Below are 104,596 nucleotides of genomic sequence, written 5' to 3' on the forward strand. Positions count from 1 at the left end.
TCAAGCCCTGTGTGGCAATAAGGACACGCGTAGCTCTTCTCTGCACCCCTTCAACCAATTCTATGTCCCTCTGTAGGTATGGTCTCCAAAACCTTACAGCATACTCCAGTCCAGGACGAACTAATCCTCGAAAAAGCGGAAGAATGACTTTAGGAGAACGCGAAGAGACCTTTATGAAAATGAGACCAAGCATTCTATTCGCTAAAAATTACTATTAAAAAAAAATTAATTAAGAATAAAAATTATTCAAAACTTTAAATTAATTTAAAATTAAAATTATTCAAAACTTTAAATTAATTTAAAATTAAAATTATTCAAAACTTTAAATTAATTTAAAATTAAAATTATTCAAAACTTTAAATTAATTTAAAATTAAAATTATTCAAAACTTTAAATTAATTTAAAATTAAAATTAATTAAGAATTAAAATTATTCTGGGTCTCTTTCTCGTTTGCTCCGCCCTCCATTAATATAAGCTCGATGGTTATAATACATGGAGGAGAGGATTAATGGTTATTCTTTCCTCCATGGTTATAATACAAGGAGGTTATTCTTTCTTCCATGGGTCGGAATCTTAGAGGAGAATATTTCTCCTCGATGGCCGGGGCGCGAGAAAAACTATCAATGACTAGTGTGACCATATGTCCTGTATTTCCAGGGATAGTCCCGGTTTTTTCAGTTTTTCTGGCTGTCCCGACTTTTATGCAAAAATAACTCGGTTTTTCACGCATTTTCAACGAAGACAACTTGACTTTTATTCTTCAAATCAACGATTAAAATTATCTTTTCTACTCAGAAATTACCGCGCAACCGGGCGAGCAAGACTTCCTCCTTCCGGTTAGTCCTTCAGCAAGGGACCATCCATAGTTTTATTCTGTCAGCGCACAGATACAACCGCAACTACTAATAAACCAGACATGCACCTCGTCCATATTCCTCTGCGGAACTACGTTCTAACTTCTAACGAATTGGGTACATGTTGGAATGCGTGTGTACGTACAGTGAACCTCTCGTACTGTGTAATGCTTGTTATATGTAGTGCTGTCATCTGCAATCAGTTTTTTAAACTATGAGTTTTTTCTCAACTCCTAGTGCGTGAACTGTAATGAATGAATAATTATACCACTGTAGGCCTGTTGCTCTCTGCGAAACCGCAATCACTGGCGGCGGTTTTGCAACCGAGAAAATCCACATTTTTTTTTATGGTTGGGGTAACCGTAAGGCGGAGAACTGACTACAGCGCGGTTGCGGGGGAAGGGACCATCTATAGTTTTATTCTATCAGCGCACAGATACAACCGCAACGGCGGTTTTTGCAACCGAGAAAATCCAAATTTTCTTTGGCAGTTGGGGTAACCGCAAAGCTGCCATCATCTGTTGAAAAGGTTTTGAACACCCTGATTACAGTCAACACCACACTAGAAATAATTAGATGAAGAAAAAATTAAATTTTTCTAACCAATGAATGTTTTTTTTTTTTTGCTTTCCTACATGAGCACATACAAACTCATTAAAATTCGGTTATAATGAAATTCGTAAAGTAACGCGATTAAGGCCGTAAAGCCGAGATATATATTTTAATATACTTGAATGAAATGCATTGGATCCCGATCATAATGTTTTAGCAAAAAAAAAAAAAACATGCACCTCATCCAAAAAAGTACAAATTACCAGGGGGCCCGATCATTTGTAATAAATTCATAAAAAAATATCAAAAGTAAAAATAAATGGACATCTGAAGGAAGAAGTTTTTATATTTGCAAATATTCCATATCTAATTTTTGAAACATTCAGTAAAAATATAAGTATGAACCAGGGAAGAAATATGCCCCTAACAGCTGCATTGTATGTGTTTTTCTTTCATTATTATTTCTTTTTGGTATTTATTTTGTATCGAACATGAATGTGCCTGTCTATGTGTTGTTTTTGTAATGAAAAAAAAAAAACTAAAAGGCCTAATGAGTATCATAGTGATTTTTAAAATTTGTTTACAATGAGATTTAATTTTTAAAAATTTAGATATAAAATTTGAAATTTTCGGAAATTTCATTCCGATTTTCTATCTGAATTTTTTTCCTGGTCATCATTAGAAATAATTTTTTTCCTTAATTTTATTGTCACATGGTACATAGGGTTTCTCAAAATTATAATTATTAATTATTATGATTGAACTAAGAGGATTAATTTCCACTAATTAGAAATTTAATTAATTGGAAATTTACTTTAATTACAAAGAAAAACGTGCTAAATTCATATCCAAATTTTTTGAAACTTCAAAAGTATGTTATTTGAATAGCCAGTCATCATGTATAAAAAAAATTGTGTGATTTGGTCACGAATCGTAAGAGCGGACAAAAATTTTTTAACTTGTAGGTGGACCAAAAATGGCCGGATCTTCGAAAAAAGTTATTTTTGGTAAGTGAAAATTTTTAAGTTTTAAAATAGGTGGGTTAAGAAAATTAATTACATTACTTTTGTAGCACATCTGGTGTTTTCCCAGGGAATGTAGCTGCATTCGTTTGCAGACTCACTAATAATGACATTAATTAACAGGGAGCCCCCACAGGGTGAGGCTAACAGGGCTCACGATGATTCTCGTCATTTTATAATTTTTCACTCTACAAATTCACTATAGTGGGGCCTGAAGTATGAAAAACTTCCGCAAAGCCCCCTGCCCCCCCCCCCCCACCCACAAAAAAACCTAGCTTAAATGCCCTGCTGCAGAAGGTGAGCATTTGAACATAGCCTCTCTATAATATTTATGAAAATATAGGCCTCGGCCCCATCTAATCATTTAAAGTCTTTTTAATTTGAAATATTTCAGGTGCAAATAGATAAGTACATAAATTAAACGTTGCAAGTGGATCCCGCTTATAACATTTCTCCAAAAACCGGGATATAAAACGTTGCAAGCGGAAAAACACTTTAAACGGGAAATGGTAATATTCACTTTTTTTGTCATTCACATTCTTACTCACGCTCTAAATGACTCTTTTGCTCATTCATGTGCTTGCAAACCCTTTAGGTCACTCACCGACCCGGTCACTTGCTATCTGGGCAGATATGGATTGAGGGTTATAGAAATTTCACTGCCCTTCTCCCATTTGGCTAATTTTCTTGGCCACTCACTCCTCAAATTTGCCAACCTTTTGAACTTGCCGCCCTGGGCTATAGCCCGCTTAGTCCTCCTGTAAATAGGACATGGTCTTCAGTAGCGGGGCATGCGGATGATTAAAATATGAGTGTTGCAAAAAAAAAAAAATTCAGGAAAAAAACTGAAAAAATATCAGCAAAAAAAGAAAAGCAGATTAAATTGAATATTTCCAGAACTAATTGAGATATGAATTATTAGTATAGTAGACTCTCGCTAATCTGGCAGACATCACACCAGGGTTGGTTTACCGAAATTGCCAAATTACTGCAAGGTGATTGAAAAGCCCATTTAAATAACATAAACTTCTGCTCATAAACATGTGTGCACTGACAACTGATATGTTTCCTCTTTTATGCTCGAAGAAAACCGATCTAAAAACGCCGGATTATTGGAGGTGGAGGGTTTATTGAGAGTCCATTCTTATACGTAAGTAGTATGAGAAATTTTATTTGAAGACAAAGAATATGGGTTTTCAACGCAAAAATTTTCAAAAATCGGATGTACAAAGCTGGAAATTTTTAATAAATTTTTTTAATTTTATCGTCTCGTTTGAAAATTATAAGAGATAAATGAGGAAGTTAAAGGTATTATTTGTAAATACGGAGATGTCATAAATGGGTGTTTTACTGTAGTGTTTCTTTTAATTTTGAGAGAAAAGTTTGGTGTGTTATAAAATTTTCTTTGAATTTCTAAAACCGTTCACAGAAAGACAAATCAACTGTCTACGACGTGAGTAAGTGGAAGAAGACTGCTTAATGTTCCCTACACAAATTGCCAAGTTCTCGAAGCGTATACGTCAACACGAAAAGTTGTTGGAGTAAGCATAGCCCGGCTGTGGACGCTTGAGTTTCCAGCAGTGGTTCCCAACCTTTTCAGTAAATACGCCAGGGCCGGATTGACCCATATGAAGCATGAGCACTCAAGTGATTTTGGTGCCCCCTACTTTTAACCTTAACGCATGGCCCCACTACGACAATTAGATTTGTTTACAATTTTCTAATATAAGTATGCAAATTGGTAAGCAGGTATTTTTAGGTGGGGGGGGGGGGGTTCAGAAGAATCATTTTTCCCGAGGCCTGTGATGCCACGGTTGGGGAGCCTCGAATGCCGGGAAATCCTCATAACAATTTGATCTGGTTAAAATTTTGGAGAGAGTGATTATGCAAATTGCGTATCAGGCATGTATATACAACCTCTGACAATAAAGTTCGGTGAATGAAATCAGAACGGCCGATCTGGTAACACTGGCGAAGCAAAACGCTGCACATGCGTAGCGACAGGCGTTGACCATCTGCCGCCACCGTTGTTCAGTTGAGCGTCGTTTGTGTTCCGTGAAAGACTTGTTTTACAAAGTGCTTGTTTAGTGCGTTAGTTCTTAACTGAGAACAGGAAAATGAACGAACAAAAGATCAATTTAAAGTTTTGTTTTAAGCTTGGCAAGACGCCGAAAGAAACTCACGCGATGCTGGTACGTGTTTATGAAGATCAAGCACTTTCCATGAAGGTCAGAGCAGAAAAATCACGCATCAAAACGATGCTAATCACCTTTTTTGATAGTCAAAGCATTATCCACAAGGAATTTCTACCTGAGGGAACGACGATGAATGCTGCAAGGTACATTGAAAGTTTGACCCGTTTCATGAAACGTCTACGCAGGGTACGACCTCAGTACGCACAACAAGGTTCATGGTTTCTTGTTCACGACAATGCTCGCCCTCACACAGCCAATATCGTCAAACAATTCCTGGCAAAAAAGGGGGTGGTGCAAATTGAACATCCACCATACTCGCCAAATCTCAATCCTCCAGACTTCTTCCTATTCCCACGACTCAAACTCGCTTTGAAAGGAAAGAGATTTGACGATATTCCTGACATCCAACGAAACGTGACGAGGCTTTTGAACTCCATCCCAAAAGAAGACTTCTTGCAAAGTTTCCAAAGTTTCCAGGACATGTATAGGAGATCTCAGCGGTGCATAGTAATGGGAGGTGACTATTTCGAAGGACAGTAAGGTAACTTTCGTTAACATTTCATCTACGTTAATGTTACCGGACTATTCACCGAACTCTATTGTCAGAAGTTGTATATAGCTAGGTAAGGAGCCTCAGAAAAATTTGTTTTACCTGGGAGAGGGGGGTGGCTATATGATGTTGTTGAGACAGGCTCTGGGTTTACTTTATGGAAATAAAGTAAAATCTCAATCCAAAAACTTAGCATTAACACGAATTCTTGTTTGAAATTAACTTAGTTTCTTTGCTTTTGTGTCAACCTTAGGGCTGCCACTAGAAACGAAAATTCTGTCGCTTGTGGGTCTGTACCTATATCAGTGTTTCCCAAAGTGGGCAATGGAGAGGTCTTGGGGTAATGGAAGCTACGGGTATAACATAGGATCCTGTGGGTTTGCTTGAGTTGGGGGGGGGGGGCAATGAGAGAAAAAAAAATTGATGAAGGGGCAGGGTTGTTCGGTTTAAACCATGGTTAAAACCAAGTAGTTTTTTTAAAAAAACCAGTTTGGTTTTTTAAGCAGATTATGGGTAAATACTAAACAAGGTACTGAGCGAAACAAGCAGAGTCCACAGGGACCACCTTGGGATCCCCCATGGAAGTCCCTTTAGTCAGGTCCAGTGCCGGGTGGCAAGTACTGAGCTGATATGAATTAGTACGAGCCAAGCAGAGCCAATTGAGGGCCCCACATTGATCTGCCGGCAAATAGATGAAATTTATTTTACAGAGAATTCTCTCTATCGAGCGAGACAGAGACCACAGAGGGCCCACCTGGGGTCACTGACGTAAACAAATCTCATTTGGTCGGTCCCAGCACCGGCACGCAAATTCTGAGTAGGGAACAAATCTACCCTGTGCTGTACTGAAACCGAAACTGCCTTACAATGGACCCTACATATGAGAGGGCGAAAGCTGCGCTGCATAGGTTCAGCTTTTTTTCTGATAGCATGCGGTCATTTAAAGATTGAGCGGTCACATACATTTTTCGCCAGCTCAGTGTGACCCGTTACGGGTAAGGGGCTGTCATTGTGTGTGCGTAGTACATATTTATTTGATAACTGCTTTGTTTTTGTGTGTCAAGGCCATGGGCCCTCTACAAGGGTGAGGCTGACAGGGTTCTAGCCCTGGGGCCCGAGACGATACTCATCATTTTTTATTTTTTCACGCTATAAGGGGCCCGTGAGAAGTCTAGTCTGGGGGCACATCAGAGGTTTAAGCCTAGGGGCCCCACTCTAGGATATGGAGGCCATGGTCAGGGCTTTTGATAATTTTTTTTCTTCAAATATATTCAAAGATCTTCTTTATTAAACGAGGTTTCTGGTACCCAAATTAGCTCAGAATTCATTTCCTCTGGTTGATCGAGATCCTTATTTTATTCATATTATTTTGCTTAATTGTTATCAAAACGTCACAAAGAGAAACGTTTAATGCTTTCACTGGGATCAAAAAATTAAATTTATACGGGAAGTATCTACCTACGTTGACAAGCTGTATTTTGGATGCTTTGAAAAAAATCATTCATCCAATACATAGGGATGAATTTTTGTTTGTGCACTTTGTTTTGCCCGGTTAACGGTGAGCCTTAATTTTTATCAAGCGAAGGAGAAGGAAGTAGGATTCTGGGTGGGGGGGGGGGCGCATTTTAAAATAATTCTTCATATACTTTTCATATTCTGCCCTTTTCAACTGCAAAGTTTTAATTTATTTGTACAATGATACTGTTTATAAATATAACACAGTCTGCACATCAGACTTTTTTCTTCGTACGGTATTTTTTGCGAGGGTAGTCGGCACAAATGTTCAAATTTATTGTCAAAAAACAGCTAATTCATTAGCTGCAACATAACTTGTTGCAAAGCAATATTTTTAAATAAGTATGTTGTTTATTGAAAAAGATCATTTTTATAAATATAAATTTTAATTTACATTTAATTGTTAATTAAATTTAATCTTAATTACTTTTAATTTTAAATTAATTTAAAGTTTTGATTAATTTTAATTTAAAGTTTTGATTAATTTTAATTTAATTTAAAGTTTTGATTAATTTTAATTTAATTTAAAGTTTTGATTAATTTTAATTTAATTTAAAGTTTTGAATAATTTTAATTCTTAATTAATTTTTTTTAAATATTAATTTTTATATTTTAAGTATACTTGGCGCCTGCGGACACTAGGTTGGGCTTCACTGATCGACAACTTCACTGTAAAAAATCGCCCCCCCCCCCAACACATCACCCTGAATCCGCGCCTGCGCATAAGTGGTAATACAAAAAGTTGAATTTTTTAAAAAAAATACAACAAGATGGCCCTGTTTTTTTTTCAACTATAGAAATGATAATGATTATTTCAAATAGTACAACAAATATTATTGCGACCAGAATTATTGCGCAACTCGAGGGAGCCCCGCAAACTCTACCGGCTTCGTGTCTGGTAATGGTGGCCCTGGAATTGGCCTAATCCTGCAGGTCTGCTAACATTTTATTTTGGGCTTGAAATCAAATCTACTTGGATAATAATGCAGTTATTATAAACTATAATTAAAACAATAGACGGGTTAAGCGGAACCAATATTTTAAGCTAGTTTTTGGACCCTTATAATATCTTTGTTTTTAGTTATTTTCACTTCCTTCCAAAAATAATAAATGCCTTTTTAGTGCCTATTTTAGGCATTTTAATGCCTTTTTGCTTGCCTATTTTGACCATTTTTAGTGCCTAAACTTCCGGGCTTAGGCACATAAATCAATCTAACTTGGGTAACAATGCAGTGATAAACTATAATTAAAACAATAGACGGATTAAGCGGAAGCAATACAGTCGAATCCCGTTATAACGAACTCCGAGAGACCGGAGAAATCACCTCGTTATAACGAAATTTCATTATAAAGGAATTCCAGTTTTTTTGCATTATTCCTATGAAAACTTATCTAGGGGATTAGAAACGTGTTGGTTACAACGAGATTTTTTCGCTATATCGGTATTCGTTAAAACAGGATTCGACTGTATTTTAATCTAGTTTTTGGACCCATTATTTCTTTGTTTTTAGTTATTTTTTCTTCCGTCCAAAAAAAATAAATACCTTTTTAGTGCCTTATTTTAGGCATTTTTAATGCCTTTTTGCCTGCCTATTTTGACCATTTTTAATGCCTTTTTGACCATTTTTACTGCCTAAACTTCCGGGCTCTAGCTATTAATGAGTTATAAGATACTTTGAATTTTTGAGACGTGTAATTTTTGTAACGGTCAGTTACGTGCTAAAAACCCAACGAAAGTAAATTTTTCCGCCAGCAGCAGGTTGCCACTTCCAGGGCCACAACTATGGGGGGGGGGAGCGGGCGGGTCTCGTGCCCCGGGTGCTGGACCCGAGGAGCACAAATTTCATTCTGAAACTTTTCCTTCAACATTACAAGGGGGTGTCAAAATGCGTGCTTGCCTCGGGTGACCAAGCATCTAGTTGCGGCCCTGACCACTTCTTGAAAATGAACTGAAATTTTCAATCCCATTAAAAGTCAAGTTCGGTCTTCTTTCACGATTGGTGCTTTTTCTCCCAATATAGTGTGATAGTATAAGCTTAGGAATTTCGTGGCCCGATGCGAAGAAAATTTTCCTGCCCCTCTCCGCAAAGATTTTATGCAGTCGCTCCCGAATCAAATACTAGGATTCCTAAAAATAAAGAAAAACATTCTGAAACACGTTAGAACTGTATCTTAAAATGTAGATTAATTTAAAATTACTACAGTATATTCCGCTCAACGTTCCCGCTTAGAAAATTTTCTCGTTTAGTACGACTTATTTTCGTAATTCTAACTCTAACTAACACTTATGGAAATTTCCCGTTTAAACCGTTTTCCCGCCTACGACGTTTTGATAGTATACGTTTTCATGACAAGTTTTTGGAAAACGCTATAAGTAGGACTCGTTGTATGTGAGTTCTTCAATGTTATTACTTGTTTAAAACCAAGAGTTTCTCGCCACAAATAAAATCCAAGATTCCAATCTTAATATTTGAATATTCAAATTCGAAATTCAAAAAGACACCCTGGTATAGATTGTCGAATATTAACAACACTAGCTGCAATCAGCATAAACCTCAAATATGACTTATTTAATAGTAGGCAAACATTTGTCTTATCAGAGAATTAACTACCAAGCAACGTAGCCTACATCCTAAATTTTCGGACCTTTGTCCTCTTAAATGTTTGCATGCACGAACTCTCTGTTCATGAAACAAAATATCTCTAATATCAGTACTGTACTAAATGAAATTGAGGAAAAAAAATCGTACATAGTGGGGTTATTCAAAAAAGAGCAATGCAAAGATTGGGGTCTGGCCCTTGAACGAGACACACTGACTGCATTTGGTGTAAGGCTTCCAACCATTTAAGCAATTATATAGAGAAATCGCACTGAGCCGAAACCGCTGAAGTGAAAAATATGAAATTTGGTCAGTATTTTCATTTTGTAATGTAGAGACTCGCTAAAGAGATTTTTCGAAATCAACCCCTAAGCAGGGTTCAAAGGTTATATATATGGAACAACCATCGCTGTGTGTGTGTGAAGCTATAAATATGAAATTTAGTCAGTTTTATTTTATGAGATTTAGACACTCACTAAGGAACTTTTCAAATTTCAAACCTCTAAGGGGGTCATAAGGCGGTTCAAAGGTTATATGGAGCAATCATGGCACCATGCTGAAACTATATGAAATTTGGTTAGTATTAAATTTTATAACGTAGACACCCACTAAGACAGGATTTCTGAAAATTCAACCCTGAAGGGATCATGATAGTTTCAAATGTTGTATGGGGAATCATCAGAGTAATTTTCAGATTACCAAATCCACGCGAGTAAAGTGTGGGTAAAAACTAGTATATACGTGCATAAAAGTTTACATATTCATGCATACATCACAGAAACCATTAAATTCCTCATCACTCTCAGCTATATCAAGTTGCTCATTATCATCAGTCATCATCCTCATATTGTTCATGCCACACTTTTTAAAGGTCTTTACACTGACTTCTTCACTCAACTGCAAACTTTACTAACTGTTGGCTTCCTTACTATTCCTGTTAGATTAAAGTCAACAGAAAAGATTTGAAGGAAACATTTTCTGGATTTCACACCAAGATGAGCTTGGAAAGAAAAGTCATCTGGTCTCTGCTGGGACTCAAAACCAGGCCCTCTTGCATTCTGGGTAAGCATGCTACCATCTACACCACTGGAGACACAACACTCATGTCACAGTGCATGTGTGAAATAAAGGCAGGGTCATGTCTCCAGTGGAGTGTAGCATGCTTGCCTGGAATGGAAGAGTGCCTGGGTTTGTCCCAGCAGAGACCAGATATGACTTTTCAGAGTTCCCCCGGCATAAAATCAAGAAAATATTTGTTTTCTTGATATATTTGGCTGAGAAAAAGCCGCCTATCTCTACTATCCCACGTGGGGGCCACTTGCTGAAGTTCAGAGGCTACTAATGCCTCTACTTCAGTGCCTCATGCCACAGTGTGTGAAATAAGGAAGGCAGAGTCATATAGGCGGGCATATAAAACATGCAGTTCCGCACAGAATATTTACAGGGTGGGCTGAATTCCCCAGTTCTTGACCAGTTTCTCTGCTCCTGAGCGGTAGATTTTCCCAACTGCACTCTCCCTTATCCTTCAAAGATAGATCAGAGCACTCATAGTAGTTTCATTATTATTCAGAGGTATAGGAACGAAAGAGATAGTTGAAAACTCAAGTTTGTCAGTTTCGAGATGCCGAAAACACAAAGTTGCTATACATGAATGAATGATAAGCTACTGTAGTTGCAAAAAAGCAGTCATTTAGGACAAATGATTTTCAACAGTTTACCATGAGCAGGTTTTCTTTCATCACTACCCTGTTTTTGACATCAGTAACAATTCATAGATACGAAGAACACTTCACGTAAAAGATATTTATTGAACACAATATTTACATCATGGTTGAGCCACTCATCAACTCAAACCTTTGAATCCGCACGCGCGCGAGTGGTCATTTCAAATTTTTACATGAAATTTGTTGCCAGATACATTATAAAAATGAAAACACACACTACATCTGTTCAGAGCATTATGCAGCTGTAAGAAATAGAGCTGTATCAAGATTCATGTACGTACATACAATTTAAAAGATGCGCTCAATGATTTTGCAACAATAATAAAAAAACAACAAAACCCAAATTTAACTCCTTATGGCCCACACAGAGTAGTTCAGGCAGAGAATTTTATAACTCTCAAGTTGCCTTTATTTACTTCGACATCCTATTTGGTCAACAGATGGTAGCAGTACACATTAGGTGCAAATTACTTTTCTGTAAAGACTTCGGGATCAGATTTTGAAATGAAAAGCTATTCTGATTCTAAAAGTTTGGCTGACACTGTCCACATCACCCTAACGCGAATGTGCCAAATTCAGCATTAAGAAATTATGTAAATATACAGGATAAAACAAAAAATTCTTTGATGCATAAATGTATATACTGCACCTTTTGCAATATTTTTAGTAGAAATGCCAAAATCAAATGACTTTAGTACGACAAGCTTTCGCAGGAATGTCTACTTTACAGGTGAAATTTGACTAACACAAGATTTTTTTTTTGTCAAATCATAAAAACTAGCATAGAAAAAAAATTGTTGACCCTGAAATCCGGGATAAGTTGAGCCTACAAAACGTTTCAGCTGGTTTGCTGGTCCTATGACAATTAATAAATAGACCAGTAAACTATCATTTATATATGTATCATAACAAAAATAACACACTGCGGAGAACATGTAACTAATCACTATCATTGGTGAAATCAAAACAGTTTTAGTTGTACTTGGGTACATGTCTGCCACCAAAGCAAAATGTTTTGCATTGTTCTGCAATGTGCCCTCTGCTAACAGAAAATGTTCTGCTGTAAAAATTCCTAATAGTTTTTTTTGTTAAAACTTCTCCTGAGACTGTTCTGCAACATGTCAGATTTTGGTACATTCTGCTTTGGTGAATGTCTACCAGTGAGTTAGTAAATTAAAAATTAATATTTTCTTCTCTGAAAAATAAAGTTTCAGAATAAATGTGTATGTATAACCCAAATTAGATTGGCATAAAACACCTCAATTGTGCAATTTTAAGATTAGGTTTTTATTATAGAATCATCGCAAGCACATCCTTTCAATAGCATGCATATAAATTTTGGTATTGATCTGACAAGTAATTAAAGCTGTAACAATATTCTGAATAGGCAAACATATTTTATTCTTTATATGTTGTAACATCATAAATCACACATTTAAGGTTCCTGCTATCAACAATAATGCCAAATCAAGACAAAATGCTAATCTGGAGAGTAAATAAAAAATTGAAATACACCAAATAGCAAATGTGTATTTGCCAGTCTCCAAATAACATGTCAGTTTGGCTACATAGTTTTTTCGATATTTAGTCAGCCAAATAACAGCATTTAGCTATAATTATTAAAAAGACAGCAGGAACACTGCACACAATCAATTTAAAAGATCCAAGATGTTTTTCTTTTTCAGAATACACTGTTAAACAGGAAAATCAATGTCCATCATTAGATTTTTAAAATTTCTTGAAGCTTTGAAATTTAATAGAATATGGAAAACATTTTTCCAAAAATATAACCAATATTATTTATTCCAAAGTTTTATTCTGTAATTGACACATTCTAACAAGTTTTACACATTAACAGATTTTATACATTGTTTTGTAAAATTTAATTTTGTAGATTGCACATTTTGATGAAGTCTTTCTTGTTTAAATCTATGAAGAATTAATAACCCATCTCACTGATAAAACAATTTATGACCAAGAAAAGATATATTTCTTGGGATCATTTAGTCTCTCTCTCTGCTTCTCTATTCTCTTTAGCAAAATCTGTCTGCTTTTGATCTTTCATTTTCATTCTCGCTCTGCCTTTAACGAAGAAAAAAGAGGGGGAATGAGAACATGAAAAATCAAAATATGTAAATTATTAAAAAATTAGAATAAACAGTGCCTGCAGCAAATTAAAATCATTTTTATATTCTGATTTCATTTCATTAAGAAGCTGATTTTATACAAATGCAAGGCCACAACAGGCAAAATGTCCAACGAAGTGGCTGAGAAAAAGATGCCCATACAAATACGAATGTCATATTTCTAAAATACAGCAACCAGTCCCAAATAAAACTGCAATTATAAAAGCTAAAGACAATAATATAGTCTTTAGCTTTTATAGTCTCTAACTATATATACATGATAAAATATAATACAATGCCCATAAAAATATTTATGGTTGTCTTATCTAAGTGTGGATAGCTTCTCGATTTACCCCAACATGTTTATCATATTTCTTTTTAAATGTACAAACTGTGTTAGAATTTACTACCCCCAAGGGTAAGCTATTCCATAACAATCCTATTAGAGAAAAATTCTGAGACACCACAACCTAGAATTGTCCCTTAAGGGTCATTCAAGTATTACGTCAGCATCGAAGAGGGAGGGGTTTCGGATGTTCGGATTTGCTGACTTTTGGTGACAAGGGGGGGGGGGGGAAGGGAGGTTTGAAGGTTGCTTACGTCAACGACCCCTTTTTGAAGATATGAAATATTCTAAGCTGCTGACGAAAGTTTGCTGATGGGGGGAAGGGGGGTCAGTGTTTTGCTGATTAAGGGGGGAGGGGGTCAAAAATGGCTGAAAATCTGCTTACGTAATACTTGAATGGCCCCTTACCAATTGATATTGGTGCCCCTTGTCAAAGCAGTCGATTGACCATATTAATATTTCATGGCCCATCCTATCCATCCCCTTGAAAATTTTAAACACTTTGGTGTCATACCCTTCCCACACCTATGTTCTTCCAATGTAAACATATTCAAAAAAATGAAGTCTCTCTCCATAGCTCAAGCCTGTGTCCCAACAAAGAAACATGTGGCTCTTCTCTGCATCCCTTCAACTAAGTCTATTCCTCCTCTGCAGGTATGGTCTCCAAAACCTTACAGCATACTCCAGTCCAGGATGAACTAAGCCTCGGAAAAGCGGAAGAATGACTTTAGGAGAACGCGAAGAGACCTTTTTGAAAATGAGACCAAGTATTCTATTTGCTTTTTTGACCACTGCTGAACAATGTTCAGTAAACCTAAGGCGCTCGTCAATGAGAATTCCTAAATCGGTGATCCTGGTTGCATCCGGGATAGTGACACCATTCAACTTGTAAGAGAAACGTGGGTTGTTCGAACCAAAATGAGTGACCATGAGTTATAACAGACAAATTAAGTACTAAACCATTTGAAAAATATATGTTTTGAAGTGTTGTACTATGAGATGTATTATGAGTTGTGAGATGATGCATGCATCTTCATTATGCCAAATGTAATTTTCTAATACTTGTTTACAACCTGATAAATTTCAATCTGAAATTATCAAGGACAAGTTACATTTCCACCCTTTTTTTCATGACATGAATGTCCCATTCAGGTTTGAAATTGGTAGTGAAAGGGTTAATGCTTGGTAAAAAAATTATATATAAGAAATGTTATTTTTAATTCTCTTATTAATGCATATCCACATTATCCTCCAAAGTTGAGAAACAAACAGTTTATAGAGCATACTTGAATAATTTAAATTTTCCATTAAGTCTTGATTTGTTTTATACCTCATAAAACAGTATATATGGAACTCTTGGTGGGCTGTGAGAGATAACATCAGCTGCTGTTATTGAGCTGATTGAGCGGTCATCACATCGGATCCAACCATTAGATCCGTGACAGTATGCATCACAGATATAATGACCCTTAACAGCTTCTTCACCATCATGGTAAACAACTAGAACAGAAATAATGCATATGGAGTAATTTTTTTTAACTGATTGTAAAAAATTGGTAAAATCTTTTATAAACACATGAATTCATAATTTTGCATATCATAGTATCTACTGACACCCTTTGCACACAAACAAGCAATTGGATCATAATGGCAGTATGTGCTTTTTTGTATTGCGTGATGGAAATGTGTAAAAAGATCAAGCAGCTAACTGCATGTAAAATGAGGTCCATTATTCACTTTATGATAGCATAAAACATGGCATCAGATGCAATATATGGTCTGAATGCTATGAGTTATGGCAAAGTTCATAAATGAGTGAGTCTGTTTAACCCATTTGTATCATGGTTCTAAAAATCTACTACCCACTTAATAAATCTGATAAGTTCAACTCACTTCTGATCTTATCAACATTCTTTATAATGAAATTGGTTTTGGCCAAGTACAACACCAATTTTTTTGAAGAAAAAAGCAAAACCATACTACAATATGTGAACTTATTTGAAGTAGTTGAACTTCCAAGTATTTTTCTTCACCTGAAGAGACAATCACAGATTCACTTCGGTGCAAAGCGACCATTAACCATGATCGTACTATTTTGCACCTGGTGATCAGGAATGATATGTTGCAAAAATAAGTTCGTTTCTGACCAGAGATGCCACTGGACTCTAATTTACCTGGGTCCTGGAACCCAGGTTATTTGAAAAATCTGGGTCCTTTTGAGTGAAAGTGGGTCCCTCTCAAAAAAAAAATTATGCCCCCCCCCCCATAATTCACTGGTATCTCTATGAATTTTCTTCCAGTATGCCCCAGGTTTTTGATCACCTACTTATATTTCTTTGTTGAGACTGAGCGGTGGGTCATGTTCCGGGTAAGAGAAGAAGGTATCTGTGAATCAAGTATAAAATTCATTCATTCAAAACATGTTCTATCCACAGGTTCATTTACTTTCATTGTCTACTAGTAGGAAAAACTTGCAAAAAGAAGCTCATTAGCACTGAGAATTTAATGTATGGAATTCCGCACATGTAATAAATCTTGAACAAATATACAGTTGATCCCGCTTATAACGTTTCTCCCATTCAGAATGTATGAACTTACTTTCACGGTCCTAACAATAAGTAATTCTCATTAAGATTTCCCGTTTAAAGTGTTTTCCTATTTATAACGGTTTTTGAAAAACGTTATAAGCAGGATCCACTTTAATTAGCAGTTGAAGGCACACACTTATATATTTGCTATTAATCAATGTATAAATTCCCTTCCGATTGATTTTACATTTCGTTAAAAATATCTTAGCATTTTCAATATCTTCTGATCAAATTTAAAGCAAATTAGATTCTCTCTCAGACACTTATCTTCTGATTCCCTATTCATACTTTGGTTTTCCTGGCAAAATGATTTTATTTTCCTTCCCTGATGGTTCACCATTCTGATCTGTTGCCATTTAACTGCCACATATTTTCACACCTGAATATGGGAGCTACATCAGATTTGTGTTGGAGAAACTTAACAGTGTGCTTATGTGTGTATGCCCAGCATTTGGCGTGTTTTGTGTTCAGTAGGTGGTGCTATCTATCTAGCGCCGCAACTAGATACTTTCACAAACGGGCCAAGTACACATTTTGGCACACCCATGTAATGTAGGAGAAGCAGTTATAAAGGGTGAATTTGGTGCCCCCTATAGTCTAGAGCGCAGGACACTAGGCCCGCCTGCCCCTCCTAGTTGTAGCCCTGCATCTATTCTCCAAACTGGTAATGCGTGCATTTGAAGTTCAATGTATGCATATTTGTGTTGTAGGTCTGTGTGATCGCCGTGGCAACCAGAAGTTTTTTTCAAAGGAATAGCCAACTCAAAATTTGAAATATTTAGAAAAATCACATTTTTAGCCGATTACCATTGCGCAATCGCAAGTTCCAAACACGGATTTTCACCGAAAGCAAAATTTGGGGGAGGTTATAAGGGGCCTCTTCCTCCCTCCCCCCCCCCAGATCAAAAATTAAAAATATTTTTGTAGAGAATTAAAATATTGGAATAAAATAATTTATTTTATACTATCTGTGAAGAATTTGATTCTGGTGCCCCTCCAAAAGTCGATTCTGCGTACACACCCGTGATTTTCGCGATGCGAAATGGTGACTACCGCATAGCAGCTAGATGACATAACTGGATATTCAAGGTTGAGTTTTTACAGATTCGGTTTTTTTCCACGATATTGGGAAGGTTTTACAATTTGAACGGGCGTTCCAATCCTTTACGATTTAAAAAAAACCGTGCATTCACAATATTGTAGGAACGAGACGAATTTACGCCATAGAGACGTGGTCTTTAAATACTGGCCGATAGCCACGAAAGTACCGTAATTTCCTGTAGGTAACCAGAAGGGAGAAAATCTGCAGGGTAATAAAAATCCGAAATTTGAAACTTCTGTACACGGCCCCTCATTCAGGAAAGCAACTAGATATCCCTCATCTTAAGCCGGATTTTCCTAGGAACACGTTTATTGCACAGCGTGAACCGCATTAAACAATTTTGCGACGGCAGAAACGTGTTACATAATTACGCTACGCGTTTGTGTTTTCCTAGCATAGAGCATCAGATCAGGGCGGCTATTAGTACATGGCCTTGGCATCAGCTACTCTGTCGTCTGCATGCTCCGGTTTGAAGGGAAGCAAAAAAAAAAAAAAACATGAGAGAGAGAGAGAGAGAAGAGAACATCGGCAAAAAGAGTGGCGCACAACGCATTTGACTCCTCCAGAAGCAGTGGGCCAATCACGCCCGACGTAAAGCGCTGTGTAACATGGCCTTGTTGACGCTCGCCTGACCTTTACCCTTGATGTAATGGTAGTGCATGTGTTACGTTTTATTATTGAGTTTGTGTTATGTCTATCATATACTGTATGTTTATAATTATTTTCTGTCGACTAAACAAACTTGTTACTTACGGACGTTTTCGGTGCCGACGTGTCACGAACTGTTTTAGGAAGAAAGAGAAATTAGTTTTCGCACTTGCCGCTTGGAACGCCGATGTCGATGGGGGCCCATGTGCGTTACTCCTCATTTGCATGCTTAGTGATTTGAGAGCTATATATAATCATGTCCATGCTTCAAATCGGCCTTCAGTCTCATGTAGCGCTAAAATCTCAAATCATTCGAACAACTCGGCTGGTCCGATGTTCCCGTCATGCAAGTTCCCGTCAGTTGCTCTCCAAGAATGGCGTTCAGGGATGTGTGGTGTCTGTTCTCGACCTTAATACCTTCATAGATCTTGCCGACTGCGATCTGGCGTTGGCTGGCATGGTCAATAGCAGTGATCTGATAGTTTCCTCATATGACGCTGCAATCTGAGGCGGACACTGTTTACCGCAAAACGAAGAACATCTTTGGTTTTGGTTTGACTTTGAGACTGGAACTAAAACTAAACTCTCCTCCCCCCAACTCCTGACGAAGATCTTTCATATATACTGTATCACTCGCTGACTCACACAGAGAAGCATGTTCAGTTTGTCTGATTCTTAGTTGTCTTATATTTGTGTCTTGGTAATTTGTGCTAAAATGTTTAATAAATTTGTGTTATGTGTACGCCTCGGCTTCAGTGGTGACTCTCAAATGAACAGAACCTTCTGAATAAACTTTTTGGTCGTATTTCCAAGCTCTGGATTATTTTCCCTCTGTTTCCATTGGCATGATGGGATCTTCTCACGGTGAGCTACTGTTTTCGCTAATCTTCCGGCCTTTATATATATTTTTTTTTTCCTGTAAAATTCTAATATTGTTCGCATAAAATAATTTTATAGTTGGAATTTTATCCTCGTTTTCCCCCATCTATTTCGTTATTGTTATTACGAGATGGATGACGGTACGGATCCCACGGTGGTCGCAAGGGTATCTTGTAAATTACCTCCAATGTGGATAAATAATATTGCTTTATGGTTCGTGCAAGTGGAAGCTAATTTCGCAGTAGCACAAATAACTTCCGATATAACGAAATATAACACTGTTTTAGCAGCTGTAGATGCCGACTCGCTTCATTCGGTTTCAGACTTGGTGCTTAATCCACCAGCCGAAAACAAATATGAAGCACTTAAAAAAAGGCTTATCGCTGAATTTACAGATTCTAAATCGATACAAATCCGCAAACTGTTGTCTGAATTGACTCTTGGGGATAAGAAACCATCCTCTCTACTGAGACAAATGAAAGAGCTGGCAGGAAATTCAGTAACTGAAGATTTTCTAAAAACTATTTGGATGGAAAGGTTACCTTTGAACTCTCAGGCCATTTTATCAGTGTCAACTGCAGATTTAACTGAGTTGGCCACACTAGCCGATAAAATTTCCGAAATACGACCAATACCGAGTATTTCTGCGCTTTCTTCACAGTCAGGCCCTTCATCAGATTCTGTGAAATCTGATATTGCACAATTGCGTAGTGAAATATCGCAATTAAAAATTCAAATTGCAGATTTGTCAACGAAAATTAAAAATGAAAATTATTCAAGAGGGCGTACTCATTCTCGCTACCGAAGCAACAGCCGTAATTTTAGAAATCGTAACTTCAATAGTACACAAACACTATGCTTCTATCATAATAAATTTGGTGAGAAAGCAACAAAGTGTTACCAGCCGTGCATATATAAATCAAAAAACTAAAGCACGCTGCTGCATCGTTACAGCATACTTTTTCCGGTGCAGCAGCAGGTCCTACTAAATGTAGACTTTACGTATATGATAAAGCGACAAATTGTAATTTTTTAATCGATTCGGGTAGTGACATCTCTTGCATTCCTGTGTCACCCAATGTGAAGGACAGTTCTTCACATTTTCTCTATGCAGCCAACAACACGAAAATTCCAACATACGGAAAAAAACATTTAGAGCTAAATTTAGGGCTTCGTCGAAATTTTCGTTGGACTTTCCTCATTGCAAAAGTCAATACTGCTATTATTGGTGCTGATTTTTTAACACATTTCGGACTCGTGTTGGATTTAAAAAATAGAGCATTAATTGACTCTATCACTAACATGCAAACAAAAGGTGTACTGTCCAATGCTGCAGTACCCACAGTGAAATTGATTGTTGGTGAATCACCATATCATAAAATTTTTGAACAATTTCCAATTTTGGCAAATCCAATACCGCAGTTTTCCCGTCCTCCAAAACATAACACTCAGCATTTTATTGAAACAAACGGAAGTCCAATTTTCTGTAAACCTAGAAGGCTGCATCCAAAAATATTACAAGCAGTTAAACAAGAATTTGAATATTTGATTGATAATGGAATTTGTCGCCCATCAAAGTCACCTTGGGCTTCTCCAATTCATGTAGTTCCGAAATCAAATGGAACGTACCGAATTTGTGGTGATTATCGTCGCTTGAATGCTATAACTGTCCCAGATAGGTACCCATTACCTCATATACATGACATAACTAATGTTCTGCACGGAAAGAAAATATTTTCCAAAATTGATATAGTAAGGGCATACTATCATATTCCGATAAATGAATCCGATGTACCAAAAACTGCCGTTACTACTCCCATTGGTAGTTTTGAATTTTTATATCTCCCATTTGGTCTGAAATGTGCACCAATGACATTTCAAAGATTTATGAATGAGGTACTGAAAGGTCTCGATTTTACTGTCAGTTATTTAGACGATGTCTTAATTTTTTCTGAAAACGAAAATGATCATATTAAGCACGTGGAACTTGTTTTGGAAAGGTTTAGTAGGTATGGACTAAACATAAATGCTTCCAAATGTGTTTTTGGTCAACAACAAATTTCCTTTCTGGGTCACGAAATATCAGCAGGTGGTGTTCGACCTTTGGACGACAAAGTAAAAGCTATAATGAACTATCCACGTCCAGAAAATCTTGTGCAACTCAGAAAATACTTGGGGTTACTAAATTTCTATAGGAAATTCATTTCACATGCTGCTGAAGTACTAGCACCATTAACTGACCTATTAAAAGGGTCTAAAAAGAAAAATGATCAATCTCGCATTACATGGTCTAAAAATTTGTTAGATTCATTCGAAAAATCAAAAGAAGCTTTGCTAAACGCTACTTCGCTAGTGTTTCCAGAAAATGAAGATAAGTTAATACTTCATTGTGATGCTAGCGAAATTTCAATTGGAGCTACCTTAAGTGTAATGCAGAATTTAGAATATAAACCCCTGGGATTCTTTTCAAGACGTCTTACACCTACACAAATGAAATATTCAAGTTTTGACCGTGAACTATTAGCTATATACGAGTCTGTTAAATTTTTTAAACACATGCTAGAGGCTAGAAACTGTAAAATTGTTACAGATCACCGTCCATTAACATACGTTTTTCGTAAGGCAACGGACACTTACTCGAATAAGCAAACACGGTGGATTTCTTACATATCAGAATTCACTACTGATATCGAGTATCTAAAAGGTGAGCGAAATGAAGCTGCCGATGCACTATCGCGCATAAGTGAGGTTATTGTCCCCCAGCCACTTAATTATGATGAACTCAGTAATGATCAAAAATCAAACGAACAACTGAAACAACTCATTTCAGACACTAATACTGGGTTGCAATTGAAATTAATTCAATTGCCCAATTCAAATTCTCAAATATATTGCGATCTTTCAACTGGAAAAGTAAGACCTTATGTCACTGCTAAATTTCGCAAACAAGTTTTCCTAAACTTACATTGCCTTTCTCATCCAGGTATTAGAAGTACTGTTGACCTTATACGTAACCGTTTCGTTTGGCAGTCTATGAATAAAGATGTTCGTGAGTGGGCACGCCAATGCATTGATTGCCAACGTTCTAAAATTCACAAACACACGAAATCAGAATTAGGAAAATTTTCACTGCCAACTGCACGATTCCAACATATTCATTGCGATCTTGTGGGACCCTTGCCGGAATCAAACGGGAAAACTTATTGTTTAACTTTAATTGACCGCGTAACACGTTGGCCGGAAGCATATGCGATTTCAGATATTACCGCTGAAACAGTCGCAAAGACAATCTACTCTGAGTGGATTGCCCGATTCGGCACACCAGACCGCATAACAACTGATCAAGGCAGACAGTTCGAGTCAAGACTAATGTCTCAGCTTGCTGCTCTTCTAGGTGTGGAAAAGTGGCGAACATCACCGTACAACCCAAAAGCAAATGGGCTGATCGAAAATTTTCACCGTCCATTAAAAGCTGCAATTATGGCTCACCACACCACCAAGTGGACAGAAGTCCTTCCAACCATTCTTCTCGGTTTTCGTTCAGCACTGAAAGAAGATATAGGTGCAACACCAGCTGAGCTTGTCTACGGTGCTTCCTTGCGTCTTCCTGGCGATTTTTACGATTCGAGTGACAAAATTCAAGATCCGTCCATGTTCATCGAAAACCTCAGGCAACACATGAGAGCATTAAAACCGAAGCCAACAAGCTCTCATAACAAAAATAATGTGTTCGTACATAAAGCATTAAACATCTGTTCTCATGTATTTATCCGACATGACAGGTTGAGAACATCGCTTCAAGCACCCTACTCCGGACCGTTTCCGGTGATCAGCAGAAAAGAAAAGAACTTTAAAGTTCTGATAGATGGAAAACCAACAAATGTATGTATCGATCGAATCAAACCTGCATTCACAGTGAATGAGGATGCCACAACTACAATTTCGAATACAGTGAGTCCCAAAATTAATGTGCTTCCGAAACCACCAGACCGCTTCACGCGTTCCGGAAGACAGGTTCGCTATCCTGTCAGATTCAATAATGTTGTCAGACTGTGTCGTTAGTCACTGGAAGGGGGGTACTGAGGCGGACACTGTTTACCGCAAAACGAAGAACATCTTTGGTTTTGGTTTGACTTTGAGACTGGAACTAAAACTAAACTCTCCTCCCCCCAACTCCTGACGAAGATCTTTCATATATACTGTATCACTCGCTGACTCACACAGAGAAGCATGTTCAGTTTGTCTTATATTTGTGTCTTGGTAATTTGTGCTAAAATGTTTAATAAATTTGTGTTATGTGTACGCCTCGGCTTCACAATCTGATGCTACCCCTTCATCACGACGTCTGCCATTTGACTTTACCGCTTGAACGCTGAAATCCACGTGTAGCACGCTGATGTTTGCGATCTAATGATGCTTCTTCGTCAACACCCTGGGTTCATCGAGGTATCCGTTAACTGGACTCCACCACTTGATCGCTGAATACCTTGTGTGGTTCTACCGGTGTTCGTGATCTAGTATCGCCTCATCAACGCCCTGGGTTTGCCACGATATCCGTCATCTGACTACTTCTGCTTGATCGGTGAAGACCAAGTGTGGCTCTGTCGCGCCTTGGGTTCGTCGCCGAGTTCTATGTGTGACTCTACCAACATCTGTGGTCAAGCATCGTTTCTTGAAGACCATAGCTGAGTGTCACTTCCGTCCTAGTTGCTTCACCATAAGTATACTTTGCGATTTTCCTACTAGTGAAGGGTTTGCCATGAATTGATGTCTTAAGTAATGTTTTAATTTGTAATAATAGAAATAAATAGTTGTTCGGAACTGTTTTGTTCATTGGCAGATAAAGACATACGTTGCAGCTGTCGTGGGGCGCTTTACGTCGGGAGTGTACGTTGGCGTTGTCATGCTGCTTTTCTTATTGGTGAGTGGACGGCGTGTCACGCTAGGCGAATTACGTTGCGCACAGCACAGGAAACCTGCTCCTAGGAAAACCCGGCTTTATTTTTCAACAACCCGCGTGTATATCAATACAGTACAGAGTAGTTTTTCAAGGTCGCGCGATCATGATACACAGGAAAAGTTGGGGAGATTTTTCTCTCTACTTTTTCTTCTTCTTAGAACTAGGAAAGGACGCCTGAACAAAATTTTTATGAGTCTTTTTCCGAAATTCCGGGTATTTGATGCGTTATAACGCGTCCATGGCATCTCTGTCTGACTCATTTTTCCAGGATTTTGTTTGCAGTATGTTATGTGTCTTGAATTATTTTCTAGGTTAAGGGAGTGTTTTCTGTATGTTATATTTACAAGTGTATGTTTTAAGCAGAGTATACAATAACAGAGATAAAAATATATAGAAGTGAATGGGCCAAAAATTAGGGACTCCAAAACTGTGTTATATCTAAGGTATGTTATAATTGTATTCAACTGTACATTAAGTTATTGACATGTGGGATTTGTGTAATAAGGATGATTATACATCAACATTTATATGCCATTAATAATGAATTTTTAATAATAAATCTAGTGAAATAAGAACAAGCATAAGAAATAATATGTATTTAATTAATTACCTGCAAAAAGTTTATATACAGGCTGTCGTCGTCGCCTTGTTTCAGTAGCAATCCAATCTTTATTTCCCAAAAAAAAACCACCAAGAGCAGAAATCAGAAAAATAAACATAAAAGTAGTTCTACTATAATAAATATCTTTAACAAATAACTAGAACCTGTCATTGACCAGCATACTGTCGCAGGGATAACTTTTTTTAATCCCTTACCTTTTTTACACTACATATAAATCCATGAACTTATTGAGAAAAAGAAAACGTTTAATTCCTAATTTTTTCGTCCAAGCTAAAAAAAATTTGATTTATCAGTGACTTCAATGAAGTGGGTACCCACATATTCGGTTCAGGTTGGTTCATTCACTTCTTACGAAAAATATCTCATACTTATTGAACTAACATAAGATGTTAATTTCACTGCCTTAGGATTCAATTAGAAAAGGTTCAAAGTTTTAAATTTAAAATAAAAAAAAAAATACTTTGCTTCATAATTTTTCAAAACATGGGGCTCAAGTGCAAATTAATATCATGCAGGACACAAATTATAACTAAGTAGAAAATAACTTATGCATTTGCAAAGCAGCTGCAGTTTAAATACGGCAAAATTTGACATGCCGATGGTTTACTTCAAAATCCATACATAGAGCTAAACAAGATATTTTGGAAAGTTTATAAGACCAGACAATTACTTCAATTATATGCATGGCAAATTTCTAATATCAAAACAAATCAATCTGTATTTAGCCTCAAAATAACCAATAATTCCACAGTGCAGAGAAGCACTGAACAGTCATATGGTCACTAAATTGGTTTGCAGCAAGCCAACTTTTAAAACCCAGAAATCCAGTCATTCCCCAGCAAAGAGTAAGAGGTCTCCCTAGCCATAGCCCACATCACCCAATAAATTTTTTTTGAAAAATTTAAAAAATCAATTTAAGAAAAGTAACCCCCCCCCCCCCAAGGAAGATCCTACATGTGCCCCTGAGCAGAATATAATGTGAAACATTTGCCTCATCTTGAAAAAGCACCAAATTCTGATATGAAATCATATTTCATATCAGATTGTATATGAACAGAGCTTATCAGAATTCATCAACTTTCCGATGACTGCAACTGTACATTTTGTTTTAAATTTCTATACTATCTGGAATGTCTTCAAGTTTTATTTTCAATAACAACCATATTGTGACAGTTTTATATCAACTGGTTAGCACACAACAGCAGCCACGTAAAGTTCCCATAGATCATTGTAGCTGCTATAACCTATGCAACTGCAGTAGCTAAAACAAAGCAGAATACAGATCAGCTGCGTGGTACTATGGCAAACCAAACAAAAACCAATTTATATGAAAGTTTTTAACAGCTGGCTGATGCGAAGATATATTTAGGAAAAAGAAAATTCTACTGTCCTTGCTGGGAATCGAACCCACGTCCTCTCTTTTGCTGGGAGTGCCCTAGACTACAAAGGCAACTAATATCTCAATCTTTCCTTGGAGTTCGTATGCACTGAACGGGACCGTACATGGATAGTTGGACCAAATTAAGGCCAAAGCTCACAACTGCTGACACTGCCACCAGATGGCAACTTATCCGACTTTCTTAAATATATCTTCGCATCAGCTAGAGATGTAAAATTCTCGAGAAGAATCTTTAGGAGAATATTTTCATCAAGGAGTAGAATATTTTCATCAAGGAGTAGAATATTTTCATCAAGGAGTAGAATATTTTCATCATTCAATATTCTTGAATATTCTCTGGAGGAAATTATATTTAAAATAACTTGAGAATATTCTCCTATTATTTAAAATAGTTATATATATATATATAATATTCTTGAGAATATTGTCTGGAAGGGCTACATTTATAAATTATTGGGGAATATTATCGGAAATAGAAAGAATTATTCTCAAGTTATTAATAATAGTCCTTCAGAATATTCTTCAGTTATAGAAGTCTTTCCAGAGAGCATCCTAGAATATATGTATTAACATGTATTATCAAAGAAATATGAGTGATACAGAATTTAAGTGTATGTACATTCAAAAAAGCAACAGTTCTGTATCTTCTTAGAATGAAGGTGATTTTTTGAATACCTTCCTTTATCAATCACCTTTGGTTTAATTTTTTGTTTTCAACTTATTTCTGAAAATTCATCTAATTTTAAAATAATTTTCTTAAAGTTTTAATCTTGAGGTTTCTAAAATCTTCATAACCAAACTTTTAAAATCTCTCATCATGACCAAAATAATATTCTGAGAGTATTCTTGAACTAAAAGTTGTCATTGTGGATGATTATGCCAAAAATTGTTTTGTTTCAAATGTTTCAGGCAATGAAAACTGATTTATATTTCATATTACAAACAAAATTAGTAAAAATAAAAATTAAAAGAAAAATTAATATTCTCAATTATTCTCCAAATTTATCCAGGAGAAAATATTCTCAGAATATTCTCATTCTCTGAGAATATTCTCATCTGACATCTCTAGCATCAGCCAGCTGTTAAAAACCTTCATATGGATAGCGGAGAGTGACATCATCCTTGGATACCTCACCATCTGGTGGCAGTATCAGCAATTGTGAGCTTTGGCCTGAATTAGGTCCAACCGTCCATGTACGGTTCCGTTCAGTACACACGAGCTCCAAGGAAAGATTGAGATATTCGCTGCCTTTGTAGTCTACTGGCCTTGAGAGCTCTCCCGGTAAGAGAGAGGAAGTGGGTTCGATTCCCCACAAGGACAGTAGAATTTTCTCTTTTTCATAAATATATCTCTTCGCATCAGCCAGCTGTTAAAAACCTTCATATGGAGAGCAGGAAGTGACATCTCTCTCATCCTCGAAAAAACCAATTTGAAAGTGTTGCTGAAGACAGCCGCACTGCGGGTGATTCTGAAGGCGTGAAAGAACTGTAATAAAATGTGGGGGAGAAAGCATCTACATACACTGAATCTAGCACTCTCGTGAGTGCAAAGTTTGTATGAGCTGGGCAAACTGGTTTTTGAAACATCTTGCATAATAATTTTAAAAAAAAGTTTTCAGGCCAATGCCGGACGAGCATGAAATCACCATATGCAGAAGTTGATTGGATGCACAACTAGTTGTCAGACGAGTGCTCTTTTCCACAGAAGAACCAGTTTTTTAATAGACAAACGCTGTCCATCTGTGAAGTGCTGCACTATTTTTGGCATGTGATCTGGCAACTAGCTTCAGGGGTCTTGTCCAGCCAAAATTTGGGTCTATTCAGACCCTTCACAAAATTCTGAATCTGAGAAAGACGCCCTTAATCTGAAAAATGGACCCTTCAGAAAAAAATTATGAAACCATGAATTTGACATTTAATTTTTTTTTGTGATTGATCAACTAGATTTCGCTTTTAACAAAATTAATGACCTTTTTCACAAAAATAAGGAAAAGTTTCACAAAAACAGGCCCCAACAAAAAAATCTGGACAGGCCCCTGAGTTTGTTCTTCACCCCTCAAAGCATATGCAGAAAATGATGTACATGCAGTTGACGCTTGTAATTTTTCCAATAAAATCGAGAAAAATTGATTTTTGGCTAAAATAGGGAGACATTTTTAGTAACCCCCCCCCCCCCCAGAGAGTGGGAGTAAAGGTAAAAAGCCTAGTCTCATCCACTTAAATCTTGAGATGTTGGCAGATCTGGGTTTGTATATTTCTAATATAAAATACATAAAAAATTATATAAAGAGCCTTCAAATATATATTGAAATAGTTACCTTTTTTCAGCTCAAGAGTCATAGGATATTCAGTATGCTTCATTGCTTTTTTGCAACCCCCATTTACATTGTACAAAAATCTTTTCAAAGTAAGAATAAGTATTGGTGGTAGTTTCTGCAATACCACTTGACTGTAAGCTTCAACCTATCAACAAAAACAATTACTTGGAATAAAACTATTTAAGTACAAGGCAGAGTTACCATTTTTTAAATGTAACAAACTAAAAGGCTAGAAAAAAATGTATGTGAATAAAATTCTTTGATAATTCTTATATGAATGTTTATCCAAGTTTTTCAAAATAATTTACAGATAGGAACTATATGAAAAATAAAATCATGAAAATAATTATGTGTACTATATCTGAATTAAAAAAACAAAGATTTCTATATATAGTTGGACTATTTTATTTATTTAATTGGATTTTATCTTCTAATAGATGATACTGTTAGATAAAGATTGTTGACAATAAAATAAGTTTATTGGGCTTAGGAATGAAGGAAAAATCTTATTTAATGACTGATGAACTCGTATGGAATCATTCATAGAATATTTTACCAGGAATACTATATTTTACTAGAAATATTACATTACTGGATATATATAGTTGGAATATTCTACTATATTTTCCTCCAGAAATCTTGAAGTTTAGGAGGCCATAAAATTTACATGCTCGCTTCCAATAATAAATGTGAGTGGGAAAAAGATGTTTTTTCTCTATGAGTTTCTTTTATTTAAATTTATTTAACACACAAGCACAAAACAACTCAAAGACAAACATATTTTCTATTGCACCCAAGGGATCAGATGTGTCCTGGGTTCAGTAATTTTGGTCATACTTGGCAATATGATATTTTTTTCTACTTCTCTTCTCACTCCTGATAGACATGTGCTGCGTTGTTCATATTCAAAAAAGTGCTGCACAAAAAATGCCCATTTTCATTTTTACATTTTGAAAACTTGCATTCATCTCATCCCCAACATTCTCAAGAAAAAAAAAATCATAACTTGTACAAAAATGTCATCAAATATTCAAACCCTTTACACAACAAAAATAGGTATCTATATATACTAAAACGCATTTACCAGTTAGTGATAACATTAACGTTATTATACTTATGTAATAACTACTGCAAACCTCCTTGTTTGTTTTAGAGCAAGTGTAACCTTGGATGGCCTCTTTTGCAGCCATCTGATCCAGTGCTTCTTCTAATGATGACACATTTTCAGACTTGATCAAAAACAAAAAAAATATTAAGAACAGAAACAATATTGACATTCAGAAATGATATGGGGAAAAAACATTCTAAAGGATTAACTGTAATATCAATACTAATTCATACTGAATAAATTATCAGAAATTGCACTAAATATTTAGAAGTGCAACCTCTTGCATAAAATCAATATGCACGTTCAAAAGTCCCTATTTCTGAGCAGTTCCTGTTCTTTGCAAGAAGTTCGAAAGGATGAAAAAATATGTTGATAGAAAGGAACGTTCAAAAAGTTTTTATTAAAAAAAAATCAGTGGACTTCCACATGTGCTTCTTTAGTAACAGGGATGAAAAATGGTCTAATGACCATATTACGTGAGAGCTTGCACAACTAGTTTCTTTCCCCTTCAAAAATTACAAAGGGATTTTCTGAGCCCCAAACTTCGCAGTTGTGATTATTAACTCTGACACATATAATGTTGCTTCATTTGAAAAAATGATCTTAGAGGAAATCAGGACCACTGTCAATAATAGCTAACATTTCCACAGAGCAATTTGCACCTTCTCCTAGGGTGACACCATTTTTCTCTTTGTTTGCTTATAACTATGACTCAGATTTCTGTGTCTTCATATATTTTTTTATTTTTTAAATATTTCGCTATTTTTACATGACAGCATATTTTAAAATTTTTAGGCATATTTTGCATATTTCATGATTTGATAAAAAGTAAATTTTTTCCTTTACAATCCTGCTTCAGACTGGTTTTTGCAGTTCCAGATTCTGATGAGAGCTTGAGGCTAGTATTTTCATGCCATAAAAATGGAACGTCGTTGCTCATTGGTATAAAATTCTGAAATTCAGGTTTTTCAACCAATCAGCAATGACACTGATTTATTAGCGCATAAAAATACTAGCCCTTCAATGACACTGGTGTGTGTGTAAGTAGATTAATCATCTGAATCTGTGCCGGTAACTCGTAGGGAAAATTTGCTAAAATTGGTAAATAGGGGGGGGGGATTTTTTTCAGTGCTTGTGGGAAATTTGAGAGTTTTTATCAAATAAAAAGGATTATTTATTTTTTAATTTTGTGTTTTTCTAAAGCTGCATACACTACTTGGCCAAGTATTTTTACCTACAGATAGTAGCACATTAATTCTGCATTTGTAGGGAAAAACTTGCTGCTCGATGAGATTAGTTAGTAAAACACAGAATTTCTGTTCATACAATAAGTAATGATACAAAATAATTTAGATAGCATCAACACTTCTCATTATCATATTATTTTGCTAAAACTAATGTTATTTGCGATAGGAATGAAAACTTTTTTAGGGCATATTTACAGTTTTTTAAGAGTATAAATGTGTATTTTATCGAGCATTTTTTAGAAGCTTTTAGAGCATAAAAATCTTGGGCCTACTCATAACAATGACAGCATATGTAATGATGCTTTCAGAAAATTTGTCGTCAAACTTTCAGCAGAAAATTTTTTCTAATATCAGCACCTTATGTGACATCTTTAATTAATTTTTAAAATTAGGGACATTTGATCTGGACACCCTGTATTTTGATACACATTTTGAGGCTTACATCTTAATATGAATCCTGTTGCTAATGACATAGTTTGAACAGTGACAAAACAGTTGATGAGGGTTATCCACTAATGAAAATTTTCTAAATCCACAAAACCAAAGGGATACTTACCAAATTGTCATATGGAAACCTAAATAGCAAGTTGTAAAGAAACTACTTGGAAAAAATATTACATTCAATATAAACAATAATGCGAGTTCAAGATTACATTCAAATGTCATCTGTGATCTGAATTATAAGGCATCAATTTTAAGGTACGTATACATAGCATAGCTGAAAACTGAAGAATGAGAATTAGGGAGGTTTTTGAACGGATTCAAATTTCATACAAAAATGAATGAATAAAAGGAATTTGTGAAAATCAATGTAGGAATTTTTTATTAATAAAATAAAAATTAGTCTTCTTCCCTCTTTCAAAAATGTGACATAGTGCAAGGCATCGCCGATTAGCGCCAAGTCACCAATCATCACCAGTGCCATCTCAAGGCATAGGCATGGCCTGGGGGCCTCAAGCAAAGAGGGGCCTCACAAAAATGAGATCTGGTTGAAATTTTTGAGAAGTTGTTTGGTAGGGCCTCAGAAAAATCAATTGGCACGAGGGCCCACGATACTCTTAAGACGGCCCTGATCATCGCCAACCAGGTTTAACTACCTGCCATTAATACTCTCAAATTCAAATCTCGCAGACAAAACAATCACCATCGGGACTGAAACAAGACATACAGACGCAACAAGACATATGGTCAAAACAAATACGAGGCATTTCACTAGTTTTGGATGTCGAAAGGCTGCAGTGATGCTGCCTGTTTGGCGAATTTTGTCTTTCCCCCCCGAAAATATTTTTGTCGGATTTGACATAATGGCTACAATTTACATTATGCTTGCGACATCATTTCGGGGATTAAACACGAAAGCAATAGTCTTCTTTCCAAGAGAATTCTTTGAGAATAAATTTTTTCCCCAAAAGTAAGGATTTTTTTTACAATCATGGTGAAAATTCGTGAAAGATATACCAATTTTTCGGGAGTCCAGGAGAGGGAGTAGAAATTCAGGAGACTTGGCAACTATGACATAATATAAAAATGAATTTATATACTTACTTGTATGTCAAGTGGCAATGTAAAAAATGGCTGAACACATGCAGTTCTATTTCCAGTAGCACTCAGAATAGATTTTATTTGTCCACCGAGAAGATCTGATATTGGAGTCTTGTGTTCAAAGACCTAAAATAGACAAACGATAATTAGGCATAATGAAACTTTTTGAATATTTTTCTCACAATTGATTTCACTCTTTGATGATACAGCTCACTCAAAAACTATACTAAGTGATTTACAATAGAAAAAAAAAGACATTTGATAATTTCTGTAGCCCCATGATGTTTGTTTCTGTGAAACTCATGTTGTATGTCCAAGAAATGCTGCCAACAAGTTAGACTTAGTGAAAGTTAGACTGGAACACTAATCACATCAGTCAAATAGCTCGAAACTGAAAAATTCTGCGTGTTTCTTCTATTCATAAGGCTATCTTGAATAACTTGATTTGGCAGTAGGAGTACTAATGAACTAATATGTATTTCTTTAAGCACTACTGCTAGTAATATTACATATAAAATAAGCAAGGTGTTAAAAAAAAAAATTTAAATCCATATTTTCTTCATATTTTTAATACGGTAAAAAAAAACCCTTCAAATTATGAATAACTTCGTTTACATCTGTTTTGCAAAACAAGCAAAAAGTTGACAAAAACCTTCACCAGATGAGCTAGCAATGTTTTGCAATACATGTAGTACATATACAAAAGCCTTCCCAACTAGCCTGCCAGAGGCTTTTTGCATGTTAGCATTGTCTGTCAAGCTTCATATGATCACAATTAAGCTGAATGTTCTTTTTCTCACACTGTGGGCAAAACTGTCTTAACGAGTTATGAGGCTGGAGCCTTAAGAATTATTAAACCTTTAATTATTTTGATGAAAGATAAATGAAGAAAAACGTTTTTATTCACATCAATGAAAAAAAGCGTAGGGGCTATTGTGTGACTTTGGGTCATAGGAAGGGGCCCATTTGCAACACTGACGATAGGCGTGAAAGATTTTCATCTCTTGGTGCGTGTGTTAATGTAATTTCAAAGTGAAGCCCCCGCTTCTTTAGTATCATTCTGAAAACACTCCAGCCCTCACAAAAAATATAATAATTTAAAATAAATTAATCCACACTTCATTGTTGAAAAGAATTGCAGCTGGTGTGAGGGAGGCTGTACTGGAAAGAAGCATGAGTTTACAGTATCTCTTATGGACAAGTTTGTAACAATAGTCGGGAAACTTTGGCAAATTCCCCAATCTCTTATTTTTGAAACATGTTTATATAGTTGTAATTGTATAATTTTTAATAAAATTTGTTATGTTTCCTCACCTTTTATAACCGTGCACGGTTGATTAAATTAGTCTGATATTTTCATTGCTCATAGTCCGGAAAAATGTGCGATCCTGATCACATCGCCATTTCAAATTGTTGTTGCCATTTTTATTTTGTGAAAGTTCCTATAAAAAAATCTATTGTCATTTCTTTATGCAAATTGGATGTTGTATTTTCCTATTGGTCGTGCTCTGATGTGTATTTTTTTGAGATGGTCGGTCCCAGGAGTTGGATCATTCCAACTCCTGGTCACTTTGCATTCTCTCGCATTCAATCTCGCTTTCAACTCGGTATACATCACTTAAGGTGAAGGTGGTCGCCTTTTGGTGAATCGGCCATAGTATGAAATAACTCGTCTCACTGGTGCTCGGCACATCGCCGGCTGGTTCCGGACCTTATCATGCCTCCTCTTTAGTCATCCATTGTCACTGCCGTCGTCCCGGTTCCTGTCATCGCTGGTCCGTCGTTTGGCTTGCCGTCGATCGTCTCTTCCGACTGCCTGGTCGTCACCTCGGTTCCAGCTGTTGAGCCTGCAGTTTTTGCCGGCACGCGGAGTCTCGGTTCGTGACCTTCGCCCGCTCCCATCAAGGTCAATGACGTCACTGGTCGAGTAATTCAAGATCGTCAAACTTCAGTCGTCGGACTATATTGATGAGTCAACGGTTATGCATCAACTGTTAATGTCACTGAGTTATTCAATTTTATGAATTCTATTGACCCACATATTGAATTCACCTATGAAATAGAAAAAAATAATATGCTGCCTTTTCTCGACGTGCTCATTAAAAAGACAGACACTGAATTTCACACATCTGTGTACCGTAAGCCATTCGCCATCTCCATGCCACCTCATGCAAAATCCTTTCATCCTCCCATCATAAACTTTCGGCATTTTCTTCTTTTGTTCATCGAGCACTAAAACTTTGCAGTGATTCAGCCTCCCTCCAGAATGAACTCAATATCCTTCGTGACATCGCTTCTAATCGTGGTTTTCCACCTTTTATCATCGACAAGATCCTCAAAAAAATTACCCAGACATGCACCACGAACTTGCTCCCAGCTGACTCAAAACAGTTTTCTAATAACGTTTTTCTTCCATTCGATTCTTCAAGTTTCATGACCTCTTCTATCTTCAAGAAATTTGACTTCCATACAATATTCCAGCCAACAAATATACTCACCTTTTCCCATCTGAAAGATCCTATCTCACCCTCCAAAGAATCTGGTATCTACTTCATCCCATGCAAGAATTGCGAAAATGGATATATTGGCCAAACTAGAAGAAGGGACGGACAGATAATTCGGCTATTGCCCAACACTGTTAGCAACATTCACATTATTTTGATTTTGATAAAGCGTTTGTTTTTAAAAAAGCAACGCACAATTCTGAATTGAATTTTCTCGAGGGATGCTTCATCAGAACATGCCAGAATTTCCTCGTTAACGATGGAAGAAACACGCCACCTATTTCGTCAGCTTGGACAGGCTTTATTAACCTCAGTCGTGACAAAACTTTCAACACTTTGCAACAGATGGCTCCCCAATTTGCATCCAAAGACCACTCGGACGCAGCAAATACAAAGGCGAACTCTTCGGACGACCAGACGTAAACATCACCCCTCCACGACTCATTCGTGTGAATTCTGACCACGAGGTCCTGATGACGGCTCTCCATTGAAGAGCCGAAATGCGTTGACCATTCGACCAATTGAATTTATTTGTCTTGAAAACGTGGCAATTTTTGTATAAATTAAAAAAAAAACACCTACCCTCCTAGTGATTATGCCTTTATGTTTGGCTCCAATTACCTGCCATTCATCTTCATCACTCGTATGATCGTCATTCACTTGATCGTGAGATTTAGATGCATCAGCTGAAAAAAAGTAATGAAATTAAGATAATTTTAATGAATAACAAAAGATATATTTGCAACATTTTTGATATTCACACAAAACTACAACAAAAACAGAATCAGGACTCCCACTCAAAAAATTAAAACAAGTAGGAAAAGTGGGGAGGGTACCCCTTCAGATGGCATAATAATAGCACAATGAAAAAAATCACTTAAAATATATTCTGTCAAAACTTTCCTGTTTTGCATCATGCCATCTGTTTTGCATCATGCCATACAGATACCCTTTGTTTGTAAAAAGTGGGTTTGTTCATTGCACCTCCTTTGGTGCATAGATAATGTTTGTAATCTTTTTTTTTAAAAGAGAAGGGCATTCAGAGAATACAGAAGTGGAAGAAATGACCTGTCATCATTTACTGAAAGAAGGGTGTTGAAGAATGCAATAAGGGATAGTAAAAAGAAAGTTGAATGAAGGTTGGCAGATAACATTGGCTCTGACATAAAATCATTTTAAGGTATGTCAATAGTGGATGTAAGGGGACAGTTGGCTCTATTGATCTCGGGATGTCATATTCGCTCCCGAGACAACGTATAAATAATGGTGAAGAGAAATACTTATATGAAAACTCCTATTTAGTTCTTCTAAGACTTACATAGTGTGGACTACTTTTATTGTTTTCACTTAACTCGATTATACATGGCATTTTCACATATAGGCTAAAGCCTGCTTTTTCAATAATATTACAATACTGCTACAGCCCCCTCGATAGGAGGGTCTAGGGTAGACAGCAATGTAGGCTTGTGTAGTGCTTTCAAATGACTTTTACAAATCAGTCTTCTTTAATAATGAAGGTGATATTCAAAGTACTGATGTATTCTGGGTGACAAAGTCCTCAACAAAATTCAAGAGGAACATGTGGAAGTCCTAAAATTTCTAAAAAATGTATGTGCAAGCAAAGCACCAGGAGATAGTTATCCTAGGGTCCTTAGGGAACTGTTGGGGCCAGTTGCACATATTTACAGAAGTATTGCAGAGAGTATCATTCCAAGGGATTGGAAGATTGATAATGTGGTTTCAATATTTAAAAAGGGTAGTAGAGAAACTGAGTCGAATTATTCTCCAGTGAGTTTGATGAGCCCACTCTCGAAAATTTCGGAAATTATCATCAAAAGGTAATGTGATGTCCTAAACCCAGCATGTGTTCAGGAAAGGGAAGTTATGTGTAACCAACTGCTTCCATGGAAAAAATGTCAACATTGTTTGTCTTTATTTCCAGAAGGCATTCAATCAGGTCGAACTCTTGAAGCATTTTTACATAAGATTGGATGCAACTCGTTGAATTGGATAGATTCATGGTTGTGAGATATGTCGTAGTGGGATATGGTGAAAGGGGAATTTTCTGATTGTACAGGTGTTAAAAGTGGAGTCCCTCAAGGAAGTGTCCTTAGTCCCATTCTTTTTTCACGTTTTATTGATAAGCTCGATCAGGGTATCAATGGGATTGTTAGCAAATCTACAGCTTATGGGAGAATCGAGAATCAAAGCCAAAGGGAGAGGCTCCAGACCGACTTGAATATGATTGCAACATGGGATAACCATGGGAGAATGACCTTTCACACTGACAAGTGCATGGTCACTCACTTCGGTTTGAACAATCAACGTTTCCCTCAAAAGTTGAATGGTGGTGTCATTCTGGATAAAATTAAGAGCACTAATTTGGAAATTTTCATTGATGAGCAGGCAAAGTTTTCTAAACATTGTTCAGCAGTGGTTAAAAAAGCATACAGAATGCTTGGTTTCATTCTTAAAAAAGGTCTCTTCGCATTCTCTCGAAGTCATTCTCAGAGCTCCCACTCAAAAAATTAGAAAAAGTAGGAAAACGCAGAACTAAAAAGTAGGACGGGTGAGGGTAACCCCCTTAGACAACATAATCATAGCATAATGGAAAAATCCGTAAAAAAGTTTTTTTTTTGCAAAAAAATTTTTCTTTAATTTCGACTTTTTTTTTTCATAGCACTATTTCAGTTTCCTATAAGATTGACTCAAGCCAAAGCAAAATGACAAATGACTTGGTTACAAAACCAATTTTTGGCCAAAACAGTGTACTAGCAACCACAGATAACTCTTTTTTCTGTCTCCTTATATATATTACATTCTTTGTTTTGGAGTCTTCCAAAGTGGAGAGCTTGTCAACTCTCTTCGACAATGCACAGCAAATTTTGAAGACGTACGTTTTTTTAAGAATGATGCTCCGAGACCACTTTCAAAAGCACAGTGCAAAATGTGTAGATTACAAGATCCAATGTAAATAAGGCAAGGTGAATCAGATAGTTTTACTGTGTGGTCCTAATTTTTTTAGGGGATTTGTTCACATTTTACTGTTCAATGTCAGTGTAATTTTTGAGAAATGAAGCACTTCCATTTCTAGCTCTTTGCTGAGCACATTGTAAATATTGTTTTTGCCTCTTCATGCCTTAAAAATACAGAAGACTACTGAATGCTATTGGGTAGCAAAAGAATCACCAAACCTAGAATAGGCCTGTGTATCCAACTGCTTTGAAATGGAAACTGTTGTTTCACCTATTCGCACCATAATTTTGAATGATGAATGTTAGTTACTGTACAACAAATAGGCCAAGACCATGAAGTAATAAATACAAAATTATTTTTTCTATTGAAACTGAAGTTTTTAATGATCACTCAAAACATTGACACAATTGAAAAACGATGCAATTTCTGCTTTGGCAGAACCACTATAATTACAATCTACTACATTTATATTATTTGGCAATATATCGATCATTCTCTCTTATTTTTAAAAACAATTACACAAATTTTGTTGACAAAATTTGGTAGAAAAGTAGGACAACACCCAAAAATATATGCTTACAAGAAATATCACTAAATTTAAGCGACAGAGTTGAAAAGAACAATTCATTTCTTGATATACTAAGTGTTTGTGTGCATTAACAAACACAAATTATTTATTTTATTATTCATTTAGATCATAGCAATTAAATTTTTGGTTTAATTAATTATTAGCTTTTCAAAAATATTGTTCATAAGTTTTTGAGGGGGAATTAAAATGTTTGATAAAGCATTTAAAGAACTTGGATGATGATTGAAAGCATCTTAGATATAATAGTATCCATGATACTGATCGCAACGAAAGTCCACGCTAACATGAAAGTCAGCCTCCTTACAACTATACCAGAACAATACAAGGTACTTCTTTAAAAATATTGAATTTTACAGAAAGAACTTCAAACATACTTTTTTTACACAAATGGATCATTCTCACAAAATTGGACAAAAAAGGAAAAAAAATTTAACAAAAATAAATGTCAACCAAAAAATAAAAAAAATAAAAATGTTAGGGACAATCTTTACCCGCTGATAAATAAAATATAATTGGTAATGAAGTTTGTTCAAAATTAATGGTGGGAAAAATTCATTAAAGTTTAACCATGTTAAGAGATATGCAAAATGCCATATCAGATTTGCCTATTTCAGCACTTCTTGATACCTATGCTTGACACTTGCAACATGTTCTATATATTTTTGTAGTGTATTTTCAACTTGGACAAGCACTAATACTCTGCATAATTTTTTTTGTCTCAATTGCATTTTTATTTGTGTTTGTCATTCCGTTTTATAGGAACAACAGATTTCTAATTTGTCTCGGTTTTGCTAGAGCACGAGTTGCATTCTCAAAGCAGTCTTTAGATGAAACATTACTGCAGCTTGATGTTGCAACCAAGAAATTTGGATTTTTTTCTTTATTCCCCCTAGTTTATAATCAAACCACCTTTTTGGTTACCTAATGCCAGGAGAAAGACATTTTTACAATGTTTTGTAACACTGATAAGAAACTAAGTCTGTTGAAAACATTAGATGTCTCTAAACTAAAACATGAGGTAAATTGAAAATAATTTTAAATTATATATATATATTCACCAAAAAAGAAGCGGAGAAGGACATTCAATAAAATCACTCACCACTTTTGACATGAATATGTCTTTTAAATCATCTGACGACACTGGAAGCATTCTTAAGTTGCGCGATGAAATTTTTTAAACACTCGCATCTCAGAGAGTACACAATGCAATTCAATAGTACCATCAGATGCACATTGCAAAGGTGCATCTAATGATATTCCTGCAGTTTCAATATCTCTTCCTGTCTAGGCACCAGGGTCACTGCCCAGATTCATAATAAATTGTTTTCCACTACATCTCAAAAAGTATTCAATGCATGTCAAAAGCAATGGTATTGTTAGGTGCACATTGTAAAGGTGCATTGGATGATATCACTCTAGTTTTAATATTTCTTCCTATCTGGGCACCAGGCCTGCTGCCCTGATTCCTAACAATTTTTTTCCTGCTAAATATCGCGCAGTTCACAACAAAAATAGACAACACTAGTATCGTTTTATTCCAAAGACAAAGCTGATGATAATGACATTTCATTATGTCAGTACCTACCACATGATTCAAGGCATAAAAAACGTATTAACATCAAACTTGCGGCCGTGTCTGTGACACAGCCTACCACAAATTTTTCTTTTCTGAATAAATATTTTTTGTGAATTAATTTAAAATTCTAATTGGTTTAAAAGGAATTTCAAGTGACTGCTACATTCTCCTTAACCTTTTTCAACACAAAATTTGATAGGCTACTATAACACCAAACACTAACTCTGGCCACATTGCTATATTGCAACTTACTGCCATTAATGAAATGGGTTGGAAATGAAGGCACTGTCTATCGGTGGTCGCCTCAAAAGCTCATTAGGAAAAATATCTATATCCTTTCTCTGATTTGAACTTGGGACCGTAACAGCAACCTTCATGGTGGTAGACGAGCATCTTACCACCACACCACTCTGACACAATTTGATAGGATGCAACTAGTGTTGTAAGAGTTGAACAAATGTTTTCCAAATGTCACAAATGAAAAAAAAAAAAGCTGGGTGAATTTTTATTTGGCTATAAATTGATAAAAATATTTAAAATTTAAAAGATAAAATATGAAAAAGTATACAGGTCCTTAAAATATATATAATTGAAAAAGAATATATTTTTGTTTTAAGATAGAAATTTATCATTTTAAAATTTGAATGGGCTGGGGCGAGCCAAGAGAAGTATATTTTCTTCACAAATGGAAATTTGCTCAAGCAAATTTTAACAATCTATTGATAAGAAAATTAAAAACAGAGTGGAGACTTGTCAGAATCTGGAATATAAATAGAAAGTGATCAAAAATTTTTTTTGTGTCAAATTTAATATTTGTAAAGTTTTATAAAGTTGTATTTAATATTAACTGCTGGGGACACAATTTAGGCAGATTTCGTGAGAATCACTAACGTATCACTTATGCCTTTAACTTATAACTGAATTTATATAACTCACTATCATTGCTGAGGTTACATTTTGCTTCATAGTTCTTTATAATATGGACCATTTCTTCATGCATGCCATTCAAAATATAGCTAAGAAATTCTTCGGCATCTTCTTGTTGCCCCTTCAAAAAATTAAATGAAAACATTAACCAATTTTTCAATGAATTCAGTTTAATAAGAAGTTAATCACTGTGGAAGTATGCTTATTCAGGGTTTTCACACATTGGAAAGACTTTTTTTTTATGAATCATTTCAGGAACTTTTGTATAGACTATAATATTAACATTTCAAATAATAAAGATGCGATGTACTGGACATCACAAAAGATGATATACATACCTGGTTTTAAAATTTGCTTCACTCATGCTTAACATTAGACAATAGTACAACTGATTAATTATTAAGTCTCATCCATTCTATTTCTAAATTTTTAATGACTGTTATTTGGTCAAAATTATTATTTTCTTACCTAAACCATGTGATTCCCTGGGGGCAGTAGAAGCTATGGGTATAACATAGGATCCTATGGGTTAGATTGCATTGGGGGCGATGGGAGAAAAATTTTCTGAAGGGGGGGGGGGGCGATAGGGACAAAAAAAAAAGTTGGGAAATTATGACCTAAACAAACCAAACAGATGATAAATAGTTAAATAGTTGCATTTTATTCCATGGCAAAATTGGTGAACTCTGAATAAAATTTCAGAATATTCATATTGAAAAAATACCAACATACTGAAATACTTGAAATGTAGGCTATTAATACAAAATTTTAGTTCAATTGAAAAAATGTTTAAATACAAATCAATGTTTAATATATTGCACAACAAAAATAAGATATATTATACAGAAGAATTTGATTTAAATCTAAAAATGACTTGATAGAATTATAAAATAAAAATTGCATTGCATAGCTAATATAGAATTTACCATATTTGATAATGATAATAAAATGGTAATTTACCATTTTTTAAACCATGATTTTAATTTTACCATTAGTTTCTACAGACTAGAACATGAAAAATGATTGAAAATATTTTCTGATGTCAAATTATGTGGAACAATTGATTATGGATTGATAGTAGCTTATCGGCTACAAATTAATGCATTGGGGTATTAATATCAATATTGTTCATACATTCAACAAAGCTTGAAAAAAAGTTAAACGTACACAAATTTTAAAAAGACAAATTTCCAGTATCTTGCATTAAACTGAATTTCATTTAAAAGCAAATACATTAAAGTTCAGTTTAAATTTTCAAACACACCTATCTATTAATAGTAAAAATAAATAAATTAAAATTCTTTTGATGATTACCAGCAGACTGATTATTCAAATTCAGCTCTAAAAAAAATTAAACTAACCTTGAGACAATCAGATTTTAAGATGCCCAGAGTTTCATACACAGCTATTGGTTGAAATGGAGCTACCTGTTGTAGTTGTTCCTGAGGTTCACACAGTTTTTCAAACTCACGTGCTAAGCTCACCCTTCAATGAAAGTAGAAAAATTAAAGTGGAAAAAATCTTATGAAGTTCACTTGAAACTCCTAAGAGAAATCAATTGAAAAAAGGTTTTTGAGACACACACACACAAATAAAAAATAATTAATAAATTTTGCAATGATCAGTAATGTAGTTATGAAAAGGAATAGGGATGCAGGAGTGATTCTCAAAATTTTCAGTAAAATTTTGTAACTGTATCAGTCAAAACTCCCTGTAGATAAGATCTATAGAGGTGGTTGTGCCAGCCTGATGCAGTTCCTACTATGACTTTACAACATACCAACTCTGGTCATATTGCCATACAGAAATTTACTACCAATCGAGTTGAGCCAGAAATAAAGGTGCCATTTATCTATGGTTGCCACTGGTTCAGTAGGGAAAGAACTTGTTATCTAGGCTCTTCCCTGAGACTAAACCTCCAGATTTGATGGTAGCCATCATGGTGGTAGATGAGCATCTTACCACTGCACCTCTCAGCTGCAGAAGACTGGGTTTTTTTTTCAAATCAAATTTATTGTTATCATATAATAGTACAAAAAAAGAGAAAAATTTACCAAGGAGTCAATCAAAAAAAAAAAAAGAAGCCCATTCTGGTAAATGCTAGTAAAAATTAGCATGGAAAAAAGAATATTGAACTAAAAAATTCAAATTAATGGAATCCAGGAATTATTTACTTTTTAGTTAGTCAGTTTGGGTGGATTACTCTACTTTTGTTCCAGAGAAATATAAATAACATTATAGTAAGACAAAAGTATCATAATATTTCAGAAGAAATGAGATGGCATTCAAATTTTAAAAAGTGGAGTAACCACTAATTCACCTGAATCCAAGGTTATTGAGAAAACTTGTCTTTACTGAGTAAGAGTACACTGTCAAATGGGTGAATTCAATTTTTCCAACAGATCCTTCTCAACAGATTCAAATATTTGACAAGCAATAGAAAGTCAGTGATTTCACTGAGTAAAAAAGAAACAAATGTTTCTGGTTTTGCCCAAGATTTACAATTTTTAATTTATTTGCCCAATATACAGTAAAATATTGATTATCTGATACAATTGCGACAAGCATATTTTGGGAAAGCGAAATTTCTGGATAACCTTATGTCTATAAATCTCAAATACAAAGGCCGGCTGAAAAAAGATGTCCATAAAAAATATGAATGCCAAAGATAACCAAAATACACCAACCTAATATAAAAGCAAATATCCTAAAAGAAAGAACTAATAATTAATTCCATACAGGGTGGTAACTATTGACCGCCCACAATAATTACACACGCGATTCCTTGTGAAAGACTAGTATTGGAAAGTGTTTTCCATTTTTGGATCGGACAAATATTAAGTGAGAGTTAGATAAAAGCTTTTGAAATTTTGTGACGTGCCACTTTTTTAACAGTCAGTTATGAGCCAAACTCTGAATGAAAGTACATTTCTCTGCCAGCAACGGGTTGCCACATCTTGAAAATGAACGGAAATATCCAATCCCATTAGAAGTCAAGTTCAGCCTTCTTCCTTCATGATTGGCACTTTTTCTCTCCATGTAGTGTGATACTATAACCTTGCTATTACGTACAGCTTACATGCTAGCTTTGTCCTCTATGTTGGCAAATTTATCACCAGCTTTGTACCATGTTAGCCAAATGTTAGCCTGTTTGACATTTTTTAGCCAAATCAACACTTTTTGCCAAAATATGACAACTTGTTTACTTTCAATGTCAAGTCAAATTTTTGAGGGAAGATGCATACAGTGCATACGTGTTTACTGCGTGCGATCATTATTTTATGTTGTTTTAATCAGATTACATTTTCATCAATAAAACGGCAATATTCATTTGAATTTTTTTAAACTTCCATTGAAACTGTTACACACAAAAAACTTCAATGAAGGATGTAAAAATGATATCTTGACGAAGGTGTGAATGGTGAAAACAGTAAAATAATAATGATTAAATCAGAAACTTTCAAAGTTATTATGTTATGAATTGACATATTCAAAATTATTTTTGGTTTTGGATTTTTTCTATTGATTACACTGCTCAACATTGATTTTGTTCTCAAAAATATTTCAGTGATATTAGGGTGCTTTTCGGGCAATGATTTTGTATCTGACATTAGTTTTATCAGATTGGCTCTAGTGTTTGAGTTAAAGTGAAAGTTGAATATCAATGGTAATACCATAAGCCAGGTGCAGATCTATAGGGTAGGGGGGCTGATCGGCATGATCACCCCTCCCCCCAAGCAAAATGCAATAATTCATGAAATTTTCAGAATTTTTATGTGATAATAATACATTTAATTAATCAGTTGAAAATTACCTGCCAATAATTACACACTTGATTCCTTGTGAAAACTAATATAGAAGATTTTTTCCATTTTAAGAACCGATGAATATGTAATGAGTTATGAGATGCTTCGAATTTTTGTGATGTGTCATTTTTCTAACGATCAGTTACGTGCCAAACACCCAATGAAAGTAAATTTTTCTGCCAGCAGCAGGTTGACACTTCTTGAAAATGAACTAAAACATTCAATCCCATTAAAAGCCAAGTTTGGCCTTCTTCTTTCATGATTGGTGCTTCTTCCCCATGTTGGCAAATTTATCACCAGATTTATAAAGTGTTAGCCAAATGAGATCTGTTTGAAATTTTTTTTAGTCAAATCAACACTTTTTGCCAAAATGCTGCAATTTGTTTACCTTCACTACCAATTAAAATTTCAATAAGGAAGGTGCATACAGCGCATGCATGTTTACTGTGTGAGCGATCATTATTTTACATTGTAGTTTTAATCTGATTACATGTTGATCAATAAAACAACACTATTTTTTGAACTTTCAATGAAACTGTTACATGTAAAAAGTTTCAATGAAGGATGTAAAAACGGTAGCTTGACGAAGGTGTGACTGGTGAAAACAGTAAAATAATGATTAAATCAGAAACTTTCAAAGTTATTATGTTATGAATTGACATATTCAAAATAATTTTTGGTTTCAGATTTTTTATACTGACTAACTACACTTGTCAATACTGATTTTGCTTTAAAAAAATTTGGTGATTTTAGGGTGCTTTTGGGGCACTGATTCCAAATCTGACATTGGTTTTATCAGACCGGCTCCAATTTTTGAGTTAAAGTAAAAGTTGAATATCAACGGTAATACCATAAGCCAGGTGCAGATGTATGGGGAGGAGGGCTGATCAGTATGATCACCCCCCAAGCAAAATGCAATAATTCATGAAATTTTTGAAACTTTTATAAGATAATATTCTGGAGAACAAACAAAAAATCAGGACTATTCAGGAAAATATAAGAGAAAATGAAGGAGATGTATGGTTTCACAGTGTATAACTCATTTAATTAATTAATTTTTTAAAATCTCCCCCACCAACAACGAGCTCTGGATCCGTTCATGCCACAAGCAGCATACAAATCACACTGAAACTGCAAATTGTAAATCATTAATAAACTTAATATCAATACATAAAAATTACTGATGCCCAGTAATGATGTGTTGAATTAAACTGTGAAAGTAAATAAAAATTTCCATGCAAAAATTGGTGGGTGCAGACTATATTGAAATATTGATATGTATTATCTCAGAAACTAGAGCTGATTCGGCAAACACAACCCGTTTTGAAATCAGCAGTCCCAATATATCCTAAAACCATTGAAATTTCCTTTGGGAATATGAAAATGTTTTTTTCTGGACTAAAGTTTGGCTATTTTAACCTACTCACAAACATTTAGTTTTATGGTAGTTATTATAGCCAGTGTATTATTCGAAAAAGTAATTTTGAAGAAAAACTTCATCCCTCTCAAATATTTTTAAGGGTAGTTCAGCATATAATATTCTTATATGCTGAATGCCATCAACTTAGAAATTATAACCAAAAATAAAATAAAATAGACTCAGTACTTTCTGGAGAACTAGAGATGCAAAATTCTCGAGAATAATCTTTAGGAGATTCTCATCAAGGATTATAATAGAAATTCCTCCAGAGAATATTCAAGAATATTCTATTATAATTAACTTGAGTTTTCTTATAAGTTCTTGATGAGAATATTCTCCCGTTATTTGTAATATATATATATAGTTACATATAATATCCTTGAGAATATTCTCTGGAAGGACTACTTTTATAAATTACTGGGGAATATTATTGAAACGTAAATATTATTAACTTAAGAATTATTCTCAAGTTATTAATAATAGTCCTTTCAGAGAATATTCTCCAGTTATACAAGTCCTTCCATAGAGTATTCCCAAGAATATATGTGATAATATGTATTATAATAAATCCTCTATAAATAACTTGAGAATAAGTCTCATTATTTTCGATAAGAATATTCTCTAGTAATTTACAATAGTCCTTCGAGAGAATATTCTATGTCCCTGTCACACAAGAGGACAGGAATAATAAAGTTTGTAGCCCTCAATATTAAAGTTTGAAAGCAAGAAAATGAAACCAACATGGCTGAATTGCACAACTTATACAGAAATGTGTGGGATACAGAATGTAAGTGTATGTACATTGAAGAAAACAACAGTTCTGTATCTTCTTAGAATAAAGGTGATTGCATGATAATAATTATGGGTCAGATTACAAAACTGAAAACACTTTTCCGTACTTGTTTTTCACAAGGAATCATGTATGTAATTATTGGGTGGTCGATAGTTACCACCCTGTATAATACACTGCCCTTAAAAAAGATTATGGTGGTCGTATCTAAGTATGGATAGCTTCTATATATATATAGATTTATCTCACTATGTTTATAATACTTTTTAAACGTGTCAATCATGTTAGAAGTCATGACCTCCTGGAGTTAAGTTACGCTATTTATTGACAATCCTAATAGAGAAAAACTCCCTGCGACACCACAACTTTCTTTCAAACCAAGCACAACTCTAGTCTATTGCCACGAGCAATTTACTACAGAGTGAACTGTACTGGAAGTGAGTGGTGTACCTAACAGTCTGAGTGCTTATATAGCATTGTGTCTGATTTTTCAGTGCTGACATCTATATTTCAGAAGTGAAGTGTGATGATTGAATATTTGTGCGGTTGTCTTATGAATCTGGCAACACCAGAAAACAAGCAGTATTATGTTGTATGAAGGTGACACCACTTCAAAAAATAACAAGCCGGGAATGGGTTGTGTAAATATTATTCCATAATAAAATAGTTAAGAGTTATCGTTCAGCTCATGATTCACAAAGAGAAACGGCTCATAAAATACAATGAAGTTGGCGACGAGTGAAAGAAATCGGAAATGGCAGACATCGACGATCTAATAACTGTTTTAAATAATTTCGTCTCGAAGCTAAACGAAACCCCCTCCAGCACCTTCAACTGGCACCAATGTGAAAACACTTCTTCAGTCACAATCGATCTCATTTGGATGCTATGGCGAAGCTAACGAAATATTTGGTGAATCATGTACAAAGACCCAAAAACTACTTCCAGCTCAGAGGACTCATGGATTAAACAGCAGACGTCGCAGAAGCCAAGAAAATAGTGCTAATCAACTGTCTTGGATCCAAGTATTGTCATCTGCTTTCCCGTCTCACTGCACCAGATCTCCCTTCAAATACGCACAAAGTTACAATGCCAAAGCCAAGAAAATAGTGTTAACCAACTGTCTCGGATCCAAGTATTATCATCTGCTTTCCCGTCTCACAGCACCAGATCTCCCTTCATCAAAGACGTACAACGACCTGCTAAAAATCTTGAAAGATAGTCTCTACAAAAGGGTAAACATCCTGATGGAGCAACACAAGTTTCTTTGCCACACACAACACCCAGGTAAGCCGATTTCGAATTATATCGCTACAATCAAAAAACAGCCAAATTCAAATCTAGTTGGGAAAATGCAGAGTGCTCAAAATCTGTCATCAACCTGATGCTACGTGCTCAATTTATACGTGGATTACGGGATGCCAAAATCCACGAAAGGACTACAACAAGCTGAACTGACGTTCGACGAAACACTCAAAGTTGCATTAGCAATTGAAGCTTCGAAAATCGAAAATAAAGAGCTCTATAAGAGTAATTACAGTTCCAGCATGAATAAAATTGCACAATGCAATAACAGCGGGAATTTGTGACGAAAATCGACTTTGCATCGACGCGACAGATCGGGAAGTTGGAAGCAAAACCTCAACTTGAGTCAAATAGGGTTAGACAACGTGTCTCCATTGCACAAAAAGCAACCACCAGACTCAAAAATGTCGAGTGAAACACAAGCTCTCATGCCAGATTTGCTTCAAAAAAATGTCATATCAGTAGAGTATGTATTACAGAGCTTCTGAAATGGAAAAATAAAAGCGGATCTGAAGGAAATGGTGTTCAATATGTGGAAAATCCAAATCACTTTCAAGTAAGCCAAATTGTTGATATATGCACTAACACTGCTGAAAAAGATGATAGAATACTTGCAGTCACTCAATTAAATGGAAAAAATTGTCGTTTCAAATGTGACTCTGGTAGTCATATGAGCATCATGAACATAAGTGAAGTGACTACAGGCACTTAAACCTAAATCTTCCAATCCTGAAAACAAATATATTTTTCCGAAGTTATACAGGTGAAATTTTCAGACCCATCGGATACGTCAAAGTGACTGTATGCTACAATGCTAAATCCAGTGAAGAAGAATTATACCTTGTAAATTTGAAGAGAGAACCTATCCTTGGTCTAAACTGAATGCATATAAATTGGATATCAACATAAATAACATTCATGATTCCACAAGTGTCAAGCATATACCTGTGTGTGCTGTAAAAAGATCTGTTCCTAGTATTGTCAATGAATACTGACATCTCAATACTCTAATCATTCAGAATGGGAAACTCCACTTGTCATCGTGAAAAAATCTGATGGTTCTGTAAGACTGTGCTGTGCACGCATATACCTGTGTGTGTGCTGTGAAAAGATCTGTTCCTAGTATTGTCAATGAATACTGACATCTCAATACTCTAATCATTCAGAATGGGAAACTCCACTTGTCATCGTGAAAAAATCTGATGGTTCTGTAAGACTGTGCTGATTACAAGGTGACTAAACAACCAACTTCATGATGCCAGACACCCAAGACTGAAGACATTCAACAAGCTACGTGGTGGATCATATTTCAGCACCTTGGACATCCACAAAGCATATTTGCATTTAGCAGTCGATGAAGACAGTACAAAAGTTCAAACGATCTTTACACATAGAGGTACCTATTTGGCAAAAAGATTGTTTTTTTGGTATTAAAATGGCACCAAACAAATTTCATTCTTTCATGGATCAGTTTGTTCAAGATTTAGATGAAGTAACTGCATATTTTGATGATTTAACTATACAAGGCAAGACTCATGAGGAATGCACACACTTGATGAATGTTCTAGATAAATTACGAAATTATATAATTTGCATGTAAATAAATATCAACAAATGTAAATTTTTTGAAAAAAGTGTAGAATACCTTGGAAATGTCATAACTTCTAAAGGACTGAACAAATCTCCAGCTAAGATTCAAGCTATTCAAGAAGCACCAAGACCAAAAAATGTTGACGAATGAGACAATTTTTGGGCTTAGTTATGTATTACTCGAAATTCTTCAAGAGTGCATCAAAGTTACTTCACCCACTAAACAATCTTCTCAGGAAAAGTATTCCCTTCAACTGGACAGCTAATTGTGAAGCAGCATGGATAAAAATCAAGCCTGAAATTGCTAGTGACCAAGTCCTCATACCATTTACTCCAGAACTTCCAGTGACTTTGACTACTGATGCTAGTAGTCCACATGGTCTATCCAGCATATTATCGCATATTATGCTTGATGCAAGTGAACATCCAATAGCATTCACTTCAAGATCACTAACAGCTGCCGAGAAAAATTACAGCCAGCTCGATTAAGATGCTACAGCTATTACCATTAACATAAACTTTTATGTGAAGCGCCGGGGCTTATATGATGCTACAGCTGTATATTGGGCATGCTATGATTACATCTTCGGTCGAAAATTCACATTGGTAGTGGACAATAAACCTATGATGACTCTCTTGCATCCAGAGAAAAACTTCAAGCATTGTGAGCTACAAGAATGTTGCGGTATGCACATTTCCTTTCCAACTTCGACTATGACATCAAACATCGAAAATCATCTGAACATGCAAACGTAGACTATTTGTCGAGAACTCTCTTGCCACTGACAGATGTACAAGTCAACACTGTTGATGATGAATATATCCTGCAAGCATCAGTGATCAGACGCATATCCATAGACACAATTACTTCTGAAGAAATCCAAAAAGAAACAGAATTGGATGATCTTTATGGACTGAAGAAAAAAATGTGATGGAAGGAACTTTATATGACCCAGAAATAACATTACAGGATGTAATTCTACTTCGTGGACAGCATGTAATAATACCTAAGGCACTTCAACCAACCATCCTTCAAGAACTACACTCAACTCATTGCGGAATTGTGAAGATGAAAGCACTTGCTTGAAGTTACTGCTATTGGAAGAATATCGACTCTGACAATAGAAAGTCTAGTGAAAAGTTGCAAGAACTGTTATGATGTCAAGAAAACCCCCCAGAAAGTTCCAGTGCACAATTGGGAAAGTCCAACAAGAAATTAGCAACGTGTTCACATGGACTATGCGGGACCCTTCATGGGACATTTTTTCTTACTTGTCATAGATGCAAAGTCTAAATGGCCAGAAATCTACTACATGAAGAAAGCTCCAGATTCTGCTATTACAATTCATTTCCTGTGAGAAATATTCAGTTGACAACCTACAACTCCTGAGTCATACAAGAACAAAGCAACATAGCCAGTCTTCGACAAATTTTTCAAAGAAGGAGATAGAGGAGTCAAGGAATTATACTCATTCAGGCCTATGGAAGTATGGAACCGTTATTCAACGATTGGGTCATGATCATTACCTAGTTGAACTCGATGATGGATACATTATCAAGAGACATTTTGAATAGCTTCCACAGTGTGAAGTAAATTGACAGTCTTCTCCTATTCCTATGAGACACTTCCCTCGGAAGAAATGTCACTTTTATTGAGTAAGTCAACGGGAGATTCCTGCAATTTTCCAACACAAGACTTCATTTATGGTAGATTTCTTCTACTGAAAGAGCAAACTTCAAGTGCAACTCCTCGATCAACAAGAACTATTTTTCCTCCAGCTCAGACTATTCAACTGAGACGCTCAACATGCTACAGAAAATCATTTCGAAGATTCAACTTGTGACCGTTCATTACCAAGTGTTGATTCTTGAGTATAACTTTTGATTGTATCATTAATCATCTCTTAATTTAGTGTGGGAGAATTGTTATGTATCTGGCAACACCAGAAAATAAGCAGTATTATGTTGTACAAAAGTGGCAACACTTAAAAAAATAACAGGCTGGGAATGGGTTGTAAATATTATTCCATAATAAAATAGTTAAGAGTTATCGTTCAGCTCATGATTCACAAACATAAACGGCTCATAAAATACAATAAACATTATAGGCTTGTGGCTCTTCGTGGCGAGCCTTTTCAATGGGGAGATCGGCTTGCATCAGCCTCGAAGTTGAAACCACAGAAAATCAACTTCAACTCACCACCACTGTGGCAACGGTAGGATTTGAACCTGTGTCCTAGTGATGCGAGTCTGACACCACAACCTGGAATTGTCCCTAACTAAACGATACTGGTTTCCACTGGTTGAAGCAGTCAATTGACGGTATATAAATAACTCATGGCCAATCCTAAAATATACATCCAGCTGCAAGGCTAAAATATTATACAAAGCCAAATCCTTGCTATTCTCAAATCAGAATACTGGGCAGAAAAAAATGGGTTAAGTACTAGCTTCAACATCTAACAAACGGCCACATATAAAGTAAGATCCATGAAAAAAAAATTTATCACTTGCATTCATACAATGTCATACAGAAAAATGTTCTAGTGAAAAACTAACAAATAGCTAAACTATCACAGGACTTGACAAGCGCCAAATTGCCATGACAACTACAAAATCTGTATTGACGCCTGAAATTTTTATGTGTAATGATGAAAATCTGAGTCTAAGAAAAATTTGGAACATGTGTAACCATTTCCATCAACATGGGGGAAGGTCACCTAGTCCCAGAAAAGCCTAAAATTATTCTGGCCACTTTTCTAAAAAGAAAAAGGGAAAAAAAATTCTTTCCTCCTAGAAAATTTATCTGTAGTCTAATTTATTTTTCGACTGTCTTTGTCAATGCCTGTACTATCGTACTCTAAAGTTGGTCTCATGAGTTAAGAATCACTCTGTGTATTACTGTGTATGAACACATTAAAATAATAAACAAATTCAATAATCTCAATTCAAAAAATAGTCGAATATCTCCAAAACACCAACAAAGGCTGTAGTTGCTAAAAACAATATTTTCACAGACAAAAATGTAGCAATAAAAAAGGAACTGAAATATTTATGCCAGGATCTGATAGAGCTGAAGCGTAATATTCACGACGCATGAACATAAAAGTTTCAAATATACCTGAATCGGAAAATGAAAATATACATCAAATTCTGGCAAAAATTGATGACTTCGCAAACACAAATATCGTCGATAATAAAATAGCCATTTATAGAGTACCCACTTTCAACAAAGACAGACCTAAACCTATAATTGTTCAGCTTACATCCAAAATCACCCAAGATAACGTATTAAAGAAACTGAAAGATCAAGATCCCAAAATCAATGCCTCTGAGCTAAACACTAGATTTCTAGACACCCTGGTGTACTTCAATGAACATCTTACACCAGAACTGAAAAAAAAAATTTTGTTGCGTGAAAATTCAAGTTTCATCATAATTTCAAATACTGTATTTGAAAAAATATTTTTAAATGATTTAACTGTTCCCTATCCTACCCTTTTAAAATTAAATTTTGATCACTATTCTGTCTCTAAACCCACTGAGAAGCCCTGTCTATAATACAACTAGATATAGTCATCCCATTTATCTAATTATAAATATAAATGGTTGATTAACGCAGATTTATATGTAGAATATAAATATCTTACATTGGCTGTAACTCAATTCAAAATAGCTTCAAGTATGTTACACACCAGAATAAAAAATTCAAAAATAACTGGATGATGAAATTTTTATATTGATCAAAAGAAAAAAAAAACTATATAAAAGACTGAAAAGATATGACATGACCAAGTATATGAAACAGCCTACCACTGTTTCGCTAATACTTTGAAATGGAAAATCATAAATACCAAAAATGAATACCACAAAAATTGATTTTTCGAATGTAATATAAACTGGCAAAAATGGTCGTTTGTGAATAAAATTATTAATAAAAATCAAACTCAAGTATTGCCAGCTTTCTCGGATGTTCAAATATTAATGATCAATTCTACATTTCAAAAAACATTAACTGTAATAATTCCGATCACAATAGCGATGACGTATATAAAAATTATTTATGCTCAACCATGAATTTTTTTGCTTTGCATGATGTGGATGGCAACGAAATCATAAATACCTTGATGTCATTTCCCAAGAAATTTAAATCTGATTACGATGGAAATTCAATTTTCTATGCAAAGAATATGGATTTTCTGATTAAATTTATCAATTCATCATATTCAGAAAGAAAATTTTCCCAAATCCCTAAAACGAGCAACTATCACTATTTATAAATCTGGCATGAAAAATACTCTCTCAAATTATCATCCAATTTCAATATTATTGATTTTCTCCAGAATGATTGAAAAAAATCTTATCCTGAATCTATAAATTTCTACAATACACATAAACTTTTTTGCAGAAAACAAATATGGCTTTATAAAAAATGAAGAATCGTAAATGCTTTGTTAAACTTCTCAAAATTTACACACAGTAGTATTGATAAGAATAGATACTGTTATTTTTTTAGATATTTCCAAAGCATTTTATAATGTGAATTATTCCATATTAATTAATTAACTTGATCCATGTTCAATTAGAGGAAATACACTGAATTGGTTCATCTCCTATCTTCATAATCGTCAGCATAGAGTTGAAGTACAGAATCAATCAAGTAATTATACTACAATAAACAGACATCTCTCACTCAGGGATCAAATTTGGCCCCATTACTTTTCATAATTTTTATAAATGATTTCTACAAATTAAACATTTGTGGAACCATGATAACATATGCAGATGATTCGGTACTATTGCATTCTTTCAAACGACATTAATACATTAACAGCTCAGAAAATTAGTCCAATTTCAATATTATCGATTTTCTCCAGAATCAACCCAGACCGTTTAATTAGAAAATAGTTTGTTGCAAATGATATAACCCTAAATCTTGCTAAAACTAAATATATTCATTTTAATTTAATTAACACTGAAATTGATCTAAACTTGAAATTCTACAGTCCATCCTGTTCTATAAACCGAGATTGCTCTTGTAGTAAAATACTTAAAGTCAAAGTAATTAAATACCTGGGTCTCCATATCAATCAAAATTTAAAATGGAAAACACATGCTGATGAAATTTCAAAGAAACTCCAATTTACTGTATATAAACTTTATCTTAAACACAAAGTTACAACCAAGTTCTTGAATGATTTATATTATGCACTGTTTTATTCTGCTATATAAACTATAGTATAATAATCTGGGGTGGGGACTATAAAACAAATTTGCAATCAATTGTGTGAATTCAAACTACTGGGTGGGCAAAAAGTTAATAGAAACTTTAAAAATTCATAAAAACCGGAAAAATAACTGAAATAAAGTTTGCAGGGTTAGCATCGCTAGGTCACGGGAATTTTTTAAGACGAAAAAAAAAGCAGATAAATGGTGTTGATGTACACAAGTCAAAGAAAAGATACACAAATAACAAAAACAGAAAGCCTCCAAATCCTTTATTACAACAGTATGTGTTCCACATGACCACCACCACAGGGGGAATAACACATTGCAGGCGAGTCACAAATTCAGCAATGGCAGAGTGCAGCAGGTCCACATACATGGTTTACAATAGTAAACTGATTGTGGATTATGAGCGCAAGTTCTTATAACCATCTCATTTGCATATTTTCACTGAAGTCACACACACTAGCGCCACCTATAGGCTGGTTTTTGTTATTTTTCCTGCCTTAAAAAATTCCAGTGACCTAGCAATGTTATGACCTAATGGCCTAGCTAACCTTGCAAATCGTTTTTTATTTTGGTTATTTTTTTGGTTTTTATTCTTTTTTAAAGTTTCTACAAACTTTTCCCACCCTGTAGATGTTTCAAAACCATGAATACTGTTAGTCCTCATACTTCAATATACAAAACCTTAAACTTATTACCTTTTAGATATAATGTTATATACCGAATTCTCCTCACTCTATACCAGGATAAATCATTACGTGCAGCAAATAATGTACCATTGCGACAACCAACTGAAATTTTTACTCTGTACCGCACTGTCGAAAAGAAATTTTTCGGAAACATTTCCACTACTTAGCTCCTAAACTTTACAATACATTACCTTTAGAAATTCAAAATTTACCTATCTACACAAAATTCAAAAAAGCTATTTTCAAATTAATCTTATTAATAGACAAATATTGACTTATATTTTCATATCTAATAGCGAAATTCTTATTACTTTTATACCTGCATGTGCATTAATTCTATCTAACTCAGAATCAGATATTAAATTTATTTGAATGTATTATATGAGAATTGTATTTGAATATAATGAATACATTTGTAATTGTATATGTAATTAAAAATTTGTATATTTATAATTATTATTTATACTGTTTGATGCATGTATGTATTTTCTGTAACGCATTTAGCATCTACTCTTTCCCTCTAATTATAGTTTGATCATAAAAAAATTGTCTACAGTCGACTGTACAGGCCCCGGAATCTTGTAGACTAATAATATATTATACATTGTAATTCATGACATATCTTGAACTGGAATAAAACTGAAATTGGAAAAAAAATACAATGTTGTTAGAAGTAATAAATACTAACATGCAGTCTGTAACTGGAGTAGATGATTTTCCTCTATCTGTGCCAATACCCACAGGAATACTTCTCAGCAAATTGTAAAATGGACAGCATGCAATGAGAGCCTGTAGGGTCTTTAGTTCAGAATTAAGTAAAGAATAACTGGAATTCCAGTAACTTGATCAACAGGATATAGGATATTTAAATTTGATAAACTTAACTGTAGCATTTCATGTAAAATGCTACAGTTAAGTTTATCAAATTACACAAATAAAACATTTGAAATGAAAACATGATTCAAATACTATTGATCCAAGAATACAAACACTAAAAATAAAGGTAAGAATCAATTAGAGATGCAAAATTCTCAAGAATAATCTTCAGGAGAATATTTGAGAATATTCTCTGGAAGGACTACTATTATAAATAACTTAGAATATTCATTAGGGATACGTAAATTTTGCAAAAAAAAAAAAAATTAAATATCATAAATTTCGCATTTATTCACAAAAAAAATCAGGTCAATAATTTTGTATTTGTGTGTTCACAAATTTTTTTTTATTTTCTCACAAAAAATAAAAATTTAAAATATATTTTAAAAAATAGCATATCGTAGGCCCTCGGCTAAAATAATTTTTCTGAGGCCGTCCTCCACCTACCATGCTAGAAATGCTTACTCTCGATAATTTGAACCAGATCTCATTTTCATGATTCATATACAGGTTGTCTTACCTTCGAGTGCACGGTTGATTAAATTATTCTGTGATATTTTCGTAGTCCAAAAAATGTGCGATTCTGATCACATCACCATTTTTTGATTTATTGTTGTTGCCAATTTTGTTTTGTGAAAGTTTCTATAAAAATATATTGTCATTTCTTTATGCAAATTGGATATTGTATTTTCCTATTGGTCGTGCACTGATGTATATTTCTTTCAGATGGTCGGTCCCTGGAGTTGGATCGTGCTGTACTTCCTTTTTTATGTATAATATCCGGAGTCACGATCGACCCTTTGCTTTTCATTTCATCGCACTCTCTCTCAGTTCAGCGTACATCACTTAAGGTGAAGGTGGTCGCCTTTTGGTGAACTGTCTACAGTCTCACTGGTGCTCGGCACGTCGCCAGCTGGTTCCAAATCTTATCATGCCTCCTCTCTAGTCATCGGTTGTCATAGTTCGTCCGTCGTTTGGCTTGGCGTCGATCCTTGCTTCCGATCCCGGCCGCCCGATCGTCACCTCGGCTCTAGCCGTTGAGCCTGCAGTTCTTGCCGCCACGTGGAGTCTCAGGACGTGACCTTTGCTTGCTCTTGTCAAGGTCAATGACGTCACGGCTCGTGTAATTCAAGATTGTCAAACTTCTGTCGCCGAACTATATTGATGAATCAACAGACATGCATGGGGATTGGTATGAATTTGAGAAATAATTTTGTGAAAATTTTGTTAATCGTAACCTACGTAATTGCTAAAAGTGTTAATACATTTACTTATGTTAAAACCTGGAAATTCTCTTGAAAACATTTGTCTTTCTCTTAATGTGTATCAATTGCACCGATTTCACCTGATCAGAATCCTGAGTCGTTATGCAGGGATGTCGCAGATCAAATTGTTTTTTAAAATTATCACAGGACCAAACTTTTTTAAGTACTGTATTTAACTTCAAAATATTAGGTAACTAAGTTCATTTTCTCACTTAATTTCTTTGGTTGTTTTGCTGTAAACATGATTATTAGGTGCGTAATGTGCAAAATTATAACATAGTTTGACGTTTAATAGGCTTTTCCTTAACACCTCTGTATTATCCAACATTCTGCCGGCCCGTTTATGCCGGATAAGCGAGACACTACTGTACTCATTTGTCAATTTTTTTCGTAAAAATGCCCTTGAAATTCGAGCCCAAAAGATTTCAAATCTAACCTTACTTCACAAAACATGTGCGAATGGAAGGTTTGATACTTTCAAAATTGTAGATTAGCATAATTTTCCTACGGAACTCGGAAACGAAAGTCAACTGAAACCGTATTTTTAGGAGCTAGAATTTCATTGTCAAAACTTATTTTTAATAAACTTATGCTGGAGTAATCCCCTTCATATTTATTGAGAAAAGCAGCAATATATTATATTCACTCAGATGAACCACACCTTTGAACCACGAATTCTGCCTGGTTAATACAGGTGTCTGGAAGAATTTTGCTGCCAGTAATAGCCTACTTATACAGTGATACTTTTTTTTCTTTTTGGTAGCTTAAATACGCACTGCTCATTTTTCTTGAGTGCAAACAAAAAGTTATTTTCGTCTTGGCCACAACAGAAATTAAATTCTTTAATGAATGCATCACCCACAAGATTCACTTTATGTGCCCAACACTGGTAGTGCATGTCTGGTTCAGCAGCAGCATTGGTGGTCCAACATGTTGTCACCAAGAAGTGTTTTCAATAATTTGAAGCACACAGTCATGTAACGCGCTAAGTCTGATACTAGATCCTTTATTTTCATATTTAGTTGCGTATTCTTTTAAGGTGTCAATTATAGCTTGGAAACACGTGGAAGAATTAACGATAAAATTGAAATTATCAAGATTTTGCAGAAAAGTAATAAAAATTCAAATTTTTGCATTTATTTGTCAAAATTGGCAAATTTTGCATTTACACTGGTGTAAGAAATTAAGAGAATTTGCAGACTTGGTCGATTATCTCTAGAACTACTGTACCGATTTTAATGAAATTTGATATGTACATACATTGATACAAAACAAATAACCATTCAATAATTGTAATACACACGCATGATCGTGAGTAACACTCGTTGGAGTCTGAAGGTATTAAACAGCAGTTGCAGAATAAACAAAAAAATGGGTTAATGGGGGTATGGTCCCCTCTTACAAATATACAGGTCTCGCAGCGTGATTTCATACTTGAAATAAGGCAGTTTATCATTTCCTGTGGCAATTGGTCCCACTCGTTCAGCAACACTGTTTTCATTCCCTGGATGGTTCCCGAGGGGGGTTGCGAGTTGCAATTGCCCTTCCCAGAGCATTCCAGACACGCTCTATAGGAAACAGTTATTTTCCGGATATTATGCTGAGGTGAGGTCGGAAAGAAAAGTCATCACATCTCCGCCGGGACTCGAACCCAGGCCCTCTTGCATACCGTATGCAAGAGGGCCTGGGTTCGAGTCCCGGCGGAGATGTGATGACTTTTCTTTCCGACCTCACCTCAGCATAATATCCGGAAAATAACTGTTTCCTTGATATCTCTGGCTGAGAAAAAAGCCATCTATATCTCTCTAAACCGTCCCACCCGGGGGCCATTTCCTGAAGTTAAGAGAGGCTACTAATGCCTCTACTTCAGCGCCTCACGACACAGTGCGTGAAATTTGGAAGGCAGATTCATGTGTCTCCAGTGGTGTAGATGGTAGCATGCTTGCCCGGTATGCAAGAGGGCCTGGGTTCGAGTCCCGACGGAGACGTGATGACTTTTCTTTCCGACCTCACCTCAGCATAATATCTGGAAAATAACTGTTTCCTTGATATCTCTGGCTGAGAAAAAAGCCATCTATATGCTCTATAGGGTTAAGGTCTGGAGATCTGGCTGGCCAATCCATCCGGCGAATATCCTCACTCTCTAGAAAATCGTCGAGCAGAAGAGCTCTATGTGGCCTCGCGTTATCGTGCATTAACATGAACTCAGGGTCAACTGCACCCCTGAAAAGGCGAACATAGGGCTCCAAGACCTCATCCCTATACCTCACACCAGTCAAAGTGCCTCTTTCAAAGACATGGAGAGATGTGCGGCCATCCAACATGATGCCTGCCCAGACCATTAAACCTCCTCCGCCATAATGGTCGATTTCGTGGACATTGGAGGGTAGGTAGCGGGTCCATGGTTCTCTCCATATGAACGTACAGCGAGAATCGGTGCTTAGGCTGAACCGGGACTCATCAGTGAAGAGAACGGTCGCCCATTGGTCCATACTCCAATCTCTATACTCTCTGCACCATGATAAACGGATTCTCCTGCCCGTAGAAGTGAGCAGGACGCAAACAGCAGGTCTTCTTGCAAACAACCCTCTCTCATGAAGTCTTTTGGAAACAGTCACCCTTGATACACAGGTTCCTGTGGCTGCATACAAGTCACGAGAGAGCTGAGAAGCTGCAGCACTCCTGTTACGCCTCGCTATAATCGACAAATGGCGACCTTCTCTGGCCGTCGTGGCTCTTGGACGACCTTGCCCAGGATTTCTCTCGATGGATCCGGTATCCTGGAACTGTTTCCATAAGTTACACACAACGCTGGGTGTTAAATTGAACTCTCCACAAATCTGAACTTGAGATTTGGCCTGCTTCTAGCCTCCCCACAATTCACCACCTCATTCCATCATCTAAACGTTGGTGGTTACTCATTTTTACTGTTACAATTTGAAACTAACCGATTGCTGCAAAATAACACCAAGAAATTTGCCGAGGTGTGCTAGCGAACGAAATGCGTCTTAACTTACGCGCGCTTATAAAGCCCGTTTCTCTACTGGCTCTGCCTACACACACGTGTACGCTTACGTATTTGTAGTACAAGATTTGCATTTTTTCCTAGAAGCAGTGGTTTTACATTCAGTTGTTCTTTTCATGAAATTTGATAAAATATGCAAATTCTCTTAATTTATTTCACCAGTGTATTTAGTAAATTTCGCATTTATCGCGGTTATTTCGTAAAAACGAAATTTACGTATCCCTAATATTCATCTTATTCTTGATGAGAATATTCTCCTGTTATTTATAATATAAATATATATAATATCCTTGAAAATATTTGCTGGAAGGACTACTTTTAAAAATTACTGGGGAATATTCTTATCAAAAATAATTATTCCTAAGTTGTTTATAGTATAGTCCTTCCAGAGAACATTCTCCTCAATGAGAATATTCTTCAGTTATTTATAATACAGTTGAATCCTGTTATAACGAACTCCAAGAGACCAGAGAAATCACTTCGTTATAAAGGAAATCCAGGTTTTTGCATTGTTCCTATGTAAACTTATCCGAGGGATCAGAAAAGTGTTAGTTAAAATGAGATTCGACTGTAGTAGTAGTAGTCCATATATATTATTAAATGCATTATAGTAAATAATCTCTATAAATAACATGAGAATAATTCTTATTATTTTACGATAAGAATATCCTCTGGTAATTTATAATAGTCGTTTGAAAGAATATATTCTCTGTACCCCATCTCTCTTCCCTTCAAGAAGACAGGGAATATTGAAGTTTGTAGCCCATAATATTAAAGTTTAAAAGCAAGAAAATGAAACTAACATGGCTGAATTGCACAACTTGCAAAGAAATGCAAGTGATACAGAATTTAAGTGTATGCGCATTAAAGAAAACAGCAGTTCTGTATCTTCTTAGAATGAAGGTAATTGTATAAGAATAGATTCCTTTGCCATTTCTGGAAATTTATCTAATTTTAAATAACTTCTCAAGGTTTTAATCTAAAGGTTTCTATAGTCTTTTATAACCAAACTTTTAAAACCTCTCATCATGACCAGGAGAATATTCTCGAACTAAAAGTTGTCAAGAGGGGGTGATTATACCAAAAATTGTTTTGTTGTAAATGTTCAAAAATGCAATGAAAACTGATTTATATTTCATAAAAAAATTGGTAAAACAATTTAAATTATTTAAAAGAAAAATGAATATGCTCGATTATTCTCCAATTTTTACATCCAGAAGAATATTCTCAGAATATTTTCGTTCTCTGAGAATATTCTCAACTCACATCTCTATAATCAATTTAATTTAACACCAAGTTTCTTGACAACTAAGTTCTGCATCAATCCACACCAGGTCATGAAAGGTTCAACTAACGTTCATCATTTTTGGGTGTACATATTATGAAAATTATATAAATAGTGATTGCTTTATTGGTCAACATTTTTCACCTGTAAGTAATAGATGACACTTTTTTGTAAAGCCCTCTAAATATCACCATGTTGGAATGTTTAACGACAGCTCTGATGTGATGCCAAAGGAGTGTGAAGATGATCCGCAGAGATAGTAGAAAAATCTAGGTCTTTTCTGGCCTTTAAAAGGTGGTGCCGCTTTTCAAAAATTATTAAGTTGTTGTGAAATTGTATCAGGAAAACAAGTAATTTGTCTATCATTTTGTCAAGATTTCTGCTTATAAATAGTTGTTTCTGTGAATAAATCTGTGACGTCCTGCAAATTGTTTCATCCTCTGTTCATTTCAAGGACTTGTGTGAGAAATTACCTAGAACAATATCAAAAGAGGTTCAGGCACTTTTATATAACGTGACTGAACTTTGTGTTGAATGAGCTTCTCATGAGAAAGTATGACCATGACTACACATCAAATATTAACTTGTAAGTTGAAGCATTTATAATAAATGTGTTTCAGTTGTAATTTTGATTTATTGCAAGTTCAAATATAAAAACTTATGCAGTAATGTCTGGAGTAATGTGGATTATGATTGATTCACTGTTGCTTGCAACTTTCTAAGAGCAGTGTAAAAATAAAATTTAGGATTTTTAAATTTTTCCATCACATATTTCAGCAGAGCCATCATGAAATCATAATTTTCTGACGAAAAATCAAGAAAACCATTACAATATTGAGAGGATACAGCATTTATGTAGCACCAATTACGTCGATTAATAAGGCCTCGTGGTTGTAAGCAGACGGGAGAGAAATCAATCTGTGACTTTAAGAGATGACCTGCAGGAATATAAAAGATTTTAGTTTTTACAACAAAAATGACTAACTTTACTTGGGTATAAGTAAGTTAAACAATTTAATAACACATCTTCCTAAGGTAGGAACAAAATTTTTTAAGTCATTTATAAAATCTAGAAAAAGGTAAACAATGGATTCTCTCTGCTTATAACATTTTTTTCAAAGTGTCATAAAAAATATTATAAAATGGAAAACACTTTAAACAGGAAATCTTGATGCTAATTTTTTAGAGTTGGGACCACAAAAATATCATACTAAGCACGAAAATATTGTGAGTGGGATAGACTAGTCAAACTTTGATAGCTTAAGTATTTCTTAAAAATATTAGTTGGAGCTCTCTAACATTCAAGGTTATGGAGAAGTTTTGACTCCACAGGGTGGTATATAGACCGCCCAATAATTACACACATGATTCCTTGTGAAAAACTAATAACTTTTTTTTTCTATTTTAGGATCCGACGAATATTTATGTTACGAGATGCTTTGAATTTTTGTAATGTCATTTTTCTAATGGTCAGTTACGGGCCAAACAGTCAATGAAAGTTAATTTTTCCACCAGGAGTGGGTTGCCACTTCTTGAAAATGAATTGAAACATTCAATCCCATTAAAAGCCAAGTTCGGCCTTCTTTCATGATTGGTGCTTTTTCTCTCAATATAGTGTGATAGTATAACCTTGTTATTACGTATAGCTTACATGTTAGCTTTGTCCCCTATGTTGGCAAATTTATCACGAGATTTATAAAGTGTTAGCCAAATTTATTTTTAGCCAAATCAACACTTTTGCCAAAATGTGTCAATTTGTTTACCTTCATTATCAAGTAAAATTTTAGGAAGGAAGTTGCATACAGTGCGTGTATGTTTACTGTGTGAGCGATTGTTATTTTACGTTGTCTATTTAATCAGATTACACGTTGATCAATAAAACAATATTTTTTGGGGGTTTTTGAACTTTCATCGAAACTGTTACACGTATAAAGTTTCAATGAAGGATGTAAAAATGGTAGCTTGACGAAGGTGTAACTGGTGGAAAAATTAAAATAATAATGATTCAATCAGAAACTTTCAATCAAAGTTATGTTATGAAGTGAGACATATTCAAAAGAATTTTTGGTTTTGGTTTTTTTCTATTGATTACACTGTTCAACATTGATTTTGTTCACAACGATATTTCAGTGATTTTAGGGTGCTCTTCGGGCAATGATTCCGTATCTGACATTAGTTTATCAGATTGGCTCTAGTTCTTGAGTTAAAGTGAAAGTTGAATATCAATGGCATAGCTGCCAACTTTTGAAAATGAAAATTCGGGAGATTTTCGTGCAAACCCGTATTTTATGCTAAAACTACTCCCTAATAAATACAATAGGGATTTTTCCAAATAAAACAGGGATTTTCCAAACATAAAAGTTAAAGCGTAGGGAATAAAATCCCTACTCAAAACCTACTCAAGTCAAATTAAAATAGGCATTTTGCACACATGAAGTTAAACCCTTGGGAATGAAATTCCTACGCAAAAAACAAGTGAAATTGGAGGCCAAAACTTCAATGATGTAAAAATAAATATTGTGTTCAATCAAAAACGCTGAGAACAAACATTCTGCGCGAATGACCCCAAAATCATCGGAAGATGAAGGAAAAAAAGCGTCAATTTTCAAAGAACACTGACTAAGACACTTGCTTGATTTTTTTTCATGTTTTTTTCATTTCACATGAGTGATGATGGCAGTCTTTCCATGACCGATGTTTATGTCCGTAACACAACTTGTACACAAAGGAAAAGTCGGCCCTCTTATGGAACGTTTGATGAAAGGAAATTCATCGGAATAAGTATATTTAAAATTGATTAAATATGTTTTTGTTCATCAGTATTCATGTTTTGTTATATCGCACATACGTAACTTCAACAAAAGAAATTGTGACCATATGCGCATCACTATAATCTTAAATTATTATCCAGGACTATTGGCTGCTAAGCCATTTCCCTGCAGGATAAGACAAACAACTTTCTCGTTACCATCAGAGGGTTTGCAAAACTTCCTTAAAAAGGGAATTTCCCCATTTACGACGTGTGACGTCATTTCGAAAGGGAAAAAAAAGAGGCTTCATGCCCCACAAGAAATTCCTTAGGGATTGTTTTCATGAGCGGGGATTTTTTTTAATGAAGTAGGGAATTTTTAGGGACAATTAGGGATTTTTGTGATTTTTGTAAAAAAATTCTGGAGATTTAAGAACTTTTCGGGAGGTCGAGCGATGAAGCTAAAATTCGGGAGACTTGGCAGCTATGCAATGGTAATACCATAAGCCAGGTGCAGATCTATAGGGGTTGGGGGGGGGGGGGAGGGAAGGGTTATCATTGCAATCACTCCCCCACCCAAGCAAAATGTGATAGTTCATGAAATTTTATAAAGTTTTAAATGATAATATTGCATTCAATTCAATCCGTTGAAAATTATCTGTATCAACACGTTTTTGATTAAATAACAAATTCCAGAAAGCTGATTAAAAAACAGGAAAAAACAGTACATGTTTCAGAAAATTCGGGAAGAAATGAAGGATTATGGTCACCATATTTACAGTGACCCACTCATTTTATTATTCTTTTGTAAAATCACCCCTCCCAAGAGCGAGCTCTAGATCCACTCATGCCTTAAGCAGCATACAAATCACATTGAAACTGCGCAAAATGTAAATCATTAATAAACTTAATATCAATACATAAAAATTACAGATGTCTGGTAATGATATAAATGTGATGTGTTGAATAAAACAGGAAAGTAAATATAAAGTTGAAAGAAAAATTTCCATGCAAAAATTAGTGGCTGCAGACTATATTGAAATAATAAGCATTATCTCAAAAACTAGAGCCAATTCAGCAAAACCAGTTTTGAAAACCCTACAACCAAAAAAATAATTTTGAAGAATAACTTCAACCTCTCAAAAATTTTTAAAGGGTAGTTTGGTAAAAAGAAGATATTCCTTTCTTTCAAATAGAGCACAACTTTGATCTATCGCTATGGCCAATTTACTACTCAGTGCCGGAAGTGTGAGTGATGTAGTAAGGTGCATGTCACAATATTCTTGAATTTTGAATGCCATCAAATTAGAAATTATAACAAATAAAAATTAAAAAATTGATGTAGTACTTCCTGGGGAATAAAACAAAATAACTAACACTTATCTATAACCTCTGTAAAGCTGGTGTTGTGAGATGCAAAGAACACATATTCTGATTGACTTATAAAAAAAGATTTTACTCTCTCTTGTTTTCTGAATTTCTGTGTGAGGGTTAATACATTGTAAGCATTTTCAAAAACCTGAAGTTATATGTTTGGTGAATTTGGCAGGATTTTGAAGTGATGCCATCAATTTTTTAAAGTGCTATAATTCATTAATTATGGGTCAGATAAAAAAAACTGAAATAACTTTTTTATATTTGTTTTTCACAAGGAATCACATGTGTAATTATTTGGTGGTCAATAGTTATCACCCTATATATAGTAAAACTTGCTTTCATAAAATATGGATACACAGTAAAACTTATTTTTCAGTTAGCAAGTCACCTCAAATTCAGTAAAGAAGTGGTTCTCAAACTTTTAACTTGGCTACCTTGCCCAATTCATGATTCATCTGCAGATCCCTACAACATTTTGGTAGATATTTTCCCCATATAAAAGAATCAGTTTAAAGCACAAATAGCCACACAAATCAATATCTCCAGCTCGCCACGATGCCCCTGACAAAGGTTGGTGAGGCTCTTGGGAACTAAATGCACACTTTAAGAAATGCTACAGTAAAAAAAAAAAAATATTTTTTCAGACAATGTCTTCATTCAGTTTGAAAAGCACAATTGAAATAGTGTCAAATTCACTGAAATTGAAGAAGGAATGAAAAACTGTTGTAATGTTCTCTGATTGTAGACATACTTCCATATGATGTGAAAGGGGTTCCTATAAGCCAGGACTTACAACACACCATATCCTATATTGGATCTATAGCGGCGATTCCCAACGTGCTGCAATTTATTTCTAAGGGGGGCAATTTGAGTTTTTCTATGGAGGCTTGGAAAACCTTCCAAAAAAAAGTCCCTTCATTTTTTCTATAACAGTTCAAATTTTAAAATTTAAACAATTTCTTGATGAATTTTTTATTTTTCTCTTTCAGTGGAAGGGATTTGACTCAGGGTTCTTGGTGTTTTGTGTTCTACGGAAAATTTGTACTAGTAAGGTAAAGTCTACGGACCCCGTGCCAATAAAATGAAAAAAAATGAAGGCCATAAACTCCTTAAAAAATTAATATTCTGTGTATAGCAATGTAAAAACAATGAGCTAATTGTTTTCTCATCCAAGCTCACAGGCCTTTGAAGTCTCTCCAAGGTTCCCTGATTAAAAACCATTGCTTTTAACTAATTAAAAGTAGACAGACATGGGGGAGGGGTGCAAAGACCCCTAGATTTAAATTCAAGGAGGCAAAGCAAAAAATAATGGTTCTTACATTTGGAGAAAAAATCTTGGATGTATGGAACTATGAAGTTTCACAGAGGGTGAAGACATTAAAATTTCAGAGATGCAATGGTGGGGCATCATCTAAAAAAGGTTAGGAACCACTGATCTATAGCTTCTATTCCTATCACAAATCTGTTCCACACCCCCCCCTCCAGATGGGTAATTGTACCCACTTTGGGAAACTGTTAGACAAAGAGGTGACATTTATTCAGATACACGTGTACTATTAAAAATAATGCAAATGATTGCTTTAGTTTTTTATGCTTATTTTTGATTATGGAACACAATAATAAAATAACTGATTTTTCTCACATAGGCCTACTTGAACTTTTTATGTACAGACTTTTGGCAAGCAAAATAGGAGGGCAACAGTTGAAGTACCAGTGAAAAATTTCAAAAACTGGTACTACTGTTAACATAAAGGAAATGAAGGGAAAAAGATGAATAAAGCAGGTTTTCCATTCTTTCTCTCTGCCACTCGTTCCCAACATATATATTTTTTTACTCATCAAACTGTAGTGAAGAAAAAAATGCTGAGGTAAAGGGGGAAAAAATCCCAGTTTTTTTACAGGGTTATCAACAAAGAGGGAAGAAGAGAGCTTGAATGTATTTCCTCCAGCTACGCTGGGCTGAGATTTTTCATCCCTGTCTATAAAGAGGTAAAAGAAAAGGTTCAGAGGGAGCTGTGAAATTGTATTCATATGCATTATTTACTCTTCCCCAAACTTATTGCTTCATTAAAAAAAATGCTTTTACACTTGCTGCGCTTACCAAACTTATAAATTGATAAATTAATCTTACTGCCTAGTATTAGAGCAGATTTATCATCTTCTATGCAGGTGTTTCTTTTTCCAGTCATATGAGACACATTATCTGTCTCTGGTATCTTTGGTTTGAGTGGCACTGATGGTGTGTAGGATGCCTTAGGCAATTCTGATTTAGAACTCTCATTTTCAGGCTTATTTCTGACTACATCTGCAAATGTTCGTGAAGAATTCCACCTATTTGTTACTTCTTTATCAAGAAGAACAGTTATGGAACTAGAGGAAATATTACCATTTGAAGGACATTCTATGACTTTATCACCATTATCACTTTCACTGAAAACCTGCTTTTCAACATATTTTTGTTCTGAATCACTCGAACTTGCAACTGAAACTCCATTCAATACACTTTTGGAAGATGGTTCATTCCCATCTGTTTTGATAAGACATTCATCAGTTTTACTTGCAGAGTTTGATGGCACAATATCAATCCTTTTTCCTGTCAGCACTGAATTTTGGATGAATGGAACAGGACTAGAATCCGAGCAACGTGGTGTGGTAGATGTGACAGATGAGCTGCTACTGATGATTTGACACGTGGTTACTTCATCATTTCCAAGATTATTAGTCATATTTTTTTCAGTCTGCACATTTTTTTCTAATGAATGTGCATCCAAACTGTTGCACACTTTTTCCAGTTTGGTACAGTTTTCTATAGTTGATCCAATTAAATCACTGATGACACCATCAGCTTCTGAAGATTTACCCTGTGGTTTTATAACACTTGTGGGAAAATATGGTTGAACATGATGAGCCTGAACATCATTTTCATCAACAGTCATACGATACTGGGTAGCTGCCGTATTCTGCGTCCCGCAGAAATTGGTTCTTGACTGGAGTGATGATGGAAGAAGTTCCATTGGCTTGGTATCTGAATGGAAAAAAAAAAAGTCACCATATGTGAAATCACTTGCTGTAACTTGCTGTGATTAGTTGGTTTTCAAACAGTGGTTTTGTGCTGATTGAGAGGGAGAACACACGCAATCATGAGAGAGTACTTGCTCCTAGCCACACGATCACACAAACAAGTAGACTTATTCAAAATCCAACCAATCACAGAAAGCTATAGCAGGTAAAGTAAAATAAAAGTTCATTTAGGAAAAGAGTATCTCATTGAAAATACAGTTGAACCTCAATTATTTGGGCTAATGGTGGAGAAGAAGAACAGGATAGTTGAAAAACACTGTTAAACTGCCAGGAGTAAAAAAATAATTTAAAATAACAAAATTGCAACAAAAAAGTATGTATTCTACCGATTTACAATGACTACCCAGCGTATATATCATATCCGTGAGAAATAATCTAATAATAAAAAATTTACACTTAGGCTATTTAACACAGTAACATAGCCACACTACCATTATACTGGGCTTCACTGATGGTAGAACCCTTGTACCTTGTCTTTCAGTTCTAAAAAAACAATACATTTTAACCAACACCTACTATACACGAGGAACATTTTCCTGGCATCACCTATAATTGGTTGTAAATCTTCAAATTCTGATTGCCCTACGGCAATGTCCCATTCCAATTAGGTCTTAGGTGATGTGTGCATATACAGTATACCACAAAAGTTTAGACACTTATGAAATTTGCTCTTAAATTAAAAAGCCAAATTATTGAATAATAAAGATTATCAGGTACTTCTCTCTCTAACAATATTATCCAAACATTTGAATACCAATAACAGTGCTGTATTTCGTAATAAAAATAAGTTTTAATGAAAAGAGTGAAGTTTGTGTTTGCAAAAATTGATACAATAAACAATTTTTATGACTAGTTGTCGAAATATGCAAATTTGCCACTAATTACAACACCATCATTCGGTATTTATACCCTCATGATAACATCAGTTATTTGAGATGCTGCAAGCTACAGCGAGCAGTTCTGAGAAAGTAAACAGCGTAACATCACTGATAAGAGGTTTTCTTTTCCTTCACAACCCCGCCCCGCCAAAAAACTATTTTCTTTAAATCCTACCTTTGTAAAATGTTTCTACCTTTATACATTGTTTTTTTTTCCCAACACCTGTTCTTCATAACCAAACTGTTGAGGTGACAATATCAGATTTTCTAATCGGCATTGGGTCTTCCATTCGTGTGTCCTCATCAGAACCCCTACTTTATCCATACCTTTTTATCTTTCCCCACACATCAACAAGCCTTGTGAAGTGACTCACTTGGTCCTCCTTAAAAAATTATTCTTTTCGCTGTTTCGTTCTTCTGAACGAATTATACAACCAATTCTGAACTTTTTACAGAAACTCACATGAAACTCCTTTGATTGTGAAAGCAACTTTCTTTCTGTTTCATTAATTGTGGTTAGTAAAGTATTGCAATGTCACATTAACAAATTAATGGGAAGACAATAAATTAAATGTAAACAATTATGAAATGAAAAATTAATTTAACCCAATATCAAGTTTTCTATATCAAATAATAAATAATTCAACAGGTAAATTTAAATGGAAACAATAACTCTATTTGGTTATGCAGATAGTTAACATCAAGTGTAGATTCTATTTTAATTTTTATTTTTGTCTAGCTTTACTCTCCCTTCTATATTATTAAAAATTTGTCATTAAATTAAAGTGAAAAAAAAACCTGTAGCATGAAATTCTCTTATATCAGCTTTTGGTTGCCATATAATTCACTTTTTAATTAAATTAATAAATATATTTACACCCAGACGTGCCAACTTTTGAAATCCAGAAATCTGGCGATTCTCCCAAGGGGGGCGGTACCCCCCCCCCGACACTCATCGACTCAAGCAAAAAAAAGTTCATTAAAAAAATTTCGAATTTTTTTTTTTAATCAATTAAGAAAAAGTTACATTCCCCCCTCCCCAAGGCAGGTTCTGCATTGCGACTGAGCAGAATATAATTCCATGACAATCTTTCCATGCAGAATAGAGAAATCACATCTACATACTGTTCATAAAGTATATATGTTTCCTTTCGTGGGTGCTATCAGTGAATGATAATCTTGAGTATATGAACTCTTAAAAGCTTTATATAGCTTAAAAATTTTATATTTTCTTCCTGAAGATTTTTAATTGGAAGAAACGATTTTAAAAAATTCAAATTACAAAGCTGCTGACGAAAAAACGTGTTTACTGCACGGCTGTTGATGGAATACAATAACGATTATACAGGAATTTCAGCAACCAAGGTCATGCCCCTGATAAATGATTGCGGATAAACGCTACGAAAACCAAGTCGTGTCTTTGCCAGTTGTTTAAATGCGGTCACAGACACTTTTTTAAGGCTGCTCGATGGAAATGACTACAGCTGTCCTCCATGGGTGTCTTCCTTAATGACGACGGTAATCATTGACGGCACGACAACGCGAAAGCCCGCGTAAAATCTAATTCTCTGCCAAAATCCAGAGAGCGGGAAGAAGGATGAAAAATTCGGAGTCTCCCGCCTAAATCGGGAGAGTTGGCAGGTCTGTACACCTATTGGGTCGATATATACTTCATTCTTTTTATCTTTCTTTCAGGTCAAAAGAAATAAGAAAATTTGTGCGTATCACAAGTGCAGAGATGTCATAGGGTCGAGAGCATTTTACTAGCTTTTAGTTACTGCTTCCTTTCCTGTCCCAGCTTTCATCATCACATTATGAATTAACTGTTCTACCATGTCCATTCAAATATTTTTTCTTTCTCTTTGTATTTTCTTTCAAATATTGTAAAATGTGTAATTTAATCGTAAACTCTTTGTATAGTATTATAATTGACTGAGGACAAATAAATTATGTTTCCCTGTGGAATAGGTGCTTCTATCTTATTTACTTTGCAAATGTTCATACAATTGAATTTGCATACATTTATAGTAGAAATTGTTTATTTTACCACATAAGATCATGCTTGTGGTTTTTATTGTTTCCTCCACCATAGCCTGAGAGGCATGATCCTGATAAAATTGCTGTTTCAATTATTGTTGCCAAAATAAGTTGAGTTTCAAATTTTAAGTTTTTGTGAATTATTATGTAAATCAGATCTGAACATTTTTTAATGGCCGTTGTTTATGCCCGATCCGTTCAACTACCTAAGATGCCATACGACTATAATTCTTCTTGAATCTCACATGTGCAGTGGCACAATACTGCCTGGCCACACCATCATCACTGTTGTCAGTCTTTGTTGCTTTTTCTCATCCTGAACCTCTACTGATGCTGCAGGTGACTTCTTCCTGATGATCTCACGCTTTTCTTGCCAAGTCACCAAAGTATTACCTCCATGCTCAGAGGCTGATCTGCACCACTGAAGTCACTAGTGTGTGCACATGCTTTCCTCCGATCAGCACCTGTAATGATGTTTATGAGATATTCCAAGTATGCTGATGTTGTAACATCTGGACTAGATGTGGTATGACTTAAAATAATTTTGTTTCTTTGTTACCATTGTTAAAATTCTTAAAAGGCTAAACAACTTTGTTAAACTTGAATTAATAAACTAATTGTTGTTAATTCAAATAGAATTCAAATTAGAATCCAAAGACTGGCATCTATGCAAACGATGTCTGCACAGCAATTTAAAATTTTGTCTGGACTCTCAGTGTGAATGGATACGATGCACACACATATATGAGAAACTGGTAAGGTAGTTTTTCAAAAAATTATGGAAAAATCAGCTTTTGGAGCTTAGGTTTCAACTTGAGCAGGAAATACAAAGATTACAGTGAACTGGCAAGTGTGTGCCATATAAACCAAAATGGTATTTGGTTATTTTCAGCGATGAGAAGTGAAACCTAGATGGGTCAGAAAGATTAGGGCACTGATTGCACAAGAAACCATGGACTAATTGTAGTCATAGTGGTGGTTTGCTGATGGTTTTGGCTGCATTCTGCTGCAATGGAAGGTATCAATAGCCTCTCTTAGAGGTTTGTCAAAATACTCAGCATTACATAGACACTAAAGCGTGATCTATTACTATCTGGTGAACCTCTAGCTGGTCTCCAGTAGGAGTTTCAGCAAGATAATGCAGGTCGGAGTCTAACTTTATCTAAACTTTTGCGTCGATTGTTTATGCTATTTTTGTTTATTTTGTGATTGTGTTGTCTATAAATATTGCATGGTATAATTTTATTACTTTTAACACGAAGTACATGTTCACCCTAATAAGTGATAATTAATTTGTGATTTTACAATTGATAGTTTCATATATAATGTGTGATCCTAACTAGTGTCTAAACTTTTGCGATGTACTGTATATATACATGGGGGCGGGGGGGGGCTGCCATTTCAACATGTCGAGATGAGACCTCTGAGAATGAGAACGGGGGTTCTGTAAAAGAATGAAGAAATTTGGTTCTACAAAATGGAAATGTTTTTCATTACTACCTTCACAAAATCTTACATTACCAATGAAAAAAGAAAAGAAAACATGAATAGAGAAGAGCTTAACATGAAATTAAAATTTCCATACCCAGTTAATCTGCTGCTCAGATAATCAAGGTTCTACTGTATTTCTAAAGATTTGTTTACTACTATAAAAATGCTAAATTTCTTTATAGCTCATAGTTTATGAGTTCATGCTTTATACATATATACACAGTAATTTAGGTCATAACAGTCGTTTTTTTATGTTGCAGAAGGTTTCAATTACCCATTGATACAGCAGCTCCCACTGTAATAAAAGTACCACTGTTCAAGAGCCAAAATAATATGTCATAGTTTTAACACTATTTTCAAAGTTGCAACAACATGAAAGACACACAGGTAATCACATAATGTTGATCATGTTGAAAGCAAGAAGTAATTCTTGCGATTAAGCAAAAATTTAATTTTTGTTTATATTATAACTTATTTCAAGTATAAATTTCAATGATTTCATTTATATTTTCATGACAATAAATAATAATAAAACCATTATCATTTTATATATATTTATTATATTATATTTCAATACATCCATCATGTGTTGCAATGACATGCTAAATGCGTCTGATTGAAAATTTTTGCTAGAGCTTATTTTTGTGGTAGTTCTTACTTTTGGGGAAACACGGTAGTAGCAGGGCTGTGACTAGGATTTTTGTATTATTTTTTGGCCCGCACCACTTTAAAAATTAATAATTTTATAATGATATTTTTGTCCCCCCCCCCTAAATTTTTCTGCCTGGGGCACTTGCGTTCCAGCCTGTAGTAGTAGTATCACAAAGGAAAAGCCACTGATTTCATACCATATTTTATCACATTCACTTTGAGGTTTTGAACAATTTTGCATTGATGACTTTTTTTTTTACCTGCGAGTGCTTTTATTTGTATCTATTGTTAAAGAAAAACTATTGTTTTCTTGCCATATTTTGGCACTGAGTGGTGTTGGGGTTTTGGACAAGATATGGATTGTACTGCAAAAAAATGCCCAAAAACCTCAAAAAATAAAGGAAACCAACATATTTTCTTTTAATAAAAGTAGCATACTAAAAATTAATTTTCAGCAAATTAAAAACTGTCACGTGCCAAAATGTGACATAAAACCAATCAGTTTTCCTTTGATGATACCAAAGCACTTTAAAACCCACTAGCAGATTAAAAGAAGTGCCTAAAAGTTTTAAAGCTGCGCAAAACGTAAAAAAGTGACATGAAAAGTGTGACAGATTTTCTTTCGAACATAAAGAATACTATTATACCAAACTGTCTGAACCTACTAATAGTACATCTTCAAAACACTCAAAACTGTCTGATATATCAAAAGTGACAAAACATGGCATGAAAAAGTAGATGAATACCAAAGGAAAATTTGGCTTATATGTGAAAAAACCCACACCTAGATTACAAAACAGGCTGGATCTAAAATTTGTCAATAAATCTAAAATTATCTTAAAGTGTCATCTCTTGAAGTTGGTGGTTTGAAGCCATAATCATAGTATCTATCTGCCAATAGCAGTCATTTAACTGTTTTTATAAACATTGTATTAAATTTTGCAATCTTTTATTTGGTTTTAAATTTTATTATTAATTCATATCTTATTTGTCGTGTATGGTTTTGTAGTTGAAGTTTCAGACAGTATCCTCTTTCTCTCTCACTCTAGAAGTATACACACGTGTACCTTATTTTTAAGAGCTTTAAATAGTTTTTTTGATGATTCTTTTCGTTAGACCTTTTCTTTTCAAGTTAAGACCTGAGGTACACGCACGAGTACCTAACTCAAATGGTCCTAAAAAGATAGGCCTACCGAAGAACATTTTGGCATACCATAAACACAAATCAATCGTTTTTTTTTTTAAAATAGTCAGTTTTGGCTCAGGTGTGAAAAGGTTACATTAAAAACTTTTACTTAGTTAAAAATGATTTACTTTTTTTTACTCGACTCTCTGAAATCTTGCCAATCCTGACTCTGACGTTAAGGAAAGTTTTGAAAATGTTTAGCAAGTTCTTATTTTTTGTTAATATAATCAAAGAAAAATCTATTTGTTTTAATGAAATAATTTTGGCATTTAAAAAGGACAGGTTTTGGACAATTTTGTGATAGTTAAGGAGTTTTTGGTTTCCATGTCATACTTAGTCTTTTTGAAGTTATGGACAGTTTAAAAACAGTAAAATTCACTTATGCTGTTCATAACCCCAATCCTGATAAAGAGTGCATTAATTTCTCCAATATTGGCTAGCTTTTTCAAGAGAAATTTGTTTTTTTACAACTGGCATAAAGCCTAACAAAGTGGCAGATATAACTCATTTATATAATGCCATTTTTTAAAATGGTTTCCTTTAAATCTCTCATTTTATACTGAAAAATATATATAAGCAAAAAAATTTCACAAGGAAAAAAAGTTTTCTTCAAACATGCATTGTATATATAACATACCTTTATGATTATTTGCCATATGATCCCATGGAAACTGAAAATCAAAACAATATTTGTTAAGCTTAACAAAAAAAAAAAAAAAAAAAAACATTTAAAAGGTTTTCTAGAGAAAAAAAAAATACTAGGCTTCTGAGAAATTTAGCTGGCATCTAGACTTTTTTCGATTTGTCAAGCCCTATTAATTATTATAGTTTTTCAAACTATTTTGGCAACACTTTTAGAAAATGCATGTTACAGAACACTCAGTCACAGTTAATACTTTACTTTTAGTAAAAGTTTGACATAAATACAGTGAAACCAGTTTATAGAACAGAAAATCAAAAAATCAAAATTTTCAGTTTTAAATGGGTTTTTGTCTTGTGAAATGAGTTCATTAATATTTTTCTGTAATTCTTAAATTTTAAATTATGACCCTACATATAGCTAATACAAGCATACCAGAGCAGAACTAGATATAGGCCTATTTTTAATTCTAGATATATATTTTGAATTTGCCTCTTTTCATGCTTGTTGTCAATATATCCATACTATTTAATTCTTTCACGGGCACAGCAGAAATCATTAAACCCCCCTTCAAAATGCCATACCTTTTCTAATGAGAAGTAGGCTTTCTTCCGATTTTTAGCAGGTGCAAAGTAAAGGGTTGAGAACATGTACTCCATTGGAAATCAGATTTACAAAATATCTGGGCTTGTCAATGATAAACTATAATGGTTTTTCTTGATCAGATATATGCGGCCTTGCCCACTGAAGAGTTAAAAACCAGTATGATCAGATATTAGCAAATTTTGAGATTGACTATAAATTAACTAATTCCTATTTGAATTCATCAATTGGCTAGTTTTATGTATTTCTGTTCAGCCACTGTTCTTTTTTTCCCCACTTTCTCATGAAACTGAGTTTTCTAATGACAAATATTTTTACCACCTACATGATGCTTCAATTTGATTCTTTTCCCTTTGGGGCCATTCAAGTATTACGTAAGCAGATTTTTAGCCATTTTTGGACCCCCCGTCCCCGTCAGCAAAACACTGACCCCCTTCCCCCCTTCTCAGCAAAATTTCGTCAGCAGCTTAGAATATTTTATATCTTCAAAAGGGGTGGTTGATGACGTAAGCAACCTTCAAACCCCCCCCCCCTCAATGCTGACGTAATACTTGAATGACCCCTTTTATAAATTTCATTTTCTATTGAAAGCCAAGTTTCCACCAGACTAGTAAGCCATGGATAGCTCATTCGTGAATTCGCTTGTGGATTAATGAGCTCAACCCTTAATGTCAGCATTTCATTTTTTACTCAGAGCTTGTCCTCCTACAAATTCTATTTCTTTGATAGCTGAGATATTTATCAAGTATTTGACTAATTCTCACCAACTATTCCCAATGACATGTTCTTCAATTTATGAGCCGAATCCATAGAAACATGAGAACCCAGCTTTAGAAGAGCTACTCCACTAAATTTCCAGCAATAAATTGGCTCCTTTCTGGAACCATTTTAAATAAGAAAACCCTCTCGTTACCCATTTCTAAGAAATAAGTGTTTCTTAAAAAAAGGTGATAAAAATAACTCTATACCCTCCATCTTCAAGGACTCGCAACCCATTTAAAAACTTATTCCATTTCAACAAGTTATTTTTCCATGGCTTTCATTTGTGGTTTAGACAGCGCATGTCTTAAAGGTTTTCCATAACTGAAAAGTATTGATCATCCATGAGACTATTTGCTAATTCAGTAATATTGCAATATGTTTAATTTATGAAAAAGGTAAAATTTCAAGACGAAAATGCTTATTTTTCTTGTTTTAAGCATTACAATTTAATTTCTAATAATCACAATCAAATAAAAAAAAGCTGAAATCATGGATATAGTTTTGAAAACACTGTCATAAATGTATTTATAAGGCCACAACAGGCAGATTGCCTAATGAGGTGGCTGAAAAAAGATGCCCATAATACATATGAATGTCAAAAGCCCCGTTCACATGTGCAAGATTGGGGGGTCGCTTTGGTGATAATTACCGACATGGCAACTTTTTCCCCTCGTAGGGGAGAAAAGCTCATCAAAAAAGCCCATCTTTCTTGGGGTGGATTGGTGGTCGACACTGACCTTCTCTCCCATAATCCTTTGCACTGCGAAAACTACTGTAAGCTCCTTCGTCAGCCATCTTGAATCAAGTACTTCCGTTCAACCCACGTAACCAGTGATGACTTCCAGAAAGAAGAGGGATTACCGGCATAAACTAAACGTTATGTGAATGGTTTGTAGCAAAAATCCCCATTACAGGGAACTTCCCAGGATGTTTTGTTACAAATGTGAACGGGGTTAAATATAACTAAAGTACAGCAACCCCCAACACAAGAGCATTGAGATATACAAAAAAAATTATATAATACACTACCCATAAAAAGATTACAGTTGTATTAGTCTAAGTATGAATAGCTTCTTGATTTATCCCAATATATTTTTTTGTACTTCTTTTTTTAGGGCTGTTGAATAGCCCTAATAGCCTCTCATTATGAGGACTTGAAGGAATTGACTAGAAGTAGAGGCTTAAAGTCCAACCCACACCTTCTCGTGGTGCATCCTGTAAGTAGTCATGTTTAACACGTGGTGAACGGACGCGGATGGGCTTAACGGCACTGGCCAGCGTGGAGGATTATGGCCAAAAACCCTCTAAAAAAGAAATATGAACTCTGTCAATAAACTAAGGCTCTCAGTCCCCAGCAGTCTGAGTGTCCCTGGTTATGGCAGCTACCAGCAAGACATGAAGACAGAGGGTGCTAAGAATCTCTGGGTTGGACCAGGCTGCCATAAGATGACCTTGGCCACATATAACGGACGATCTCTTTCTTCGGAAAATCATTTGCAGGAGTTGGAAGAACTGGAAAGAATAAATTGGGACATCTTAGGCATCTGTGTAATAAGAAAAGGAGAGGAGAAAATTGAACTTGCTAGTGGACATGTATTTTACTACAGGGGAACAGATAATTGAAAAACCAGTGGAGTAGGATTTCTCATTCATAAAAAGTGGAAAGATCACATAGTTGAGTTAGATAGTACAACTGATAGAGTTGCAAAGCTGGTTATACAAATATAAAGCAGATACCGGATACAGATTATACAAATCTATGCACCAACAACTAGCTATTCTGAGGAAGAAGTAGAAGACTTTTATGAAGAACTAGACAAGCTGCATAGTAAAGGAAACCATCATATCACGATAGTAATGGGTGACTTCAATGCCAGAATTGGAGAGAGAAGAAATGGCGAAAGCTCAGTTGGAAGTCATGGTTATGGTGTATGAAACGACAGAGGAAACAGACTCGTCGAATCTGCAGAGAGCGAACAGTTATGTATCATGAATTCATTTTTTAAGAAACCCCAAAGAAAGTGGACCTGGAGAAGCCCAACTGGAACAACTAGTGAGATCGACTACATCCTATCTAATAAGAAGCATATAATCCAAGACTGCAGTGTTCTCAACAAATTCCATACAGGAAGTGATCATCGACTGGTTAGACGCAGAATAAGGCTTAATACTAGGATGGGAAGAGCGAAACTTATCAAAAATAGAAAAACTGTCATCGATATGGTAAAGTTTCAAGAACATAGATATGAATTCCAGTTAGAGCTGAAGAACTGATTTGATTTGCTGTATAACACCACTGAGGATAAACAAGATGTCACCACGATGAGTAAAACTTTAACCACTACCCTAAAAGAAGTAGCAAAAGAAGTCGCTGGAAAAAAAGAAATCAATCCGGTGAAGAAAATAACAGAAGAAACAAAGAAACTTATAAAAGACCGGAGAGAATTTCAGATTAAGAAGAATGACCCTAAATCAAAAGTGGAATATGCAGAACTTTGCAAGACAGTACGAAAGCGGATTACAGACGATGTCAGGAAGTTTAATTGCGATATTGTAAAGAAAGCATTGGAAGATAATAGGAGCTTAAAATCAGCGAAATGAAAACTGTGTGTTGGGAGAAAGGAAATTTTTGCACTAAAAAGAAAAGATGGAAATGAAATCATTAGTATTGTTGAGGAATTTTATAATACTCTATACAAACAAGAACAACAGGATTGGGACAGAGGAAAGGGAACAGAAAGAAAAGAAAATGAAGCCGAATTTGTACAAGTAGCATCTGTGCTGAAAAAGGAAATCTACAAGGCCATAAGATGTATGAAAAAAGGCAAATGCCCAGGTGAAGATGGGATTTCAATAGACATTATTAAAGAAGCAGGAGAAGAATTTGCCAATATGCTAGCTGCCTTGTTCACAAATTGTCTCACAAAATCAGATGTGCCTGAAAATTGGAATAACGCAATGATGGTTCTTCTTTACAAAAAGGGTGAAAAAGAAGATATCAAGAACTATCGACCAATCAGTCTCCTATCAGTAATTTATAAAATCTTCACCAAAGTGCTGGCATATAGGCTTGAATCCAAATTGGACGAAGCTCAACCAAAAGAACAGGCAGGATTTTGAAGTGGATTTAGTACAATGGATCACATCCAAACAATCAGGAAACTTAGAGAGAGACATAAGGAATACGAATTACCATTGTGTATGGCCTTCATTGATTTTGAGAAAGCGTTTGACTCCATCTTCAAATTTGCTGTTGTTAAAGCTCTAGATGTAATTGAAGTAGAGAAGACTTACATCAATATCATCAAGAAAATATATGACAAAGCAACTGCAACGATTCGTTTGGATAAAGGAAAAGCAAAAATTAAACTTGGAAAAGGAGTCAGACAGGGTGATACTATCTCATCAAAACTCTTTACCGCTGTTTTAGAAGAAGTATTCAGAAAACTGGATTGGGATAAAAAAGGAATTAAAATAAATGGAGAGTTTCTCAACAATTTGCGTTTTGCAGACTACATTGTTGTTATCAGCAGCAATCCAGTCGAACTAAAAGAAATGGTACAAGAATTGGCGAAGGCAAGTATTCAGGTGGGCTTGAAAATGAATCTGCAAAATAAAGTTATGTTCAACCCGTTTGCGTTGAAGAGGACAATCTTGCTCAACAACACAGAGATCGAAGAAGTAGAAAGCTATGTATACCTGGGACAAGACATCACCATGGACAACGAAATCATTAATGAAATAAACAGAAGGATCAGGATTGGATGGAGCACTTTTGGCAAAAACTGCGTAATTCTGAAGAGTCACATGCCATTATGTCCAAAAAGAAAAGTTTTTAACCAGTGTGTACTACCAGCACTGACTTATGGAGCTGAAACATGGACACTTACAAGCAAGACGATACAAAGGCTACAGACAATGCAAAGGAGCATGGAAAGATGTATGTTAGGCATCACAAGAAGACACAGAAAACAAATCACTCGGATAAGGAACCACACAAAGGTATACAATATCATGGAAAGAATCAAACGTTTGAAATGGAAATGGGCTGGACATATTGCAAGAAGACAGGACAACAGATGGACCACAAGTATTCTAGAGTGGTACCCCCGTGGTGTTAAACATCCGAGAAGGTGTCCCCACGCAAGATGGATTGACAAGATCAGGAAAGTGGCAGGAGTCAACTGGATGGCTAAGGCATCAGACAGAGCAGAATGGGAAAATTTAGAGGAGACCTTCATCCAGCAGTGGATTGAAAATGGTTGTTGATGATGATGACTTCTTTTTTAAACGTGTCGATTGTGCTAGAATTCATGACCATTGTAAGTATAAGCTATTCCATTTATTAACAACGCTATTAGAGAAAACTCCTTGCAACATCATAACCTGGAATTGTCCCTTTCTAAATGATACTACTTTACTCCACACTAACTATGGTCATTTATTGCCATATGGCAATTTCCAACCAGTGGAGTTGGATGGAAAATAAAGGCACCATCTATCGGTGGTTGCCCTAGGCTCGGCAGGTAAAGAACTTATTTCTGATGTTCTTGTTGGATTCAAACTCAGGGACCTTGACAGTAACCTTCATGGTGAAAGACAGGCATCTTACCACTGCGGCACTTGGGCAAACCAAATGATAATGGTGTCCCCTTGTCGAAGCAGTTGATTGATGGTGTATTAATAACTCATGGTCCATATTACGCATTCCATTGAAAATTTTAAATACTTTGATCATATCCCCTACCGACACCTACGTTCTTTTAATGTAAACATGGTAAACAAAATCTTGAAGATTTATAGCAAACATTTAAACACAGCAGGGTTTAAGCTGGATAAAAAAATTCCTTTTGCAAAAAAGCAAAAATTGGGGAAAAGCTTGCTACAATGCTAATGTAATGATTGATGGTTGGATGTCTACTCATTGTGCACCTCCTGTACGCATTTTTACAAAAGTGGCTACTACTTTTTTCACATTCTACGATTTTCTTTTGCATTTTACAAAAAATTTGACCGTAGCTTAAACCCTGAAACATAGGTCTGTCTAGACTTTTTGCAGGGTCCTGCTTTTATGAAAATTTTCCTTATTTCTGTGAAAACAGTCATTAATTTTGTGAAAAGTAATGTTGTGGAAAGCAAAACAATTTAGCTAATTTATCACAAAAGAAATGCAATGCCAAATTTACGGTTTTGTTAATTTGAATTTTGTGAAACGCCTACAAAACTGATCTAACTTTCGGCCGGAGAGACCCCCGATTTTGGGAAAAAGTTGGCAACTAAACTTTATTGGCAAGATATTCTATTTTTTCACATACCAAAGATTGAATCAGATGCATGATGCAAAATTTATGGGGAGTCAGTTCTTTGCTAATGCTTGTTTAGATGGACTCAATCTCCCATCTTCAAATATATTCAACCCTTCGTTTTTAACATTTCTTCTAAGTTTTTAATGTTTCTTCTAATTTTTTTTCCCACCCGTATGGAGTCATTTCTCTGTGTAGAATACACAAGATTTCATTCCATAATAAAATGCTGTGCACATTGTTTTTAATGTGTATTCCCACAATGCACAGCAATAGACGTGGGCATCTTAAAAGGAATACAGGTTTTATTTTCTTGTATACAGTGCATATAGAAAACCATCTGGAACCAGGGTAGTATCTGGAGACTCAGTGAGAGAAAAAGTAAGAGTAACCAAATGCCCCATTTTACAGTATCGGACCATTACTTTCTTATATTGGTTTTGCTCAGATGTTGTTTGGGCCCCCCCCCCCAACCTGCAACAGCAAATTCCGAAATTCTCACCACAATGTTCGGGTTCCTTTGAGGTGACTTGATTATTTGAATAAGAAAATCTTTCTCTTTATCATCATCTACATCATCCAAGTCTAGAAACACCTGAAAAACCAAAGACAAAATTTATAAATATATATAAAACATCTAATTTCTTAAAACTCATTGTATTCAACCTGGGTTTTGATAGTTATTGACAGAGTAAGCAAAAGCCCAAATTATTTTTCTTTTATTTGCAAAACACACCTCACATGCAATACAAACATATACAAAAGGCAGACAATGTAACGAGAATAAAACACATTTTACAGCTCTTGGGGACCCATTTGGTCCTTCCTGGAGCTTAAAAAAATTTGTTTAATTGTTAATGAAATTGTAATTTTATTGTTAAATTTTCTTCAAGAAAAACCATGTTCTATTAGTTTTATTTCAGATTTTTAAGATATTAGTTCATTGTTTGTTTTGTTCTTACTTATATGTTCAATGAATGTTTCAAAGAACCAAGGTTTTGTACAGCCCAAAACCCCTTGATCCAAAAACTCCACAAGTGGATTATAAGGTCTCATAATCATACCTGAAATATTATAAGATGTAAAGAAAAAACAATATCAATAAATGAAAAGATATTAAGGTACGGCTAGATATCTCTTTGACCATGGGTACTTTTTTTCCCTCTCATACATAACCCAACTGCATCACACACATCCTTTGCTACAAAAAGTCAAAAATACAATTCAGGAACACAAATCCCTTTGATGTGCCAAGAGCTGGATGCTGTTCAGAGTTGGAAGTTCATCCAGTGTGAATTGTTTGGCTTGCTATGAAGTATTTCTTGACATCCGTATGTATTGATGGGGAATAGTAGTGTAAACCAATCAAAGACAATGCATAGCATATGCTTGTAGAAGCACCTTTAAACAGATGTCTTTATGTGAGGCTGCTGTGTGGTTTTGTGGTCACAGTGAGGGACTTGTATTACAAGAACCCAGGTTTGAATCCCACTGATGGCACTTTGGTGATTGACTGAAGTTGGGTTTTCTGTGGTCCTTAACTTTGAGCTGTGTATGCGAGTCCATCCTATTGAGCCTTACAAGCTGGGGAACAGTATGAAATTTAAGACATTCAATTTGTTTTTGGCAAAGTGTGCTTGACGAGTAGCTGCTGACCAGCCTCAAAGCAAAATGTTTTGCATTGTTCTGCAACGAGCCCTCAGCTGAGTGGAAATGTTCTGCAGTCAAAATCCCCACAAGTGTTTTTTTACACCTTTTCTTGAAATTTTTGTCAATTGTTCTGCAGTGGCACTGATTTTTCTGTACATCACAGATGTTGGCATATTCTGCTTTAGGACTGACTAGTATCTAATTTTGGGCATTTGAACAGACCTGGTGGCCAAGTGTATTGCATTTTTTTCCCAGTCACTTTTATATGCCCACATAACCTATTGGACTCAACAACAAGAAGCTGGCCTCAGTATATAATTTAAGGCATTTAACTGGTCTGTGAGACCAGGTGTGTTTCAAGTTGAAGGTTTACCTTTGTCAGTCATTTCAAGTGACTCAACTGCTCGGTTGATTTGAAGATGCTAACCAGTATCTAATTTCAGGTAGCTCAATAGATTGAATCTATTCCACTGACAGATTTGAAAAAGGGGGCAGAAGGGTTAACTACCCTCTCTCCCAAGAGTAAAAAAGTAATAAAATATTCTCTGGGAGGTATTTCATACCCCTGGATTGTTGCATTTTCCAACTAACCGCCTCCCTCACGAAACTGAATTAATCCATCACTGATCTATTTGGAAAAATATACAAGGTAATATTTTTCCGATCATTTCATCTAATCAGAAAACCCACTGGACTTGATGAGAAGCTGGGGACTAGCATAGTTTCAGGCATATAGTTTAACAGGTTAGCAACTGCAACCAAGTGCATTCAAAATTGTTGCTATTATTTGTAATATGTAAGGTAGAGAGATGTTTTGTATCTTTTTTTTGGTCACTCATTCACATGGTTAAAAGGATGCAAAGAAGAGCTAATAGAACACTAGTAGGTATAAAGGCTTGAGCTATGAAGAGCAATTCTATTCACTAAATATTTTCTTTGGAACAATGTATGCGTCATGGAAATATAAGATTATAAATAAGTATTCAGAGATGCCATTGACATGCTATAGTGCATCAATAACCCAGAATTTCCGAAAAGGAAGCATAAAAATTTGGTTCACGCATCCTCCGGGTTGTGTTCTTTTCTAGTTCCAAAAAAAAAAAAAAATCTTTAACTTTTTTATTCTATTTTCCACAGTCCATCACAATCGTGTGGCCTTGAGAAACTGTTCTACTTTGTATACTGTACTGTATTGTATTGATATACACGCGGGTTGTTGAAGATATTTAGCCGCTTCCGTTAATGTGAGAGCAGTGTACAGAATTTTCAAATTTCGGAATTTCTATTCCCATGCGGATTTTCTCCCCTCTGATTACATACCGGTAATTACGGTACTTTCATGGCTATCTGCCGGCATTCAAAGACAGCGTCTATATGGAGTAAATTCGCATTGTTCCTACAAGATTGCGAATGCATATTATTTGAAAAATCTTAAAGGATTTGAAATGCCTGTTCAAAGTGTAAAGCATTTTCTGAGATCGTTCAAGAAAAATAACGAATCTGTAAAAACTCTACCATGAATATTCAGTTTTGTCATCTATATGCTATGCGGTAGTCACCGTTTCGTATCACGAAAATCACGGGCATGTACACAGAATTGGCTTTTGGAGGGGCACAAGGATTTCTTCCACAGAAATTGTGGGTCACTAATGCTTGTTCTTTGTAACTTCCTGGTCATTAATAAATTAACATAGTATAAGACACTATTTTCTTCAATATCCTAATTTTCCACAAAATTTTTTAATTTTTTATTTTCTTGGGGGTGCTTGGAGGGCCTCCACACACAGATTTTGCCTTTGTTGAAAATCAAGGTTTGAAATCTGATTTCACTGTGGTAATTGGCTAAAAATATGTTTTTTTAAGGTTTTCTAATTTTGAGTTGGCTATTTCTTTGAAAAAGCTCTGGTTGCCATGAAAATCAGACAGACCCATAACACAAATATGTATACATTAAATTCAGGGTTGAATTTAATGTATACAATTAAATCATGGTTTAAACCTTGTTTTAACCAATTTGGTTTTTTTTCAAAAAATCAAATAAAAGTTGCCTAAATATCATTTTTTTTCCCTTGAAAAATATCATATTGGTTCATTATTAGCCAAAATGTTTCATTTTTACCACATTTTATATCCTTGGGGTACATTCTGATGGTATATCTTTAAATGACATAAGATTTTATAAGTGTTTTTGCACTGCTGGTCACCGTAAATGCAACACCCTGAAGGAAGCATGCAAATAATATGAAATTTACAACATGCATTAGCGGAGGTGAGATATGCAAATGATTAGAATTTCAACGCAGACGCACATCACACGCGCCTGTGGCGCCACTTCAAAGCGCTATTTAAGGCTTGGAGATTTCAACGATTTGAAGTACAGCAATTGTGTTTTTCTTGTGGTTTTTTCAAAAAAACGATCAATTATGCCTCGTAGAAAACAGCGATCATCTTTTGATCAAGTATCCGAGTTCGACAGAGGAAGGATAGTGGCCTACCGAGATTGTGGATTATCTTTCAGGGAAATCGGTAGTCGTGTTGGACGAAACCTAACAACTGTAATGCGGATATGTGATCGTTGGATGCAGGAGGGTACGACGGACCGACGTGTTCGATCGCATCCACCTCAGTGCACCACTTCACGTGATGACAGGCGTATTGTGCGTATGACAGTGACGGATCCCTCAGCCACATCACAAACCATAGCACAGCACATTCAGTCTGTACCGCATCATCCAGTGTCTGCGCGTACCATTCAACGCCGTTTACAGCAGAGTGGTCTGTCCGCAAGACGTCCATTGCTTCGTCTACCCTTGACGCAGAACCACAGACGTCTCCGCCGCCAATGGTGCGATGTAAGAAGGATGTGGACGGCACAATGGAATGAAATTGTCTTTACTGACGAGTCACGCTTCTGTCTGCAACACCACGATGGTCGGATTCGAGTCTGGAGACACCGTGGAGAGAGGATGCTGAACAGCTGCGTTATGCACCACCACATTGGTCCTGCACTGGGTATTATGGTATGGGGCGGTATTGGATATCACTCTCGCACTCCTCTAGTACTCATTGCCAGTACTTTAAAAAGCCAGCGCTACATCTCCGAGGTGTTGGAGCCAGTTGTCCTTCCTTACCTTCAGAGCTTGCCCACAGCCATATTTCAACAGGATAATGCGCGACCACACGTGGCACGCATTGTCCAAAGGTTCTTCATCAATCGCCAGATTGAATTGCTTCCCTAGCCAGCTCCCTCTCCGGATCTTTCGCCGATAGAAAACATGTGGTCCACGGTTGCTCAACGATTGACCCAGATTACATCCCCAGCTGCCACACCAGATCAACTTTGGCAACGCATGGAAGCTGCTTGGTCTGCTGTACCCCAAGAACACATCCAAAGTCTCTTTGAATCAATGCCGAGGCGTGTGGCAGCGGTGATCAACAATGGCGGCTACTCTGGCTACTGATTTTGGCAGGAACCACACTTCACAGAAGTCTATAAATTTAATCATTTGATGCTTGGTCAACATGTTATCTACAAAATAAATATTGTTGCGATATCTCTTGTCTTTCTTGGTGTTGCAATTTGGGTGGCCAGCCGTGTATATATTTTTCATATGAAGTATCTTAGTTATTTAAAGTTATATATAAAAGCCAAAATTTCTCATTCTTACAACATTTTCTAACCTTTGGCTACATTCTGATGCTCTATCTTTAGCAAATTCATGAATAAGGATTGCATCACACATCTAAATGTAGTGCTGTATTATCTCACAGGGTTTCTTTTTCCCTTCACAAAGAAGCAGATACAGTAGTGACACCTTCATGCTAGGGCCAGGTGGTCCTATAATCCAATAAAGACACCAGCTGTCCTTTAGGACAAAGACCAGTGTACTAGTAGTTACACTACCTCACATACATTTTCATTTTCTTTCCCATAAGAAGTAGCACATCTCCTACTGTATATCTCCCAGTCTTAATATTCAATTGTTGTTTTTTTTATACTTTCACACACACACACTGTTAAGCCCAGTTAATCAAGGTTCTACTGTATAGTAGTAACAGATTTATGAAAAATAATCAGCTATATACAGGGTGATTATAATTTAAGTTTTGATTCCAAAACTATACAATAAGTACAGATCAGAATGACTTGAAAATTTGCATGGATACTCCTGAAGCAATGGAAGTTTCTTTCGCAAAAGAAAAAAGTGCAAAATGTGGAAGTAGATGATGCTGTACTTGGCCAGCAGTATAATCTATTTTGTGCAACCACATCATTTCGGCACTTCCACAGCATCAGTGTGTGGATAGAACTTCTGTCAAGATGCACATTGCAATACCAGCAAAGCAGCTGCTGAAGACCCATTTCGACAGGATGCCTTAACCCTTGCAACTTCTGGCTGTGGGGGTACCTCAAAATGTTATAAACAGTGGTCAGATTGCAAACTTTGGTGAATTGCAATCTCCAGCACATTCCCTATATGTTAGAAATTCCTCAGGAATATTAACCGGGGGGGGGGGGGGGCACGTTTGGTTTAATAAAGCTGAATTGCAAGTACATCCACATTATGACCATGGCATACTCCGATTCTGTTGTTGAACAAGAATTTTTGTGCTTTCAACCTCATAGCCAGAACACGCGGTGGACAACATATTTAACATTTCTTAAGTAAGTTGTAGTTATTTGTTCAATTACTTCGTTTTTTGTGATGTTTCCATGAATTATGAAATCGTGAAATGCTATAATTAAGGTGTCATTCTGCCATGACTGGCTATCATTTCCATTCTGCGAGCAAATTTCCCACATGTTTGATGATGTCATTAATTTTACATTTTTACATTCTAAAACCACTTCCTAATAAATACAAAAGGGATTTTTCACACAGAAAAGTTAAAGTGTAGGGAATAAAATCCCTACTTAAAAATTGAAGTCAAATAAAATGGAGATTTTATACACACGGAAGTTAAACCCTCGGGAATAAAATCCCTACGCAAAAAACAAGTGAAATTGGGGGCCAAAACTTCAAAATGGTGATCTAAAAAAATAAATATTGTGTTCAATCAGAAACGTTGTGAACAAACATTCTGTGTGAATGATCCCAAAAACATTGGAAGATGAAGGGAAAATAAGCGTCAATTTTTGAAGAACACTGACTTTTTGTGACACTTGCTTGATGTTTTTTTCATTTCACATGGGTGATGATGTCAGTCTTTTCACCATGACTGATGTTTATGTCCGTAACACAACTTGTACAAAAAGGAAAAGTCTGCCCTTTTCTGGAACGTTTGATGAAAGGAAATTCATCGGGGAATAAGTATATTTAAAATTAATTAAATATGTTTTTGCTTATCAGTATTCATGTTTTGTTATATTGCACGTACGTAACTTCAACAAAAGAAATTTTGACCACATGCGCGGCACTATAATCTTTAATTATTATCCAGAGGACTATTGGCTGCTAAGCTATTTCCCTCAACGATAAGACAAACAACTTTCTTGTTACCATCAGAGGGTTTGTGAAACTTCCTTGAAAAGGGAATTTCCCCATTTACGACGTGTGACGTTATTTCGAAAGGGGGAAAAAACAGAGGCAAAAGACTTTATACCCAAAAGAAATTCCTTAGGGATTGTTTTCAGAAGTGGGGATTTTTTTTAATGAAGTAGGGAATTTTTAGGGACAATTAGGGATTTTTTGTGATTTTTGTAAAAATTCGGGAGATTTAAGAACTTTTTGGGAGGTCGAGGGATGAAGCTAAAATTCGGGAGATTCCCAGAAAATTCGGGAGACTTGGCAGCTATGGTATTACCTTGAAGGAGAAGGAAAAACAATCATTCTCTCCATCTGCTATCAAACTTTGAACAAAAGCTGACTCACTGATCAAATGCCCACTGGCAGTTGATCTGAAAGGTTGAGGGAGGGATGTAAAACATGTTTGACTGTAAAAAACTAACTAGATATCTCATCATCTTATTCTTCAACAACCCACAGCTATATCAATACAATATAGTACAGAAAATTGCTTTATTCGTACTTCAAAGTAATAAAACTTCTTTACAAGATCTTGCGATCATGTCACGTGGTAGAAAGAAAGGGGGAAAAAGAAAAGAGAGGTATTTTTTTGTTTTTTCTTCTTCTTGGAACTAGGAAAGAAATTTGGTTCACAGGTCCCCAAATTTTTATGTGCCCTTTTCCGAAATTCTGGGAATTTGACAAGCCTCAGCAGCACCCTCTGTTTTACATCCATTCTGTTCTGCAATGGTGTTTTAGCGGGATTCGTGATACTGAGGGAAGGACTATCAGAGTAAAGGGCTCAAACAATAGTTGTTTTTTTCATGTAGGCTCTTTGGGGTGCAGTCAACTAGTCGTGGTTTCAGACGAGGTTGATCACCCCTGTCTACCCCTCCTCCCTTTCGGAACTGTACTGAAAGTCTCTGAACATTGTTCGCAATTGGCCAACAAAATTTTCACTTCCAGATTTTTGCACATGCCGATTCGACCATCAAGAGGCAGAATGGACACTCGCAATTTGGTGAATTCGATCTTTTATTCATTTGTCAAATTAAATATTTTGTTGTAATTCGGCACAATGGTGATCGGCAGTGCAAACCCTGGTCATGCCAGAAGTTCCCTCTATCCTAAATGAGGAAAGAAGCATGGCTATCTATAGAGGGAAAGATTTCTGACCAAAATCGATTAGAGGTAAATTGCTGTATAGTGATATGATCAGAGTTGGTGTACGGTAAAGTAGTAGTCATTTCAAGTGACAGGAAAACCTATTCAGATCTATGATAAGCTGGGGACAAATATATATAGTTTCAGGCATTTATCTAGACTGTATAACCATGCATACTCAAAGTTGCAGCTCTTCTTTGTTATATCTCTATGATATTTTATATCCTTTTTTCCAGTCCATATGACTGGAGAACCTATAACACAACATGAAGCTGGGGACTAGGACTGGGCAATGTATCGATTTATAATAAGCCATCAATGTAAGGTACAACATCGATATCCTGATTACACGATTTTAAATGTGGCCATGTATTGTTAATTCTGCTAGATTGCACGATATATGAGGGAAATCTAATGTTGTTACACTGAATTGAAATTGTTGATGCTAATTTATATATAGTTAATACGCATGCAAAATATTTGTTATCCTAAGTAGGCATCAGCAGGCATGGTAGAACAGATTTTGCGAGCGAGGGGGGGGGGGAAGGAATTAGAGAAAAAAATCTGGTATTTCATGTTCATCAGGTATGAATCAATTAATTTTATCATTTTCTTCAGAACTCAGTACCACCATTACTTGTTGCATGGCTCCCACACCAGAGCATTGATGGATTAAGGGGGGGGGGGGGAAGAAGAGTGCCCCCCCCCCGCAAAGAGCAAAAAAAAAAAAATTCTCATACCTCTAGGCTCCCTGGTTTGTTGCATCTTCCAACTGCCTCCACCCACAAAATTGTATCAATATATCACTGGATCAGGGACCCTAAATGCGCCCCCAAACTAGACTTTTCACAGGCCCTTCTATAGTAAATTTATAGCATGGGAAAATAAAACATCATGGTAATTGCCCCAAGGCTGGATCCCTGTCAGTCCCCCCCTTGTGGGAGCCATGACTTGTAAAATATAAACCAGGCCCTGATTTCTGCATCAGAAAGGGGGAGTTTGTGCAGGGAGTGGGGGACCCAACATTTAAACATGTCTAATGTATGTATATATTCACTGACTGGTCTTAGCTGCAACCCCCCCCTACATGTCAAAGTCTGCCCTGACCATAGGCAGCGACCCCCTCCCCCACTGCCCTTCCCTACCCATTGAAGTGTTAGGCCTATCAACATGGGCAGGAGGGTGGAAGTTGAAGAAAAAAAAAGTATATTCCCCCATTCATTCCCCTAAACGTTGACCTTGACGGCTGACCAGAACATCCAAGAACGGGATCTGTCCTTCTTTCTCTATTTCCATAGTGAACTTGATGTTCGGATGGATTCCGTTGAGATGGTCCAAGAATCGGTGAAGATTTTCTTCACCATGCCCCCAAACAACGAATGTATCGTCAACGTAGCGGAGCCAAATTATTGGTTTGAGAAGCGCTGTTGTTACTGCCTGCTCCTCGAATTTTTCCATAAAGAAGTTGGCAACTACCGGGCTCAAGGGGCTTCCCATAGCTACTCCAACCGTCTGTTCATAGATGACGTTGTTCCACGTCATGACGTTTTCGACGAAGTGACCAGAATCTTTCAGAAATGTGCATGAACAGACGGATAGACCCTTGAGCCCGCTACGTTGACGATACATTCGTTGTTTGGGGGAATGGTGAAGAAAATCTTCACCGATTCTTGGACCATCTCAACGGAATCCATCCGAACATCAAGTTCACTATGGAAATAGAGAAAGAAGGACAGATCCCGTTCTTGGACGTTCTGGTCAGCCGTCAAGGTCAACGTTTAGGCCACAGCATTTATCGTAAGCCTACTCACACCAACAGATATGTGCATAAGCTCTCCAATCATCATCCTCACCAAAAACGAGGTGTACTGAAAACCTTGATCGAGAGGGCAAGAAGACTATGTGAAGGGAAAGATCTAGGTAAAGAGATTGAGCACTTAAAATCAGTTTTCCGCTCTAAAGGGTACACGAAAGACAACATCAAGAAAGCCTTACGCTCCATCAAGGAATCACCAAAGGAAAATGAGCAGTCACAATCAATTGGAAAAGCTGTGCTGCCTTTTATCCCCGGAGTGACGGCAAGAATCAGCAAGGTCATGAAAAAACATCGTATAAAGACCATTTTCAAACCAACCAGAAAAATATGTGAAATGCTGCGATCAGCAAAAGACCACCGTGACCCTCTATAAACACCGGGGATCTACCGAATACCGTGCACCTGTGGTCAGGTATATATTGGAACCACAAAAAGATCTGTGGCCACGAGAATAAAAGAGCACGAACGATGCTGCAGAATGGGCCAAACAGAAAAGTCGGCGGTGGCAGAGCATACGCTTTACGACAACCACAGTGTACAGTTCAGCAAAACACAGGTAATAGCTAATGTTGACCACTTCTTCCCACGAATCTACAGAGAGGCTATTGAAATATACAAGCACAAAAACAGCTATAATAGAAGAGAAGAAACTTTGAAATTGAGCAGATCCTGGACACCAGCTCTCAGAAGAACAAGAACCTTCCCCTTCAAGGTCCAGCAACAGAATGATGACAACAGCCAATCAGATAACTCCACATCTCTCGGCCAATCAGGTTCTACCAGCATAACAACTGTTTACAATACGCTGCCAGCCATAGAATCAACTGACCAATCGCAAAACAATAGTGTAGTTCAAGCCACTTATGTGCATAAATACAACCTGAGACTCCGGAAAACTTGACTTTGATCCAGTTTATCAATTCTCCTGATGATGCCAACCACTAGTGTTGGGGAAACGTTGAGAACAAACTCAAACGGACGACGGTCTTCGAACCCGAAAAAACAATTTTTATCATTCTATTTGCTTTTTTCACCATCGCTGAACAATGTTCAGAATACCTAAGCCACTCGTCAATGAGAATTCCCAAATACGTGACCCTAGTTGCATCCGGGATAGTGACACCATTCAACTCGTAAGAGAACCGTGGGTTGTTCGAACCAAAATGAGCGACCATGCACTTACCAATGCTAAACGTCATGCTCCATTCATTTGCCCATGCTGCAATCCTGTTTAAGTTGGTCTGGAGCAACTCCCTATCGCTTTGATTTCAGATTACCCCCATTAGCTTCACATCATCTGCGAATTTGCTTGTAATCCCATCGATATCCTGATCGAGTTTATCGATAAAAAGTGAAAAAAGTATGGGGCCAAGGGCACTTCCTTGAGGAACTCCACTTGTGACGTCTGTCCAACCAGAGAATTCCCCGTTCACCATAACTTGTTGCGACCTATTTCTTAACCACGATTCTATCCAATTCAGCAAGTTGCCCCCAATTCCAATCTTGTGTAAACGCTTCAAAAGTTTACCATGTTGGACACGATTGAATGCCTTCTGGAAATCAAGTTGAACAACATCTACATTTTTGCCTTTACCCAAAGTCTTCATCACGTGATCATAGAAGCAAAGGAGGTTAGTTACACATGACTTCCCCTTCCTGAACCCATGCTGATTATCCAACAATACATTATTCTCGTCTATCCACTTCACAAACTGCCTTTTGATGACAATTTCCAAAATTTTTGAGAGGGAACTCGTCAAACTCACTGGACGATAATTGGACACCGCTTCTCTACTACCCTTCTTAAATATCGGAACAACATTAGCAAGTATCCCTTGGGATGATACCCTCAGTAACACTACTCCTGTATATCTGTGCGACTGGCCCCAACAATTCATTAGCACATTCCCTGAGGATCCTGGGATAGATATCATCTGGTCCTGGTGCTTTGCTTGCACATACATTTCTTAGAAGATTTAGGACCTGCACGTCTTGCACTTGAATATCGTTGAGGGTTTTATTACTCCATGAAACGCCTGTATATCAAATATCATTATCTCTATTAAAAACTGATGCGAAAAAGTCATTGAAAGCACTACACAGGGTTGGTAAAGAAACCGTTTTTTTGAAAAAAAACCAAAACTGGGTTTTTTGGTTTAAACTGGTTTTTTTGTTTTAAATAGTATTAACATTAAAAACAATGAAATTTCTGAAAAATCATTCAAACTTCTAATAATTAACTAAAATAAAAAGTTTATTAATGTAATTAATACTATTCCCATACTAATTAATCAATAAATATTTCTTATATTTTAACAAAAACCAACTTTTGCAATTTCATTATTTTTTACTTACCGTATATATTCGTGTATAAGCCGAGTTTTTTTGTGGAAAAATTTGTTCTTCAAGTGGGGGGGTCGGCTTATACTCGGGTCAGTCATGGGATATGTTCGAACCCCACAGAACCGATAATGTCAAAGCCGAGGCATAGAAATCGAAAACATCATTGGCTTTGATACCAGGTGGGCTAATGTCAATTGGAAAGCCTTATGTGAGCATCAACAAGTCTTTCAAAGATTATTTGAGGAATTTGTGGATCGAATAGATGAGTTCCAATGATAAAGAAACTACAAAAAAGTGGTTGTCTTGAAGAAACCTGACATTGGCCTAGTGCGCCAATGAGTACATGAGGCGTGGAATTCTGTTTCCACCGAAATTATCATCAGATCCTTCAAAACGTGTTGCATCAGCAATGCAATGGACGGAACTGAAGATGATATCCTCCTTGAAAGTGACAATGGCGATGACAGCCCAGATGAAGATGAAAACAAAGATGCCGCACCCCCTATGATGATCTGATGGATTACGATGAGCTTGGAGACTCAGAAGAAACGGATTAAAAGGTTTTAATCGTTTTCTATTGTAAATTTCTGTATACTATTAATTTTTCATGAAAATATAAGAATTTTTTTTCTCTGAAATGTATGGATTTTCTGGGGTCGGCTTATACACAGGTTTTAAATTTATTGCGATTTTGGTGGTTCTGAAATGGGGGGGGGGGGGTGGGGGTCGGCTTATACACGAGTATATACGGTAACTCAATGGATTACTGCGTGTTTGAAAATTCCTTTAATATTATTAATCATATAATATATAAAGGTTTTTCTCCAGTTACTTTCAGTATACTTAATTAGGAAGCTATTTTGCAAAAAGTAATAAAAATTAGGTGAATATAATGTATTTAATGAAGCATAAATAATGCAGATTAATTAGCAATGATTTATACGACGTACAGGGTGATTATAACTAGGGTTCTGATTTCAAAACACTGTAAAAAAAGAACGATTGTCAAAATGACTTGAAAATTGACATGAATATTCCTTAAAAAATTCTATTTTATTTGGTAAAGGGGAAAAAATACTTAAAAATGTAAAATTAATGACATCATCCAACATGTGGGAAATTTGCTCGCAGAATGGAAACGATAGCCAGTCATGGCAAAATGATACCTTAATTATAGTATTGCACAATTTCATAATTCATGGAAACATCACAAAAAACGAAGTAATTCAAAAAATAACTACAACTTACTTAAGAAATGTTAAATATGTTGTCCAACCTGAAGTTGAAAGCACAAAAATTCTTGTTCAACAACAGAATCGGAATATGCCATGCTCATGATGTACTTGCAATTCAGCTTTATTAAACCAAACGTGCCCCCCCCCCCCGGTTAATATTCCTGAGGAATTTCTAACATATAGGGAATGTGCTGGAGATTGCAATTCACCAAAGTTTGCAATCTGACCACTGTTTATAACATTTTGAGGTACCCCCACAGCCAGAAGTTGCAAGGGTTAAGGCATCCTGTCGAAATGGGTCTTCAGCAGCTGCTTTGCTGGTATTGCAATGTGCATCTTGACAGAAGTTCTATCCACACACTGATGCTGTGGAAGTGCCGAAATGATGTGGTTGCACAAAATAGATTATACTGCTGGCCAAGTACAGCATCATCTACTTCCACATTTTGCACTTTTTTCTTTTGCGAAAGAAACTTCCATTGCTTCAGGAGTATCCATGCAAATTTTCAAGTCATTCTGATCTGTACTTATTGTATAGTTTTGGAATCAAAACTTAAATTATAATCACCCTGTATATAGCTGATTATTTTTCATAAATCTGTTACTACTATACAGTAGAACCTTGATTAACTGGGCTTAACAGTGTGTGTGTGTGAAAGTATAAAAAAAACAACTATTGAATATTAAGACTGGGAGATATACAGTAGGAGATGTGCTACTTCTTATGGGAAAGAAAATGAAAATGTATGTGAGGTAATGTAACTACTAGTACACTAGTCTTTATTGGATTATAGGACCACCTGGCCCTAGCATGATGGTGTCACTACTGTTGCTGCTTCTTTTTGAAGGGAAAAAAAAAACCCTGTGAGATAATGCACCACTACATTTATATGTGTGATACAATCCTTATTAATGAATTTGCTAAAGATAGAGCATCCGAATGTAGTCAAAGGTTAGAAAATATTGTAAGAATGAGAAATTTTGGCTTTTGTATATATAACTTTAAATAACTAAGACACTTCATATGAAAAATATATATATATTCTGGCCACTTTTATGAGACTTTTTGAAAAAAACCACTTATAAAATCTTATGTCATTTAAAGATATACCATCAGAATGTACCCCAAGGATATAAAATGTGGTAAAAATGAAACATTTTGGCTAATAATGAACCAATATGATATTTTGAAGGAAAAATATTAATGATATTATGATTAATGATATATTAATGATTATAAAATATTAATAACTTTGGGGGTTAAAGTAGTATTATTGGTCATTCAGTTGATTTAACAAGACGCTGTTGACTAGTGTCCAATTTCCGGCATTTCAAACTACTTGGTAATGAAGTGCACTGTAGAATATTTTGTTTATTCATGCGACTTCACAACCCCTTAGACTCAATGCAAAGCTAGGACAATAATAAAATTTCAGGCAGTGAAATGGTCTGTCTGACCAAGCATTTTCAAAGTAGCAGCTTTTTCCCCCAGTCATGTAGTTGTTGCCACCATAGCTAAGTGGTAAGAGCAGGGGTCGTGAGCTTGAACATCAGTGGTGGCTACTTTATCGATTTTATTACTCAAGTGGTCAGCGGTAAGATGCTCGTCTTTCACTATGAAGGCTACTACCAGGGTACACAGCTTTGATCCAGTGGAAGAACATAAAAAACCGGTTCTTTACCTATCAAGCCTGGGCTGATCACGATAGAAGGCACCTTCATTTCCCATGCAACTTCATCAGTAGGATATGGCAATATGACTGGAATGTGTGTGCTGTCAAGTAGTATTATCTGTCATTCGGTTGATTTGACTAGAAGCTGTTGAATACCGTCTGATTTCTGGCATTTCGATCGACTTGCTGACCTAGTGCATTATAGAATTTTTTGTCTATTCATTTCATGTGACTTAATAACCTCTTGGACTCAATGAGAAGCTGGGACAAGTACAAAATTTCAGGCATGTAACTGGTCTTGTTTGACCAAGCATTCTCAAAGAAGCAGCTTTCTTCTCTCCCCCCAGTTATTCAGTTGATTTGAAGAGAACCTGTCAGGGTTCATACTCATTTTCATAAAAACATTTCCCTGACTTTTCCAGGTTTTCCAGTCAAATTTTCAAAAAATTCCAGGTCTTTAAAAATCAAAAAATTGATATAAATTAATAAAAATTTACAAAAAGAATTATATTATAAAACTAATAATGTTAAGTAATTACATATCATAATGACATCATAATCACAGATTTTTTTTTCTTTCACACGCATTTAAGCTTTTCAAATATACCTGATGGAAAAGAAAAATGGAACACAATTAAGAAATGAAAGATTTCCCATTTCCGCAATTTCAACGCCCACAAGATTTAAGACTTTACTGTTATTTCCTTTGTGTTTACTGTTATTTCCTTTGTGACATAATTAGTTAAAGATGTAGTTAGTTTCACTGTACCAAAATCTTTTACAGTTGGCTTGCACTCGCGTAAGTGCTAGAACTGAGAATTTTAGCAATCGAGGGTTGTTCACTGAACTCCTGATTTCACATGCTTTGCGTGGCTCTGAATAACTTACCTGCCCATGTTTTTCAAGTTGAGAGTTTTGCCGCAAAGTTGACACACATTTTATACGGATTAGTTTTTGACCGCTTCGATCCAATCAGCTTACTGACGATTCAAGTTTTTATCTGCCCACACAAGTTTCTTTACAACTCATTATTTTCAAATAAAAATACCCATGTGGGAAATCAAAATATACATGCGCATCATCCGCCGTTCCTAACTGAAGTCAACTTACAAAATTATCGCAACTGAACTTTGTAACTATGGCTTTCTACGATGTGTAGTTACGATGTTTCTGGGAACACTAGAAAGAGTTACGATAAGGTCGCAGCAATACACTTTTCATCGCAGACTTACGAAATCCTCGTTCCTCCTAAGCAGTATCTAGTTTTTTTGTGATACATTGCAATATTTTAGCGATTATCAATATTTATGATCTCTTATCGGAATTCCTATTTTTTTCCGAGGGTAATTTCTTTTTCTCTTTATTAATTTTTTAATTAATTTTTTTTCTGATCAGACAACAATCGTGACAATTTTCCCGGTCGTCTGAAATTTTGAGGTTTCAAAACAAAAATGGACCATTCTCCCTGATTTCCGACTTTTTTTTAGTGAAAAATTTTTTCCCTGACTCGTATGCACCCTGACCTGTTGACTAGTCTCCAATTTCAGGCATTTCAATCCTCTTTGCATTCGACAAGTGCATTATAGAATTTTTTGTCTATTCATGTGACTGTGACTTGACCTCTTGGACTCAACGAGAAGCTGGGACAATAAAATTTCATTTCAGGCACCGAAGTGGTCTGTCTGACCAAGCATTTTCAAAGTAGCAGCTTTTTTCTCCAGTCATGCAGTTGTCGCCACCATAGCTAAGTGATTAGAGCAGGGCTTGTGTATTTCAACCTCACTGGTGGCTACTTTATCTATTTAATTACCCAAGTGATACAGCGGTAAGATGCTAGTCTTTCACCATGAAGGTTACCATCAGGGTGCACAGGTTCAATCCAGCAGAACATAAGAAACCGGTTCTTTACCTAGTGAGCCTGGAGTGATAGCGATAGTTGACACCTTTATTTCCCATGCAACTTCATCAGTAGGCAATATGACTGGCGAGGGTGTGCTGTTAAGTAATGTTATCGGTCATTCAGTAGATTTGACAAGAAGCTGTTGAATACCGTCCGATTTCTGGCATTTCAATCGACCTGCTAGCCAAGTGCATTATAGAATCTTTTGTCTTTCATTTCATGCGACTTGGTAACCTCTTGGACTCAACGAGATGCTGGGACAAATATAAAATTTCAGGTATGTAATTGGTCTTGTTTGACCAAGCTTTCTGAAATGAACAGCTTTCCGGAACAGCTTTGATATGCGGGACAGGCCAACTTGGCGACTTTTTTCCGACAATAAGTCGCCAGCGCCGATGCACTGTGGTGTTCTGCGTTGCCTGCTGGGTTGTCGTTGTTCTAGAATGTTCTTTCTGTTACAAAATACAGCGAGATGGCGCTGGTGGTTGTTTTGCATTGTTTCTAGCTTGTCTTTTGAAACTTTCAACTGCCATTTTTAAAAACAGGTCTTCTCCCTTTCATTCTCTTTTTTCTTCCAAATGACATCACCTTATAGCTGCTGCGTTTTCAATGATTTGAAAAACCTTAGGGAGATCAGTTCATTTTCTCTTTCTTCCATATATATAATGTCATGTGTGGGTCAGATTAATTAATTATTGGATATCTCTTCCCTCAGGTTGTACCTTTAATATTTTCCAATATTTATTCTTTTCTACTTTTCTACATACAGGATGCCCCTGTATCCTTTTTATTTTTCTTAATTTATTTAAAGGAATCTGGATTCCCGGAAAGAGAGTCCAGGTTTTTAATATATAATTATTTTTATTATTATAATTATGCTTGTTGGTTTCAGCATTTTTATGCTCGCTCAATCCAGCTCTTATTTGTTTCCATTTCTCTTGTGTTTCACGATATTTTTCATATTGATTTCATTGTTTTCTATGCTGGAGATTTTTTTTCCCAGCGCCTGTAATGTGTCTAACGGCCTTGGCAACTTTTGATGGGGTCGTCAGACATGTTTAGCGCCGAAAATCGCCAACCTGTCCCTTATACCAAAGCTGTTCCATCTGACCAAGCAGTCTCAAAGTAGCAGCTTTTCCCCCCCCCCTTCCGTTATTCAGTTTATTTGAAGAGAAGAATAGCATCCAATTTCAGGCATTTTAATGGACCCAGTGGCTGCTGAATGCGAAACCTGCATTAGTATATTTTTCTTTGTTTTGAAGTTTTTTCTCTCAAAAACTTCAATACAGTCGTTACGCCAAAATAACTTAAATATACTGATGCAGGTTTTACAAAGTTATTTTGGCACAACGACTGTATTGAAGTTTTTGAGAGAAAATTTGGAGTCTGACCAAGCAGTCTCAAAGTAGCAGCTTTCTCCCCCCCCCCCATTATTTAGTTGATTTGAAGAGAAGAATAGCATCCCATTTCAGGCATTTTAATGGACCCAGTCGCAGCTGAATGCGAAACCTGCGTGAGTATATTTATCTAAGTTATTTTGGAGTAACGACTGTATTGAAGTTTTTGAGAGAGAATTTGGAGTCTGACCAAGCAGTCTCAAAATAACAGCTTCCCCCCCATTATTTAGTTGATTTGAAGAGAAAGAATAGCATCCAATTTCAGGCATTTTAATGGACCCAGTGGCAGCTGAATGCGAAACCTGCATCAGTATATTTTTCTTTGTTTTGAAGTTTTTTCTCTCAAAAACTTCAATACAGTCGTTACGCCAAAGTAACTTAAATATACTGATGCAGGTTTTGCAAAGTTATTTTGGCGAAAGACTGTATTGAAGTTTTTGAGAGAGAATTTGGAGTCTGACCAAGCAGTTTCAAAGTAACAGCTTCCCCCCCCCCATTATTTAGTTGATATGAAGAGAAGAATAGCATCCCATTTCAGGCATTTTAATGGACCCAGTGGCAGCTGAATGCGAAACCTGCGTCAGTATATTTATCTAAGTTATTTTGGAGTAACGACTGTATTGAAGTTTTTGAGAGAAAATTTGGAGTCTGACCAAGCAGTCTCAAAGTAACAGCTTCTTCCCCCCCTCCCATTATTTAGTTGATTTGAAGAGAAGAATAGCTTCCAATTTCAGGCATTTTAATGGACCCAGTGGCAGCTGAAAGAAAAATATACTGATGCAGGTTTCGTATTCAGTTGCCACCCACTGGGTCCATTAAAATGCCTGAAATTGGATGCTATTGTTCTTTTTTCTCTTCAAATCAACTGAATAACGGGTTGGGGGGGGGGGAAAGGAGAAGCTGCTACTTTGAGACTGCTTGGTCAGACTCCAAAGTTTCTCTCAAAAACTTCAATACAGTCGTTACGCCAAAATAACTTAAATATACTGATGCAGGTTTTGCAAAGTTATTTTGGCGTAACGACTGTATTGAAGTTTTTGAGAGAGAATTTGGAGTCTGACCAAGCAGTCCCAAAGTAGCAGCTTTCTCTTTCCCCCCCCCCTTATTCAGTTGATTTGAAGAGAAGAATAGCATCCAATTTCAGGCATTTTAATGGACCCAGTGGCAGCTGAAAGAAAAATATACTAATGCAGGTTTTGCATTCAGCTGCCACTGGGTCCATTAAAATACCTGAAATTGGATACTATTCTTCTCCCCCAAAGCAGAATGTGCCAAAATCTGTGACGTACGTCGCAGAACAATTTCGAAGAATTTAAGAAAAAGTGCAAAAAAAACACTATTACATGTATGGGAATTTTTACTGCAGAACATTTCCAGTCAGGAGGGCTTGTCGCAGAACAGTGCTAAATATTCTGCTTTGGGGTGGTTCTCTACAAATCAACTGAATAACGGGGGGGGGGGGGAAGCTGCCACTTTGAGACTGCTTGGTCAGACTCCAAATTTTCTCTTAAAAATTTCAATACAGTCGTTACGCCAAAATAACTTTGATAAATATACTGATGCAGGTTTTGCGAAGTTATTCTGGCGTAATGACTGTATTGAAGTTTTTGAGAGAAAATTTGGAGTCTGACCAAGCAGTCTCAAAGTAACAGCTTCCCCCCCCCTTATTCAGTTGATTTGAAGAGAAGAATAGTATTCAATTTCAGGCATTTTAATGGACCCAGTGGCAGCTGAATGCGAAACCTTGTATCAGTATATTTAAGTTATTTTGGCGTAACAACTGTATTGAAGTTTTTGCGAGAAAATTTCGACATTTGTTCAGAGTTTCTCCAATTAAGTACTGAAACAGACAGTTAGGCTGATGAAGTGAGAGTAATTGTTTTCATGTATCTTTCACATCATTGCACAGTTCTGAAAGGGAGCTGTACATTATGGTATTAGAAGCACCATAGGCTACATATGCCACTTTCTGCAGTTGGAGCCACAAATACTGCCATTTAAAAAAATTTCTCGCCGTTATTAAAAGAAATGGAACAATCAGTACCACTGTGCTATGCTGATAGGGCAGTGTTAAATCGAATTTAAGCTGCTACCACATGCCTTGGTCCACGCGGTTGTCTATGAATGGACCTTCCTGGTAATGTATTGATGTTAATAATAGACATACGGTGTAACAGTTAATGATAAAATCTCAACCCAATAATACATTACCAGTTCATCCATCGCAAATGATTGGTTGGTGTTGTATTCCTACATATAAAAATGGTTTAATTTTTCGTACTATCCAGATATGTGGCCATTTATTTTGAAATCATTGACTGTTAGCATCGACTTGACTGCACTAACATAATGTGATGCTTATGGATGTGAGTCAATGCGACAAGTATTAGCCGTTGAAGCTAAAGTCCAGTATAAGTAGGATGGAATGGAGTTGTACAAGCATGGTATCGGCATCATGCTAAAAAATCATGGAGGAAAGAATACCATGATTTTTTAGCGTGATTAAGAATACTTATTCTTTCCTCAATGCTAAATAATATACATTCCTATCCTTTAAGACAGTGGTTCTCAACCTTTTTGGAACCGCTGCCCGGTGAATCAAATTTCTATGAGTCTACGGCCTTGTCTGGAATAGTTTACTCGTTCATAAGATAATAATTGATAAACAACTAATTGTCTTTTAATTATGAAATAATTATTTGACTATTTATTTAAAACGCCTTTATTCGATTAATTAATTAAACCCTTTTAATTAATTTATTAATCTAAGTCATTATAATTAATCTATTTTAAGCTATTTTAATTAATTGAATAATTAATTTAAACATTTTAAATAATTAATTTTTTTTAACGAACTGGATCTATTATTATCTCACACGCGGACTGATGTTACATTTTTTTCTTTTTGTACTGTATTAATAACGTGCAGAAGTCAAAACATAAACGAAGCGTTTCATCAGCAACTGCAGATTCATTGCATAGGCACCGGAACCTGGGTACTGAGGCTGTTTCAGCGCCCCAATAAATTTTATGAGGGGGCTGAGCCCCCAATAATTAATAAATATACAATGCAACGCACCACTCCCTCTCCTGCATAAGGGCTTGAGCTAGTATATACGGGACAAATAGAAACTTTCAGTACCCTCAGTGTTTTGTCATTTCGCCACCTCTGCCTCATTAGAAAATGCAATTGATCGCAAATCAATCGAAACTTCATTCACAGTGGGCAATTAGATTTATTTAAGCTGACATCGACGCAACACTTATTAATTAGCACTTTTTTAATAATTTAGTGTAAAACATATTTTACGATCAAATTTTGTATTTAATCTTAGCTAGAAAGAAGGTAATGATATTAAAAAAAAAAACTCACCATAAAAAAATCAGCTGAAGAGCAGAA

The 104,596-nt window shown here is 35.7% G+C and overlaps 1 protein-coding gene across 6 annotated transcripts; it reads right to left on the reverse strand.

Moving 5' to 3' along the window:
* Window positions 1–11,077: 11,077 nt before the first annotated feature.
* On the reverse strand, window positions 11,078–103,549 carry LOC149072178 (ubiquitin carboxyl-terminal hydrolase 10-like). Of its 6 annotated transcripts, XM_089246079.1 has the most exons (16): window positions 103,408–103,522; window positions 83,474–83,575; window positions 83,014–83,106; window positions 75,841–75,874; window positions 68,011–68,904; window positions 62,600–62,691; window positions 55,991–56,100; window positions 41,832–41,955; window positions 40,480–40,591; window positions 34,985–35,088; window positions 31,902–32,024; window positions 29,138–29,230; window positions 28,002–28,146; window positions 24,273–24,329; window positions 14,816–14,985; window positions 11,078–13,095 (listed from the first exon to the last, which is right to left on the reverse strand). In XM_089246079.1, exons 4-16 carry the CDS (start codon window positions 75,857–75,859, stop codon window positions 13,081–13,083), a joined length of 2,058 nt encoding a protein of 685 aa, XP_089102205.1. In that variant the 5' UTR covers window positions 75,860–75,874; window positions 83,014–83,106; window positions 83,474–83,575; window positions 103,408–103,522; the 3' UTR covers window positions 11,078–13,080. The 6 variants fall into 6 exon arrangements, with proteins under 6 accessions (XP_089102205.1, XP_089102201.1, XP_089102202.1 ...); XM_089246075.1 differs by lacking the exon at window positions 83,474–83,575 and having other exon boundaries at window positions 67,981–68,904; window positions 103,408–103,549; XM_089246076.1 differs by lacking the exon at window positions 83,474–83,575 and having other exon boundaries at window positions 11,078–13,091; window positions 103,408–103,544.
* Window positions 103,550–104,596: the final 1,047 nt, after the last annotated feature.

This window comes from Pholcus phalangioides, unplaced genomic scaffold, assembly GCF_987345545.1.
Source record: "Pholcus phalangioides strain wild (caught in Gottingen) unplaced genomic scaffold, Ppha-v1.0 ptg000017l_1, whole genome shotgun sequence".
Lineage (NCBI taxonomy): Eukaryota > Metazoa > Arthropoda > Arachnida > Araneae > Pholcidae > Pholcus > Pholcus phalangioides.

Coding starts and splice junctions, on each gene's coding strand:
- LOC149072178 (XM_089246074.1), bottom strand. Junction 68,905..75,840: donor TATGGCAAATAATCATAAAG/GTATGTTATATA, acceptor TTTTCCATTCAG/ATACCAAGCCAATGGAACTT. Junction 35,089..40,479: donor ATGTAACCTCAGCAATGATA/GTGAGTTATATA, acceptor ACTTTTTTTCAG/CTGATGCATCTAAATCTCAC.